We start from the raw sequence: 144,179 nt of genomic DNA on the forward strand, positions 1-144,179 counted from the left end.
TAACAAAATGTTTATATAAATTTGTTGAAATGCAGAAGTTTATTGTTCAATGTTCAAAGTAAAATTTATTATCACAGTCCATACATGTCACCACATTACAATCCTGAGATGCTTTTCCTGTGGGCATACTTAGCAAATCTACAGAACAGTAACTGTAAACAATGGAAAACAAACTGTGCAAATGCAGATATAACTAAATAAAGTAAGAGTCAAATGAGTGTAGTTATCTCATTTTGTTCAAGAGCTTGATTGTTAAGGGGTAGTAACCATTCTTGAACTTGGTGGTGTGAGTCCTGAGGCTCCTGTACCTTCTACCTGATGACAGCAGCAAGAGAAGAGCATGGTCTGGGTGGTGAGGATCTTGGATGATGGATGCTGCTTTTCTATGGCAATGTTACATGTAGATGTGCTCAATGTGATGTACTGGGCTGAATCTACTACCTTTTGTCAGATCTTCCACTCAAAGGCATCGGTGTTCCCATACCAGGCCGTAATGCAGCCAGTCAGCACACTCTCCACCACACATCAATAGAAGCTTGCTAAGGTTATTGATAACATGCTGAATCTCCACAGGCTCCCAAGGAAGTAGAGGCACTGTCGTTGAACTATATACATGTACTGTATATCGTCAAATGAGACATTTTCCTGGACCAGGGTGTAAAGCACAGTAATACACCCAACACACATACTATATAACACACAATAACTTAGGAAAGTAAGAATGAAATCAACAAGTAAATTACACATAGATAAGCAAAGAGCATAAATTAAATAATGTAAGGTATACTATGAATTATCTAGTGACATTTTTAATGTGAAGTGGCAGTGAGTTCAGAAGCCTGATGGCCTGAGGAGAGAAGCTGTTTCCTATCCTGACCGTTCTTGTCTTTATGCATCAGAGTCTCCTGCCTGAGGGTAGAAAGTCAAAGAGGATGCTGGATGGTTGGTTGGGATCCTTAATAATGCTAAGGTTTCTGTACATAGTTCTCCTGATAAATGTCCCGATGGATGGTAGGGAGACCCCTATGATCCTCTTAGCCATGCTTACAGTCCTTTGTTGGGACATCTGGTCTGATGCCCTGCCGTTCCCATACCAGATGGAGATGTAGCTTGTCAGGATGCTCTTGACGGTGTGCCTGTAAAACTCAGTTAAGATGGCAGGGGGAGCAATTCACTTGCATCAACCTCCTTGGAAAGTGGAAGCGCTGTTGTGCCATCGTATTCAGGGAGGTGATACTGAGGGAACAGGTGAGGTCATCTGTGATGCGAACTCCCAGGAACTTGGTGCCCAACACTTTCTATGGAGGAGCCATGTATGCGTGGAGTGGGATAGTTCATCTGTACCCTCCTAAAGTCTGCAATCATTTCCTTGGTCTTCTCCGCAGAAGCTGTGAACTTTGAAGCGATCGGCCATTTTGACCTTTGAGACTTTTCTGCCATTGAAAATTGCTATTACTGTAAAGTAACTGAGATTTTCTTAGTTATCTGATTTAAAGTTGCATCTACCTCTTAAGTTTTGCTTTGATGTTAATGTATTTTATGTGCAACTAGGTGTGCCTTCTACAAAGTCTGGCCAGATGTACCCTCAGTGGCCACTTTATTAGATACCTCCTCTACCTAACGAAGTGGTCACTGAGTGTATCTTGTGGTCTTTTGCTGTAGCCCATCCACTTCAAGGTTCAACATGTTATGTGTTCAAAGATGCGCTTCTGCACACCACTGTTGTAATGCGTGGTTGTTTGAGTTACTGTCACCTTCCTGTCAGCTTGAACCAGTCTGGCCATTCTCCTCATGAGCTAGGCATTTTCCCTCACAGAACTGCTGCTCACTGGATGTTTTTTTTTGTTTTTCACACTGTTCTTTGCAAATTCTAGACCGTTGTGTGTGAAAATCCCAGGAGATCAGCAGTTTTTGAGATACTCAAACCACCCATCTGGCACCAACAATCATTCCATGGTCAAAGTCACTTCAGTCGTATTTCTTCCCAATTCTTGTGTTTGGTCTGAACAACAACTGAACCTCTTAACCATATTTTGCATTTTGTATTGCATTGAGTAGCTGCCATATGACTGGCTGATTAGTTATTTGCAGTAATGAGCAGGTATGCCTAATAAAGTGGCATCTGTGTGTAGATTGCTTCAAGACTTGAGATTAGGCTCCTGGTGACTCTTCGCAATGACTGCCAACTTTGAACCTGAGTGAGCAGTTGTCATCAGGATTCTCTCAATTTCCAGTTTGCACATTAAGTAGTCGTTTGGAACTTCCTTGATTTTTATATTTGCATTATGTGGATGAAAATTAAGCCTGAGAATTAAGGGTGAACAAAATCATGAGAATAGCAGGGTGAGAAGCAAATGGGGTTGGCCTACCTGTACTAATTAGCAATAAGTCCTGTTAGAAGTGCACAGATGTAGTATGCCCTGTTGTTAATGAAGAACTGATAACGTAGAGACTTTGTGTGCAAGGAGGAACCCCTAGCCTTCAAGTCTATGTAACTAATGGCTTGGTTTCTTCTCATTAGTGGGGAACCGATTGTGTATGTGGGACCCTATGCCTGATTTTGTGTAAGGTATGGAAGCATCCTGAACACTGTCGATAACGTCTAAGCAGGAACTCTTGACCCCTTAAAACTGGTGAACTGCATGTATTTTAAGGTATAAAAGACCATGCTTGCGCTCGCATTAGCAGAGTGTCTGAGTGGGCTCTCCGTGGTCACGTAATAAAGTAATTAAATCAGATACTGGGGTCTGTGTCTTTGTTTAAGTCTAATTGGCAATGGTAAATTTCTCTGACACATCACAACCTCTGCTTTCATCTAAGAAAGGCTCTACTAGAAGGATCCACCATCTGAGTAGATCCACAAAGGGTCAACTAAGCAAAGGATGTTATCAGATTGAAAGAAAAGGCATTCAATATTCCAAAGATTAGTGGTACATCAGAGAATAAAAGATTTTGGTTCTCCCAGTTCATATTTTTTTTTAAATATGGCAGTAAAGTAAAAACAGATAATAAACTTTATACATACCAGAAGAGACATGATTATTGTGGCTGTCTTCACGGCATAAAACATTAGAGCATAATGTTTTCTACCATGAAGACAGCCACAATAATCATGTCTCCTACAGTATGTATAAAGTTTATTATCTACTGTTACTTTACTGTCATATTTAAAAAAGAAATGGCATTCAATGTTCTAAAAGTTAGATTAATAATCAATGGGCTATAGGGAAGGAGGAACTTAAAATAACCTCAGTCACTAGAGAAAACAAAATGCTTGCCAAAGTAATGGAACCAAAGGCTAACCAGTCCTTTGGAGCTGTTGCTCTGCACCCTCTGCCCTTTAAAGGAAATAAGGAAACACCAATGCCCAAGAACAGAAAAGCCCACAAAAAATAATGGATACACTCCAGTCCATCACAGACATTATCCTGTAAATGCCTGTAAGAAAACAAATTTCAAGGTAGTATATGGTGACATATAAACTTCAAAGTAAATTTATTGTCAAAGTATGTTTATGTCACCATATATTACCCTGAGATTAATTTTCTTGCAGGCATTCACAGTAGAACAAAGAAATACAATAGAATCAACACAAATCTGCATACAAAGATGACAAACAACCAATGTACAAAAGAAAACAAACTGTGTAAATACAAAAAAAAAGACACAAATCATAGTGGTAAATACATAATACCAGAAACATAAGTTGTTGAGTCTTTGGAAGTGTATGCATAGACTGTGGAATCAGTTCTGTGTTGAAGTGAGTGAAGTTATCCACAATGGTGTGGGAGCCTCATAGTTGCAAAGTAATAATCGTTCCCAAACCTGATGCTGTGGGACCTAAGGCTCTGGTACCACCTTCCCGATGGCAGCAGCGAGAATAGAGCGTATACTGTAAGGTCTTTGATAATTAATTTAATTTGAAGTTTTTGAACTTTGAAAATTACCTGAATTATTGAAAGAAGCTAGAAGACTGGAAAACACAAATATACAGGTAATACTTTATTCTATAAAGATGGGGAGGGGGAGCGAAAGCAGGAAGCTATGATCCAGTTAGGGTAACATTTGCGATAATGGCAAAACATCTAGAGAATAATAAGGCAGTCAACATGGTTTTAAGAAAGGGAAATCACCTTTGACCATTTTGATGTAACAGAGAGGATGCAAGAGAACAAATGGATGCAATACATTCTCACCAAACCTTTGTGGAACTTTAGGAGCTGCAACACCGTGTATGTCTTCCCATCCAGAAACCAAAACGCTCTTTCCAGGTGAAGCAGTGATCCACTTGCACTTCATATTTTGCTCACTACATTCAGTGGTCACAATGCAGTCTCCCCTTCTCTGGAGAAATCAAATACAGATCAAGTAACCACCTTACAGAACACATCTATTCATGCTACAAAATCGTTCCTGAGTTTCAGTTTCCTGTCAATTTAATTCTCCAGTAACACACAAAAGCCCTTGAGGATCTATCTATGGAGGGAAGTGGACAGTCAATATTTCATCTGGACTCATTTAATTCTCTATCACACTGATTTATATCTTTGGCATCTGAGACATTTTCAAAGAAGTTTGAGGCACATCTTCCAACTAAATACGTCACAGTCCTTGGGGCTCGTGTTGAATTCAACACTTCAGATAAGGTGCGTTACTAGTTTTTGTTAGAACTGGCCACTTCTGAAGAAAGGTCATCAAAGTAAAACGTGATTAGTTTTTCCTTAAATGCCAAGTGTACTGCCGAGTACTTCCAGCATTCTCTATTACTTCAAATGTCTCATAACTGCTACGCTTTCTAACCTACAGTACAGCAATTTTGTTTGTTCTCTCCTCTTTCCTCATTATGGTAGCTAACGAGCCCTCACCACCCTCTGTCCGTCAGTACCACAAATATTTTGTGTAATTCAGGATTTTAATTTCTACCCCATTCACTTATCCCTTTCAGTAACAGTCGTGTTTGATTTTTAGCCTCTGATGAAAGACTGACCTGAAATGTTGACTCTTTCCTTGATGCTTTCTCACCTGCTGAACTCTTCTAGCATTTTTGAGGGCTTTTTTTGGTATCAATTCAATCTCAGAAAGGTAGTGTCCGTCATCAAGGATACCTACCACCCAGGATGTGCTCCCTTTTCATTACTACCATCAGGGATGAGGTACAAGAGCCTGAAGACTCACACTCAATGTTTTAGGAGCATTCCCCTCTGCCATCAGATATCTGAATGGTTAATGAACATGGCCTCTATTTTTGTTCTCTTTTTGCACTACTTATTTACACACACACACACACACACACACGTTATACAGCTCTCGTTACAAGCACATGCAGGTCAACTCTTTGAGTGAAAGTGCAGGAAGTTTGAAGTTAATAACTCATCTCCTCCTACCTTAGGATACGAACTTATCAATCACCCCTGATGAGTTATTAACTTCAAACTTTCTGCATAATCACTCAAAGAGTTGAGCTGCACGTGCATGTAACGTGAGCTGTATAACTCATCTCCTTCTACCTTAGGCCACAAACATATCGATCACCCATCTGTGGACACTTTCTGGAGGTCCAAGATCTGTGTGCTCCACAACCGCTGGACTAAGTATATAAATGTAGGAGGGGACTATGTTGAAAAATAAATGTGCTAGGTTTTCTAAAATTGACTTCTTCTACCTTAGGCCATTAACTTATCAATCACCCCTTGTATATGTATTTTTATAACAAATTTATTTTAACTTTGAACTTTGAATTACTGTCACCTTCCATCACCTTCCAGTAAGCTTGAATCAGTCTGGCCATTCTCCTCTGATCTCTCTGGGGTGTGTGTGTGTGTGATTGTAATATATAGTATATTTTATGTATTGCACTGAACTGTCATTGCAAAACAACAAATTTCACTGTATATGTCAATGATAATAAACCTGATTCTGATTCCAACTACATATGCCCAACACTTTTCTGAAATTGATCTGATCTTAAGTTACTGTGAATGGATTTGAAGTGGAAAGTAATCAGTATTTTAATTATTATTAATCTCTCAGATGTTGCAGGAGAGTTGTTAAGTTAAACTAATAAAATGCTTTATTGAACAAAAGAAGGCTGGATCAGAAATATGCCCTATTTCTTCGTTAGACTTGACTGTACACAAAGCAGCTGGCAGCTTCTCTACCGACAGACAGATATCCTGGAACCATTTCCCTAAAAATGTTACAATCTATGCACAGCAGTTGTTCACATGCTATAATCTTTAAAAAGACACATACTCATTATTGCATGTATAATTGGAATGATGATCAAATGAATTTTATAGTATTTGAATCAAGATGTTATTTCTCATTTCCTTATCTCCCAAAAAATGTGCAGGTTGGTGTGTTAATTGGCCACTGTACATTGCTCTTAGTGTGCAGGATGATGAATCGGGGGTGAGTTGGTGGAGATGTTAGGAGAATAAAATGGGTAATTGATGGTTGCCATGGATTCAGTGGGTTGAATGGCATATTTGTTGCTTGTTTGTCAGGCTTTGATATTTTTGTTTTTTCCTATAAATTCAATTGTATTTCTTTATTTTCCTGTAAGTGGCTACAAGAAAATGAACCTCAAGGTAGTATATGGTGTCATGTACGTACTTAAATAATAATTTTCTCTTTTGACTTTGACTTTTGACATAGACTATTCAGCCCATCAAGTTAATGCCATCTCTCAGAGAAATTCCGCCAATACCTTTCCCCCATTTTCCTGTAAACCATTCTCTCTCACATATCCATCAATTGTCCCCTCCCACCACCCACATATATTACAGGTAGCTTACAGTAACTTTCATCTAGCATGTTTTGGGATGTGGGTGGAAACTGGAATAGTCAGAGAGAAACGTGCAAACTGCACTCAGGAGGTCAGGATCGAACTGTATGTCAGCAGCATTACCAACTGCCTCACAGCTTCAACAAATATTTATATTGTACTTTTATCATAGCATTTTTGAAGAACCTGGGACATTTTGCCAAACTGCAGGACTTATCAGAGCAATTGATCAAAAGGTTTGTCAAAGAAGAAAGCTTTTAAGAAATGTGAGAGAGGTAGACTGACAAGTTTAACGAAGGAATGCCAGAGCTTCTGGCATGACTGCCAATGGTGGAATCATTCAAAAAGATCACTGTCTCAAATCAGAAGTTCCCAACATGATGAAACTATGATGAAACTTAAAAACAAGAATGAAGATTTCAACACTGTGTTGTTGCCTATCCTGGAGCTGGTGCAGATTGAAACACTGAGTAGACTTAAGTGCCAAAGTTTTGTAAGTTCTTAAGTTTACAGCATGCTGTACAAGTGAGGCTTACAAACCTGTATTGGAATTGTAGAATATAAAGATAACCAATGCATTCAAGAGTGCATCAGATAAGCTGAGGCAAGGTAGACTTGTGCAATTTTATAGAGATAGGAATTAGTCATCTTAATAATACAAGGATGAGGTCTAATGTTCACCTGGAGTTGAATGTGACATGAATTTTTGAGACAGCTCTCAGGGAGAACAACAGAATTGATGCAGTGTTTATTCAAGGACTTCATCATCCAACAGTTTGTGATGGGTACTGAATGTAAAAACATTGGGTATCCCCAAAGTTCAGTTAGGTGAAACTTCTGCACTTCCAGCATATGACGAGTAATCAGACCATTCAAGGATGGCAGCTTGGTCACTAGAGGTGATGGTGTGTGGGAGCTGGGTGCCATCTCCACACCAGTGGAGTGATGTCTTATTTTCAATTACATCACTAAGGGGAAACATTCAGCAGAGTAGATTTTTGGAAAGATGGTGGTAATGGTGTAAATACAGGGAACCATGATATTGCTGATATTTGTCAATGAGAAAAGACCATAAGACCATAAAACATAGGAGCAGAATTAGGCCATTCCATCGTGGCTGATCCCAGATCCCACTCAACCCCATACAGCTGCCTTCTCGCCATATCCTTTGATGCCCTGACCAATCAGGAAACAATCAACTTTTGTGTTAAATATACCCACGGAATTGACCTCCACTGCAGTCCATGGCAGAGCATTCCACAGATTCGCTACTCTCTGGCTAAAAAAATTCCTCCTGACCTCTGTTCTTAAAGCTCGCCTCTCAATTTTGAGGCTGTGCCCTCTAGATCTGGTCACCCCCATCGTATCCTTTCCGTATCCACCCTATCTAGTCCTTTCAACATTCCTTAAGTTCATGAGATTCCCCCACATTCTTCTAAATTCCAGTGAGTACAGGCCCAAAGTTGCCAAACACTCCTCATATGTCAACCCCTTCATTCCTGGAATCATCCTCGTGAACCTCCTCTGGACTCTCTCCAATGACAGCTCATCCTTTCTGAGATACGGGGCCCAAAGCTGTTGACAATACTCCAAGTGTGACCTGACTAGCGTCTTATAAAGGCTCAGCATTATCTCCTTGCTTTTATATTTTATTCCCTTTGAAATAAATGCCAACATTGCATTTGTCTTCTTTACCACAGACTCAACCTGTAAATTAACCTTCTGGGAGTCTTGCACGAGGACTACTAAGTCCCTCTGCACCTCTGATAATTGAAACTTCTCCCCATTTAGATAATAGTCTGTACAGTTGATCCTTTTACCAAAATGCATTATCATACATTTCCCAAAACTGTATTCCATCTGCCACTTTTTTGTCCATTCTTCCAAGTCCTGCAGCAATCTCATTGCTTCCTCAGCACTACCTACCCCTTCACCTATCTTCGTATCATCCACAAACTTTGCCACAAAGCCATCAATTCCATTATCTAAATCATTGACAAACAATGTGAAAAATAGTGGTCCCAATATTGACCCCTGAGGAAAACCACTCGTCACTGGCAACCAACCAGAAAAGGCCCCTTTTATTCCCACTCGCTGCATCCTGCCTAACCATGCCAGTACCTTTCTTGTACACTACAGGATTTTATCTTGTTAAGCAGCCTCATGTGTGGCACCTTATCAAATGCCTTCTGAAAATCCAAGTAAATGATATCCACTGCCTCTCCTTTGTCCACCCTGCTTGTTACTTCCTCAAAGAACTCTAACAGATTTGCCAGGTAAGATTTCCCTTTACAGAAACCATGCTGACTTTGACTTATTTTTATCATTAGTCTCTAAATACCCCAAAACCTCATCCTTAATAATAGACTTCAACACTTTCCCAACCACTGAAGTTAGGCAAACTGGTCTGTAATTTCCTTTCTTTTGCCTTCCTCCCTTCTTAATGAGTGGAGTGACATTCTTCATGATAATGAAGAAAGTAATTTCATTCAACTAGATGATAGTGGTTGTATGAGGACAGTGTGGACATGTATGACCCAGGCGTCTAGCAGTTAAGAAGAACATAGAGGGATGGATAGATTAATTCACAATTACATATGATGATTTTGGAAACCTTGATAATGGTACTATGTCAATAGTATAGATATGGCCACAGGGGATTAGTCGTGGTGTTCTAAGTATGTGCACGAACTTTGAAGGCAACATATTCGAGAACATGAGCGAAAAGAGATGGAGCAGCAGCTTGCAAGGGTTTGGAATGGGGTGTGGTGAGATGGGAATTTTACAGAAGAGAAATGGTGAGAGTGAATGTGAAAGCGAAGCAGGGGCAGTGACAAAGAAACAAGATAAACTCGAAGTAAGGCAGGAAGCAAAATTAGGTGGATAGTAGTGACAAAAGTGGAAATAAGGTGTAAGGAGTAAGAAATGGCTGTCAAATACAAGATAGTTGAAGGAGAGATATATCCGAGATACGATCAACCTCAGAAAATATTGTACTATGTGCAGGGACATCACACATCTTGAGTTCTAAAGTGACCACAGGAAGAGAGTGACTCGTGTGTAAATGCACACAGATCTTTAGTTGGACAATTTGAGAGAGTGATTATTAACATGTATTCAGGGAAAAGATTGACAGGTTATACATTCAAGACAGAAACTAATAGCTGTTTGGATATAAATGGAAATAGGGGTTAGAGCGGGAAAATAGATCAATGATGGATATGGGCAAATATAGACAAACGAGACTCACTTAGATAGGGATCTTGTTTGGCATGGATGAGTTGGGCTGAAGGATGCTTTCCATGCTGCATTGTTCTGGGACTCTTACTCATGGGCAGGCTAAATGGCCCTCCTGTGCTCTTACTTCAGATATTCATAAATTCAGTCAGGTGTTGGGAATAGTCATGGCGAAGGGTGCAGCAGACATTATATTAAACCTTCAGGTCATAATTAGTCTATTGTGTATACTTCTAGTCATTGAACATTAGAACCAGTGGAGAAAGTGCAGAAAAGATTTACTAGAATGATTCCAGGAATGAGCTGCAGGTTATAAATGCAGAAATTGGGGTTAATCTTCTTGATGGAAGGAAAGCTGACTGAGTATTTGATGGAAGTCTATGAGATCATGATTGGCTAAGCTACACAGTGGGAGTTCACAAGAGACTACAGATGGCTGAAATCTGGAGCAAAAAACAAAATGCTGGAGGAACTCAGCAAGTCAGGCAGCATCTGGGGAGGGAAAGGAGCAGTCAATGTCTTGGGTCAAACCCTTTCATCTGCACTGTCTGAGGGATATGAGTTCTGCTTAGCAGATATTCAAGGTCCTGGGACAGAGATTGAATGTTCCGGGGGAAATACAAAAGGGAGTTAAAAATATGTGGAGAGCGGTTTCATTTATACAGGGTAATAAAAATGACAATAATAGTACAAACAGCAGGAGACCTCCCTATCTCAAACAGGAAGAGAAATGAATTGTAAAAGAGAACTGATGCAGAATAAACTATGAACATTTTGCAAATTATCTAACGGCTCCTACTATTGCACTGAAACTGAAAGTGAAAAAATGCTGAGTACAAACACAGTAGGGAGCAAGCATACGTTGATTAAAAATAAATCCCAATATGTTTGTCAGATTGATTGTATGAATAGGGTGGCCTGCTGACTTTAACTGTGTAGGAAGAAGGACTTCTTCCTCTTCCATCCCCTGGCAACCATCAGCAGACCAATTCAGTGGGTGGTAGATCTCTCTTTTGCTTCTGATCACAAATTACATGTTAATTAGTTGCTAAATTGCTGCTTGCATCACATAGCAGGAAAGGAATGATTTCTTTTCTGAAAACTTCTCTGGACTTTTCTTTGAAATTAGAAATGAGTTTGAATTCTGGGTGTTTTTCTTTCTGAATAATTACCACATTGTGTATCTTTCTATGTTATTGCAATTGATATTTATTTATCATAGTGTTTTAAAAATGCTATTCATGCTATTTTATAATGGAAATATACTTTTCCATTATTTTCTGCCAATTCAATATTCATCTTGCATCTGAACCATTCACTTGAATCCAAATAAAAACACATAAACATTTTAGGAAAGAAAGCGCCAGCTGTTTTATCAATCCTCTCCGGGTCCAACAACTTCCCCTTTGGTTTCTGATTGTCACCCTCAGGTGGATGATGGGAAATTAAAGGAAGGGAGTTTTGTAACACAAATGGCATGTAAGACAAACCATTCAAATTTACAAACTATAACTCAATCCTTTTATCACATTTGCAACACCCTAAAAGGTGTAATAATAACAGGGTTGTCATGGTGGAAGATTTTAATTTCCCAAATATCGATTGGTATCTCCCTAGAGTGAAGGGTTTAGAAAGGGTGCAGTTTCTTAGATGTGTTCAGGAAGGTTTCTTGACACAATATGTAGATAAGCCTGAAAGAGGAGAGCCTGTACTTGACCTGGTTTTGGGAAATTAACCTGGTTAGGTGTCAGATCTCTCAGTGGGAGAGCAATTTGGAGATAGTGATCACTATTTTTGGAGAGGGATAGGAACAGACAAGTTAGGAAAGTGTTTAATTGGAGTAAGGGGAAATATGAGGCTATCAAGCAGGAACTTGGAGGCATAAATTGGGAACAGATGTTCTCGGGGAAACATACGGAAGAAATGTGGCAAATGTTCAGGGGATATTTGCGTGGCGTTCTGCATAGGTACATTCCAATGAGACAGGGAAAGGATGGTAGGGTACAGGAACCGTGGTGTACAAAGGCTGTGGTAAATCTAGTCAAGAAGAAAAGAAGAGCTTATGAAAGGTTCAAAAAAACTAGGTAATGACAAAGATCTAGAAGATTACAAGGCTAGCAAGAAGGAGTTTAAGAATGAAATTAGAAGAGCCGGAAAGGGCCATGAGAAGGCCTTGGCAAGCAGGATTAAGGAAAACCCTGAGGCATTCTACAAGCATGTGAAGAACAAGAAGATAAGATGTGAGAGAATAGGACCAATTGAGTGTGACAGTGGAAAAGTGTGTATGGAAGCGGAGGAGATAGGTGAGATACTTAGTGAATACTTTGCGTCAGCATTCACTACAGAAAAGGATCTTGGCAATTGTAGGGATGACTTACAACGGATTGAAAAGTTTGAGCATATAGATGTTAACAAAGAGGATGTGCTGAAGCTTTTGGAAAACATCAAGTTGGATATGTCTCCGGGACCAGATGAGTTGTACCCCAGGCTACTGTGGGAGGCAAGGGAGGAGATTGCTGAGCCTTTGGCAATGATCTTTGCATCATCAATGTGGACAGGAGAAGTTCCGGAGGATTGGAGGGTTGCAGATGTTGTTCCCTTATTCAAGAACGGGAGTGGAAATAGCCCAGGAAATTATAAACTAATGAGTCTTACTTCAGAGGTTGGTAATTTGATGGAGAAGATCCTGAGAGGCAGGATTTATGAACATTTGGAGAGGTAGAATATGATTAAGTGTAGTCAGCATGGCTTTGTTGAGGGCAGGTCGTGCCTTATGAACCTCATTGAATTTTTTGAGGATGTGACTAAACACATTGATGAAGGTAGAGCTGTAGATGTAGTGTATGTGGATTTCAGCAAGGCATTTGATAAGGTACCCCATGCAAGGCTTATTGAGAAAGTAAGGAGGCATGGGGTCCAAGGGGACATTGCATTGTGGATCCAGAACTGGCTTGCCCACAGAAGGCAAAGAGTGGTTGTAGACGGGTCATATTCTGCATGGAGGCCGGTGACCAGTGGAGTGCCTCAGGGATCTGTTCTGGGACCCTTACTCTTCGTGATTTTTATAAATGACCTGGATGAGGAAGTGGAGGGATGGGTTAGTAAATTTGCTGATGACACAAAGGTTGGAGGTGTTGTGGATAGTGTGGAGGGCTGTCAGAGGTTACAGCAGGACATTGATAGGATGCAAAACTGGGCTGAGAAGTGGCAGATGGAGTTCAACCCAGATAAGTGTGAGGTGGTTCATTTTGGTAGGTCAAATATGATGGCAGAATATAGTATGAATGATAAGATTCTTGGCAGTGTGGAGGATCAGAGGGATCTTGAGGTCCGAGTCCATAGGATGCTCAAAGCTGCTGTGCAGGTTGACCGTGTGGTTAAGAAGCATATGGTGCATTGGCCTTCATCAATTGTGGGATTGAGTTTAAGAGCCGAGAGGTAATGTTGCAGCTATATAGGACTATATATAGCTATATATATGAGGAAAAGGAACAGCTTACGTTCTGTTGATGTCCCACATAAGGGCCTGATCCCGATTCAAAAATATTGAATCTTTCTCCTCCCCTTCCTCCCACAGATGATACTCAACCCATTGAGTTCCTCTAACAGACTGTCTATTTTTTTGCACAAGTATTAAACATTGGTTGCACTCACTTCTGCATTTCTATTGCTGACTTTTTCTTCTTAATGTTTATAAAGCCCAGTAAACTTGTACTGTTCTTGCTGATGGTATTACAACTGCAGACTGAAGTAGATTCCCAAAATGAGACAGTTTAATTATCATCCAGGCATGTAGAAAGTGGTAGAAATAATTCGACAAATAGGATAGCATCTGTGGAGAGGAACAAAGAGTTGGGAAGTTGAAGCATAACACACTGCTTTTGGGTATGATCCATTTCAATTTCGGTGAAAAACATACTAGAAATTCTTAAATTCTACAGCAGTCTGCAGTTATTCCTTTCACCCATTCAATTCATGTTATGCGCACTGAAGAGAAGGAGTCCAACAGCAACTACTCACCAATTTTGGGAAATTTGATCACACAAGAACAGGTTATGTGCACAAAAACATTCAAAATAGTGCAGCAATTAGATTCTGAAAAGCAGCCATTAAACTAAATTAAGACAAAATACTAATAATGCGGTGTAAAATTATTAAGTGCAAGCACGTCTAAGATAGCATTATCTTGTTAGTTGTACATTGACTTTTTCGTTTCGCTATCCTGAATTTACAACCTTCGTACTGTTTGGCGATAGAAATAATTTAAACCTGACACGTCCCTTTAATTTCGCGGGTGTCCTTTAAATCTAGAAGGAAGTAAACTTTGACCGTGGTACGACTGCCAATAACACACTGGAAGAGAAATGTGGCTGACGGCGTGGTTAATATTGCTGCTGGTTTTGTACCTTTTCATTAGGTCTTTTCGCCGTTCGTCCTCGAGTCCTAACCCCTTCGCTGTTGATACAAGGAGACCACCAGAGCTGCTGGTGACAGACCAAGAAGCAAGAAAGAAAGTCCTCCACAATGGTTTTATAAATTATGCTCAAACTCCATTTTATCACACAGCAGATTTTTAACAGTTCATGAGAAAGAGTTAATTTTTCACCGTACTCTGGACCTTAACGCCCCCTCCCCCAATTCTGTTATGAAAACACGTTTATTATTTATTATCGCGTTTTTTATTTATTGTATGGGTGCGAAAAATAGTCCCTTTGTGGATTTAGTGGTTATTTATATATGCCGTTGCAAAAACTCGTGAAATTTGTTTGAAGTACTTCTAACAGGCCTTTGTGACTTTGTTCAGGGTTTTCTGCAAAGAAGGTGCCAGGACAACTGGATGCCATTGTGGTTGGCAGCGGAATTGGTGGGCTTGCAGCTGCAGCAATATTGGCGAAGTCTGGCAGGCGGGTTTTGGTGCTAGAACAGCATGACCAAGCTGGGGGATGCTGTCACTCGTTTATTGAAGAAGGTTTCGAATTTGATATCGGTAAGAGCTCATGTTTGATTTTGTTTTACTTTTAAAAAGCTGGTGCTTTGTGTGACCTTTACAGCCTGGAATTCCTTCGAACGTTGTACCAATGGGCGTGTGTTCCCTCTCGACTACTGCTTTGCGAATTTCCACTTAATTTCCCTTCAAACTAGCTATTTTTTTGAATTATTTTTTATAGACGGAAATTCTGCTTTTATTGCAGACTGTTTCATAGTCTCAAAATGCTTGTCCGCCAAAGAGTGACTTTTATTGATGCAGTTGTTGCTCGGGTCTTATTCATACAGGGCAAAAATTGGCCCTTCAGCCCAGCTGATCCATGCCGACCAAGATTTCCATCTAAGCTAGTCCCATTTGCCGGAGTTTGGCCTGTATCCTTCTAAACCTTTCCTATCTATGTACCTGACCAAGTACGTTTATAAATCTTATTAATGTACCTGCCTCAACCATTTCTACTTCTCGGGCAGCTTTGAACATTTAACAAGTTGAGTTGATGAAAGGAACCTGTAAATGTGTATTTGGATTTCTGAAAGCCTTTGACAAAGGTGTCACTTAAAAGACTGGTGTACAAGATGAGAGTTCATAGGTACATAGGTAAGAAAGTATGTTGGGTTGGATTAAAGATTACTTAATGCATTGAAAACAGCTAAAAGGGTGTAACTAATGGAATTTCCCAAGGATCAGTTCATGGCCCTTAATTAATGATTTGTATTGATGATCTGGGGAGGGAGCAGATTGGAAGCTATCCAGGTTTGCTGATGACAAAAATACGTGGGAGGGCACATAGTGATAAGGGTATTTTTGCTCTGCGACAGAGCAAGGATAGGTTAAGTGAGTGGGTAAAAACATGACAAACATAGTGTAAAGGAAAGGAATTTCAATGCAGACGATCATCTAAGTAGGCTCTTGAACCAAAGTGGATAACTTCACTCATCTCAATACTGCACTGATTCCACAAGCCATGAACTTGCTTTCAAGGACTCTAAGACACATGCTTTCGGCATTATTTATTTATTTATTTATTTACTTTTTTTTGTATTTACAAAGTTTTCTTTTACATATTGGTCATTTACCAGTCTTTGTGTGTAGTTTTCATTGATTCCGTTAAATTTCTTTGTTCTACTATGACTGCCTGCAAGAAAATGAATCTCAGGGTGGTATATGTTGACTTTGATAATAAATTTGCTTTCAACTTCTTAAAGTAGAGAAAGATTGCAGATGAGCAAAATACAGCAGGGTCTCTGTTCTGTTTTTCATCTTATGAAAAGTAGATAAATGTTGATCTTAATTGCACGATAGCCATGTGTGAATATATTTCCATCTAGCTGTCTGCTCAGTTTTCAAGAGAAATGATATGGAAATGTCACACAATTAGTCTGATCTTAGAGGTGGTTTCTATGTTCAGACAGTTGGCAAGGGTGAAAGAATTAGAAATCTGCTTGTGTGTAATAACCTGACGTACCTATGGTAAATTTGAATTCAAACCAAGCAGGAATACTTATTGTTTCTCTTTTTTCCGCCAACTCAACCCTCCTGAAATCTGACAAGTAGTCTGACCCAGCAGGGTAACGACCTGGTTGTATGGATTGTGGATTGAAGTGGGTTGTGATCTCTCTGCGTAACCATAAGTATTGGGACTGCTCCCAATTTGCTTGTTTCAGGAATCCACTACATAGGAGAACTCCATAAGCATTCCTTACTGCGAACTTTAACAGACCAGATCACAGATGGGCAACTGGAATGGGCGAAGATGGATGATGTCTTTGACTATGTAATCCTGGGGGAGCATGAGAATTTACGCACATATCAATTATACAGCAGCGAGGGAAGTTATCAACATTGTTTGAATACACAGTTTCCTGAGGAAAAAGAAGCTATTGACAAATACCTAAAGCTTATAAAGGTGATGTTTTCCACTAGAAACTGGATTTATCTTAAAGTGCCTATTTAGAATATCATAACACCATAATCTGAACCATTCAGGAATGTGATAAGTTGCTGAATGAGGTACTTTAACTAAGAAATTATAATGTTAATAGTTTTTTAACGTATTAGATTTGTACTGGGGCGTAAAATCATGTAAATTTACCACAGTGGCAATAGTGGAGGGAAAAAAGACCTATCTGTGGTATGTGTTATTTCCTCTGTTTAAATTGCCAGCAGACAACAGTTACCTGAGATTACAAACAGAAAATTACCACTTACATAAGGGATTAAAATTCAAAATTACCAACAAATCTTACACAATCCTAACTTGAAATTTTGTCATTGCAATCAGTTAAGATATCTGGAGACACGAGACTGGGGATATTGGAGCAATCAGCATTTTTGGCAGGAAAGGAATCATCCTGATGCAGGGTTTTGACCAAAAATTTGACAGTTCCTTTCCTCCTATAAATGCTGCTCAATACGCTGAGTTCTTCCAGCAGATTGTTTGTTGCTCTAGTTAAAAATATTTCAAGTTTCTCAGGAACTAAGCTTATTTAATATAGGAAGGCCTGTCTGGTTTGTTCAAAACCCGTGTTAAGAATTCAGTAAGTTGGTTACGTTCTGTGAGGATTTGCAAGTGAATTTGATGGTATTTGGTAGTTCCTGTCTTGGGTAACATCCCTCTTTCCTATAACATTTTGAGGCTGGTGCGTCAACCCTCTCTCCCAAAAAAAAAAACACCATGCACAGTGGTGGGTACAATAGTACATGTAGAGCACTGGAGTCCACAAGCTTTTAGTGATGTGGAGACATGAATCTACCCTGGGCAATCATATGAAGAGACTCAGCGAAGGGGTACTGATGGAGGAGGATAGCACAGGCAATGTCAAACTGTTTCAAGGAGAGAAAACAGTCCAGTTACCAGTCATGAATGACTTTGGACTAGCCAAGAATGGAGTTTTGATAGACATGCAGGAGGCTTGTGGGTGTTAATGCAGATTGAAGATTTTAGGGAGAGGAGAATTACAATAGGATGGAGGTTATATTCAGTTTGTTGGTACATAGGATGACAATGTTGCCAGTGAACTGAACCTAGGAATCAAGGGGCAACAGTATCTGATGTCACCTAAAGGTCAGAATAGATGAGGATAGCAGATCGCTTTCCCAGCAGAATGTCATTGAGCCAGAAAGATTTAAAAACAGTGGTAATTTCACAGTGACTATAACTGATAACCAGTTTTTTAACTTTTTTAGCTTCAGATATCTAATTTGAAATTAAGTTTGCCAGATCCTCCAGTGGGGCTTGGACATGTCTCCGAATCAATGAATGTGAAACTCATTTTTAAATTTAGTTGTATTCGCTCAAGAAATATTTTGTATGTTTTTATTTGTGTCATCTTTTAGCGCTAAATTAATTCATATTAGACATGCAGCACAGACAGCTGGTGAAACCTTTATTGAAACTTTCAATTATAAATACTCACACCTTGTGCAGTTCACTACCCGTGAAGGCGTGGTGTGATTAGTTTTGCTCGGACTTGCATTTTCCTTTTGCTCAGAATCCCAGTCTCGGCATCTTACCTTCCTAATGTTGGTCCAAAGTGCTCACTCTAACCCCTTGAACTGATCCAAAGGTCAGTAAGATCTTTTACGAACCCCGTAACTGGGTGACTTACCAGCAAAGATGGAGACGTCAGTTGAAGTCTGATGATACTATTTTTAACAGTATTTATAAGTAAAAATACACAAAAATAATATCAATGCAAATATACAGATAATATATGTCGTCAATACTAAACCTAAAAGTGCGGGTATAATAATAATCAATAAGAAATAAGCTCTATCGTTGTCTAGGGGATAATGAATTGTCAGATGGAAATATAAAGTTCAGTTCAGTTCATAAAGCTGCCGTCTTTTGGTTGTCGCTGTGTTGCAATTGTTGGAGGAAGAGAGAGAGAGAGATAGGAATAGAATGGGAACAGTTACCGCTACGGGTTTTGCCAACCTTCCTTTATGATTTTGATCCGTCAGGTGTCTCATTGTCGCGACCGTTCAATTGTGACCTCTCCTTTAGCTAAACCGTTCTTCCGTGGTGAGCAAGGGAAGGGAGGACGCACATGAGCCTCCACTGGCTTTCGCTATAAAACGCTATCACGGGATTTCTAGTGTTTCTCCTGGTGCGTCTAAAGGGGTGTTCCCCAGACCCGTCTTTTATCCTCACTCACGGGGTCTCAGATGTCAGTCAGGTTGGGATGATGCAATCCCTCAACCAGACCACTCTGGTTGTCCCCTGAGGGGTTTCAATGAATAGTACAGTACTCAATACACAATTCCTTCTCCAAGAGACAATAGACAATAGTCAGTGGTTCCGTTCCACTGATGTCAGGACACATTCCACCTGGTTGTGTATTCTGGGTGTCAGTCTCTCATTTCCTGGGTCTCAGATTCGAAATAATAGCGATCTTGCGATCCTCAAAAAGGAGGGGGCGACTTTGTACCCTTCGGCCCCTCAGATTGGCTTCACATTCGCAACACCCCCTTCTAAGGATTTTTGCCACAGGTAAAAATTAATTAATACAGAGTCTTACAGGCTTTCAGAATCTAACACAATACAAAAGAGTTTTTTTTCACTACAGAGTAATACAGTTATACATTCAATTCAGCATCTAAACAGTTAGCAATTACATTGTCACTTCCTTTAATATCTTAATATCGTGTACCTTAAATTCCTGTAGCATCAGCCTCCAATTTAATAGCCACCTATTTTTATTCCTTTTCTTCAGCAAAACAAAACTAAAGAGTTGTGATCTTAGCTTTTGTGTATATTACAAAAGTTCATGCAAATACTAATCTTTATTTTACTTTCAAACTTAAGTCAATCTTCCATGGTGTTGTCTTTATTATTTACATGCTTTGTCAAAATCTCTTAAAACCGGATCCTGTTATTTAAAATGGCATCTCGTCAACCCTCGCCCCTTTTCCAGTTAACTCCCAGGTGGTTAGCTTGCTTCCCAGTGTGGAATAGGCTTTTGCATGTTCCTTTCATAGGAGTTATTTTATCAACAAGGTTTTCCAAACTTAGCCCATTTGCTGAATTTCCACACAATTATTTATTTTTAAGCAAGTCGTTAGTTTTATTTTCAGGACCCTTCATTCTATTAGTTTTCAGTTTAAAATCTGCAAGCGATCCCTCTTTGTCCAAACAACATTTCACACTCTGCCTCTTCGCAGCACACCCTTGAATATCATTAATGTGTGGGGCACCTTTACATTCCAAATCAAACTGTAATTGATTCATAGGCACTGCGTTACCAAGCCATTGTCTCTGTAGCCTGGTTGCTGCTTCTGACATCAATCCAGACTTTAAATTTTCTTCATTCAATTTAGGAACTACACTTTTCCCTTTTCCTTCAATAATAAGATTCACATCACCACCTTTCATCTCACTAACTTTTAACACACCTTCGAACATAAATAACTGGGAATTCTCACTTCCCACTAGTACCAAGGTTGACCCTTTCTTCACTGAACCAAGTCCATCTGACCCACAAGGACTGCATTCCTTTTTAACTGAATCAGATACCTCAGACTTTTCCTGAGTTTCTTTACTAGGTTCAGTACCACGTGCCTCCACATCTTGAACACACTCAAACGGGACATCTGCCTCTTCCAGGCTTTCAATACCCGTCCCCTTTTCAAATTCTAAATTCCCCTGATCCTCCCAGTTACTCTCTGGGCAACTCCCTTCCGGAGTAAACTCAACCCTGCGGGCTGAAACAACCTCATCTGCCAACCCAGCAGACTTCTTCAAGGTAATGGCATCCTTTTCATCTAGGACTGTCCTCATTTCATTATCGGGAACACCCTTGAAATTCTCAACTTCTTCAAACAGTTCTGCCAAGCCAGACAGATCATCCATGTCCAAGCCTGGACCTTCTAACAGCCTTATCTGTTTCTCATTTTTACTCCGTGCTTCTATAAATTTCCTCCTGGCTAAGGGTAGGTCTACCTCCTCTCCCTTACTCTCTTTCACCTCCCTATTCTCTGTTTTACCACCCTGTAACCCCTCTTGGTACAGGGTCGGTAAAAATGTCTTGGCCAAATCGATACTGGCCTGATTTAAACTGGTCTCGTTCTCAGCTGTCTTTCTCGACATGCTGCGAGTGATCGTGCATGCGGGATAGATCTTGGAACCTAGGGGCGGGTCCTCAACACTTACAGGCTGGCTCTCAGCTCCATGGCCGACCAAACTTCACCACCAGCTAAATTGTTACCCAGAAGGACGTCTACATCAGTTCTCGGGAATTCTGATTGCACCCCTATTTCAACTGGTCCGGATACCAGCTCACAATTTATAATGATCCTATGCAAAGGCACAGCTTCCGTCCCTTTTCCTATGCCTCTCAAAGCTACCTCTCCAGTCTCGCAACCAAAATCTAGTACCGTACTGCGAATCAATGACAGCTCAGCTCCAGTATCCCTCCAGATCCTCACTGGAACTGGTGTTTCTCCCTCTTTCACAGACACGGTTCCTTCTTAAATAAATTTCTCACGCCCCTCTTGTATTCTGTCTACCTGGGGCTTTCTCATCGATTTACTGTTCAACACAATACACCCTGTAGGGACTGCTGCTTTCCCTTTTCCTATCTCCTTCCTCGGAGCAAGGCACTTAGATGCAATATGACCCACCTTTCCACAATTAAAACAGGTCAAGCCAGGACCTCTCCTGCCGTCTTGCCTTTCCTCCTCCTTATTTTTACCACTAGCTCCCGGCTGAATCTCTGCCTCAGCCGGTGGGCTTTCTCTACCGTTCCCACGGTCTCTCTGGGAACTTTTATTCGAGGAAAACTTTGTCTTGTGGGTTAGGGCATATTCATCTGCGAACCTAGCAAATTCGGATATGGACTTATTCGGCTTCTCGTTCAAATACATCCGGATATCATACAAAACACAACCTTTAAATTCCTCAATCAGAATTAACTCCCTTAAACGCCGAAAATCCTCTTCCATCATTTCTGCTGCACACCGACGATCCAAGAGCACACCCTTCTCATAGGCAAACTCTGCATACGTCCGATTCCACCCTTTCTTTAAATTTCTGAACTTTTGTCTATAGGCTTCAGGTACAAATTCATAACTCCGGAGAATGGCCTCCTTTACTGTCTCATAATTTTCAGACTCCTCTTCCTCCATAGACAAGGCCGCATATGCCCGTTGTGCCTTCTCTTTTAACACACTTTGTAACAATGCCACCCACTGATCTCTGGGCCACTTCTGACTCACTGCCACCTTTTCAAAATGCAAGAAATAACTATCAACATCCGTCTCCTCGAACGGAGGTACTAACCTAAACTCCCGACTAACATTAAACCGCTCCTCTCGGTCTGGCCCTTGAGCTCTTCGCTCTTGCCTTAACTTCTCCATATCCATCTCATGTTGCCTCTGTTTCTCCTTCTCCTCATACTCCCTCTCCTTTTCAGCTCTTTCCTTCTCCTTTTCAGCTGCTTCCAGCTGTTTTAATTTAATTTCCTGCTCCCTCTTCACCTCTAACTCCTTTAGCTGGAGCTCATGCTCCCTCTGCTTTTCGGCTCTTTCCTTCTTTTCGGCTGCTTCCAGCTGTTTTAATTTAATTTCCTGCTCCCTCTTCACCTCTAACTCCTTTAGCTGGAGCTCATGCTCCCTCTGCTTTTCGGCTCTTTCCTTCTTTTCGGCTGCTTCCAGCTGTTTTAATTTAATTTCCTGCTCCCTCTTCACCTCTAACTCCTTTAGCTGGAGCTCATGCTCCCTCTGCTTTTCGGCTCTTTCCTTCTTTTCGGCTGCTTCCAGCTGTTTTAACTTAATTCCATGCTCCAACCTTAATTTTTCCAACTCTAACTGAGCCGTCCCACCAGCTGGTACCTTTTCAGGGATATTTTCCAATACCTCAGCCAAAAACACATTCTTCCCAATATAATACTGAGTTATGGCCCTTCGCACCTCCCGCTTTTTCATTGACAACTTCAGCTCTGCGAGATTTAGTCCTTTCGCAATATTTATCAAGTCTGACTTTGTGGCAGCCTCTAGCGCCTCCAGAGTCGGGTTTTCTATAAATTTGTTTATGTCCATCTTTGCTGGTTTCCCGTCTGGTTACCCGCGCAACTAGATCCAAGTTTGGACTTAAAAGCCCGATTTACTGGCCCTCCAATTTGGTATCAAATCTCAAGACGAGGCCCCACTTTGTTACGAACCCTGTAACTGGGTCACTTACCAGCAAAGATAGAGAGGTCCATTGAAGTCTGATAATACTATCTTTAACAGTATTTATTAGTAAAAATACACAAAAATAATATCAATGCAAACATACAGATACTACACGTCATCAATACTAAACCTAAAAGTGCGGGTATAATAATAATCAATAAGAAATAAGCTCTATTGTTGTCTAGGGGATAATGTATTGTCTGATGGAAATATAAAGTTCACTGCAGTTCCACAAGCTGCCGTCTTTTGGTTGTCGCTGTGTTGCAATTGTTGGGGGGGGGGGGGAGGGAGGGAGGGGGAGAGGGAGAGAGAAAGAACAAACGAACACAGGCAGTTACCACTATGGGTCTTGCCAACCTTCCTTAATGATTTCCATCCGTCAGGTGTCTCGTTGCTGTGGCCGTTCAAGTATGACCTCTCCTTTAGCTAAACCATTCTTCCGTGATGAGCCCGCCACCCTGGCAAGGGAGGATGCACGCGAGCCCCCACCGGCTTTCGCTATAAAACGCTGTCACGGGATTTCTAGCGTTTCTCCTGGTGCGTCTGAGGGATGTTCCCCAGACCCCTCTTTTATCCTCACTCACGGGGTCTCAGATGTCAGTCAGGTTGGGATGATGCAATCCCTCAACCAGACCACTCTGGTTGTCCCCTGAGGGGCTTCAATGAATAGTACAGTACTCAATACACAATCCCGTCTCCAAGAGACAATGGCTGTTATCAGTGGTTCCGTTCCACTGATGTCAGGACACATTCCACCTGGTTGTGTATTCTGGGTGTCTCTCTCTCATTTCCTGGGTCTCAGATTGGAAATAATAGCGATCTTGCGATCCTCAAAAAGGAGGGGGCGACTTTGTACCCTTCGGCCCCTCAGAGTTACTTCACCTTCGTAACAGATCTTAAATCTATACATTCTAATCTTTCAGTGAGGCAGCACCACATTGATGGTCCTGTCCAAGTCCAATCCATGATGCTCTCCTTTTTCTGATTGCTGGGCTGTTGCTTGCTATACAGTATCATCTCTACCTACCAGTTGATGAGCTCTGTATTGGAACTGACCCATTCAGGCAGTTGGTTGCTTCATTTCATACCAGGATCTCACTCCCCATAAGTTTTATCACTTAGTACTGTGCAAAGGTCTCAGACACGAGATATACTGTATATATCTCCTTTACACAGTACTGTAGTAATTTCATGTATTGCACTGCTGTCACAAAAATAACAACTTTCATGACATGTGAGTGATGATAAACCTGATTCCGATACGGTTCTCCATTGCAGACTGAGCATGGGAAGGGGGCAGGAAGAGGGGAATCATGGTTGGAAAAGGGGAATAGAGGGTGGAGGGAGCAGGAAGCACCAGAGGGACATTCTGTAATGATCAATATTCCAATTGTTTGGAATGAAATGGCCTTGCCTGGTGTCTCAGGGCTGGGTGTGTCTGCACACTCGCCCACCCTCCCCCTTCCCACCCCCAGCACTCCTTAATCTGCCACCTGTCCTGCACCCCACCCATGGTGCTCCACCCTCGCCATTCCCAACACCCTTTGCTCCCGACAGATTTACAAACACTCTTTCTCTCCATGTTTACAAATAGAGTACTGTGCAAAAATCTTGGGCACCCTAGCGCTCTGTGTCTCTAGATAGATATATTACAGTACTGTATTCCAGTGTTTTAATCTTGGTCTCTTGTTATCTCAGTGTCGTTTTAGTCAGCTTATAATAGTCAGCTCTTCCGCCCACTGTTAAGGACTCGAATGCCATTAAAGTTGTGTGCTATCTCACTAGAACTGGACAGCCATTCCCAACTAATCAGAATTAGACTTATTTGCCTCATGTACGTCGAAACATGCAGCAAAATGCATCACCTGCATTGACAACAAACGTATCCCAAGATGTGCTGGGGGTAGCCTGCAAGTGTCACCACACATTCCATCGCCAATATAGCATGCCCACAGAGTTCTGCTGAACAACGTAATCAACACTAACAATAGCAAAACAAGTTCTTTCGCATCCCTATGCACACCCCTCCAATCCCAGGACTGGCTACCTCAGCCTCCAGTCCTTGTCCCCAGACTTGCAGGCGTCAGGCCCCCAACTGCAGGACTCGCCAGTCAACTTGCAGGATCCTCCGATCTGGGCCCTCGTGTCCCTGCACCCTTGTGACTCGTGTCTCTGGGACCTTGAGTCTTCCTAAAGCAATGCTACTTCTCAATTACTGGATGCTGCTTAATGAAGCTGAGCATCGTTACTCGAAAAACAAACTACTGATGAACTCAGCATTTTGAGGGAAGTGGATTGTCGAAGTTTCAGGTCAAGATGCTTCACTCAGATGAAGGGCTGTGACCTGAGGCATTGACTATCCATTTCCGTCTACAAATGCTGCCTGACCTGCTGAGCTCTTTCATCACTCTGTTTAGTGTTCCATGTTCATGCAATTGCAGTCTCTTGTGTCTCCTGAGGTATTGAACCTCTTGCAGGACTAGTCCATGCCATGATCCATCAGTCTTGGAGTTTCATTCCTTCAGTTAAGTCATTATCGTTCTTTATTTTCTCAATGTTCTCAGCAAAGTTTACAGAACATTAACTATTCTTGCATGTGGCAATCTCTGAATGTTGCTGTAGGTTATATACACAGCTTTCTCTTCTATTCTGTTTGAATGTGGTCAGTACATCCCCAGATTGCTTCATGGTTAAATTGCTGTCACATCCAGAAATTCCCAAGGATCCCTCCTTAATTCCTTCCACACATTCACCTTGTCCCTTTCACATTGGTCTTTATAAAATAGAAGGTAAAGGTGAGGCTTTTACTCCATACATGTGGAGTTGAGTAGTACATTAAAGCACTAAATATCTGTAAATAGAAAATATTTTCTTACTCAGGACAGTCATTAACGTCAGCTGTATAATGGTTAAAGCTTTAAGTGATATAGTTCTAAATCATTGATCCAGAGATGCAAGCTCGAATCACACAATAACAACTGAGGAATTGAAGTTCAATTAGTTAAACAAGACTGGGATTTAAATTTTAAAAAAAAGTCTGAATTAGCATAAACCACTGAGGTGCCTTTAAAAACTCAGCTAGCTAACAACATCAGGGAAGAAATCAGCTAACCTTATTTGTTTGGGCTTGCACGCAACCCCAGAGCCACCAATGGGTGAATTCACGAGTGTCTTATCAGATTGGGGGTGCTGGCTTTTGCAGTGTAATCCACATCACATGAACAAATAAAAAATATACCAAAGAGCAGATAGAAACAATCGCAGACATCCTGTGTGTGTGGAAGAGGGATTTGATCTTTCTAACACATTTTGCTATTTTTCTTAGATGGTCAGAAGACAACTTCCACTATTTGTCATAATAAAAATGATCCCTCTTCAACTGGCCAGGTTCCTCATACGGACTGGCATCATCCACTGGTTCACATCAATTTTCAAGCTGGCTTCTACCTCACTTTTAGATGTGGTTAATGACTGGACAAAGAATAAAGACCTTCGAGCAGTCATCTGTTACTGCTGTGGTGATTATGGTAATGTGCTTTCATCATATGTGTTGCCTTTCACTGAGTAAATAATTAAAATAACTTTTTTGGTGTGTTTAATTCTGTTGGAATTTGCCAATCCTTTTGCTAACATTAAGTTGACACAGCAGTGCAGCGGTCACCCATGCTTCGAATGTGGTCAGAGAGAATGTGCGAGTTCTGCACAGATGACACCTGAGGTCAGGATTTAACAGGGATCTCTGATGCTGTGAAACAGTGGCTCTACCAGTTGGATCACTGTGCCTCTTAATGGGACGGCAGATAGAAGTGTTATCCCTACTTAATAAGTATTTTCACTCATTGTGACTGAAGAGTTAGCAAGAATAATCCCAGCTTCCAATAGGTTTTCCTTTTATCAGTTCACATTTGCTTTCTTCGCCTGTTTACCTCTGCTTTCAAGTCCTTAGAACTTGTCACACTCTTTCCCAGGTTACGAGAGGGTTCCGTTACTAAGAAATGTTCGAACCCTGCACAACTTGCAAACTGGAAATGTGGCTGCTTGACTATATGTTCAAATAAAAATGCAAACCAGCCAAGGGCAGCGGTAATTAAACCAGGGTGTTTAACTGAACCATTCAGATCTTCCTGCAAGATGCACTGATGCTGCCATGAACCAGGTGCCAAGCAGAAAATACCTGCAGCCCCACAGCAGCTGGCAAATCTATCCCACTGGTCTCCCAAACACTCATTCATCGGTATGGGCTGTCCGTAAGTCAGGTATTTGTAACCAGGGGAGGACCTGTATAACTTCTTGATATTGCCTGATAAATTATCCAAACTATTTAATGACCCACAGGCACTATTATTTGCGGCTTGGATGGAGTTCAGATAAGGAGTGGAGTTGTTCTCTTAAATTTATGCATGTTTGGCTGTCATTTGCATTTGGTTTGTGTGACGCAAACACAGTTGTTGCTCAATGGTCTAGAATAATGGTTAATTACTGACAAAAAGCTTCAGAATTTTAGTTCAGACATGTAATTTAATTTTAGGAAATGGTCTGCAGCTTGGATTCTATAGACTTTTGGTAAACCCATTGTGTATTTGCATATTCACTGCTCTTGCTGGAGATCTGTTTGCTTTCCACAGGAGTCATGCCCAGAGATGCCAGCGTTGTGATGCATGCCGTGGTTGCTCAGCATTACCAGAAAGGTGCATGGTACCCAAAAGGAGGGGCTAGCGAGATAGCCTTTCACATAATCCCAGTTATCAGGAAAAGTGGAGGAGATGTCCTTGTGAGGGCACCTGTTCGGCGTATATTAGTAAATGATGAAGGCGCAGCATATGGTAGGTGTGAATTCAATGCTTTTGTTTGTCACTGAGGAGGAAGACAAAGTACATTTGATTTATTTTTTGCTAATCAAGTTTTATCCTTCCTTGGTAGGTGTGACTGTGAAGAAGGGTGAGGATGAAATAAACCTGTTTGCTCCCATTGTGATTTCTGATGCAGGAGTATTTAATACCTATGAGGAACTATTGCCACGTGAAGTGCAGAGTAAACCAGGTGTGTGCATAAGAGAACTTCTTGATTGCAAAATATACAGAGACAAGCAAGTATACAGTTTAAAGCAAGTGATTCAGGACCAACTGGGACATAACTGATTATTTCAATTTTTCTCACTTACTGAATTGTTTGATAAGATGGAGAATTAGATCATTCAGCCCATTGAGTCTGCTCCATCAGGCTTTTTTTCTCCCCAGCCCCATTATTGTCTTCTGCATGTAACCTGTTAACTCCTTTACCAATCAAGAACCTACTAAGATACACAAAATACTGGAGGAACTCAGCAAGTCAGGCAACATCTATGGAGGGATATAGACTCTCCATAGATGCCGCCTGACTCAGAGTTCCTCCAGCATTTTGTGTGTATGAGATGCTTGAGATTTACAGCATCTGCCATATCTTTTGTGTTTTTAAAAAACCTATCAAGCTCTGCCTTGAATGCGTCCAATGACTTTGCCTCCACAGCCCTCTGTGGCAACAAGTCCTAGAGATTCACAGCCCTCTGGCTGAAGAAATTCCTTTTCATCTCAGTTTTAAAGACATGTCCCTTTATTCAAAGGCTATGCCCTCAGGTCCTAGGCTCTCCTACTAAAGGAAACATCCTCTCCACGTTCACAGTATTCATGTCTTTCAATATTTGGTAGATTTCAATGAGATCCCCCTTGTCCTTCTGAACAGCATCAGGTACAGCTGAGTGAGATCAAATGGTTCTTGTACATTGAGCCCTTTATTCCCCAAATATTTTTAATGTTTTTTTTAAAATAAAGAGAATATAGTGTAAAGGAGAATTGTGCAGTGCATAACAAATGTACAATTCACATTCATGTAAGAGATGCACCCAGTGTACAAACATTATCACCCCACCCCTCCCAGTCCCCAACTCTGAGCCATCAGTGCATTAGCAAACAGGGGTAAACAGAACCTTTGTCCCCACAGAGCTGCGTTGGTATAGAGGTGTATTTTTCTAATACATAGGCTGTTGTATGATAACTAATCTGAGTCTGAAGTGTTTTACTAGAAAATGCTGGAGGTCAGGGATTTATGTACTGAGGAAAGGGAGAAAGAATGGACCTTTAATCTGGCTGGGAATTTTGAAAATATTCGAGAAAGGGTCCCCACACCTTTTAGAACTTTATTTCTGGATTGAGTAGTGGATCTTCTCAAGCTGTAGACTGGACGTGATGTCCCTGAGCCACTGAGCGTGGGGGGGCAGGGCAGCATCCCTTCACTGGAGCAAAACTGTGTGCCTGGCCAACAGAGAAGCAAAACACAGTGTGCGATGTTTGATCAGACTTGGGTGCATGTCCCCTCTCTGGAGGTGCTGAGAAGAACAATCATAGGGTTAGGTTCCAGATTGTAATTAAGTATTTGAGATGGAGTTTGGAAGACATCTTTCCAGTATTTTTCCAAACTAGGGCATGTCCAGATCATTCTTGTGAGCCTCTTCTAGACATTCTCTAGACATTCTCCAGAGCCAGCACATCTTTCCTTAAATACAGGCCTAAAATTGCTTACATAATTCCAAATGTGGTCTAACCAACACCTTGTAGAGCCTCAGCAGTAAAATTCTTGCTTTTATATGATTAATACTAAATAATGATACTACTTCCCCTTTTTGGTGTCTGCAACCTATAACATAGTTTGCCTTCCTGTTTTTTTTTGTTTACTTGAAGGTTCCAAAGGTTTAGAAAATGGCTGTGATTGACTGTGGATCTTTGTTCTTGTGACTTATTTATTTCAAAATATGCCAGTCATATGGCCAGGTTCAAATCAACTGACTTGTTACTTTATTAAGATACAATCTGGAGTTGGCCCTTCTGACCCTTTGAGCAGTGCCCACCGATTTAACCCTGTCCTAATCATGGGACAATGTACAATGACCAATTAACCTATCAACTGGTGGGTCTCTGGACTGTGGGAGGAAACCAGAGCACCTGGAGGAAACCCGAGGTCACGGAGAATGTACATACTCCTTACAGACAGTGTCAGGAATTGAACCCTGGTACTGTAAAGCTTTGTGCTAATCTCTGTGCCATTGTGCCTCATAATAGCTCAGTGAGGGGAGTGAGCAATTTATTGTTCAGAAGGATTATTGTGCGAGGTTGAGGAGCCACCAGTTTAATTTGGCTTGTTGAATAATGGAAATGATGGCGTTGGCTGGGCTCATGTTCTAGAGGCATATGAAAAATGTTGCCTAGTCACTGAGCCTAGTATTGGAAGAAATGACCAAATCATTATAGCAAAGAGCACTGGTGGTAAGATGCATTGTTTAAAATTAAATTTCAATTCACTGTTTTGTCAAAAGGAACATGAATTACAATCTGCCTGCTTTAAAAGCAGTCCCTTTGTCTGGAATGTAAGAGTGGTGAGTGTTGAGACTGTGAACTAGAGAGATATTTGAAGCTGGTTGATATAAAAGGTTTATTCAGCTCAACAAGCAAACATTCTCCTGGATATATTCTCATTTGAGTCTCTCTAAACTCAAATCACTTCATGTTTTATAGTCTTTAGATCAAAGTTAACAGAAATCACTTCATGTTTTATAGTCTTTAGATCAAAGTTAACAGCAGATGATTCAATAAAATTTCTGTAGTTATAGTGACGTTGTCAGACTCAAAATACTGAAGAAAACTTGTCCTTCCATTCTACAATATCTATGATGGGAGATGCTCAGCATCCTTGTGAAGCAATTCACAAGGATGGTCTAAAAACTTCTAAGTACAGCGATCCCAGGCACCCAAAATCAATGTTGTGAGGGCAGACTCTTGGTACACATATAAGACATAGGAGCAGAATTAGCCCTGTCGGCCCATTGAGTCTGCTCCACCACTTCATCATAGCTGATCCAATTTTACTCTCAGTCTCAATCTCGGGCCTTCTCCCCGTATCCCTTCATGCACTGACTAATCAAGAATCAATCAGTCTCTGCCTGAAATAAACATTAAAAACTTGGCCTTCACGGTTCCCTGTGGCAATGAATTCCACAGATTCACAGATTCCATGAATTCCTCTCTGGCTAAAGAAATTGCTTCTCATCTCTGTTCTATTCTGAAGCTATGTCCTCTGGTCTTGCACTGTCCTGCTATAGGAAACATCCTCTCCACATCCACTCTATCAAGACCTTTCACCATTCAATAGGTTTCAATTAGGTCACCCCTCGTACTTCTGAATTCTGGTGAATACAGGCCCAGAGCTAACAAACGCTCTTCATATAACAAGTCATTCAATCCTGGAATCATTTTTGTGAACTTCCTTTGAATGCTCTCCAGCTCCAGCACATTTTTTCTAAGATAAGGGGCCCAAACCTGCTCACAATATGCCAAGTGAGGCCTCACCAGTGCTTTATAACGTCTCAACATTACATTCTTTTATATTCTAGTCTTCTTGAAATGAATGCTAACATTGCAATTGCCTTCCTCACCACAGACTCAACCTGCAAGTGAATCTTTAAGGAATTCTGCACAAAGACTCCCAAGTCCTTTTGCACCTCCATTTTTTGTATTTTCTCTCTAGTTGGGAAATAGTCAACCCTTTCACTTCTACCAGAGTGCATAACCATACTCTTCCCAACACTATTCCATCTGCCACATCTTTGCCTATTCTTCTACTCTTGAGTCCTTCTGTAGTCTCTTTATTTCCTCAAAAACACCTGCTGCTCCATGTATCTTTATATCATCAGCAAACTTTGCAACAAAGCCATCAATTCCATCATCCAAGTCATTGACATGTAACGTAAAAAGAATCTTTCCTGTAATACCATGGGTTCATAGCTTGTTAAGCAGCCTCATGTGTGGCACCTTGTCAAAGGCCTTCTGAAAATCCAAGTATACACATCAACTGATTCTCCTTTGTCTATCCTGCTTGTTATTTTTATCAAAGAATTCCAACAGGTTTAGGCACGATTTTCCCTTGAGGAATCTATGCTGACTATGTCCTATTTTATCATGCACCATGAGACCTCATCCTCAATAATCGACTCCCAACATCTTCCCAACCACTGATGTTAGACTAACTGGCCTATAGTTTCCTTTCTTCTGCCTCTCTCCCTTCTTGAAGAGTGGAGTGACATCAGCAATTTTCAAGCCTTCCAGATCTAGTGATTCTTGAAAGGGATTTACTAATGTCTCCGTGATCTCTTCAGCCACCTCTTTCAGAATCCTGGGGTGTAGTCCATCTGGTCCAAGTGACTTATCTACCGACAGACCTTTCAGTTTCCCAAGAACCTTCTATCTAGTTATGGTGACTTCACATACTTCATGAACCCTGACACCTGGAGCTTCTACCATACTCCTAGTGCTGTACCATACTTACTCTGTTCATCCCCTTGATCTGAGATGTCCCTGGCCCTGGAACCCAGGAGGCAACATACCATCCGTGAACCTCATTCTCACCCACAGAACTTCCTGGTCCATTCCCCTAACTAATGAATTGCCTCTCACCACAATGTGCCTCTTCTTTTTCTCCCCACTTTCCCTTTTGAGTCATGGAGCTGGACTCAATGCCAGAGACATGACCACTGTGACTTTCCTGTGTTAGGTCACCCCTTCACACCCCCACCCCCCCAAAAAAAAGTATCCAATGTGATATACCTGTTGCTGAAGGGGATGGCCATAGGGATACTCTGCACTGGCTCCTTAACCCCTTGCTCCTTCCTGCTCATCACCCAGTTTCTTGTGTCCTATACCTTGGGTGTAACTCCCTCTCTATGTCCTATTTATTACCCCTTCAGCCTCCTGAATGATCCGGAGTTCATTCAGCTCCAACTCCTCAATGCAGAGTTTTAGAAACTGCAGCTGGGTGCACATCTTGCAATTGTAGACCTCAGGGACACTGGAGGTCTCCCTGCTTCCCAAATACTACGAGAGGGAGTATTCCACTATCCCAATTATTGATCGAACAAGTATGTCTGTGACCATGTTCTTCTTCAGTTTCCAGGCCAGGCCAGAATAGCCTGGACTGGAAGCTGAAGAAGGGTCTTGGCCTGAAACGTCGGCTGTTTGTTCATTTCTGACCTGCTAAGTTCCTTCAGTATCTTGTATGTGTTGCTTTGGACTGCAAGCTTCTATGATCTCAGCAACAATGGTGCAAAATAACTTAAACAGTATTGCCTGGTTTGATGTAGGCCTATTAGCATACCACCATTGTCTTGTGTTTGGCTGATGTCCAGTGGTCTGGCTGAGCTCCATCTTGGTCATTTCTGAGGAACTCACAGTGGTTTTTTAGCCATTTATCATTGTCTTGATGGCATTTTAGATCAAGGCAACAGAAAAAACAATCCTGTTAGACTTGCCAATAATATCTGGGAGCATGAAAATAATTACTTCAGTGGTAGGCAGATCTGATGGTAATTAATCTTCTCTGTTGGCTCCACAGCAATCCAGGCACTGCTGAGCTCACTACACCATGGAGTGGGAGGATTAAGCGTATTTGTTGGCCTTAATGGTACTGCAGAAGAGTTGGGGTTGAAAGCAGCAAATTACTGGTTCTTTGAGGAGAATGATATTGATGAGCTGTAAGTCAATCTAGTGCTTTAAATGATGACAAAACTTCTAGTAGATAACTTTCCTATATTCGTTAGATTGAATTTTGTGAAATAGCATGAATGTGGTTCACAATATAAACCATAAAACTATAATACGTAGGAGCAGAACTAGCTCATTTGGCCTATCAAGACTGCACCGCTATTCCATCATGGCTGATCTGTTATCTCTCTTAACCCTATTCTCCTGCCTTCTTGTAAGCTGATCAAGAACCAGTCAATCTCTGACTCAAATATACCCAATGATTTGGCCTCCACAACCATCTGTGGCAGCGAATTCCACAGATTCACCACTGGGGACAGAAATTCTTCCTCATCTCTGTTCCAAAAGGATGTCCCTTAATTCTGAGGCAGTGCCCTGATTTTGGCTTGCTTTATTATGAGGAAGTATTACTGATATTCTTGAAATGACTTGGAATCTCAAATGGTTTATATACAGTATTTCAATCTGGTCATGCTGTGAGCAGCTGTGAGGAAAATTATTGACTCGTTACTATAACTTGTTTCCAATTTTCTTTGAACACTTTCATTTATTGGTTATAAAAATATTGAATGCAAGGAAAAGTTATGGTAGGATGGATGACCACAGGCAGAAGGTACTGCATAATAGGAACCAGAACTGTCAGGCTGGGTAACAGCTGCTTCCCCCAGAGTATTAGTCGTCTTAACACACTGCCCCTACTCCCAGCTCCTCAACTCATGGACACACTCATTCTGCACTGGTCACCTTTCATCTTCTATTGCTGCTGTTTCACGTATTTATACTGCTGCTTGTTTTATTATAATAGTGTCAGTAACATTACACTGCCTTACATAAACACATACCTCACATTTTGTCAATCTTCAGGCCATGCCTCTCAGGGACTTGATGTTATTTTGTGATGTGTGTGTGACTATATGCACTCTGTTTTGCATCTTGGCCCCATAGGAATTGTTTCATGTAGCTGTATACATGTGTATGTTGGAATGACAATAAATTTGAACTTCAATTTCAACTGTGCAATCATGATGAATCCAATCAAAGTTGCCAACCCAAGAACGGAGAGAAACTGGACAGAACCCTAACCCAAAACTTTGGTGTATTTGGGATAAACCTAATCTAACTAGGAAAGAGAGAGCAGCCCTGAAAGAGCTTAGAGCATATATGTCAAACTCAAGGCCCACGGTAGAATTATCTTTGGCCCGCGAGATAATATCTAATTACTATTAAAGCTGGCCCCAGTAATCGAAGCGCCTATGGCATATGATATGGCTAATGCTGAGTTTATTCAGGTACCAGGTTTTCAGGGTTTTTAGTGTTTATTCGGTTTCCCTGGTTTATTTCCTGAATATCATTAATGAATAAATTTTTTTTCTATTAGAGCTGGCCCACCGGTATATTGCATGCACCACTAATACTACAAATCCCACAATGCACTGCCAGTGCATTGCTCGCGCTTGCCTTACTCTCTCATCAGCATCCTTATGGCGCTAGTCACGTGTGGTCAACTTTCAGCTATCCCTCACCCCAAAAATGGCTGAACGAAAGGTGGACTTTGAAAACAGGGGTTTTCAAGGCAGGTGGGAGGCAGAGTATATGTTCGCAGATATAAAGGGCAAACCTGTTTGTCTTGTGTGTGGAGACAGTGTGGCTGTAATTAAAGAATATAACGTAAGACGACACTATGAAACGAAACACCACGACAAATACAAGCATCTGGACAAGAAACAGAAGCCCGCGATGTGCGGTCAAAAGAGTGGATTGGTGGGCAGGATCCAGGAGAAGATGCGGGAGGAAAACGGCGCAGGTGAGCTGACAGCTTATCACTGCATCATACACCAGGAATCGTTGTGTGGCAAAGCCTTGAAAATGGAACATATAATGAGCACCATAACACGAGCAGTTAACTTCATAAGAGCCAAAGGTTTAAATCACCGTGAATTCAAGTCGTTTCTGGAGGAGTTGGGTTCAGAATATAATGATTTGCCCTATCACACAGAGGTGCGATGGTTAAGCCAAGGAAAAGTGCTGAAAAGATGTCTCGAGTTGCATGAGGAGATCTGTCAGTTCGTGGAAAGCAAAGGGAAAGACACAACAGAGCTCCGGGATAAAAAGTTGCTTTGTGAAATGGCGTTTCTGTGTGACATCACGAGCCATCTCAATGCGCTCAACCTGCAGCTTCAGGGGCGGGGTCGTGTGATCACAGACATGTACACTGCAGTGAGGGCTTTTAAAACCAAGCTGCGCCTGTGGGAGACGCAGATGCAGCAAGAAAACTTGAGCCATTTTCCGTGTTGCCAAACTATGAAAGAGCAGGTTTCTACCGCAGTGTTCCCACGTGCAAAGTTTGCCGAAAAACTTAGCATACTTGGTGCCGACTTCACACGGCGATTTGCCGACTTTGAAGCCCAAAAAAGCAGGTTTGAACTGCTCAGTAATCCATTTGCAGCTGACGTGGAAAGCGCACCAACCAACATACAAATGGAGCTGTTTGAACTCCAATGTGGTGACACACTCAAGGCAAAGTATGACTCGGTGGGCGCTGCACAGTTTCTATGTTTCATTCCTGACACAATGCCCCAGCTGCGTACCCAAGCTGCCCAAATGCTCTCTATGTTTGGCAGCACATATCTGACTGAACAACTGTTCTCTTTGATGAAGATAAACAAAACATCCACACAGGAGTCGTCTTTCTGATGAACACCTTCACTCAATTCTGAGGATTTCCTCAGCTCAGAGCCTGACTCCAAACATTGATGAACTTGCATCCAAGATGAGATACCAAGTATCTGGCTTAGACTAGTGTGAATCACAGAGTGTTGGCCTGTGGAAAAATGTTTTCATTAGAAATTATTCTGGAAAAGCTGCAGATAAAGCCATAAGAAATAAATGCAACTGATTTTTTATTTATTTAATGTTCAATGTTGTTTTTGTAGGCAATAACCTAAGCTTTGTTAGTTCCAGGTTAATATGTGTAATAAATTCATGTCAATAAGTTTTGCAATAAACGCTGAACCAGTCCGGCCCTCGACTTGTACCAATTTTTAAATTTTGGCTCACTGTGTATTTGAGTTTGACACCCCTGCGTTAGGTCTACATTTGTGTTTGCTAATGCTTGATTTCAAACGGTTTATTAATGGAAAAGGTATGGCTCCCAAAACAATCTTAGCCGAAATAGCATTGTTTCTTTCTCGTTGCCTACTTTCTTGTAATCTACGTCTGTAAGTTAATACCAATCATAAAAAGAATGCTTGCTAGGCAATCTGCTTCATAAAAAATGAAATTCGTAAAGTGAAACAATTTTAGATATAGCAGAGACTGAGACACATGAGAGCAGGTTGAAAAAATGAAGGCAACAAAAGCTGTGGGAGCACGCACGTGTGCATTCGCGCGTGCACAACTGGTCCGGCCCGCATGAAGTCGCATTTTTCTCAATCCAGCCCGTGACCTAAAATGAGTTTGACACCCCTGGCTTAGTGGAAATGAGATTGTTATCAAACTAGCAGATAAAGAGAGCAGTAGAGGCAACAATACCTGTTAGAGGCACACAGACAATTAAACAACCCAGAACTCTACATTAAACTGCAGGAACCCATGCACGAGTAAACACAGGAGAAAATTAAGAACATTTTGGAAGAACTGAAGAGGGCTAACTATCTTAAAGAAAAACAAGTGGAGTATCTGACAGGGACACAGCCATGGGTATGGAAGTTGTGTACTCTCCCCAAAATATGCAAGAACACAGACTGCTGAACCGTTCCTGGAAAATACCTTCCGGCAAGCCCATCGTCTTAGACTGGCAATGAGTCACACAGGACAGCTAAGTACATGGATGCTTTCCTTAACCAGCTATGGAAAAACCACCCCAGCTACATCAAGGACACTTGCCATTTCATCCAGGTAGTCAATTCTATGTCAGTGCCCCTGGAGGCTATACTTTTTGCCATGGGCATTGTTTCTATATTGGTGTATAGACTTTCAAACGGGGGTATCCTCCGGTAAAACCCTCATCCAGAGAGACTGGACGAAGCCTTGGTAAAACTCCTTTATGTCAGCCTGGCAAAGAATGACTTTGAATTCAATGATGAATCCTACTTCCAAGTTAAGGGCATAGCAATGGGAAAGAAGTTTGCTCCAGCCTTGCCAATATATACATGGCAAAGTGGGAGAAAATATTTTATCCTAAGGGCCCGAAAAAAGCCATATGCCTGTACAGATACTTGGACAACATCTGGGGTGTGTGAACACATTGTGAGTCAGAATTGGAAGAATTCATCCAAATCCTGGACACTTATGATCCATCCATTAAAGTTAAGGCTGCAACAAGCAGGAAGAGTACTGATTTCCTGGACAGCATGGTGCTTAAACTAGCACCAGAAAATGGTAGCCAGAAACTAGCCACCAAAGTATTTTTTTTTTAAAACCACAGACACCCACACCCTCCTGCATACAAGTAGCTACCATCCCAAACACACTTTCGCAGATTTTGTCAAATGTACAAAGGTTTCACCTCATTTGTACCAGGGCTGAGGACTTTCACCAGGCCACTACTATCCTCTTCACTGCACTTAGACATGGGGCTATAGTAGATGAAAACTTCAAAAAGTCAGATTTGACATGTTTAAAAGTGCCACAAATCCCAGACCACAGAACAATATAGCAAGGAGACTACCACTCATAACAGGACACAGAGAGATGGTGGACGATATCCACGGACAGTCAAAACCCATTTTGAGGATGTCAAAGCAGAGGGGGGGGGGGGCACTGGGTCAATGGACTATAGTTTCAGCATTCAAGAGGGGTAAAAACTTAGGGACATACTAGTCAGTACCAAACTGTAGGGTCAGAAGCTGCAGGACATGCAAATATGTTGGAATCTCAAAGAGCTACTGGAAAGTGGGCCCAGATAGAGCAGAGAATAACTTGTGAACAGTAGAACCTGGTATATACGATTCAGTGTAAACAATCTCACATAATATGCATGGGGAGACAGGTAACAAAGGCTTACAGGGTACCTCAGTAATATTACTAGACAAAACCAGAACAGACTGGTTAGCAGACACTTCCTGCACTGTGGAATTCTTTCTGTGGAAATCCTGGGCCTGCAAACTAACATAAACTGGTCAAAGGTTCAAAGAAAAAAAGCAGAGAGAAGATGGACTGAAACACTACAGACACGTGTCCTAAATGAAGCCTAAAAATATAGGCTAGACAATAAAAACATACTCCCCACTATATCAACATTAGGCCCAATAATTAAGCCAAAAATAGCTTGATTAGATTGAGAAAATCAGAGCAGGTATAAGAGGATAATCTTTCATTTAATCAGGGTGGCCTGCTTTTGCATTGAACCAACCCTACCCCGAACCCTAACATCTATATCCCTCCAACCCTAAGACCTAAGCTCTCTCCCCACTGGAGGACTAAGTCCATTCTGGTAATTTTAAAACTAAAATGGAATTAACAAGGAGCAAGATGCCAATGAAGGCAAGTAGAGGACTAGGATAATGAAGATGTGGGCCAAAAAACAAAGTGGTAGGGTGAAGTGATACGGCATCTCCTGTATATGAGCTACAAACACTAGAGGGACATTTTTCCCATTGCCTGTATAATCACAACCTAACCCTTTGGTGTATTTCTCATTACACATACTGACACATCACCCATTCCCTGAACTAAAAACAAACTAGTTTCAATTCCACATCCAAATAATTTCAGCTTCTATTGATGAAAAATTAGAATTTTAAAGATGTATGAAAAAAATCACATGATGGGTGAAAGTTGTACAGGTAGACAAGAAACACAAAGATCTGATTAAAACATGTTGATTCACATTTGTCCACAGCAGCAGGTTCATAAGAATGATCCCAGGAATGAAAGGGTTAATGCGAGAGGAGCGTTTGATGGCTGTAGGTCTGTACTTGCAGGAGTTTAGAAGAATGGGGGGGGGGGAATCTCATTAAAACCTATCAAATATTGAAAGGCCTAGATAGAGTGGATATGGAGAGGATGTTGCATGTAGTGGGGGAGTCTAGGACCAGAGGGCACAGACTCAGAATAGGAATGTTCATTTAGAACAGAGATGAGTTTCTTTAGCCAGAGCATGGTGAATCTGGAATTCATTGCCACAGATGACTGCAGAGGCTAAATCATTGGGAATATTTAAAGAGAGATTGATAGATTCTTGATTAAGGGTGTCAAAGGTTACAGGGAGAAGACATGAGAGTGGAGTTGAGAGAGATAATAAATCAGCCATGATGCAATGGCAAAGTTGACTTGATGGGCAAATGGCCTCATTCTGCTCCTTTGTTTTATGGTCTTGTATTAGTTTACTTAAGTAAAGCCTCCATTCCAACATCTCCCACTCTCTTTTCTGTTATGCGCTTGTCACCATGGCATTGCAATTGGAGTCTGTCAAGACTTGGGACCAACATTTGGTCTCTCTTCCACAATTCCCCACCCAGCCACCTCCCATTGTTCTTGCACACTGTTATCAATAATGCCAGACAGGTGGCACAACTCATGGACAAAACTGCCAGTGTTTTAGCCTGTAGACTCCAGCACACTCAAGCCCCACAATTAACAGAGAACTGTTAGCAATGGGTAGAACATGGAGGTGGCTCTGAGAAATCCACAAACTTGCTGAGAACCAGAAATAAAGATTAACTTTATTTGTTATACAGGTTTCCCCCACTATTCAAAGGTAGAGCGTTCCTATGAAACAGTTCGTAAGCCAGAATGTCGTAAAGTGAAAAGAAGCAATTACCATTCATTTATATGGGAAAAATTTGTGAGCGTTCGCAGACCCAAAAAATAACCTACCAAATCATGTCAAATAACACATAAAAACCTAAAATAACAGTAACATATAGTAAAAGCAGGAATGATCTGATAAATACACAGCCTATATAATGTAGGAATACTTTTCTGCAATTATTGCAGCGCTGTCCACCACAGCAAAAATCTCACACAAGCGCTCTCAGCAGCGCTCGCGGCAAGAACACTCGGCACAAGCGCTCCCGGCCGAAGCACTCTTTCCAGTAACATTTAAGCTATGAAGCTACCAAGTAACATACAAAAATTCACATCAGTTATAAAGTAGAAATAATGTATGCCCAGTGTAGTTTCACTTACAGGAATTGGGAAGACAGTGAGCACACTGATAATGGTGTGTTTAGGCTGAGTCGTCGGAGGTTGGGGTGGTGGGAGGTAGAGGAGATTGGGGTGTCATCTCATCGTCGTCTGTTTCCATCAGGGCAGGCAGGTCACCTTCTGTGTCTGCCTGCCTCGATGTTGAAGGTCAAGTTTTGTCGTCTGCTGTGGCTGATGTGGGAGGATCGATAAACGACAGTGTGCTTGACTGCTTAGCCTCGCGCATTTTTCTATCATTCAGCTCTTTGTAAGCACTCAAACCATCCTGCAAATATGCCCTAAACCTATGTACCCTTTCAAAATTAAAGTCATACTTTTCTGCAATCATTGCAGCGTTGTCAATTGCAGCAAAAATCTCACGCAATGGCTTCACGTTCAGTTCCTGGACGACGTTACTTTCAGACCATTCGCTACTGCGTTCGGCTTCAATTATTATCTTTTCCTCTTCATCTGTCAGTTCTTGGTCATGGGATGCCAAAACCTCTTCAACATCATCTTCGTCAACTTCCACAAACGCTTTATTATGTCTAGTTTTACGCTAATTGTAACACCCTTACCCACTCTTTTAGGCTTTTCCGATACTTTAGAACTCATCTTGCTAACGGATGCACAAAATAAATCGTCATAAAGCACAGATGCTCACAGGCACGTGTTTAAGCAATGCCGGCTAGAATGCAGTTCCGGGGGAGGAGCTTGGCTGCTTGGCGCACGCGCTGCTGTTTATCACACGCTGCCTTTTTTCATAACAGTGAAAACACCTTCTGTTAGAGAAAACAGGTAACTAATGTAAGTTTTTCATAACAGTGAGGTGACGTAGAGCGAACGTTCAAAAAGCGGCAGACATCTGTATGTCAGAGCATTTAGTAAAATGCATCATTTATGACAAATCAAATGTGAGGATTGTGCTGGGCAAGTGTTGCTTTGCTTCTAGTGCCAACATCGCATGCCCACAACTTGCTAACCTTAATTGTACATCTTTGCAATGTGGGGGGATCCAGGAACACCTGGAGGAAACCCACATGGTCACGGGGAGAATATACAAACTGCTTACAGACAGCAGTGGGAATCGAACCCCTATCTTACAGCTGGTGCTGTAAAGTATTGCGCTGGCCATTACGTTACTGTGCTGTCCTTTTGCTACCATGCTATCTTTGTGCATATTGCTAAGAATTTTTCAGGACTGGCATTTCTGTTATGTAAGAAGAATGACAGAAACAGATCTGCCATGATATCAATGAACATTTGATGGTAGGGTGAAGGAACCATGGGTGACAAGTGAAGTGGAAAATCTAGTCAGGTGGAAGAAGGCAGCATACACGAGGTTTAGGAAGCAAGGAATTGAGGAATATAGGGTAGCAAGAAAGGAGCTTAAGAAGGGGCTGAGAAGAGCAAGAAGGGGGCATGAGAAGGCCTTGGCGAGTAGGGTAAAGGAAAACCCCAAGGCATTCTTCAATTATGTGAAGAACAAAAGGATAACAGGAGTGAAGGTAGAACTGATTAAAGGTGGGAAAATGTGCCTGGAGGCTATGGAAGTGAGTGAGGTCCTCAATGAATACTTCTCTTCGGTATTCACCACTGAGAGGGAACTTTATGATGGTGAGGACAATATGAGTGAGGTTGATATTCTGGAGCATGTTGATATTAAGGGAGAGGAGGTGTTGGAGTTGTTAAAATACATTAGGACGGATAAGTCCCCGGGGCCTGACGGAATATTCCCCAGGCTGCTCCACGAGGCAAGGGAAGAGATTGCTGAACCTCTGACTGGGATCTTTATGTCCCTGTTGTCCACAGGAATGGTACCGGAGGATTGGAGGGAGGCGAATGTTGTCCCCTTGTTCAAAAAAGGTAGTAGGGATAGTCCAGGTAATTATAGACCAGTGAGCCTTACGTCTGTGGTGGGAAAGCTGTTGGAAAAGATTCTTAGAGATAGGATCTGTGGGATTTAGAGAATCATGGTCTGATCAGGGACAGTCAGTATGGCTTAGTGAAGGGCAGATCGTGTCTAACAAGCCTGATAGAGTCCTTTGAGGAGGTGACCAGGCATATAGATGAGGGTAGTGCAGTGGATGTGATCTACATGGATCTTAGTAAGGCATTTGACAAGTTTCCACACGGTAGGCTTATTCAGAAAGTCAGAAGGCATAGGATCCAGGGAAGTTTGGCCAGGTGGATTCAGAATTGGCTTGCCTGCAGAAAGCAGAGGGTCGTGGTGGAGGGAGTACATTCAGATTGGAGGGTTGTGACTAGTGGTGTCCCACAAGGATCGGTTCTGGGACCTCTACTTTTAGTGATTTTTATTAACGACCTGGATGTTGGGGTAGAAGGGTGGGTTGGCAAGTTTGCAGATGACACAAATGTTGGTGGTGTTGTAGATAGTGTAGAGGATTGTCAAAGGTTGCAGAGAGACATTGATAGGATGCAGAAGTGGGCTGAGAAGTGGCAGATGGAGTTCAACCCGGAGAAGTGTGAGGTGGTGCACTTTGGAAGGACAAACTCCAAGGCAGAGTACAAAGTAAATGGCAGGATACTTGGTAGTGTGGAGGAGCAGAGGGATCTGGGGGTACATGTCCAAAGATCCCTGAAAGTTGCCTCACAGGTAGATAGGGTAGTTAAGAAAGCTTTCATAAGTCGAGGGATAGAGTTTAAGAGTCGCGATGTAATGATGCAGCTGTATAAAACTCTAGTTAGGCCACACTTGGAGTACTGTGTCCAGTTCTGGCCGCCTCAGTATAGGAAGGATGTGGAAGCATTGGAAAGGCTACAGAGGAGATTTACCAGGATGCTGCCTGGTTTAGAGAGTATGCATTATGATCAGAGATTAAGGGAGCTAGGGCTTTACTCTTTGGAGAGAAGGAGGATGAGAGGAGACATGATAGAGCTGTACAAGATATTAAGAGGAATAGACAGAGTGGACAGCCAGCACCTCTTCCCCAGGGCACCACTGCTTAGTACAAGAGGACATGGCTTTAAGGTAAGGGGGATATTAGAGGAAGGTTTTTCACTCAGAGAGTGGTTGGTGCGTGGAATGCACTGTCTGAGTCAGTGGTGGAGGTAGATACACTAGCGAAGTTTAAGAGATTACTAGACAGGTATATGGAGGAATTTAAGGTGGGGGGTTATATGGGAGGCAGGGTTTGAAGGTCCGCACAACGTTGTGGGCCAAAGGGCCTGTAATGTGCTGTACTATTCTATGTTCTATGTTGTATGGCCATTTCCTGTCCCTGTGACCCTGATTTCTGAATTATCTGCATTAAGAGCAGGCATATTGAGGGAACCCTTGGGGATGACTTACTAACTGGTTACATCTCAAAGATTATTGAATGTAATGTTTTAACTATTCTGAGAATCTGACAGATTGAGAGAAAGAATTTTCTTCTGGATTATTAAATTACAATCTGCTATGCAAATTCCAAGGTTATTAAATGAATAAAGTGCTAGTTGTACTTTTCATTGGTGTTATTTCAGATACACAAATTACTTCTCACTCAAGGATAAAGATTTCACTGAAAGATGTCCAATGACATTTGTATCCTTTCCATCAGCTAAAGATCCTACTTGGAATGACAGGTTTGAAGGTAATTGGCAGCACGCATTGATTTAAAAGCTTTACACCAATATTGCACCTTGCATTATAGTCGCTCCCTAACAGGTCTCTAAGAAAGCATAACATTGTTGAACAGGTATCTGAAGATCTTTGGTTTGATGTCTTGTTCACAAGATTAGGTGATCCCTCTTAGGCATCAGGGGCCCTACTTAAAGCTGGAAAGGGAATATGAGCCATTCTTGCCTGGGTTTCTGTTATTAGATATGGATGCCATTCATTGATTTAAGATGAAACCAAGAATCAATTCACTTGCAGTGATAATTAACAGCATAATTAACTGCTCACATCTGAAAAGTGACCAAAACACAATTGAGGAATGACCAGCAACCATCCTTTTCCAAGCTACATCAAAATACTTATCATGTTTCCCTTACCATAAGCATAACTTCAGAAGCTTGCACTGGAGTAGCTTCACCACCCTGGGGAAGGACTGAACTTGCCAGTTATGACCATGTTTTTGGGCATTCAAGTCTTCAAAAGCACAATATTATCAGCAAGGACAATTCTGCTCATCTTAAAATGAGAAAAACACAATTCAAAGAAATACTTGCTTTTTTAATAAAAAAGCTACTTCTGTATTTATAGGCAAATCCAGTATGATTATAGTGACCATAGTACGTTATGAGTGGTTTGAAAACTGGAAAGATGAACGTGTGAAGAAGCGAGGAGAAGACTATGAAAATTTAAAGGCGGATATTGCCAGAAGTTTGATTGACCAAACTACTGAGTACTTTCCACAACTCAAAGACAAGGTATGCTTACTTTGTATCATATAATAACAAACTATCTTGTATTTGCAATGATAAAGTATTAAATGGTGAAAGTTGTTTTTCATAGATATATTGCAAGGGTAAAAAAATTATTTATGCTACAGTAAGATAAATTGAAAGATTAACAGTTAAGAAACATCCTAGGATGGGAGTTTTTGGTGATATTTAATTGACAGTGAGAAATAAATGGCTTATACAAGGAAATTAATTTTTAGCAGAGAAGTTAATTATTAATACAAGAGATTCTGCAGATGTTGGAAATCCTGAGCAACACACACAAAATGCTAGAGGAATTCAGCAGGTCAGGCAGGATCTGTGGAAATGAATAAGCAGTTGACTTTTTGAGCTGAGACCCTTCATCAGGGAGTTAAGTGAATTGGTAGATAGGTTCAAGGTGATTGAGGGAAAAAAATCTTGATCCACTCATTCAGTAGCAAGCCTCTGGAATGCTGGCAGAAAAGCTGATTGAGATCAATATTGTATTTTGTACATTATGTACTAGGATGAGCTATAACATGCTAGTCTATAGACCGAGAACATGGAAATTGGGTTAACTAACTATCCTTTCATGGCAGCGTTGATGTAATGGGCCAAATAGTTGCTTCCTGTCCTGCAAATTTCTACAGCTTTTGTGTCTGTGTCATGAGTACAAATACTTGTAAACTACAGCTGTCATTTCTACTTTCCAATTGTTTTTGTCTAACTTACCTTCTTTCTGTTGGAATACTTTCTAGATTGAGTTCATCAATGTTGGTTCTCCACTCACCAATCAGTTTTACATTGCTGCTTCGCGTGGAGAGATGTACGGTGTTAACCATGATTTGTCCCGGTTCACTCCAGAGAACATTGCCTCCTGTAGAGGAAAAACTCCAGTCAGGAACCTTTACTTAACAGGTATACTACCTCACATCATACAGGAGAAAGAATTTAACATCCAGTATAGAAGCAGTAAGATTTTTTCAATTGGCTTAAAACATTGAAACTCACGCTAAGAGCCAGTGAATGGAATGTAAAGTCTGAAGTGAAAAGTGAGGGCATACATCTTGAGAAATGAGGGGGTTGGAGCTGGACAGTGATGAGCTGAATTACAACTGCAGTGATAAAGGAATAAGAGTTACATTTGTGATAACAACACACTGCACAAATTTGTCTATTATAAGGGGATTGCAGTACCAGCTGTGAAGAGTCAGGGGCAGCAGATAAGAGGGTGGAACGTAGTCAGGTTTGCAGTTTAATGAAGAAATTTTAAAAAACGTTTGAGGTGGATTCCCTGTAAGATTTCCAAGATGGGAGTAGAGAGTAGGGAGTAAGTCAAGAAAGGAAGTACAGATAGCCCAGAAAAATATAGACCAGTGAGTCTTACTTCAGTAGTTGGTAAGTTGATGGAGAAGATCCTGAGAGGCAGGATTTATGAACATTTGGAGAGGTAGAATATGATTAAGTGTAGTCAGCATGGCTTTGTCGAGGGCAGGTCGTGCATTATGAGCCTGATTGAATTTTTTGAGGATGTGACTAAACACATTGATGAAGGTAGAGCTGTAGATGTGGTGTATGTGGATTTCAGCAAGGCATTTGATAAGGTACCCCATGCAAGGCTTATTGAGAAAGTAAAGAGGCACGGGATCCAAGGGGACATTGCATTGTGGATCTAGAACTGGCTTGCCCACAGAAGGCAAAGAGTGGTTGTAGACAGGTCATATTCTGCATGGAGGTCAGTGACCAGCGGGGTGCTTCAGGGATCTGTTCTGGGACCCTTACTCTTCGTGATTTTTATAAATGACCTGGATGAGGAAGTGGAGGGATGGGTTAGTAAGTTTGCTGATGACACAAAGGTTGGGGGTGTTGTGGATAGTGTGGAGGGCTGTCAGAGGTTACAGCAGGACATTGATAGGATGCAAAACTGGGCTGAGAAGTGGCAGATGGAGTTCAACCCAGATAAGTGTGAAGTGGTTCATTTTGGTAGGTTAAATATGATGGCAGAACATAGTATTAATGGTAAGAATCTAGGAGGTGTGGAGGATCAGAGGTATCTTGGGATCTGAGTCCATAGGACAATCAAAGCAGCTGTGCAAGATGACTCTGTGGTTAAGGCATACGGTGCCTTGGCCATCATCAGTCGTGGAATTGAATTTAGGAGCTGTGAGGTAATGTTGCAGCTATATAGGACCCCGGTCAGACCCCACTTGGAGTACTGTGCTCAGTTCTGGTCACCTCACTACAGGAAGGATGTGGAAACCATCGAGGGGGTGTAGAGGAGATTTATAAGGATGTTACCTTGATTGGGGAGCATGCCTTATGAGAATAGGTTGAGTGAACTCGGCCTTTTCTCCTTGGAGCGACGGAGGATGAGAGGTGACCTGATAGAGGTGTATAAGATGATGAGAGGCATTGATTGTGTGGCTAGTCAGAGGCTTTTCCCCAGGGCTGAAATGGCTAGCATGAGAGGGCACAGTTTTAAGGTACTTGGAAGTAGGTACAGAGGAGATGTCAGCGGTAAGTTTTTTGTGCAGAGAGTGGTGAGTGCGTGGAATGGACTGCTGGCAACAGTGGTGGAGTTGGATACGATAGGGTCTTTTAAGAGACTCCTGGATGGCTACATGGAGCTTAGAAAAATAGAGGGCTATAGGTAAGCCAAGTGATTTCTAAGTTAAGGACATCTTCGAAACAACTTTGTGGGCTGAAGGGCCTGTATTGTGTGTAGGTTTTCTATGTTTCTATGGTGGCACCTTCTGACTCAGAGACCACTTTGTTTCTGAGTACTAGTTCGTCCCTGTCCTGTACGCCTTTGTTATGATTGGATAACGCTGCTGTTTATTAAATATACTGTGCACAGTAATTCCACCTCACTAGTGAACTGTTGGACTGCAGAGAGCTCTGCAGCTTGGGCTTGAATTGTGTATGCCATTGCCTACTTCAGACCTCCGTGAGTGAAGCCATAGGAAGAGCTGTGCAAGGAAACAAAAAAGGGGAAAAATGAGCTGGAATCTGGGAATGACAGGTCGAAGTCCTTCAGGCCTGCACTCCCCTCGTTCTTACTGGCAACCGTCCGCTCACTTGGAAATAAACTGGACTACCTGCGCCTGAGACTGAACCAGAGAGAACCATAGAACATTACAGCACAGAAACAGGCCTTTTGGCCCATCTTGGCTGTGCTGAACCATTTTTCTGCCTAGTCCCACTGACCTGCACCTGGACCATATCCCTCCATAGCCCTTTCATCCATGTACCTGTCCAAGTTTTTCTTAAATGTTAAAAGTGAGCCTGCATTCTCCATTTCATCTGGCAGCTGATTCCACACTCCCACCACTCTCTGTGTGAAGAAGCCCCCCCTAATGTTCCCTTTAAACTTTCCCCCTTCACCCATGTCCTCTGGTTTTTTACTCCCCTAGCCTCGGTGGAAGAAGCCTGCTTGCATTCACTCTATCTATAACCACCATAATTTTATACACCTCGATCAACTCTCCCCTCATTCTTCTACACTAGGGGGAATAAAGTCCTAACCTATTCAACCTTTCTCTGTAACTCAGTTTCTCAAGTCCCAGCAACATCCTTGTAAACCTTCTCTGCATTCTTTCAACCTTATTAGTATCCTTCCTGTAATTTGGTGACCAAAATTGCACACAATACTCCAAATTCGGCCTCACCAATGACTTATGCAACCTCACCATAACATTCCAACTCTTATACTCGATACTTTGATTTATAAAGGCCAATGTACCAAAAGCTCCCTTTACTATCCTATCTACCTGTGATGCCACTTTTGGGGAATTTTGTATCTGTATTCCTAGATCCCTCTGTTCTACTGCACTTCTCAGTGTCCTACCATTTACCTTGTATGTTCTACCTTGGTTTTTCCTTCCAAAGTGCAATACCTCACACTTGTCTGTTAAACTCCATCTGCCATTTGTCAGCCCATTTTTCCATCTAGTCCAGTTCCCTCTGCAAGCTTTGAAAACCTTCCTCACTGTCCACTACACCTCCAATCTTTGTATCATCTGCAAATTTGCTGATCCATTTTGCCACATTATCATCCAGATCATTGATATAGATGACAAATAACAATGGACCCAGCACTGATCCCTGCGGCACACCACTAGTCACAGGTCTCCACTCAGAGTAGCAATCCTCCACTACCATTCTCTGGCTTCTCCCATTGAGCCAATGTCTAATCCAATTTACTACCTCACCATGTGTACCTAGCGACTGAATCTTCCTAACTAACCTCCCATGCGGGACCTTGTCAAAGGCCTTACTGAAGTCCACGTAGACAACATCCACTGCCTTCCATTCTCCTTGTAACGTCCTCAAAAAACTCTAATAGATTTGTGAAACATGATCTACCACGCACAAAGCCGTGTTGACCTAATAAGTCCCTGTCTATCTAAATACTTGTAGATCCTATCTCTTGTACTCCTTCCAATAATTTATCTACGACTGACATCAAACTTACCGGCCTATAATTTCCCAGATTACTTTTAGAGCCTTTTTTAAACAACAGAACAACATGAGCTATCCTCTAATCCTCTGGGACCTCAACTGTAGATACTGACATTTTAAATATATCTGCCAGGGCCCCTGCAATTTCAACACTAGTCTCCTTCAAGGTCCGAGGGAATACCCTATCAGATCCTGGGGATTTATCTACTCTGATTTGCTTCAAGATAGCAAGCACCTCCTCCTCTTCAATCTGTATAGGTTCCATGACCTCACGACTTGTCTGCCTTGTTTCCATTGACTCCATTCCAGTTTCCTTAGTAAATACAGATGCAAAAAACCCATTTAAGATCTCCCCCATTTCTTTTGGTTCCATACATAGCTGACCACTCTGATCTTCAAGAGGACCAATTTTATCCCTTACTATCCTTTTGCTCTTAATATACCTGTAGAAGCTCTTAGGATTATCCTTCACTCTGACTGCTAAAGCAACCTCATGTCTTCTCTTAGCTCTCCTGATTTCTTTCTTAAGTACCTTTTTGCACTTTTTATAATCCTCAAGGACCTTATTTGCACCGTTTCCTATACACGTCATACATCTCTCTCTTCTTCTTTATCAGGGTTCCAATATTCCGATAGAACCAAGGTTCGTTATTCTTATTCATTTTGCCTTTAATCCTGACAGGAACATACAAACTCTGCACTCTCAAAATTTCCCCTTTGAAGGCCTCCCACTTACCAATCACATCCTTGCCAGAGAACAACCTGTCCCAATCCACGCTTTTTAGATCCTTTCTCATTTCTTCAAATTTGGCCTTTTTCCAGTTTAGAACCTCAACCCGAGGACCAGATCTATCTTTATCCATGATCAAGTTGAAACTAATGACGTTATGATCACTAGACCCAAAGTGTTCCCCTACACACACTTCTGTCACCTGCCCTAACTCATTTCCTAATCGGAGATCTAATATTGCATCCTCCCTAGTTGGTACCTCTATATATTGATTTAGAAAACTTTCCTGAACACATTTTACAAACTCTAACCCATCTAGACCTTTAACAGCATGGGAGTCCCAATCAATATGAGGAAAATTAAAATCCCCCTACTATCACAACTTTGTCTCTTGCAGTTGTCTGCTATCTCTCTGCAGATTTGCTCCTCCAATTCTCGCTGTTGTAACATTTTACAATGCCATCACCCCCCTCCACCCTTCATTCTTCTGCCTCTATCACGTCTGAAACATTGAGCTGCCAGTCCTGCCCCTCCTGTAGCCAAGTTTCACTAATGGCTACAATGTCATAATTCCATGTGTCAATCCAGACCCTCAGCTCATCTGCCTTTCCCACAATACTCCTCACATTGAAATAGACACACCTCAGAAGATTATTACCACCACACACAACCTTACTATTTGTGACTTTGCATGAACTACTAACATCATTTATTTTTACCCCCGTTCCACTATCTACTCTGGCACTCTGGTTCCCATCCCCCTGCAAATCTACAAACGTTGTAGTTTAAAACCCTCCCCAATAACACTAGCAAACCTCCCTGCAAGTATATTGGTCCCCTTGTAGTTCAGGTGTAACCCGTCTCTCTTGTACAGGTCCCATCTGCCCCAGAAGAGGTCCCAATGATCTAGAAATCTGAAACCCTGCCCCCCTACACCAGATTCTCAGCCATGTGTTCATCTGCCAGAGCATCCTACTCTTACCCTCACGTGGCACAGGTAGCAATCCTGAGATTACCACCCTTGTGGTCCTGCTTTTTAACTTCCTCCCAAGCTCTCTATACTCACTCCTCAGGACCTCCTCACTCTTACTTCCTACGTCATTGGTAACTATGTGTACCATGACATCTGGCTGCTCACCCTCCCATTTCAGAATGCTTTGCACGCGATCAGAGACATCCCTGACCCTGGCACCCGGGAGGCAACAAACCATCTGGGAGTCTCTGTCGCGACCACAGAAACTCCTGTCTGTACCTCTAACTATGGAGTCCCCTATCACTACCGCTCTCCTCTTCTTCCCCCCTCCCTTCTGCACTGCAGAACCAGACTCAGAGATCTGGCTTCTGCAGCTTGTCCCAGGTAAGTCATCCCCCCAACAGTATCCAAATCGGTATACTTGTTGTTGAGGGGAATGGCCTCAGGGGAGCCCTGCTCTGCATGCCCTTTCCCCTTCCCTCGCCTGATGGTAACCCAATTACCTGTGCGCTGCTCCTTTGGTGTAACTGTCTCCCTGTAGCTACTATCTATAAACTGCTCAATCTCCCAAATGATCTGGAGGTCATCCAGCTCCTGCTCCAGTTCCCTAACGTGGTTTGTTAGGATCTGCAGCTTGGTGCACTCCTTGTAGGTGTCGTTGTCTGGGACACCGGAGGTCTCCCTGAGTTCCCACATCCTGCAAGAGGAGCATTCCAACATCCTGCCTGGCATTCTCTCTACTCTAAACAAGCAAAACAAAACTTACCGGGACCTACCCTTGCCTCTGCCCGTTCACGCCGAAGCCTGTTGAGCCAAAGCCGTCCCACTCTGTCAGTCCACTCCGTCGATGGCCACTACAACAATGGCCGCTGTATATGGTGGTCTTTTTTTAAACCTTTGGCGCGCTACGTCATGCACCTACGCACTCAAGCCTCTTTTCCCCGATCAGTTAAGAAAAACGGCTTCTCTCCAAGATGCCTTTACTTCTTCACTCTCCGCCTCTTGCTTCAATTTAAAAAACTGTTGAAAAATTTCTCTCCTTTTTAAACCTTTGGCACGCCACATCACACACCTGTGCAGTCTAGCCTCTTTTCCCTGATCAGTTAAACGGCTTCTCTCCGAGGTGCCTTTACTTCTTCCCTCTCCGCCTCTTGCTTCGATTTAAAAGAGAAAACATCTGCGCCTTCATACTCCCAGAACCATGGGTTCATGAATCCATCCCAGACGCGATCATCCAGTGGAGGGTTTCAGCGAGTTTCAGGCTGACAGGAAGCTAGCAATCTTGGGCAGGGCCCGTAGTTGCGGAATCTGTAAATAAGAACTGGTGTAAGGACAATTTAGCAATGACATCCCACTGTTCACCAATGATTGAGTTCATCTTTGTGAAGTGGAGACCATTTTATATATTGAGGGAGTTCACTACAATTGTGTTGGTGGCTGTATATATTCCCCCCCCCCCACCCCGTTAATGGCGATGAGGCACTGTGTGAGCTCTACAGCACCATCAGTGACTTTCAAACCAAACACCACAATGGTATCTTCATTATTGCAGGCGATTTTAACCATGTGAACCTAAAGACAGTCCTGCCCAAATTCCACCTGCATGTTGATTGTTCTACCAGAGATGAAAATACACTAGACGTGGTTTGCACCAACATAACAGGTACCTATAGTCCTGCGACCCCACATTGGATTCTCAGGTCACTTATTTGTCACTTATTAATTCCAGCACACAAGCCGGTGATCAAGCTGGTCAAACCAGTTGTAAAGGTGGTGAAAACCTGGCCTGAGGGTGCAGTCTCTGCACTGCAGAACTGCTTTGATAATATGAACTGGAGAATGTTCAGGGAGACTGCTACCTATGGCAACCATGTTAACATTGAGGAATATGTGAATTCTGTGGCCAGCTACATAGAGAAGTGTACAGATGATGTTACCATCACGAAACACATCCGGGTCAGGGCAGATCAGAAGTCATGACTTACTGTAGAAATCCGTGCCAGGCTGAGGAAACATGACAACACACACAAAATGCTGGAGGTACTCAGCAGGCCAGGCAGCATCTGTGGAAAAGAGTACAGTCGACGTTTTGGGCCGAGACCCTTCAGCAGGACTGGAGAAAAAGGTGGGGGGAGGGGAGAGAGAAACACAAGGTGATAGGTAAAACCTGAAGGGGGAGGGATGAAGTTAAGAGCTGGGAAATTGGTGAAAGAGACAGAAGACCATGGAAGAAAGAAAAGGGGTGAGGAGCATTGGAGGGAGGCAATGGGTGGGCAAGGAGATAAGGTGAGGGAGGGAAAAAGGATGGGAAATGGTGAAGGTCGTGGGGGGGGTGTGGGGCATTACCAGAAGTTTGAGAAATCAAAGTTCATGCCATCAGGTTGGAGGCTACCCAAAAGGAATATTTGGTATTGTACCTCCAACCATGACAGTGGAGAACACCATGAATAGACATATCAGAATGGGGAGTGGAATTAAAATGGATGGCCACTGGGAGATCCCGCTTTTTCTGGCGGATGGACGGCAAGTAGGTGCTCGGTGAAGAGGTCTCCCAATCTACGTCGGGTCTCACTGATTTACAGGAGGCCACACTGGGAGCACCAGAAACACTGTATGACCCCAACAGGTGATTTAGGCCTTACCTAAAAGAACTGTTTGGGGCCCTGAATGGTAGTGAGGGACGAGGTGTAGGGGCAGGTGTAGCACTTGTTCCACTTGCAAGGATAAGTGCCAGGAGAGAGATCAGTGGAGAGGGACAAATGGGCAAAGGAGTCACGTAAGGAGCGATCCCTGTGGAAAGCAGAAAGTGGGGGGAAGGGAAAGATGTGCTTAGTGGTGGGATCCCATTGGAGATGGCAGAAGTTACATAGAATTATGCAATTAGAAATAGGTGTCAGGGAATTCAGAGGATTGCAGACTACCCTGCGTGTCAGTGACCAGAATGCTTCACTCTGAGAGGCTGAATGTCTTCTTCACCTGGTTTGATGCTCAGAACAAAGTGTTGGCGAGGAAGGGGAGCAGTCCGTGGCGGAACATTCCATAGATTCACCACTCTTCTCACTAAAAAAAATTCTTCCTTACCTCTGTTTTAAAAGGACACCCCTCAATTTTGAGGCTGAGCCCTCTAGTTCTGGATGCTTCCATCAACCTCTCCACACCCACCTTAACTAGTCCTTTCAAGATTTGGTAGGCGTCAATAAGATTCCCCCCCCACCCCCCGCATTCTTCTAAATTCCAGTGAGTACAGTCCCAAAGCTGCCAAACACTCCTCATATGTTAACCCCTTCATTCCCAGAATCATCCTCATGAACCTCCTCTGGACACACTCCAATAACAGCACATCCTTTCTGAGATAGGGGCCCAAAACTGTTGACAATACTCCAAGTGCAGCCTGACTAGTGTCTTATAAAGGCTCAGCATTATCTCCTTGCTTTTATATTCTGTATCCTTTGAAATAACTGCCAACATTGCATTTGCCTTCTTTACCACAGACTCAACCTATGAATTAACCTTCTGGGAGTCTTGCACAAGGACTTGTAAGTCCCTCTGATGTTTGAATTTTCTCCCTATTTAGATAATAGTTTTCACTATTGTTCCTTTTACCAAAAGCATAATCATACATTTCCCAACACTGTATTCCATCTGCAGCTTTTTTGCCCATTCTTCCAATTTGTCTAAGTCCTGCTGCAATCACTTTGCTTCCTCAGCACTACCTACCCCTCCACCTATTTTTGTACCATCCACGAACTTACAACTTGCTCCTCGATGAAGCCAATTATCATTAATGAATTGTGCAAAACATTCCTTTGAACATATGGCCTGTAATAAATCGGATATAAGACCCCCCCCCCCCCCCCCCCACCCGGTGGTTAAGTTACTGGAACAGTATCCATTGATCTGGAGATGAGAATTTACTGAGAAAGTAAGAATGAGCAACTAAAATAAGCATGAATGAGAAAGCTGCTATCAGGAGTGTTGATGACAAAGCTGACAGACTGACAATGAAATCTGCTATTTTTGAAATGTACTCTGAGATGTGACACTAGGTCGAGCAATATGCTTGACCACAAATTGCCCCTCAGTGGTTGATAGCTGAACAAGATACTCAGTTCAGACAATATGTGGACAGACAATAAATGCTGGCATTGTCAATGAGATCTGTGAATGAATAAATAAAATAATTTTTAGTCAGACTGTCAAACTAGTTCAGAGTGATGGAATTGTGTTGCAATGCAGTATTTTGCTGGTTTTTGTCCAACTTCTCAATTTTAAAACAACCACTTAAAAACAATGCAGTGTAGTGTAGAAATAGGAGTGAATGATCGTGCTGTGACAAATGTCCTACTACCTCTTACCTTTATCATTTCAGGTCAGGATGTATTTTCATGTGGTTTCGTTGGAGCCAGCTATGGGGCCGTTACTTGTGCATCTGAAGTTCTTCACCGTAATCTGTACTACGATATCTTGAAACTTAGGAAGAACATCAAAAAAGGCGAAGCCAAAAAGGAAGCTTAAGTGTGCAGAGAATGCTTAATAATGCAGTGTTAAGGTTTTAATTCTGCTTTAGTGATAACCAACATTGACAAGGGAGGTCAAATGCCTCAGATGGTTTTGTCTATTTAGTCTGTTATGAGCGTGTGGTCATTTACTGAGACTGTTTCTTTCAGAGCGCCTGAGTGAGGTGGGACTATGACGTGAGTCACAGGCTGACACTGCTGACTGTGGACTTCAACGGGAGGGGGGTGTGGGGAGAGGGACAGCTTGTCACAACTGAGGCGTGGAACTCTCCTATGCCCACCAGGGAGGGTTGATCATCGGCACGCAGTGCATAACTAAAAAGTGACTGTCACATTGTATAATCCATAAGAGTGGATTTTGGAATATCCTGTGGGACCATTTGTGTAACCCTTGCCTGGATATGTTGTGTGGTAACCACTCAAAGACATATTCCTGTGACAGGTCGCTTTTGGTGGTAATTGGTATGAATTTGGGACGACTTGATGGACAAGATCTTCGACGACTTATCTCGTTGGAATTTGATGTGAATTGCCCCCTCTACATCTCACTCTGAATTAAAAAATCTTTCTCCAATCATCATTTATTCTGTGGGTTACTGAACCGTACTAATTTGCCATCTTAGCACTTTAATAACTATTCCTAAACTTGATGGTTACACACATACCCATAACACTGTTAATTTTTGGTTTATCTTAAGTAGACACTAATAAAGATAGTGGTTTTAATATTAAAACCAGACTCTGTGAAATCTCTTGCTGATTTGTTTCTGAAACGTTACAGTTCATAACAAGTCACTGTGATGTGAGTCTTTGTACAGAAGATAACCTTTCACATAACAAATCTACGAATTGCATTGTACACACAACAGATGGTTCATCCAGATTATTTTGTGCAAACTGTAACTTTATTTTGCTCTCAGAATCCAGTCACACAGTTTAGATTATTAATCACGTAAAATTTAATATGCAATGATTTACCAAGAATTGTGTTGTTGGGAAACTTAAATGTGAAGAATCAACTCGTTAAATATGCTTTAATAGTTCAGACATCAAAGAAGTGGCCATAAATCTTGTGAATTAACCAGATTACTAGATACTTTGCAAAAAAAAACACACAGGCTACTTGTTTCCAAAGTGATTTCTCCCACTACATGAAGCATCCTTGAACACTTCCACCCTGTTTAAGATCCCTCAAAGTCTATGTTTCAGTCATTTCTTCTCACTCTGTAAACTCCAACTGTGCACATTTTGCCACTTCAATCATTTCTCACAAAACCACTCCTACCAATCGCAGGACCTTGTCAATCTTCTCTGAACTGCTTCCAAGTTAGTAACAATCTTCCTTAAGGAGACTAATATTGTATATGAGAATGCAGACAGGTTGCTGGAGGAATTCAGGTTAGGCAGGCTTTCTGGAGAGAAATCAAGAGCTGACATTTTGGGGTGAGACCCTTCATCAGGACTGGCTATGATACTTTCCAAGTTTGGATTCAGTACAGTGCAGCTTTGACTTTATACTGTTGGTGTCTTTGATGGTGCATGTTCTGGCAACTGGCAAAGACAGTAGAGTGGCATTTCACTTCATTCTGAAATCAGGTACGGAATTTACACAGTGGTCACATTTAAGCATCTACCAGATCTGAAACCATCAATAATAATAAATCTAACCAATAATAATAATAATAATCATAAATCAATGTAGAGCATTGTTAACTTTTATACTGGATATAAAAACTTCTGAAATACCAAGACTTGTTTAATATGGAGTTGCTGGTCACCATGAAATGGAAGTGCACTGTCTGTGGTTAAAGTTAGATGGTTGCAGTTGAAAATCAAAGGTTAAGGGTCTGACCTGATTAGAGTCAGAATTGTGTTTGTTATCATTGATGTATGCGAGAAATTTGTTTTTCAGCAGTACCATGCAATACAGAAAAATTACTGTAAATTACAATATAAAAATATAAACAGTGTAAAGAGAGAGCAAAATAGTGAGGTTGTTCTCAGAAACCTGATGGCAGAGGGAAGCTGCTGCTCTTATAGCACTGAGTGTGCTCCTGTAGCTCCTTGATGGTAGCAATGAGAAGAGGGCATGTCCTGAGTGGCAAGGATTCTTCATGATGGATGGCACTTTCTTGAGGTATTGCCTTTTAAAGATGCCCTTGATGGTAGGGAGGCTAATACGCATGATGGAGCTGGTTGAGTCTACAACCCTCTCCAGATTTTTCCGATCCTGTGCATTGGCGCTTCCATACCAGATGGTGATGCAACCAGTGAGAATGCTGTCCATTGTACATCTGTAGAAAAGGTTCCGCATGGGAAGTTGGTCACAAATGTCAGTCACTTTGCATTCGGCATTGGCTTTGTGGGAAAATGTGGAGAGTAGGTGGTTGCCTCTCTGGAGGCCTGTGACTAGTGGAGGGCCAGGTCCATTGTTGTTTGAAATATATATATCAACAATCTGGATGGTATTAGAACCATAGAACATTACAGCACAGAAACAGGCCTTTTGGCCCTTGTTGTCTGTGCCGAACCATTTTTCTGCCTAGTCCCACTGACCTGCACTTGGCCCATATCCCTCCATACCCCTCTCATCCACGTACCTGTCCAAGTTTTTCTTAAGTGTTAAAAGTGAGCCTGCACTTACCACTTCATATGGCAGCTCATTCCACACTCCCACCACTCTCTGTGTGAAGAAGCCCCCCCAATGTTCCCTTTAAATTCCCCCCCCCCCTTCACCCTTAACCCATGTCTTCCGGTTTTTTTCTCCCCTAGCCTCAGTGGAGAAAGCCTGCTTGTATTCACAGTTGTGGTAAACTGGATCAGCAGATTTCCAGGTAAAACCGAGATCTGGGGCAGAAGGCTATCAAAGCAGCCAGCGGGATCTGGACCAGGTGGAAAAGGTGAAGAGCTGTAAAAGAAGGGGTGCAGACGCTGGATGCAGAGCAACTGAGTTTTTGCAAGGCTGGATGCAAAACGTTGACAATTCCATTTCCTCCATAGACGTTGCTCGGCCGGCCAAGTTCCGTCAGTCGATTGTGTTTTGCTAAAGAGCGATGTGATAAAGTCATGCATTCAAGCAAATGCGGGGCAGGTGCAATTATACATTTTACTGTATATTAAGCAGAAATATCCAAACTCTCATTCATGTTGTCATAATACAGGACCAATTTAAAGATTTAAAAAATGCGTTTTAATTAGATAAGATTTCATGGGGGGGGGGGGGTCGAGGTTTAAGCAGGTGACCCAAGAAGGCGGAGTCAGAGAGGAACGAGAAGAAATTTTTAGTCCCTGAGGATAAATTGCCTCGTTGCTGGAGGGAAGAGACGGAGTGATTCTTTCGAAGATAGTGTCAGGGTTTGTTTAAATCAGTAATAATCAGTGGGCTCTGCAAATTAGAATTCTTCAAGTCACGTTTTTTCTTGAAATTGCATCTTGTCAAGAAGTCGAGTTAAATCTTTAAGTTGGAATCTGAGCATTTAAATCTTTTTAATTTGCAACGGCTTATTTTCAATCATTGCTGTAAGCGATTTATCTATAACTAGCGAACATGTATCAAAATAATCGCTTTAGTTGTAACCTGTGCAAAATGATAAAAATGAATAGTTTGGAGAAGAGATTGCAAATCTTAAGTATAAAGTTGAATTCCCTTGCAACGTCCTGGTGAAGTGCAGGACAGACGGCAGTATCTGATATTTCTTTTAGTGGATTGAAATAATTGCAAAATATGGGTTTGTATAACTACCGATTTGAAAAGTTTGCAGAAACGGAATAAAAGCAATTGGTTTTGAACACTTTGCGCATTTAGCAGCACTGAGATAGGATTTATTAACATATTTCTAAAAAAAACTTTCATGGTCAATGAATATTGATGGAGACAGGTCTGGTTTATTTACATTGCATTCTGTAAATTTGAGGTTCGACATCAAAATCGCTGAATAATCTGCATTTAAGTAGATGGCAAAAAATGTCCTGCGGTAGGAGTGCTTCGTTTAACAAAGGCAGTGGAAACAAAATTGTTATTTCTATGCATCATAACGTGCTTGGCATTTGCAGAGCACAGATTGTTTTTTTAAACCATGAGCATTATTACTATTTCACGTTTTTTCAAAATATAAAATGGAGATAAGGATGGTGATTTTGAATTACAACATGAATAACACTCATGGCCAGTTTTCATTGTTGGTAATGAAAGGGGTAATAGAGGCAGCTGTAGTATATGGAGAATTAATGATCAAATCCAAGCTGAGGAAGCCTTTCTAACCTATTCACCCAAACCTTTTTGGTCCTCTCCTCTCACTTCCTCTTTCATGAAACCTCAATAATGCTCATAGTCATAGAGAGCAGAAACTGGCCCTTCAGCCCAACATGCCAAGGAATTGCCCATCCAAGCTTGTCCCATTTGGCCCATATTCTTCTAAATCTTTCCAATCCATGTGTCTGTTCACTGTCTTGTAAAAGTTGTTATTGTACCTGCTTCAACCACTTCCTCTGGCAACTCATTCCGTACGCAATATAAAAAAGTTGCCCTTCAACTTCCTCTAGCTCTTGATTCCCCAGCCCTGAGAAAAAGACAATGAATTCAACCTATCTACGTCTTCCATGATTTTATACACCTCTGTAAGTTCACCCCTTGGCCTCCAATGCTGTTCAGCCTCTGGTATAACTCTTGTCTCTTGAGTCCTGTCACAATCCTTGTAAATCTTTTCTGTTTAATATAGCTCTATTGTTTGCTCTTGACTGCAGGGAGAAACAATTTTTCAATATCTGTCTTTCCAAATCTTTATTAAATTCAAGATTTCTGTCAGGTTATCCCATGATTAATCCAGAGAAAAGAAAGGAGCTATCTTTTATCTTTCACTTACGCACCTTACCTAGAATGTATGGTTGCAGGTTTTGCAAATGCAAGGCTTATATTAAAATTAAATGATGGTGTGTGTACTGCTTTTTGCCCAGAGATGTTTCAGACTTGAAACCTGGTTGGTTCCTGTTGTTTGAGATGGACCCTCCTGGAACACTGAAAGAGCCTGAGCAGACGCCAGCTCTTGTATCTTCATTAGCAGCTTGGCTTTCTCTCTCTGACTTGTAGATGTCACAATCTGCAGGAATCACTGGCGAACTCCCACATTGCAGTGCCAGGGGCTCGTTCATCCTCAAACCAAACTGAGTAGAAATATTTCAGAATCGGGTTTATTATCACTGACATGTTCTGAAATCTCTTGTTTTGTGGCAGCAACACATAAAAATTGTTATAAATTACAGTAATAAATAGTGCAGTAGTGAGGTTGTGCTGATGAACTGTTCAGAAATCTGATGGCATAAGGGAAGAAGTTGTTCCTAAAACATAGAGCGTAGATCCTCAGGCTCCTGTTCCTCCCTGATAATGAGAAGAGGGCATGTCCCAGGCGGTGAGGGTCCTTAATGCTGAATGTTGTCGTCTTGAGACACCACGTTGTCGTCTTAAGAATATTTCCTCAGTGGTGGGGGCGAGGGAGGGAAGGGTGGTTTGGAGGTTGTGCCTGTGATGGAGTAGACTGAGTCTACAACCCTCTGATCCTGTGCATTGGAGCCTCCATACCAAGTGGTAATGCACTATTCAGAATGCTCTCTGTTATACATCTGCAGAAAGATTTAATGGAACGGGTTGAGGAACAACTCCGTACTCGATCATGCTGCCTTGGTCCTGGCAGAATCTGTATACAATGCTGAGACTGAGGGGGTGGGGGGGGGGGGGTGGATGTTGCAGGAAACTTCCCAAAGTTTGACCACTCATAAATGGCAAAATATCTGAGACAGATTAACAACTCTGGACAATAAAGATTTTGCTTCCTAAATACTTTTGGGTGTATCTTAAGGCTTTGGGCTGCTGATCATGAAAATTACCATGAAATTTCCCTATCATGCATCTTTTTTTCAAATCACCTGGATTTGTTACTTCAGTTTATAATTCAAGTCAGAATAACTGATGCCAAGATTAAGGAAGGCATTTTTGTTGGTCATCAATGACAGGCAATTTGAAGAATTTCTAGTGGGACTGGAGAAAATCACATGGAAGACATTCAAGAATGTTGTTGAAAATTTTCTCAGCAACTGCAGTGCACCAAACTACGTGCAGCGGGTTGACAACACGCTTCAAAAACCATGAAGTGCAACATGTCACTAAAGATCCATTTTCTGCATTCCCATTTAGACTTCTTCCTTGCAAATCTTGGCACTGTCAGTGACGAGCACGGTGAAAGGTTTCACCAGGACGTTGCAGTCATGGAGAAATAATATAAAGGCAACTGGAATCTATCAATGCTGGGTGATTATTGTTGGACACTTAAGCAAGAAGCAAACGAAAATCATCAACGAAACATTTTAGCTTAGTTGAACTATTGCACTGTTATGCAATTAAATACATTATATTCAATAAAAGTTAATTTCTTGTTTCTCCAAATTCCTACGTGATGCAAGTAGTCTGAAATTATATTTGTGTTTGGCTGCAAGCGGTCTATCATAAACAAAAAAATTCTGAGGAAGCAACACTTCTGAAAAAATTAGTTGTGCAGTGTAATAAATCAATTTCCTAGTTTCTTGTGTCTCTTATCTTTAAAAGTTTAGTGTTAATTGATCCTATGTGCTTAGGTGTCAAATGTTTCACTCTGCATTTTACCTGTGCATGTAAAATACTTGCTTTCACTAAATATTTTGTTGTTCCAAAAGATTTTCAAAGCTCTGATTGGCATGTTTGAAGTGGCTTTGTGTTTCACTGATAATGAGCTTTGTTTCCTTCAGGTGGTGACGTACAGTCCTTCAACTGCTCACTGATTGAGGATGGAGAACAGTAAGCCTGTTCGATATGAGCTCCTGGCTGAGATTGGAGAAGGAACGTATGGAAAAGTATACAAAGCCAGAGACCTGGAAAGTAATGGGAAATGTGTGGCTCTGAAAAGAATAGCAATCCCAAGAACGCCAGAGGGCATCCCTGTAAATGTAATTCGTGAAGTGGCTTTGTTAAAACATTTAGAGCTCTTTGACCATCCAAACATCATCAGGTAAGATTGTTAACATACCAAATCTTTGCTCATTCCACCGCCCTTTCCCATTCTGACATGTTAATCCATGGCCTCTTCTACTCCCCCAATGAGGGCACTCTTGGATTGGGGGAGCAACACCTCATATTCCATCTGGGTAGCCTCCAAACTAATGGTATGAACAGCAATTTCTCTAACTTATGGTAATTTCCCCCTCCCCTCTTTTTTGCATCCACCTTTCTGGCACTGCCTCTTACCCCTTCTCCTCACCTGCCTCTGGTGCCCCTCCTCCTTTCCTTTCTTTTCCCCAATGTTCCACTGTCCTCTCTTTTCAGATTCCTCCTTCTTCCTATCACCTCCTAGCTTCTCACTTCATCCACCCTCCCCCACCGACCTACCTTTCCCCTCAGCTGGTTTTGCCTATCACCTGCCAACTTGTACTCCTTCCCTCACCCCCCCCCCCACCCAACCTTCTTATTTTGGCTTTTTCCCAGTTCCATTCCAGTCCTGATGAAGAGTCCCTGCCTGAAACGTCAGCTGTTTATTCCTTTCTGTGGACGCTGACTGACCTGCTGTGTTCTTCCAGCATTTTGCGTGTGTTACTCCGAATCCTTTCTGATTTATTTCCCTGCTGCTAATACAAATGCACTTCTTTTTGAGCAAAAAGATGGAATAATCAGACTTGCAGGCAGCAGCTAGCTTTTATCAACCAGGCAGGTGTACTTCTGCATGAGGGAGTTGGGTGGACGTGTCAGCAATGAACCAATGGGTAGAATTCTTACTTTTGTTTAATGCAATAGGTTCAAGTCCCAATGCAGAAATTGGGACTTGGTTTTGGGAACACAAAATCAAGGTGGATAATCCATTGCAGTACTGAACATGTGCCAATATTAACTTGCCAATACCACTACAGACATTTTTACTGTACAGTTTATAAGAGTTTGCTGTGTACACGTTGGATTCCTGCAGTGACTTTCCAGTTTTGGGGGGTAAACGTAAGGCTTATGAGACCAGCATTTATTGCCTATCCCTAAATGTCCCTTGAAAACTGACTGTAATCAGTAGGGATGGGCAGCAACACCTCTGCCACGATTATTCTAAACAATGATGCTCCAAAAGGCTGTGTCCTCAGCCCTCTACTTTATTTCCTGTGGTATTAACATTGAGAGAGTTGAGGGCTTCAAGTTCCTAGTTCTGAACATCACCAGTAGATTGTCCTGGTCCAACCAGATTGAGGTCACGGCCAAGAAGGATCAACTTCTGCAAGAGGCTAAAGAAATCTGGCATGGCCTCGTCAACTCTTATCGATTTTTAATCGATGCACCATAGAAAGCATTCTGTCTGGATATATAATGGCTTGGTATGGTAACTGCCCTGTATGTGACCGCAAAAAATCTGTAGAAGGTTGTTGACGCAGCTCAGCACATCATAGGAACCAGCCACTCCTCTGTGGGCTCTACCTATACTTCTTGCTGCCTCAGTGACACAGCCAGCATAATCGAAGACTTCACCCACTCTGATCGTTCACTCTTCTCACCACTGCCATTGGGCAGAAGATACAAAAGCCTGAAAGGACATACCACCAGGCTGAAGGGACATCTTTGATCCCACTGTTACCAGACTCTTCAGCGGATCCCTTGTATGATACGATGGATGCTTGGCCTCACAATCTACCTCTTTATGACGTTTCACTTTATCGTTTACCTGCACTGCACTCTTTCGGTTGCTTTTACACTTTATTCTGCATTATTATTATTTTACCTCATTCTAGCTCAACACACTGTGTCATGACTTGGTCTGTATAAACAGTATGGAAGACAAGCTGTTCATTGTATCTTGACACATGTATTAATAATTATAAACAAATACCAAGATGGAGCTGGACCATCTCTTTGAACCATTGAAGTCCTTCTGAAGATAGGCCTGCAAAGCTGATGGGGAGACAGTTTCAGAGTTCAGACCCTGCGATGAAGGAACAATATAGTCCGAATGAGCAGAGCTAGGCACTGTGAGCCTCCTGAGTTCAAAGTGAGCTCGAGAATCAGGACCCTGATGAGTTTAAAAGGAGCTTGGAAACAAGGCCCCGATGAGTGTAAAAGAGTGCAGGAAATGGGACCTTGGTATGTTCAAATTAAGGATGTTCAACTGCTGGAAATCACTGGGTTATTGTTTCTTCTATCAATTAGAACATAAGATATAGGAATAGGCATAGTTCCCTCATACCTTCACCACCACTGAGGGTGATCGAATCTTATCTGAGTTTCATTTATTTTTTGCTTGTTCCCATTCTCGTTTCCTGCAGCAGTCCAAAAAATGTACACCTCTCACTGTCAACTCTCTTAAGCCCCCCAGAATTGTGTATATTTCAATAAAGATTCCTCTGATACCAATGAGTATAGGTTTAACCTGCTCAGTTCTTTAGAGAACAATCCTTTCATCTGGTGAACCTTCTCTCATTTACCCCTGATGTTTCAGGAAAATAATGTCTATAATTCCACCATCCAAGTGCAGTAAAATTCCAATATTCTGGAAATCTCAATGGTTTGGCAAATAGCTCACTGAGGCCTCAATCCTATAGTCAATAGAAACACGCTGGGGTCCCATTCTTCTGCTCACTACACACACATCGGGGTCCCATTGCTCTGCTCGCTACACACACATCGGGGTCTCAGTCTCTGCTTACTACACACACACTGGAGTCCCATTGCTCTGCTCACTACATACACACTGGAGTCCCATTGCTCTGTTCACTATACACACACTGGAGTCCCATTCCTCTGCTCACTATACACACATCGGTGTCCCATTGCTCTGCTCACTAAACACACACCGGGGTCCAATTCCTCTGCTCACTATACACACACTGGGGTCCCATTGCTCTGCTCACTGTACACACACTGGGGTCCCATTCCTTTGCTCACTACACACACATTGGGGTATCATTCCTCTGATCACTACACACACACACCGGGGTCCCATTCCTCTGCTCACTACACACACACCAGGGTCCCATTCCTCTGCTCACTACACACACATTGGGGTATCATTCCTCTGATCACTACACACACACCGGGGTCCCATTCCTCTGCTCACTACACACACACCGGGGTCCCATTCCTCTGATCACTACACACACACCGGGGTCCCATTCCTCTGCTCACTATACACACATTGGGGTATCATTCCTCTGCTCACTACACACACCGGGGTCCCATTGCTCTGTTCACTATACATACACTGGGGTCCCATTCCTCTGCTCACTGTACACACACCGGGGTCCCATTGCTCTGCTCACTATACACACACTGTTGTCCCATTCTCTTCTCACGATGCACACACTCGAGTCCTGTCCTCTGATCACTATAAATACACTGGGGTCCTATTGCTCACTGTACACACACTGGTGTCTCGTTCCTGTGCTCATTATAAACACAATAGGGTCCCATTCCTCTGCTCTCTATAAACACACTGGGGTCCCATTACCATTCTCAATTTAAGCACATCATTGTCCCAATTCTTGCACTTTAAACTAACCCCTCTTTTCCCTTCTCCCTTTAAACCCATCAGATCTCTGGTCCTCTTACCCCCTTTGAAGACACTGGGATTCAGATTTCTGTTCTCCCTTTAAGCTCACTGGCATCCCAGTTCCTGTGCAGCTTTTAAGTTCACCAAGAGCATGGTGCCTTGTTTTCTTAGTACGCACCAGGGCCCTGTCTACTTTGTTCCCTTTGAAATGCAGTGCGTTCACTGGAAACTGTCGTACTCTTAAAAAAGATTAATTGAAGGTTTTGTTTTTTTATTAGAATCCAGTGGTCCTGAAACTCTGTTAGTCTGATTAGATTATTGCCGTCTTATTATAACAATTGCATATTTTACCAGTTAAAGGGATGGAAGTTAATTTCTTTAAAGTTTCTTGTTTTAAATTGTGGCTGCACGAAGGATAGTTGAAATCATTTTGATTTTCAACAGATTCTTCCATAATGCAAAGAAGTGTTTTTCCTCAATTTTTTTTTAATTCTAAGCTGGTCTTTGTAGTTTATGTATAAAAATCCCATTTTTGGGTTTTCATTTGCCAATTCGAAGGAAATGGAGGCACGTTCCTCAGGAGAGGATTCAGAATGAGTCACATTCAGTGCTCTGTGGTTCCACGTATCATCTTGCAATTCAGAAGAATGAGCTGTATACAATTCTGACAGGTTCTTGTGTCTCTTAGATGGAGAGCATTGAATGAGGGACATAGTCCACATGAGGGATTGGCCCTTTTAGTTTGAAGTGAAGAGAAACTTCTTTGCTCTCCAGCAGGCTGTGATCTTTAACTATATCCAAGCCTAAAATCCGTAGGTTTGTAATCACAAAGGAATTCCAAATGTGGGGATCAGGCAGGAAATTTGATAGAAGACGCAGGGAATGACATGATCTTATTGAGTGCTGAAGCAGACACAAAGCCTACTTTATTTCAGTAATTTGGAGCAGATGTCGGTTAACCTTTACCAGCACATGTTCGGTCCTCGTCTGAGGCTTACCTGATACTGCCCAATTAATCTGGCTTGCAGCAAAAGGGTCAAAATTTTGACAGTGACAGTTCAAATTCATTTTGTGGAACTTTGATCTCAGTAGCAGGTCAGGTGCTTGTTGATCAATATCTGGGTTCAAAAATAAGCTGATATTTTTTGGAGAAGGCAGTAAAGCACTTAAGGGAATGTTAGGATTTTGTAACAGGGAGAAGTGGCTGGGTGAGAGGAATTGCTTATGGAATGCTACAAATTCAGGGTAGAACATAACCCTTATTTCTTCAAGTCAACCAGACATTTTGCCCATCAAGCACCTAGTAACACTAATCCTATTCTAAATCCATTTTATTCTTTGTATATCCCCATCAACTCCCTTCAGATTTAATTTCTCACAACATGCATAGATTCCATAGAAACAGCACCGGTTTTCATTGAGGGGTCAGCAGTGGACGGGGTGAGCAGCTTCAAGTTACTGTGTATTAGCATCTCAGAGGATTTCTCCTGGGCCCAAAACATTGATGCAGTCACACCAGCAGCTTTATTTCAATAGGAGTTTAAAGGGATTTGGTATCTCAACAAAGCCTAGCAAAGTTCTACAGATGTACAGTGGCTGTGGGTGTACGTGATAGCTTCAGTGCACAGGATCGATAGAGGCAGCAAAGAGTTATAGACTCAGTAAGCTCCACCACAAACATAAACCTCCCCATGTTGAGGACATCTTCAAAAGGTGGTTCTTTAAGAGGGTGGCATCCATCGTGAAGGAGTCTCATCAAGAGGGATACACCACCTTCTCGTTACTACCATCAGGGAGGAGATACAGGAGCCTGAAGACCCACACTCAATGTTTTTGGAACAGCTTCTCCTCTGCCATCAGATTTCTGAACTATCCATGAACCCATGTACACTAACTCCTGTACCTACCAAGTGGCCACTGAGTGTATGTTCATGGTCTTCTGCTGCTGTAGCCCAAACACTTCAAGATTCGATGTGTTATGCGTTCAGAGATGCCTTTCTGCACACCAATATCGTAACATATGAGATACAGGAGGTATGATCTCCAAAAAGCTATCTCACGGGCAAAGTGGCAATTCCAGACTAAACTTGAATTACTGAAGGATGCTCGACAGTTGTGGCAGGGCTTGAATGCTGTTACATCTTACAAAGTGAAACCAAGCAACACAGGTGACAACGGGGTTTCACTCCCAGGTGAGCTCATGCCTTCTATGCTCACTTTGATCGTCAAAATATAGAAAAAGATTTTCAAAATCCCGCAGCCCCCGATGACCGTGTGATTCCAGTCTCTGAGGTTGACGTGAGAGCATCCTTCAGGATTGTGAACCGACAGACAGCATCCAGCCCAGATGGGGTACATGTCCAGCTACTAAAGACCTGTGCTGATCAACTGGCTGGAGTGTTCACTGATATCTTGTCTGCTCGCTTCAGCAATCTGAGGTACCCACCTGCTTCAAGCAGGCCTCAGTTATACCGGTGCCTAAGAACGTGGTAACCCGCCTCTGTGACTATTGTCCAGTGGCACTCACGTCCACTGTGATGAAGTGTTTTGAGAGGTTGGTGACGAAACATGTCAATCCCTGCCTGAGAAGCAACTCGGATCCACTCCAGTTTACCTACCGGCACAACAGTTCAATGGCAGATGCCATCTCATTGGCTCCTCACTCAACCCTGGAGCATCTGAACAATGAAGATACATGCATCAGGATGCTCTTTATCCACCACAGCTCAGCATTCAATACCATCATCCCCTCAAAGCTAATCAAATAGCTCCAAGACCTTGGCTTCAATACTTCCTTAAACAACTGGATCCTCAATTTCCTCACTTGCAGACCCCAGTCAGTTTGGATTGGCAACAACATCTCCTCCACAATCTCCATCAGCACTGGGGCACCACAAGGCTGTGTGCTTAGACCCCTGCTCTACTTATGACTGTGTGGCTAAGCACAGCTCCATTACCATATTTAAGTTTTCTAATGACACCATGGTTGTTGGCCAAATCAAAGGTGGCAACTAATCAGCATATAGGAGGGAGACTGAACACCTGGCTGAGTGGTACCACAACAACAACCTCTCGCTCAATGTCAGTAGACCGAGGAGCTGGTTATTGACTTCAGGAGAAGGAAACCAGAGGTCCATGAGCCAGTCTTCATCGGGGGATCAGAGGTGGAGAGGGTCGGCAACTTTAAATTTCTCAGTGTTATTTCAGTGGATCTGTTCTGGGATCCAGAATGCAAGTGCAATTACAAAGAAAGCACAATAGCAAGATTCACAATGACATCTAATACTTTGACAAACTCCTATAGATGAAGAGTATATTGGCTGGTTGCATCACAGCTTGGTATCGAAACACCAATGCCCTGAAACAGAAAAGCCTACAAAAAGTAGCAGAAATAGCCCAGTCCATCACAGGTAAAGCCCTTCCCTCCACTGAGTGTATCTACAAGGAGCACTGTCGCAGGAAAGTAGCATCCATCATCAGGGACTCCCACCACCTAGGTCATGCCCTCTTCTTGCTGCTGCCTTAGGAAAGAAGGTACAGGAGCCTCTGGACTCACACCACCAGGTTCAGGAACAGTTATTGCCCCTCAGCGGTCAGGCTCTTGAACCAGATGAGATAACTTCATTCAACTTCACTTGCCCCATCACTGAACTCCTCCCACAACATTTAGACTCATTCCTAAGGACTCTTCCTCTCATGTTCTTTATAGTTACTATTTATTTATTATTATTATTATTATCTTCTATCTTTAGATTTGCACAGTTTGTTGCTGTTTGCACGTCAGTTGTTTGTCTGTCCTGTTGGGGCAGTCTTTCATTGATTCTATTGTGGTTCTTGGATTTACTGAGTATGCCTGCAAGAAAATGAATCTCAAAGATTTAAAGTGCACTTATTATCAAAGAATGTATAAATTATACAAACTTGAGATTTGTTTGCTAACAGGTAGTTGCAATGCAAGGAACCCGAAAGAACCTAATTAAAAAAAATAAGACCAACTCCCAATGAGCATAGAGAAAGAAGAAAAAATACAAAACAAATCATGTAAAGAACAGAAGTGAACAACAACTGCATTCCAATCCAAATGGAGTTCTTAGGGTTGTATATGGTGACATATACAGTATGTACTTGGATAATAAATTTATTTTGAATTTTAAGTTCCTGTTGCCTTCCAGTCAGCTTGAACCAGTCTGGCCATTCTCCTCTGATCTCTCTCATTAACAAGTCATTTTTACTCACAGAACTGCTGCTCAACAGATGCTTTTTTTTTTTTTTGCACCATTCTCTGTAAACTCTAAAGACTGCTGTGTGTGAAAATCCCAGGAGATCAGCAGTTTCTGAGATACTCAAACCACCCCGTCTGACACCAAACATCTTTCCACAGTCAAGGTCACTTGGATCACATTTCTTCCCCATTCTGATGCTTGTTCTGAATGACAACTGGACTGCTTGACCATGTCTGCATGTTTTTATGCGTTGAGTTACTGATTGACACACGATTGGCCGATTAGATATTTGCATTAACGAGCAGGCAGATGTACCTAATAAAGTGGCCACTGAGTGTATATTTCCAATTTAACTTACAGTAATTTTTTTACGTATTGCACTTTACTGCTGTTGCAAAACAACAAATTTCACAACATACTTTGGTGACATTAAACTTGGTTCTGATTCTGTTTCTGACACAGCTCACTGCAGATTAATTTAAATAGGTTTCATGGTCAATATGGACACGATAGTCTGAAGAATCTGTTGCTGTAAAACAGTGTTTCTTTTCCTATACTCATACAAAGATGGACTTTGACCTTCGGTGGCTCGCTCTTTCCTTTCAGAATGTTCTGTACCCACTCCGAGACATCATTCACCTGGCACCAGGAAGGTATCATGGAGTCTCACAGAAAGATCTGCCTGTCCCCCTGATAATGGAGTCCACAATTTGAACTATTTTCTTTTTGCCCAATGTATTGATTGACTGTAACTTGCAGTGACTTTTTTGTATTATAATGTATTGCTGTCACAAAAAAATTCATGACATACTGTGCTGTGCAGAAGTCTCAGGGTGCCTAAGACTTTTGCACAGTATTGTATTTGTCAATGTGGAGCAAAGGGCATTGTGAATGACGAGGATGGAGCTCCATGGGAGGGGTGTGGGACAGGTGGTAGAGAAGGAGTGACAGGTGTGGGGGTGTGGTGCCGGTGCAGACACACCCAGCCCTGAGATACCTGGCAAGGTGATTCCAAACAATTGGGTTGTTGATCATTGTGGAATGTCTCTCTGGTGCTTCCTGCGTCCTCCCTTCTTCCTTCCTCTTTTCCAACTATGATTCCCCTCTCTCTGCCCTCTTCCTACTCTTAGTCCACAATAGAGACCCATATCAGAATCAGGATTATCATCACTGACATATGTCATGAAATTTGTTTATCTTTGGGCACCAATACATTAGATTACTACAGTATTGTGCATGAGCCTTAGGCACCCTCGCTATACTGTGTATGTGGGCCTAAGACTTTTGCACAGTGATAATAATTCTGATTCTGAGGTCAGAATCAAACCTGGATCACTGCAGCTGTTGGGCAACAAGCTTACTACCTGTGACACTGTGCCATTTCCTTACAACACAGCCAAATAAGTGAAAGTGCTCCGTAAAACGTGTCCAAAATAACCATTAGCTTTACACACAAGATGCTGGAGGAACTCAGCAGGCCAGGCAGCATCTATGGAAAGGAGTACAGTCAACATCTCGGGCCAAGATGTCGACTGCACTCCTTTCCATAGATGCTGCCTGGCCTGCTGAGTTCCTCCAGCATTTTGAGTGCTGTGCATGGATTTCCAGCAGCTGCAGACTTTCTCTGTGATATTTCTAGCTGTAATGGTTCATTTCTAGACAATGCCTGCATTCTATCAGCATATTTAAACATGGGTTACCTAAAACTTACAGTGTGACATTATTGCAAGGATCAGCTTGTAAGTACATGATGCCTCTTCGTGTTTCAGCAGATTGTATTCAAACAATATGAGCCACACCTTGTATTCCATCTGGGTAGACTCCAACCTTACAACATGAATATCAGTTTCTCTTTCCGGTAAACAAAAATTCCTACACCTCTGCTCTTGTTCTGTTCCCCATTCTGATCTCTTCTCACCTGCTTATCAGCTGCCTCTGGGTCCCCTCCTCCTTCCCTTTCTCCATTGGTCGACTCTCCTCTCCGAACAGATTCCTTCCTCTCCACCCCTTTACCGCCTGCCTTCACCAATTGCCTTCTAACCGTCCTCCTCCTCCTTCCCTACCTTGTTATTCTCGCATCTTCCTCCTTCCTTTCCAGTCCGGAAGAAGCGTCTCAGCCCGAAACAACAATTGTTTATTCATGTCCATAGATGCTGCCCGACCTGCTGAGTTCCTCCAGCATTTTGTGTGTGTTGCTGTGGATTTCCAGCATCTGCAGGCTTTCTGGACAAAATTGAGTTTTGCTGCTGTGAAGACTCTCTCCCTTATTATTCAGATTGTTCGATGTTGAGCTTGTTCACCAGACGGATCGGACAATGAAAATGACGCTAGTGTTTGAACTCATTGAGCAGGATTTAGCAGTGTTCCTTTCAAAAGTTCGGGAGCCAGGGCTGCTTCAGAACAAAGTAAAGGTAGGTGGGTCATCATTGGAATTTGAAACAATTTTCTCATCCCAGAGTCCTTGTGTATTGAAAAACTGTGGAAAAATAGTCAAACTTAGTGAGAATCGTTCAGGGCAAGGAAATCTTGAAATCACGCCTGATTTCTGTGGTGTTTGGGAGATTTTGACATGTAGATACATGTGGTCAGTGGTTGCTGGCATTAAATGTGTCCCATACTATTGGATGTGCTCCCCTCCCCTACTTCTGACCCCTTCAAATTGCAGTCCTTTTAACTTAAGTAATGACCAGCTGATGATGCTTTCAACATCCTTAACCAGCCAGATCCATCCATCTGGAGATCCCTTGGGGCACTGGAGTGCCATTTTAGGTACTTGGAAATCTCTAGAGTTGTAGTTTGGGGGAATAGTGAGATTTGTCCTGATTTCCTGAGTCATGAATCACAGTGATTGAGAAATGGGCACTCAACACAAGTAGATCTCCTTTACTCATTAGACAAAAGCATGACCAGCTACCACAATACCGCTCCCCCATTTCTTCAGGTGTTCCATGATCTTGGTTGGAAATGATGATCACCACTGTGGCTCATGCACATAGTAAGGGACCGTCTGTAAAATGTTGGAGATTGATCCAGTAGCCAGTATCTTTTTTTGCCACAGTCAAGATGTCTTATACCAGAGGGCAGGCATATAAGGTGAGCAGAGATAAGTTCAAAAGGCATGCACAGGGAAAGTTTTTTTTTAGTGTAAAGAGTGGTTAGGTGCCTGAAATGCACTGCCAGGGATATCAAATACATGAACTGTCAGAAATATCCCATTGTATAAATTCTACCAGAATTGGGGAAATGCAGTGCAATTTTTTTTCCTAAATCTGATTTTAATATTGTCCCATTTTGCATTCAGGGCCTGGTACACCAGCTCTTCAGAGGCTTAGATTTTCTCCATTCAAACAGTGTGGTACACCGAGATTTGAAACCAGAGAACATTCTGGTTTCAAACAGCGGCCAGGTGAAGTTGGCAGACTTTGGCCTGGCACGAATGTACACCGTCAATATGGCACTGACACCTGTGGTAAGCCTGTTGTCTACTCCCGAGTTTTGTGATGTGGTCTTGCTGGTGCCTCTCACAATGGGAAGATAGTTTGGATTCCACTCCAGAAAGGCGGAACATAAGAAACTGCCGAGAGTGGTGGATTCTGCTCAATACATCATGGGTACATTCCTCCCCATCATCATCCCTGCCTCAGGAAGGCAACATCCCATCATCAAAGATCCCAGTCTCCTCACCGCTCCCATCAGGCAGGAGGTACAGAAGCCTGAAATCCCCTATCGCCAGGTTCACTACCATTCAGTTCTTGAACCAACTTGCACAACCCTAACCACTACCTCAGTGTGGCAGCACCATGACCACTTTGCACCACAGCAGACTTACTTTTCTTTGGTTACAAGAGAGGATTGTGTTCTTTCTTGTAAAAAGATTGTGTAATTTGTGGTTAATATTTTTCTTGTGAGTGTTGTCTATCCTATGTCAATGATGCTGTTGCAAGCAAACATTTCATTGCACTTGTGCTTATGAAAATAAACTTGACTTTTACTCCCACTCACCCCTCCAATATTCCTCACCATAACTTAGGCCTTTCACGAATAATTGATATTTCACGACCATCTATCCCAGTAATATACAGTCACCTCAGATCTACAGAAAGTAAGTCAGTGGATGATGAGGATGTACCCCTCACGAGCCCGAAAGGAAGCAGATGTGTTTAGAAATCCAGTCAGGTGGAGTTGTCCTTCCCCAGTGGACATTTCCCACGATTTCACTGCTGCCCTTCGAGCTGCCACCACCTGGGAAAATGGACCATTTTCTGTGCCAGAGACACACGGTGAAATTAGATTGTATTGACTCATGTGAGTCGTTGATCCCTTAACCGATTGAAAGAGACACATGGATGATAGGAAAAATGGAGGTCTATGTGGGAGGGAAAGGTTAGATTGATCTCAGAGTAGGTTAAAAGATCAGCACAGCGTGAGCTGAGGAGCCTGTAATGTTCTGTGTTCTACGTACCCTGAGTAGGTCCCAGATCAACGCCAGGAACCCAACACATGTATGTCCCCCTTTGTATCTGAATCAACCATTCCCAAGCTCTAGTCCTCTTCACCATCCCAAATAAAGCAAGCACTTATCATTTGACCTCCACCTCCCAGTCCATAAGTCAGTGGATGTGAGCCACAAACACCAACCCATCACCAAGGGGCACCAATCCCCTGCTGATGACCCTTGCCTTGACCTGGTTTGGACCTACAGAACTTGGACCTGCCCAATATCCTCTGTGACACTCTGCAATGGCACAGCATATGAAGGAAAGACACCTTGGGCCTCTGACACTACTGAAGTTAATAACTGTAGGTACGTGACCACAATGGCCATTTAGTGCCCCAGCTGTAGGTGCTGAGAAGCTTCGAACCCAAAAAGTGCCAGTGACCCTGGGTTCAACCCCGACCTCCAGTGCTGTCTGCGTGGAGTTTGCACGTTCTCCCTAGGATCACGTTGGTTTCTGTGAGTGCTCAGCTTTCCTTCCACATCCCAAAGACTTCAGAAGAGCATGGCGCCAGCAAACAAAGCAACGTCCTTCAGACAGTTCACGAAGCTGCTTCTTTTACTTCTTCCTCTTTCAAATCTAATGCTGCTACTACTGGAACCTGTGATTTACATTTTGACAGTGTGCTTTCGGGCCGATCGAGCAATCTGGCTTTTTGCTGTCTCCAAGGGAGTTCGGTGAGAGTTCAAGTGGAGCGTGCAGCCTGGAGGCCAAGAAGCCTGGAGATGGGACGCGGGCCCATGATCGACTCCATTTCTTGACAATTAAAGATGGAAATCAACAAGCAGGTGTTCAGCGCAATCTGCCTGCGTCTGACCGGTCTCTCTCTCTACCTCTCGCTCGATGCTGATGGAGGATGGTGCCGAGTCTCCAATCTTGGGCAAGGTTTAATCTACAATTCACGTTATATCTTTTTCTGTTTCTGGTTACTCCTTTTTTATTGTTATTTTGTGCAATTTTGATTGGGGCAGACTGGCTGTGCGGCCTGCACCAGGGAACAACACAGCACTAAACTGAACTGAACTAACCTGAACATTCCTAGACTGATCCAAAGACTCTGTGGTTTGATGTTTTATATTGTGTTTTTTGCTTGTTTTTTTGTCGTTTACATGATTTGTTCTTTTTTTTTGCACGTTAGGTTTTCTTTGAACAAGTTCTATGGTTTGCTTTGTTTTGTGGTTGACTGTGGGGAGATGAATCTCAGGCTTGTGTGCTGCATAAATACTTTGATAATAAAAATGCTTTGAATACTCTTCTCCCAGAGAGTTGTGGGGGTCTGGAATGCACTGCCTCGGAAGGTAGTGGAGGCCAATTCTCTGGATGCTTTCAAGAAGGAGCTAGATAGGTATCTTATGGATAGGGGAATCAAGGGATATGGGGACAAGGCAGGAACCGGGTATTGATAGTAGATGATCAGCCATGATCTCAAAATGGCGGTGCAGGCTCGAAGGACCGAATGGTCTACTTCTACACCTATTGTCTATTGTCTAGAATTTCAAAGTTTTATGGGTTGGTAGGTTGCATTGCAAAAGATTGCGGACACTGGAATCTGGTGCAAGAAGTTGTCTGTTGGAGGAGCTCATCAGGTCAGACAGCATCAGTGGAGGGAAATGGAGAATATTTCAGATTAAGACATTTCATCTGGATTGAAAGCTAGAAGGGAGATAGCCGGTAAGTGGTGAGAGGAAGGAGTGGAGCATGAGCAGGTAAGTGATGATGAGTTAATTGGATACGCTAAACTACTCCCGGGGGAGAAACAAAGGGAGTTGATAGGTGAGATAGACTAGGGTATAAAGCAATAAATGGAGAATGCGACTGGTGGGATTGCTCTGAGAATGAGCATAGATTCAATGGACTGAATGGTCATTTTCCCTCTCATGGGAGAATATGATATATGTGTACTGTCTTAGATATGGAGGCAGGCACTTGGTAACACCACCATCTTCCCCTTTAACTCACACACTGTCCCAGATGGAGCGCAGGGGATTTTCTTCCCCCCTCATCATTGGCCGAAAATGCTGTGCTGCTGTTAGAGGGGATGTACATTTGTCACTCAGACTGCAGCAGAGTTCACCATCACTGGATTGACATCCATATCCCGTGAACTGATAATGCAATTACTTGTCTTGCAGGCGAGTATTTCTGACTACCAGTTTCTTGTTTAGGTTGTTACTCTGTGGTACCGGGCACCGGAAGTCCTTCTGTATTCAGGGTACACAACCGCTGTTGACATCTGGAGTGTAGGCTGCATTTTTGCTGAAATCCTCCAACTGAGGTAAGGGCAAACAGCTGACTAACAGATGTGGGAAATTAAACCAGAATCAGAGTTGTTTCTTTGAGAATTTAATGCTGTATAATTACACCAATGCTTTAAAGACTTTTAGTGTGTTGTGTAACAGACCCACTCTAGGTTGGTGGCGTTTGCAAAGGCCCATTCACACAGTCACTTTCTCATATCTCTCCATATGTCATTTCATTTGCTGTTGTATCACAACCTCAACCTTAGTCATTTTTGGAAACTTGGACAGCCCCATTTTCGGCCATAATATTATAGATATAGAACCATTCTTCTCCCCCCCCCCTTATTTTTATTCCGGCATCTTCCCCCTACTTTTCCAGTCCTGGAGAAGGGTTTTGGTCTGAAACATCAACTGCTTGATCATTCCCATGGAAGCTATAAATTACTATAAGTTGTAATAACTAACTAATGCTGAGGAGAATAGTTTTCATGGTTCATGGACTGCTCAGAGGTGAAGAAGCTGTTCCTGAAGTATTTGGTCTTCAGGCTCCTGTATTTCCTCCCTGATGGTGAGGGTCCTTCTTGAGGCACTGCCTTTTGATGGTGGGGATGTTTAAGCTCCTGATGAAGTTGGTTGAGTCTGAAGTCTCTTATGACCCTATGCTTTGGAGCCTCCATACCAGACGGCAATGCAGCCAGTGAGAGTGCTCTCCACAGTACATCAGTAGAAATTTGCTGGGGTCTTTGGTGACATACCAAATCTCCTCAAACTCCTATAGCTGTGTGCGTTCCTTCATTGTGATTACATCAATATGTTGAGCCCATAATAGATCTTCTGAGATGTTGATTCCCTTTCCACCACTGACCCTCAATGCGGACTGGTGCTTGTTCTCCTGACTTGCCCTTCCTGAAGTCTAAAATTGCTGACATTGAGTGCAGGGTTGCTAATGTGGTACCACTCGACCAGCCGAACTGTTTCACTCCTGTGCACCTCCTCATTGCTATCTGAGATTCTGCCAAAAACACTTGTGTCATCAGCAAATTTATAGATGCCTAGCCACACAGTGTAGAGCATAATTTTGTTAAGCCCAGTATACAATGAAAAAAAATCACATCTTTTACAGCAAAACAAATTTTTAAGCATTTTACAATGAGATTTTTTTTATAAGGAGATGTAATTTTCATTAAATGCTGAATTTAACACAAGGAACGTTGAGCTCTGTGGGGACAGGTTGTGGGGGGGGGGGGGGGGGGACCACGCACAACAATTTTGGGATTTTCTTGTCTAATCTCACGCATGTAGAGTGCAGAATTTGCTGTCAGTTTTTCAGTACATTGGTGGTGGACACTGACAGTTGGCCATCGTTACAGCCGCAGAATCTAGACCATGGCAGTGCCCTTGCCAACAGCTGTTAAGCAGAGTGTCAAATTCTTAAAAACAGATTAACTGCTGAGTGGATAACAGGGTGAAAGATAAAGCATATTTTGAAGGAATAAATTATATGGTGTGCTCTAACTGAGATGACAGCGCAGAGAGCAGTGAATGCTCTATTATTATTCGGGGGAATTGGTGGCATGGAAAGGTGTGTTCTGATGTTGCTGGAGCTGAAAGTATAACAGTGAGAGGATCGTTTGACTTCTTTTTCTATTTTTTTAGACCTTTTTTCTGTGGAATTTCAGAAATTAATCAGCTACAAAAAATATTTGAGTAAGTATCGAGGCTGCCAACAAATTTTTGGTGGGGTTTTCTTATTTTCCTTTTGATTATATGTTGACTTGTAGTAGCCTTCAACTACCGTAAATTCCAGACTATAAGCCGCTACTTTTTTCCCACGCTTTGAACACTGCGGCCTATACTACGGTGTGGCTAATGCATGTTTTTTTTTCATGCCGCCAAAAACATTTTGCCTCGTAACAGTAGACCAATAAAATTGATGAGTAGTTCACAGAGGTCCAATGAAATTGTACGATAAATCAAGCGCACTTTCACAATTAAATTATTGTAAATCAGTCATTTGTACTCACCCTCATCAACATGGAAAACACTCGAAGAAAAGCAGATGATGCAGCTTTTAAGTTAAAGGCGATCAATCTGGCGGTTGAAGAAGGAAATCGAGCTGCTGCTCATAATCTTGGCATAAATGAATCGATGTTGAGACGGTGGAGACGCCAGCGTGAAGAACTGAGTCAATGCAAAAAGACGACAAAAGCTTTCAGAGGTAATCATAGCAGATGGCCCGAACTTGAAAACTTTCTTGAAGACTGGGTTAACACACAGAGAGCAGGCGGCCGCGGTGTTTCCACCGTGCAGATCAGACTGAAGGCTAAAGCAATCGCCACCAAAATGAAAATCGAAGATTTTAGAGGTGGGCCATCGTGGTGTTTTAGATTTATGAGACGAAAAGGCCTGTCCGTCAGCGTACGCACGACTCTGTGTCAGCAGCTCCCTCCCGACCACGAGGAAAAGCTCGCTAACTTCCGCACATTCACTCAAACAAAGATAGCGGAGAATTCCATCGGGCCAGATGATATCATAAATATGGATGAAGTACCTTTGACGTTTGACCTGCCTCTCACTCAGACTGTTAATAAAAAAGGTGACTCGTCCATCACACTGAAAACAAGTGGCCATGAGAGAACGCACTTTACTTGTGTTCTGAGCTGCACAGCATCCGGACTAAAGCTTCCACCGATGGTGATTTTTAAGCAGCTGACAATGAAAGTTCAGTGAAAGTTGCCATCAAGAGTACAAACTCAATTCCAGCTGTGATTCCTGGGGGCACCACGAAGTATTTGCAGCCACTGGACATCAGCGTGAACCGGGCATTTAAAGTGGCGCTGCGCGTTGAGTGGGAGGCTTGGATGACGAGCGGCGAGAAATCCTTTACCAAAACAGGACGCATGCGAAGAGCATCTTTAACTGAAGTCTGCCAGTGGATCCTAAATGCGTGGAGCCGTGTCACAACATCCACCATCACCAACGGGTTTCGAAAGGCTGGACTGCTGCGTGATGAAGAGGACCGCGTGCGCTCAAGTGAGAGCGACAACGAAGAGACTGAAGTGAGTGACGAGATCCTGAGGTTATTCAATTCGGACACTGAAGAAGAGGACTTTGATGGTTTTAGTGCGCAGGAGGAAGATGAAGAAGGCGATCAATAACTCTTCCTGGTAGGCTGCAGTATATATATTTTTTTACCAGTCATTAGGAGATATTGGAATGTTGTTCATGCACTGTTCAGTAAAAAAGTATACGCAACGTAATTTGTGTGTTACCGATACGTATGTATATTTAAAAGTATCTGTGTTACAGGCACTGTTCGAAAAAAAGCATTTGCAATATATATTTGTTTATGTTACCATACGGATTTAATTAAAAGTTAAAAAATCCTCACGTGTAATATCTTTCTGTGTAAATATCTCATATTACAACGTGGGACACCTGCGGCTTAAAATCCGGTGCGGCCTGTACAAGTACAAAATTGATTTTCTTTCTAAAATTAGAGCGTGCGGCTTTTAATCAGGTGCGCTCTGTAGTCCGGAATCTACGGTAAGTATTAGGAAAAATTTGGGGTGCGGAAATTAATTGGTCTTCACATCCTTAGAGCTGGCACAGGACGTGTAGTCATGAAGTACCAGCTTGAAGGACGTGAAGCCCAATTAATTCTAACAGAGTTTCTTTTATTGCATTTGAACGTAGGCTCCCAATCTAAAAGATGAACCTGTTTACCCTTCAGATAGATGCTGACAAACTGTCTTTATTCAAGGGCTTAGTCGCACTTCAACAACTTGACCGCAAGAAGTATGACCCTTCAGGTGGTACTGTCCCACCCTTGCTGAGGTGTTGTAACATCATCTAGACTAGTGGTCGCCAACCCGTCGATTGCGATCGACTGGTCGATCTTTGAGACTTCCCCAGTAGATCCGGAACAAAAATGAAAAATAAATACACAAATACTGTTGAGAGATTGTTTCCAGGTTGCGGGGTTTTAGTTCCGTTCTTTCTGCCCAATGCGCATGCGTGTAGCTCCCCCGCAATGCACAGTGTAACTCAGTGGTCCCCATTCCCAAACGATATGAGTCAGCTGCACCTTTCCTCATTCCCTGTCACGCCGACTGTTGAACTTGAATACACGCGAGGTCATCAGTCGCCTAAATGCCGTGATACCCTCACACCAGGGATCACTGGTTCGCCTCGTGTGGCCGGTGGGAAGTGCCCGTTGCTACTGGCCTGGAGCGCGGACAGATGGGCGCCGCCTCTAAACCTGTTTTGCACACTGAATGTTCATGGAGAACCCGGTGTTAAAATATTCACAGAGGACCTAATTTGGGCTCAGGGTTTCGTAAGTATCAGAGCAGTGAGAGTGTGGAAAGAGCTGCTTGTGGAAGTGGTGGATGAGCTTTGATTTCAACATTTATGAGAAGTTTGTATAGGTACATGGATGGGAGGGGTATGGAGGGCTCTGGTCCAGGTGCAGATCAATGGGACTAGGCAGAATTATACTTGTAGTTTGGCACCAACTGGATGGGCTGTGGTGAACTATGTGCCTGTCTGGACACGCCCCCTGCTGACTGCTCCTGTGGCTCCTCCCACAGGCCCCTGCATAAAGGCGATCTGAGGCCTGACGCTCGGCCTCAGTCTCCAGGACATGGTATGATGGACACTCACTCCTGGTTCCTTCTTCCAGTCAATAAAAGCCGATATCTCGCCTTACGTCTCAGTGTGAGTTATTGATGGTGCATCATGGGCCAAAAGGCCTGCTTCTGTGCTGTAATCTTCATGACTCAATGACTCTTATCAAATGACCTGGAAAGTGTGGTGTGGGAGCAAACACTGCATGAGTACCTCACAGTTGCAAAGGTGCAGGATGGTTTATGGGTAGTGTCGGTCAAATTTCCTCATTCATTCCTGTGCTCACTATTAAATCACCAGAATTACTGACCAAGACAAAACTACAGGGTCCCCTTGTGTTCTGCAGCTTCTCATGTCAACTGGTGGCAGAGCTACTATTGTGAGTCACGTCATTTGCAGAGAGTTTAAAAGAGGTGGTCAGATCTGCATTGGCTGAGGCAAGTACCAGAGTGCATTGAGGTGGCAGGCAAGCAGTAGGGGTGAGGGTTTGTGCATTTGTAGTGTGTGAATTCAGCACAAAAACGATTCAGGGAACATGTCTTTGGATTTAATGAGCTACTATTTCTTGGAATAACTTTGAACTTGTCATTTCAGCATTCTTGGTCTTCCAGATGAAGGGGAATGGCCTCCAGAGGCCCCATTGTGCTACAGCTCTTTTGCTCCCCGGAAGGTGAAGCCTGTTGAAGATCTACTACCTCAGATTGATTTACTGGGCAAAGACCTCCTGCTAGTGAGTTGAAATGTTTAAACCTGACGCAGAGTTTTTTTAGAGATACAACACCGTAACAGACCCTTCCAGCCCAATAATCCCATGCTGTCCAATTAACCCACGAACCTGTATGACTTTGGAACGAGGGGGAAAGCTGGAGTACACAGAGGAATCCCATGCAGCCCAGGGAGAAGGTGCAAACTCCTTATAGATAGTGGATAAAATTGAACCCGGGTTTTGGTGCTGTACTAGCGTCACACAAATCACTACACTGCCATGCTGCCCCAAAATATAGACCCGCACCTTTGCATTCACGCATGCTGCTTGACCTATTGAGTTCTTCCAGGATTCTCTTTTTTGTTCCAGATTCCGGCATCTGCAGAATCTTTTGTCTTCACCCTTCTGGTATGCTTTATTGAGTAGTCTGTTGCTTTTGACTGGATTAGAAGGAATCTTCGGGCTCCTTGCGGTTATTTCAGTGCCATTTACTGGACTTGGTGCAGCTGCCCCAATTGTCATTTTCCCTCTCTATCATTTCAACTCCAGGTTCCTGCTAAAGCTAAGAGGTACCTTAGGCATCTTGTAGGCAGCTGTCGATCCCAGGGGTTCGTGGGTTGGGCGGGAAAAGTTGAAGAACCAGCTGTTGCTCATGCAGTGGATTTGCTCTCTCCGCGTCACCGATGTAGTCCAAGGGAGGGCAAGTGCCGATACAGCTTGGCACCAGTGTTGTCACAGAGGTTGCCAGAGTGAAATTGTAAGCAACATCAAACTTCCATAGGGACCCTGGGTCTGGATTTGTCCTCAGGGTTTACTCCCGAAGCCTTTCCCATGAGTGGGTATGGCCGCAAGGCAATGGAGGTTTGAAATCAGAGTTTTCCTTCTCCTCGGCGGGCTGCCGTCCAAGGCTGACGAGACTCACCTGCCGGAAGCAGCTGGTTTTGAGGCACCAGTGGTCTGCCTTTGCCCCTTCTCTTGTCAGTAGAAACAGTTGTGCTGGGCTAGTAGCTAAGCCACGCGTGAAGGCCGAGAGTTGGACTTGGTTGTCAGAGGCTGTTAGAGATGCACGCCACTTGGAGCACTTTATAGTTAGTGAGAGCTTATCCCCATTACCACCCCCAGCTATGACAGCCTAAGGAATGACCTTAGGCATATAACCTGAAGTTCAGTTTTCCACCAGTTGTTTGATCACATTCTCTAAATCACACACAATAAGGTTCTTTTCCACCATGAAGTGCTTTGAAATGCTCCCCATGCTGTACATGTACTTGGATGCTTTGCAAACCACTCACATTCCACTAAGTTCCCCATCTCCAGCTGATTAAGTCACCCATATTAAAATTAATTCCATTAAGTTTGAGTTCTTGTTCTTTGAACATGTGCAGCTTCCCCACTTGAAAGAGATTGAATGTGCCTACCCGAAGATTTTTTAACCCGATTCCACTCGATGACCAAACAACTTTTCCTTTTTCCTCCTTTTTATTTTTCACAGGTGTGGCAGTTTGATAGTTCTGTTAGTTCCATCGGTCATTAGTCATAAGATGAAAAAACTGGCTGCCTCTCAGACTTTGTAAACAAATTCCAACCTGCACAGTCCCCGTTTCTCTGATGGACCGTTATGGTCTCCGACCGTTATGCTTTCAAACCGGGCGAACTCTCCCGAAGGTTCGCGAGCTCTTCTTGTACCTCACGCTGTTTCCGAGAAGTGCCTGCGCATGATGATCCCGTGACAAAGCTAGTGCTAACCCAAACGCAGTGACAGCAGTGCTCTTTTCCATTAAACAGTCTCTTATTTAAAGTTCAGCATCTTACCGCAGATTCCAATGCTGCTCCCAGACTGCACCCAGTGTTCCGGCCAGAAGCAGCACTCAGGCAGTCGGTTCCATCCGGTCTATCAGTGGATTCTTGCTATTACTTTTAAATTTTATTTTCTTTTGCCACTAGGTCCCAATACTTCCTAGAAACTCAAGTTTGACTTGACAAATACCATATTTTTTATATTTTGGTGGGTGAACAGACTTACTCCAGTGTACTAGCGGTTGTCAGAATCAATCAGCATTATTTAATAAATTGATTGTGTTGAGAGTCAATCTGTGTGGGAGAGGAAGAGACATCTTTTAGAGCAATATTGGCAAGAAATCAAGCATCTTTCAAATGAAAGCCTCAGGCTTTTTACAATGCTGCAGTATCTTGTGTAGGCACCAGAGGGCATCAGTGAGCCACATTATCCTGTTACTTCGGGGGAATTACACTGCAGACATTTTGTCCTTGTCATTGTAGTTTAGAACATTGTTGACCATAAAAGAAATAGTTGTAAAATGGATTACATCACTGAAATATGCAGGAGGACCAAATTTTTCTGTGCAAAATCCCTGGCTGCCTTAGATATGACACATTGGATTAAGGTGCAACAGATCACGAGGGAGCTTCATCATGATCTCCCTGCCACTGAAACAGGCCATTTGGCCCACCATGTCTATGCCAACCATCAATAACCCATCTATATTTATCCCATTATCAGCATTCGCTATGTAGTCTTCTACATCTTGGTGAACCAGGTGCTCGTCCAGTTACCTCATAAACGTTGTGGGAGTTTGTCTCCATCAGATTCCAACAATCTTCTGGGTGAAAAAAAATATACAGACTTTTTTTTACCTTTTGCCCCGTATCCAAAAACCTGTAGTTTTAGATACCTCAGCTTTGGGGAAAAGTTTCCTCACACCTATTCTGTCTATACCTCTCATTAGATTTCCTCCCTCAGCCTCCTCTGTCCAGAGGAAAACAAACCCACCCTTACCCGTTTCTCCTCATAATTGAAATGTTCCAACTGATTTCTAGCATTTTCACCAGGACTATTGAGAAACTGAAAACAGGATTGGGGGCTAGAGGCTCTCAAAATTAGGTTTGATATTGTCATTTAAAGTACAATTGGATAGGTATATGGACAGGAAAGGAATGGAGGGTTATGGGCTGAGTGCAGGTCAGTGGGACTAGGTGAGAGTAAGCGTTCAACACGGACTAGAGGGGCCAAGATGGCCCGTTTCCATGCTGTAATTGTTATATGGTTATAAATGTAAAATGGTAAATTGGTTTGTAATTGCCATATGTACTGAGGTACAGCAAAAAGCTTTATTCTACATGCCAACTGTACAGATTATTTAATCACATCAGTGCATTGAGGTAGTACAAAGGAAATGCAATAACAGAATACAGAATAAAATGTTACTGTAACAAAGTGCAATGCAGGTAGGTAGTCAATAAGGTGCAAGGCCACGATGAGGTAGGTTGTGAGGTCAAGAGTCAAACTTATTGTACTAGAGGATTGTTCAAAAATCTTCAAAAAACAGTGGGATAGAAGTGGTACATAGTTTCAGGGTTTCTTATCTTCTGTCTGATGGGAGAGGGGAGAAGAGAGAATGTCTGGGGTGGGTGAGGTCTTTGATTATGTGTTCTCAACTCTGCAGTCTCTTGCCGTCTCGGCTAGAGCAGTTGCCATACCAAGCTGTGAAATATATGGATAGGACGCCTCCTATAAAAATTGGTGAGGGACGACTGGAATGTGCTGAGTTTCTTTAGCCTTCTGAGAAAGTAGAAGCGTTGATGTCCTTTCTTGCCCATGGCTTACATGTGGTTGGACCAGGATAGGCTAGTGAGTAGTGTGTCACTGTAGACAGATCCTGATGGTCAACACACTGCACACAGGATTGGGAAATTTCAGTCTCTGTGATAAATTAGCAAGTTGTGGGGAAGGACTGTCCCCAGAATCCAGGACTGCATCCTGCATTGTATGACCCTTCAGGGTCAGGAGACAGATCTGTGACCAAGGGCCACCAGGAACACAGTGAGAGCAATCATCACAAACGATTGTGGAGAATTGCAGAGTGGTTGCATTAGAAAGGAAAGGAAGCCAGTTACCTGCATACCAGCTCTCTGCAAGATCAATCCAGGTAGTGCCATAATCTGTACCTCAAGCAAATTCTTTTCATTTCGATGGATTGTTTGCAGCTGATCACTAAATATTTCTAAACTTTGTTCCAATAGCTGTGTTTTCAGCAAATAAAGAATTCCATTTGCTGCTCTTACTCTACTGGGGGTATTCTATAGGCCCCCTGGTAGCAGCAGAGATACCGAGGACCAGATTGGGAGGGAGATTTTGGAAAGGTGCAAAAAATAACAGGGATATTATCATGGGTGACTTTAACTTCCCTAATATTCATTGGCACCTGATTAGTTCCAATGGCTTAGACAGGGGCAGAGTTTGTTAAGTGTGTCCAAGACGGATTCCTGTCACAGTATGTTGACAGGCCGACTAGGGGGAATGCCATACTAGATCAAGTATTAGGTAACGAACCGGGTCAGGTCACAGATCTCTCAGTGGGTGAGCATCTGGGGGACAGTGATCACAGCACCCTGGCCTTTAGCATTATCATGAAAAGAATAGAATCAGAGAGAACAGGAAAATTTTTAATTGGGGAAGGGCAAATTATGAGGTTATAAGACTAGAACTTGTGGGTGTGAATTGGGATGATGTTTTTGCGGGGAAATGTTAGGGATAAATTTGTCCTGGCGAGGAAGATAAAGAATGGTAGGGTGAAGAAACCATGGGTGACAAGTGAGGTGGAAAATCTAGTCAGGTGGAAGAAGGCAGCATACGTGAGGTTTAGGAAGCAAGAATCAGATGAGTCTATTGAGGAATATAGGGTAACAAGAAAGGAGCTTAAGAAGGGGCTGAGGAGAACAAGAAGGGGGCATGAGAAGGCCTTGGCGAGTAGGGTAAAGGAAAGCCCTAAGGCATTCTTCAATTATGTGAAGAACAAAAGGATGACAGGAGTGAAGGTAGGACTGATTAGAGATAAAGGTGGGAAGATGTGCCTGGAGGCTGTGGAAGTGAGAGAGGTTCTCAGTGAATACTTCTCTTCGGTATTCACCAATGAGATGGAACTTGATGACGGTGAGGACAATATGAGTGAGGTTGATGTTCTGGAGCATGTTGATATTAAGGGAGAGGAGGTGTTGGAGTTGCTAAAATACATTAGGACGGATAAGTCCCCGGGACCTGACGGAATATTCCCCAGGCTGCTCCACGAGGCAAGGGAAGAGATTGCTGCACCTCTGGCTAGGATCTTTATGTCTTCATTGTCCATAGGAATGGTACTGGAGGATTGGAGAGAGGCGAATGTTGTCCTCTTGTTCAAAAAAAGGTGGTAGGGATAGTCCGGGTAATTATAGACCAGTGAGCCTTGGGTCTGTGGTGGGAAAGCTGTTGGAAAAGATTCTTAGAGATAGAATCTATGGGCATTTAGAGAATCATGGTCTGATCAGGGACAGTCCACATGGCTTTGTGAAGGGCAGATCATGCCTAACAAGCCTGATAGAGGTCTTTGAGGAGGTGACCAGGCATATAGATGAGAGTAGTGCAGTGGATGTGATCTACATGGATTTTAGTAAGGCATTTCCAAAAGTTTCCAAAGTTCCAAAAGTCAGAAAGTTGGAAGGCATGGGATCCAGCAAAGTTTGGCCAGGTAGATTCAGAATTGGCTTGCCTGCAGAAAGCAGAGGGAGTACATTCAGATTGGAGGGTTGTGACTAGTGGTGTCTCACAAAGATCTTTTCTGGGACCTCTACTTTTAGTGATTTTTATTAACGACCTGGATGTGGGGGTAGAAGGGTGGGTTGGCAAGTTTGCAGACGACACAAAGGTTGGTGGTGTTGTAGATAGCGTAGAGGATCGTCAAATATTGCAGAGAGATATTGATAGGATGCAGAAGTGGGCTGAGAAGTGGCAAATGGAGTTCAACCTGGAGAAGTGTGAGGTGGTACACTTTGGAAGGACAAACTCCAAGGCAGAGTACAAAGTAAATGGCAGAATACTTGGTAGTGTGGAGGAGCAGAGGGATCTGGGGGTACATGTCCACAGATCCCTGAAAGTTGCCTCACAGGAAGATAGGGTAGTTAAGAAAGCTTCTGGTGTGTTAGCTTTCATAAGTCAAGGGATAGAGTTTAAGAGTCATGATGTAATGGTGCAGCTCTATAAAACTCTGGTTAGGCCACACTTGGAGTACTATGTCCAGTTCTGGTCGCCTCACTATAGGAAGGATGTGGAAGCATTGGAAAGGGTACAGAGGAGATTTACCAGGATGCTGCCTGGTTTAGAGAGTGTGCATTATGATCAGGGATTAAGAGGGCTAGGACTTTACTCTCTGGAGAGAAGGAGGATGAGAGGAGACATGATAGAGGTGTACAAGATATTAAGAGGAATAGATAGAGTGGACAGCCAGCACCTCTTCCCCAGGGCACTACTGCTCAATACAAGAGGACATGGCTTTAAGGTAAGGGATGGGAAGTTCAAGGGGGATAATAGAGGAAGTAATAGTATAATATTGTTTATTCAGACAGTGAATGGGGCAATACGGACCATGTACAAGCAGGTGGAATTAGTTAGATTGGCATCATAGTTAGGGCATATTGTGGCCCCGAAGACCAGACCCTATGATGTTCCATGTCATGTGAGGAATAAACATTAATAGAAGGAATTTACAATTTCCAATGAGAAACAGATCAGACTGGATTGATCCCCGAGATGAATGGATTGTTTTATTGGGAAGGATTGAGCAGAAAGGCTCCATCCTTTTCGATCTAGAAGATGGAGAGGGGTTGATAATGAAATATGCTAAATCTTGAGCCATTGTACAGAATACCTAGCAAACGTAGTCTTCAGATAACATAAAGATGGAAATATTACAATTGCAGTGTTTATCCACGACGGTCACTATGTTTAAGAACCACTTAGACCAGGGGCTCCCAACCTCTTTTATGCCATGGATCAATACCATGAAGCGAGGGGTCTATGGTCTCCAGGTTCGGAAACCCTGATTAGACACTTCAATAGACTAGGCGTAGGGGATCAGTGTAGATGGGCAGAAAGATCAACATTGACATGGAAGGGCCCATTTATAACTCCATGAAATAGACACTAAAATGAAACCTAGCCCTTGCATTTTGTTTTTAATGCAGAGGAAGCTTTAGAGAGGGTTCAGATGAAATTTACCAGGATGCTGCCTGGACTAGAGGGCATGTCTTACAAAGATATGGAGTGAGGGAGGACGAGAGGTGCCCTGAGGTGTACAAGATGATAAGAGGCATAGATCGAGTGGATAGTGAGAGACTTTTTCCTAAGTCAGAAATGACTAATACAAGGGGGCATTGATTGGAGGGGATGTCAGAGGTAAGTTTTTTAGACAGAGTGGTGGTAGAGGCATTTCAGAAACTCTTGGATAAATACATAGAAGATAGAAAAATGGAGGGTTATGTAGGAGGGAAGGGGTTGATTGATCTTAGTATAGGTTAAAAGGTTGGCACAATATTGTGAAAGCCCTGTACTGTTCTGTGTTCCTGGAGTGTGTTAGCTTCAGGCCTTTTGGCACTGAATCATATGCGAGAGGCATATCAGTCTCTGTCCAGTCCTAGGATAAGAGGTCAGCCCTGTTAGCAAAACTTCCCTTAAGAGCTGTAAATCTAGAATTCTTTGAGGGCACCCAGTGCTAAGATCGATTTTGAACAAATGAGAGATCAATGGATTCAGGAATAGAGCTGAAAATGGACGAGGCAGAAGCAGCCAAGGTGGAGAAAACTTCCAGAGCTTTTCGGTACAAGCCTGCTTCTTCTTCCCGTTGATGTTGGAGTTGAACAGAAGTGGGACAGGTTTCAAAGTATAACCCAAGAGGCAGAGAGTTCTGGATTTCTCTTCAGTAAGTTAACATCTGTTTCCTGTTGATCACTAAACTTGGCTCCTTTTACGCTCCAAATTCCAAATGACTATCAGGATTTAACACTTTTACCACTCGCAGGGGCCTCTTTTTGTGAGATTGGCCTGGGGTCAACTGCCAATTAAAACCTTATTATAGCGACTTCCTGCAGTCCCAGGATTAGGGTTTTCCAAAGATTTAAGATTTTCAAGAGGAAAAGCTAATCAGGTCACCATTAACCCCATCTCTTCCACTAGATGTTAAGCAATTTGCACCTTCATAATCGGTATTAAATTCCCAGCTCTCAAAGATTGTCCAACAGCTCCAGTGGTCCAGTGCATAGTACTGCTGGCTCACAGCCCAAAGGACCCAAGTTCAATTCATACCTTGGCTACTGTCTGTGTGGAGTTTCAGCAGCTCTAGTTTACTTTTGCATCACAAAGATATGCTGACAGGTTGAGTGGCTGCCGAAAGTTTTGCTGGTGTAGCTAAGTGGTAGAAGAATCAAAGGGGAGTTGATTGGCATTGTGAGAGAGAATAAGTAAGAGGCCTAGATGGGAAATAGACCTGATGGGATTGCTGTGCAAGGAGCTTGCATAGACCTAATGGGTTGAATGGCCTTTGCGAGCTTGTTCCAATCATGAATGGCCCTACAGTCAGACAGGCTTCTATCATCCATTTGTGGCCCAATGTCAATTCCCATTGAAACAAAATGTACATTCTAAGGCCTCAATACATAATCTAAACCAAAGGAAATGTCTTTGAGATGCCCTTCTTAAGGAGAGACTTTTAGATGTGAAACCATTGTAAACTGCCCTAATATATCCCTTGGTACCCTGGTAACAACTTTTATGCCTTGGCCATACAAATGGCCTGTCTGGCTGCTATGGAATCTTGCTGTACTACAAATTGGCAACCACACTTACAACGATTGAACTCAGTGATTGGTACTTGCTTTGTTGACACAACGGCACCAAACCTTTCTCTCCATTCATCTGCAAAACATATCACATGCAAATTTTTATTTTGCTATCATCAATCACAAATTGTGTACTATATCGACTTTGAGGAAAATGATTATTGGTTTTGTCCATGCTTCAGAGTTGCCAGTTTTATCCTCTTGATTTTTTCAAGAAGCTTGAATTAATTGTGCTTTTCTTTCTTTCAGAAGTGTCTGTGCTTCAGTCCAGGACAAAGGACTTCCACCCACGAGGCCCTCGCCCATCCCTATTTCATGGAGACACTAGAACATCTTTAGGACACGTCAGAAAATCAAGTGTTGCGTTTCTTTTTCTTCTGATGAGGAAGAAGGAATTAATCTGAAGAAAGCCCAGATGTTTTGAGTTTCATCTTCTACTTTTAATTGTAATTCAGTTAGAACACCAAACATAAAGGTAGAAATTCATTTTTGGTCGTGTGCATTTAAATAATTTGGAAATGGAATTCAAGATTGTCATACGTTACTGAATATGAATTGCTAGCCCAGAATGTTTTGTCATTATTAAACCACTATGTTTGTTCATATTTGAGTGTTGCATGATCATCTGAAGAGACACAGCTTATTTTGTTACAAGTGAGTCACAACAGCAACTGACACGACTGAGACAAGAGCAGGTTTTTACTCTGACTATGTGCCTTCAGTTGTTTGCCAGTAAAAGATGAAGGGACTTGAGGCCTAGTGTTATAGAGACTTAAAGAACATGCACCAGTAAGATCAACTGTTCAACTGTAAATATTGAGACACTAGATTTAAGCACACTTAAAGTTAGGGAAAGCGAACAATTTGAGTCCATCTTGGTAAACAAATGAAATAATTACGATCAATTTTCTTCACATTCATTCATGCAAGTGGCCAGCATTTCTGTTTTTTCTTCATTAACTCTCCATTCAGTTGGAACCATTTAAACAGGGTCTACAAGTAAGCCATTGGTGAACAGTTTGTGAGTATCACATACTACAGGCAAAGCCATGTTTAGATGACAGCGATTCTGTGTGGTATTTTTAAACTGTGTACACGTAAAATACTTCATCAGACAGCTTTGTGTGAGACTGAGTCCTTGAGGGTCAGAATATTACACATCCAGTACACTACTTCGACCCACATTAAGCAGTCTCTTCACAGTCAATAATAGATCATCGACAGCCTGCTCTCACGAAAGAGAGAAGAAAATTGAAAACATTCCCTCTTAGAGGCAGATTGTTGATCAAATGACACACACAAAATGCTGGTGGAACACAGCAGGCCAGGCAGCATCTATAGGGAGAAGCACTGTCGATGTTTCGGGCTGAGACCCTTCGTCAGGATAAGTGCATAAGTGAAAACTTACTGACGTACTGCAATGTTTACTTGGACTATACAGCTTTTTATCCTTGGATGTTGTCAAAACAATTGTATGCAAATAAGCTTGTAAGAGACCCATGAAAGACTGTAAGACGATAAGACATTGAAGCAGAATTAGGCCATTTGGCCCATCAAGTCTGCAATGGTATTTGATCATGGCTGATCCATTTCCCTCTCAACCCCATTCTCGTCCCTGTAACCCTTCGCACCCTGATTTATCAAGGATCTATGAACATGCGCCTTAAATAAACTCAATGACTTGGCCTCCACAGCCACCTGAGGCAATGAATTCCATAGATTCACTACCCTTTGGCTAAAGAAATTCCTCTTCATCTCTGTTCTAAATGGATGTCCCTCTATTCTGTGGTTGTGCCTTTTGGTCCTAGACTCCCCCAATATAGGAAACATCTCCACATCTACTCTATCTAGGCCTTTCAACACTCGATAGGTTTCAATGATATCCCTACTTCATTTTTTTCCTAAATTTCAGCGAGTACAGGCCCAGAGCCATCAAACACTCCTCGTATGACGAGCCTTTTAATACCAGAATCATTTTCATGAACCTCCTTTGAACCCTCTCCAATGCCAGCACATCATTTCTTAGATAAGGAGCCTAAAACTGCTCACAATACACTGAGTGAAGCCTCATCAGTGCCTTATAAAGCCTCAGCATTACATACTTGCCCTTGTATTCTAGCCTTCTTTGAAATGAAAGCTAACATTGCAATTGCCTTCCTCACCACCGACTCAATCTGAAAGTTAACCTTTAGGGAGTCTTGCACAAGGACTCCCAAGTCCCTTTGCATATCAGATTTTTGGATTTTCTCCCTGTTTAGAAAATAGCCTACACTTGTATTCCTTCTACCAAAAGCATATGACCAGACACTTCACAACACTGTATTTCATCTGCCATTTTTTTTAACCATTTTCCTAATCTGTGTAAGTCCTTTTACAGCCTCCCTGCTTCCTCTACACTACCTGTTTCTCCACCTATTTTTGTATCGTCTGCAAACTTAGCCACAAAGCCACCAATTCCATCATCCAAATCATCGACATACTGGTACAACATAAAAAGATGCAGTCCCAACACCAACCCCTGCAGAGCACCGCTGGTCTGTGGCAGCCAATCAGAAGAGGGGCCCTTTATTCCCCCTCTTTGCTGTAATACCATAGACTCTTCTCTTGCTAAGCAGCCTCATGTTTGGCAGCCTGTCAAAGGTCTTTTGAAAATCCAAGTAAACTGATTCTCCTTTGTCTATCTTGCTTGTTCTTACCTCAGAGAATTCCAACAGATTTGTCAGGCAAGATCTTCCCCTCAAGGAAACCATGCTGACTTTGGCCCATTTTATCATGTATCTCTGAGTACCCCCAAAACCTCACCATTTATAATCTAATCCAACATCTTCCCAATCACTGAACCCAGGCTAACTGGCCTATAATTTCCTTTCTTCTCCCTCCCTTCCTAAAGAGCAGAGTGACATTTGCAATTTTCCAGTCCTTTGGAATCATTCCAGAATCTTGTGATTCTTGAAAGATCATTTCTAATGCCTTCACAATCTCTTCAGCTACCTCTTTCTGATCTCTGGGGCATAGTAAATTTGGTCCAGGTGATTTATTTACCTTCAGACCTTTCAGCTTCCCAAGCACCTTCACCCTAGAAATAACAACTACACTCACTTCTGCCCCCTGACACTCTCGAACTTCTGGCACACTGCGAAGGGAAGACTGATGCAAAATACTTACTCAGTTTGTCCACCATTTTCTTGTCCCCATTACTACCTCTCCAGCGTTATTTTCCAGCAGTCCGATATCCACTCTGGCCTGTATTTTACTCCTTATATCTCTGAAAAAATGTTTGGTATCCTTTCTGATATTATTGGCTAGCTTACCTTCATATTTCATCTTTTTGCTCCTTATGGCTTTTTGGTTGCTTTCTGTTGGTTTTTAAAAGCTTCCAAATCCTCTAACTTCCCACTACTTTTTGTTGTATTCTATGCCCTCTCCTTGGCTTTTATTTTGTTTTTGACTTCCCTTGTCAGCATTTGATCTGCATGTATTTTCTTGGCAGCTAAACTCTGTGACTACATTTGAAAGTTATGTGTTATGACAGTGAATGATTGCATTGGAAGAGTGATTGTTTAAAGACAGGCAACACACAAAAGGTGCTGGAGGAACTCAGCAGGTCAGACAGCATCTGTGGAAAAGAGTAAACAGTTGATGTTTCGGGCCGAGACCCTTCAGCAGGAGAAAAAAAGATGAGAAGGCTGAATTAAAAGGTGGGGGGAGGGGAGGGAGAAACACAGGGTGATGGGTGAAACCAGGAGGGGGAGGGATGAAGTAAAGAGCTGGGAAGTTGATTTGTGAAAGAGATACAGGGCTGGAGAAGAAGGTATCTAAAAGGAGAGGACAGAAGGCCATGGAAGAAAGAAGAGGGGGGAGGAGCACTAGAGGGAGGCAATGGGTAGGCAAGGAGATAAGGTGAGAGAGGGAAAGGGGATGGGGAATGGTGAAGGGAGGGCATTACCAGAAGTTCGAGAAATCAATGTTCATGTCATCAGGTTGGAGGCTACCCAGGTGGAAGATGAGGTGTTCCTTCTCCAACCTGAGTGTGGCCTCATCATGACAGTGGAGGAGGCCATGGATAGACAGATCGGAATGGAAATGGGAAGTTGAATTAGAATGGGTGGCCACTGGGAGATCCCGCTCCTGGTGGATGGAGCATAGATGCTCGGTGAAGCGGTCTCCCGATCTATGTCGGATCTCACCGATATACAGGAGGACACACCGGGAGCTCTGGACACAGTATATGACCCCAACAGACTCACAAGTGAAGTGTCACCTCACCTGGAAGGACTGTTTGGGGCCCTGAATGGTAGTGAGGGAGGAGGTGTAGGGGCAGGTGTAGCACTCGTTCTGCTTGCAAGGATAAGTGCCAGGAGGGAGATCAGAGGGGAGGCATAAATGGACAAGGGAGTTGTATAGGGAAACAGAAAGTGCAGGGAGAGGGAAAGATGTGCTTGATGGTGGGATCCCTTGTACTGTACCATGCCTCCCTCCTTCACCATTGCCCATCCTCTTTTCCCTCTCTCACCTTACTTATCTCCTTGCCTGCCCATCATCTCCCTCTGGTGCTCCTTCACCCTTTCCTTTCTTCCATGGCCTTCTGTTCTCTCCTATCAGACTCCCCTTTCTCCAGCCCTGTATTTTTTTGACCAATCAACTTCCCAGCTCTTTACTTCACACCCCCGCATTCCCAGTTTCACCTTTCACCTTGTGTTTCTCCCTTACCTCCCCCCAACCTTCTAACACTGACTCCTCATCTTTTTTTACTCCAGTTCTGCTGAAGGGTCTTGGCCTGAAACGTTGACTGTTATTTCTTTTCCATAGAAGCTACCTGCCCTGCTGAGTTCCTCCAGCATTTTGTGTGCGTTGCTTGGATTTCCAGCGCCTGCAGATTTTCTCTTGTTTGTGTTTAAAGACAGGCAATCAGTTTGCACTGAAAATTTTATAAAGCCACGCTCAAGCAAAGTATGTAAAAAGGAACAAGAATACCTCTGGGACTGTTGATCAGGGAGAGGGGTGTATTTATATCTGAAGGTACCACAAGAAGAAGTTGATGGTTGAAGTGTTGAATGGCTTAAGGGCTGTTTGTCATCCTCCCACCGATAGCAGGGGCAATTAAATAAAATGTATTGTTTTATTATCAGGAATGTCAAATCCCTCAAGGTCGATACAACAGACAGCAGCATCTTAAGACAGTGTAGTTGACCTACTAAGTTAGACTAGTGTTACCATTCCTGTCTGTTGGACTTAGTGTGCAAGGTGAAATGTTATTATCAAAACAAACCTGGTGAGAAATAGTTACGCTCTTATCATTGAACCATACCAAAATGTAACATGTCCCTGTGCGTTTCAGCTGAGAAACTGCTGGGTTTGGTAGAAGATTGTTCAGACTTATCTGAATCCAGTAAGAATCAACTCTGAAATATTAGTCAGATATTGCAATTCACTTTGCTTTTTATGGATACCTTATTTTCAAAATAAGCTTCCAGGTCTTCAATTCATATTCAAACCTTATGTTTTCAGAAAATCCAGAGAAATAGCTGGTTCCTGGGTCCATGTAGTTGGATGATGATGAAATAAATACTTCAGTCATTTTAATAAAGAAACAGCTTTTTTTTAAACAAAATCTCTGAACTATAGGAATGTTCAAACAATTTTCATCAAAGCTGACAATAGCTAACCTGCCCCTTCCCTCTAATCTCATTCTCTAATTTTCTGTTTTGAATTTACATTCTATTTACTGTAACTCTTGTGCTAAGCTATGAGGCAAATTTTGGATTATAATTACCACAAAACCATCAGAATTTGCCATTATCAAATGGCAGCTTCTGAATAATGAGGATGTCCATTCAAATTCAGTCATTACCTGCCTCTCCAAAGGGTGGACTGTTTTGAGAACTTGGCCAATGTAATCTAGAAAACCTAACCATAATTTGCAAACTTCCTATTGTGAAATGCCCTGAAAATGTTGCCCCTTCCCACTAGCACACAGAAAAAGCTGGAGGAACTCAGCAGGTCAGGCAGCATCTATGGGGGAAATGAAAAGTTGAGGTTTTGGGCCGAGACCTCTCGTCAGACCTGGAAAGCTTTATCTCTCTTTTCATAAAGACTTTCAACCTGAAACTTGAATTGTTCATTTCCCTCCATAGATACTGCTTGACCTGCTGAGCTTCTCCAGCATTTTGAATGTGATGATGTGGATTTCCAGCACCTACTCTTGTGCCCCTTCTCATTAAATGGTCTATAGACCAAGTTGTGGTTTGAGTCATGGGCCTATCAACAGGAAAGTTAATCTCCCCCAAAGCCCAGGTGTTAGGCTGAATCAGCATCATATGAAGTGAGGCCTTTGAATGCTGCCTCAAGGCAGAATTTCCAAAGGAAATCTATTAAATCCAGAGCCCAGCCTGGAGAGTGGTAAGAAAGTCATAGATCAGGAGATGGAAGGAGCTCAAGGGGAAGATTGGTGTGGAAATTGTGCAGTTAGCAGCACAGGGAACAAGGTAAGCATGTGGTTGAGTGAGGGTCATGAGCGTGTGAAAGGCTGGGAGCTGGATTGGTGTCATGGGGCCAAAGGAGAGCCAGGAGGTAAATAACCTGAAAGGGTGTACTGTACTGAGCACAGTGCTGAAGGGGTTCTTCTTCAGGTTGCACAGAAGCAAGTTCCCAGGTGTCTCTGGAGTCAGACCTGGAAAGCTTTATCTCTCTTTTCATAAAGACTTTCAACCTGAAACTCGAATTGTTCATTTCCCTCCATAGAAACTGCTTGACCTGCTGAGTTCCTCCAGCATTTTGAATGCTGGGGGGGTGGGCATTCCAACACAATGGAAAATTCCACAAGTGGCATCCAGATGTGCATGGCATGTGGTGGCATAAGTTTTCCATTCAGCCGATGCACTGAGAACCCAGACTGGCTATTGTGATCTCACATTCTATATGGAAAGTTCTGATTTCATTCACATTTTGTTTAGTAAAAAACACAACTGAACATAACACATTGTGTTTACAATCTAATTTCTAGGTAGTTGTACTTTGCTCCGAGAGATGGAAGCATGTTTTTAATATCTTGTAACTTCACTAAGCAAAAATGCTAACTGCACTTTTCCACATTATAATTTTCTCTGAAATAACTTTAAATATTAAAAACAAATGCAAATGGATTATAAATGCATTATATTTTGCCTGCTATTTTTTCTTGCATAAATTCTAAACTTTAGTTTTGCTATCAATAATATGCTTGAAAAATAATTAAAACCCATTCTCCTTCGCTTTCTTGTTTGCTGTTTGTCAGAATTCTTCATTGTGGTTGGCTGTTTAGCCAGCTTGATGACATCACTGTTACAGGGTGCCATTGATAGTCCAGAGCTGATGCCCAATTGCAACTAAAGCTTGCCATAACAGAAGGCCACATCTCATAAAAAGCTACAATTTGCTATACAGCTTTACTTCAGAGGCACAGAGTTACACATAATGGAAACAGACCCATTGGTATCTTCCTGAGCTGGTCCAATTTGCCTTCATTTAGTCCCTACTACTAAACTTTTCCTATCTATGAACCTGTCTAAATGTCTTTTAAATGTTATAATTTTACCCTGCCCACTACTTCCTCTGCCAACTCATTTCTATATCCACCCTCTGAATGAAAATCTTGCCTCTCAGATCCCTTTCATTCTCCATCCCACCTTAAACATATGTCATCTAGTTTAGATTCCCCTTCTCTGGGAAGAAGACTGACTATCTACGTTAGTTGGAGGTGTTGTGGATAGTGTGGAGGGCTGTCAGAGGTTACAGTGGGACATTGATAGGATGCAAAACTGGGCTGAGAAGTGGCAGATGGAGTTCAACCCAGATAAGTGTGAAGTGGTTAATTTTGGTAGGTCAAATATGATGGTCGAATATAGTATTAATGGTAAGACTCTTGGCAGTGTGGAGGATCAGAGGGATCTTGGGGTATCAGTCCATAAGATGCTCAAAGCAGCTGCGCAGGTTTACTCTGTGGTTAAGAAGGCATACGATGTATTGTCCTTCATCAATCATGAAATTGAATTTAGGAGCCGAGAGGTATTGTTGCAGCTATACAGGACCCTGGTCAGACTCCACTTGGAGTACTGTGCTCAGTTCTGGTCACCTCACTACAGGAAGGATGTGGAAGCCATTGAAAGGGTGTAGAAGAGATTTACAAGGATGTTGCCTGGATTTGGGAGCACGCCTTAGGAGAATAGGTTGAGTGAACTCGGCCTTTTCTCCTTGGAGTGACGGAGGATGAGAGGTGACCTGATGGAGGTGTATAAGATGATGAGAGGCATTGATCGTGTGGATAGTCAGAGGCTGTTTCCCAGGGCTGAAATGGTTGCCACAAGAGGACACAGGTTTAAGGTTCTGGGGAGTAGGTACAGAGGAGATGTCAGGGGTAAGTTTTTTACTTGGAGAGTAGTGAGTGTGTGGAATGGGCTGCTGGCAACGGTGGTGGAGGTGGATACAATAGGATCTTTTAAGAGACTTTTAGATAGGTACATGGAGCTTAGAAAAATAGAGGGCTATGGGTAAGCCTAGTGATTTCTAGGGTAAGGACGTATTTGGCACAACTTTGTGGGCTGAAGGGCCTGTATTGTGCTGTAGGTTTTCAATGTTTCTGTAATTCTATAGGGCGGGCTGGTTTGGTCCAGGTGATACAGTCCCAGCCTATCCAGTCTCTTATAACTGAGCTGTCCAGTCCTTGCCAACATTTTCTGCACACTCTCAAGCTTAATCACATCCTTCCTTTTAGGAAGTTCTTCTCTCCTGCTGAATGCAAGTTTTTCTTCTCTTGGATTCTATAGAAAATCCAAAAATATTTTGGAGTATTTTGCTTCTGAAGGCTTGAGTGGTGTTAATGTACTTATTCATTATCCACAGAGGGCTCGTAAGGTTGTCTTTAGTGAGCAAAGGATTAACACGAATTTCACAAAGCCGGCCAAAAATCAAATACAGCCCTTTGTTCCAATCTGTAAATCAGCTAATCTTTTACTGACTGTAACCAACAGTCTGCAATAAAAGTACAGAGTGACAGAAATCACAGCTCCTACCATTGGTACAGGTTCATTCTGGTGTTCAGTGGGTAATACAGATTCCATTTACAATTGCTACTTGATAATACATCCCCCGCTAAAGGAACAGTAGCAGGTATGGCTACTGATTAATTGCGCAGTCAGGCCCTGTTTGCAATGCTAAATTGAGATGCCTTCTGGAGTGATTGGGAAACTAGCAGCTTCACATCTGGCATACGGCATTTATTTCCATGGCAACATCAGGCATGTAGATTTAGTTGTTATAATTCAGGTCTGTCTATTTGTGCTCAGTACATGTTGTGAGCTTAAACACAAAGATTTGTTCTGAAGTTATGGAAAGTGAGAAGCATCTCTGTCCACATACACCTCGAGACTGCAGGAAACACGGATACGATGTAAGCACGAGTGCAATACTATGCTAATTTGTGGGGACAGATATGAGAAGGTCTTTTAAGGGACTCCTGGATAGGTACATGGAGCTTAGAATAACAGAGAGCTATGGGTAGCCAATTTCCAAAGTATGTACATGTTTGGCACAGCATCGTGGACCAAAGGGCCCGTATTGTGCTGTCGGTTTTCTATATTTCTATGTTCTATGACTTAAAGCAGCCTTTTCCAAAAGAGATTGGTTAAAGATTAACTTCACTTGTCACATGTACATCGAAACATACAGTGAAATGCATCGTTTTGCATCAATGGCCAACACAATCCAAGGATTGTGCTTGTGGTAGCCCGCAAGTGTTGCCATGCCCACAACTCAGACGATAAATCAGGAACCCTCCGTGTCTCAATTCATGACCCCTTCTCAAATTCCAGAGTCCCAATCAATGATTGGACCCCAAACATCAACCTCCCTCCTGCAGTGAACCCCTAGACTTGGCCTCATTCCTGGACGAGCTGCTATTTTCCTCCAACGTTTTAGGTCTCCCAAGTGCTATTGAACTTTTCGGCAGCAGGTCCACGACCAAAACCCTAACCTGAACCGTAGGTCTTTGGAATGTGGAAGGAAACTGGAGCACCTGGAGGAAACCCACACAGTCACGGGGAGAAAGTACAAACTCCTTACAGACAGCGGCAAGAATTAAACCCCAGTGGGTGATTGTTGGTGCTGTAAAGCGATGTGTGCTGCTGAGGTCAAGCTTTCTTGTTCCAATTTTGTTGGAAAGCACAGCTTGAACAGTTGGGTCCAACCTCAAGATTCCTGTAAACATGATGCACTTAATATTGTATGAAATTAGTTTCATGTATGGTGCTGCTTTAGCACACACAGTTTAAAGTATGGTAGAATTTATGGACAGAATATTTGAGATATTCCACCAGTCAGCAATTTTTACTGTTAAGGCGCATACAGGAAATAATGTCATGTCTAGCAGAGACTCCAGATTTCTGCAGTTAATGATACACACATGGCTTAGACTGAACACCTCAAATCAATTATGGAGTTATTTTAAACAGCAGCCCATACTAAAACTCAGATTTGATTACAGTACAAAACCAAACTTAATATATACATTTTAAAATGTTATATTAATGTGGGAAATAATGATAACAATGCCTTCCTGTTTAAAGCTATTTACAAAAAATGGATCCAGAAATCCCATTATAAACCGCAAGGATAGGCAGTAGCGTAATTGAAGACAGTGTTCAAGGCCTACCGCTTTAAGAGGTTAATAACTCAAACAACTAAATGACTGCACTTAGTTCAACCTGAATTCGCTGATCTGCACAAAATGAGTAACCAATTAGCTCATTAAGCAACTGAGCTGATTTGTGCTGGTGGTTCTGACAAGTGGCTACTGTTGCAGGGACACGCATCACAAACAGTATTTCACAGACCTACTCAATTGTTAGGGCCATACAGGAGAGAATGTGTGGAAATTTACTGGCATCTAGTTGTTGCTATTCTGCATAGCAGTGAACGTTTTAGTCGTGGACCTGCTGCTTAAATGTTCAGTGGCACGTGGAGACCTAAAACATTGATTAGTTTAATCAAAGATTAGTTCCAATGGTTTAGACAGGGCAGTTTGTTAAGTGTGTCCAGGATGGATTCCTGTCACAGTATGTTGACAGGCTGACTAGGGGGAATGCCATACTAGATCTAGTATTAGGTAACGAACCGAGTCAGGTCACAGATCTCTCAGTGGGTGCGCATTTGGGGGACAGTGACCACAGCTCCCTCGCCTTTAACATTATCATGGAAAAGGATAGAATCAGAGAGGACAGGAAAATTTTTAATTGGGGAAGGGCAAATTATGAGGTTATAAGACTAGAACTTGTGGGTGTGAATTGGGATGATGTTTTTGCAGGGAAATGTACTATGGACATGTGGTCGATGTTTAGGGATCTTTTGTAAGATGTTAGGGATAAATTTGTCCTGGTGAGGAAGATAAAGAATGGTAGGGTGAAGGAACCATGGGTGACAAGTGAGGTGGAAAATCTAGTCAGGTGGAAAAAGGCAGCATACATGAGGTTTAGGAAGTAAGGATCAGATGGGGCTATTGAGGAATATAGGGTAGCAAGAAAGAAGCTTAAGGGGCTGAGGAGAGTAAGAAGGGGGCATGAGAAAAGGTTCCACACAGTAGGCTTATTCAGAAAGTCAGAAGGCATGGGATCCAGGAAAGTTTGGCCAGGTGGATTCAGAATTGGCTTGCCTGCAGAAAGCAGAGGGTCGTGGTGGAGGGAGTACTTTCAGATTGGAGGGTTGTGACTAGTGGTGTTCCACAAGGATCAGTTCTGGGACCTCTACTTTTCGTGATTTTTATTAACGACCTGGATGTGGGGGTGGAAGGGTGGGTTGGAAAGTTTGCAGATGACACAAAGGTTGGTGGTGTTGTGGATAGTGTGGAGGATTGTCAAAGATTGCAGAGAGGCATTGATGGGATGCAGAAGTGGGCTGAGAAGTGGCAGATGGAGTTCAACCCAGAGAAGTGTGAAGTGGTGCACTTTGGAAGGACAAACTCCAAAGCAGAGTACGAAGTAAATGGCAGGATACTTGGCAGTGTGGAGGAGCAGAGAGATCTGGGGGTACATGTCCACAGTTCCCTGAAAGATGCCTCACAGGTAGATAGGGTAGTTAAGAAAGCTTATGGAATGTTAGCTTTCATAAGTCGAGGGATAGAGTTTAAGAGTCGCGGGGTAATGATGCAGCTCTATAAAACTGGTTAGGCCACACTTGGAGTACTGTGTCCAGTTCTGGTCGTCTCAGTATAAGAAGGATGTGGAAGCATTGGAAAGGCTACAGAGGAGATTTACCAGGATGCTGCCTGGTTTAGAGAGTATGGATTATGATCAGAGATTAAGGGAGCTAGGGCTTTACTCTTTGGAGAGAAGGAGGATGAGAGGAGACATGATAGAGCTGTACAAGATATTAAGAGGAATAGGTAGAGTGGACAGCCAGCGCCTCTTCCCCAGGGCACCACTGCTCAATACAAGAGGACATGGCTTTAAGGTAAGGGATGGGAAGTTCAAGGGGGATATTAAAGGAAGGTTTTTTACTCAAAGAGTGGTTGGTGCATGGAATGCACTGCCTGAGTTAGTGGTGGAGGCAGATACACTAGTGAAATTTACAAGACTACTAGACAGGTATATGGAGGAATTTAAGGTCGAGGGTTATATGGGAGGCAGGGTTTAAGGGTCGGCACAACATTATGGGCCGAAGGGCCTGTACTGTGCTGCATTGTTCTATTGTTCTATTGAAGAAAAATAGCAGGTCAGTCCACAAATGAGGCCATGTCTAGGGGTTCACAGCAGGAGGGATGTTGATGGTTGGGGTCCAATCATTGATTGGGACTCTGGAATTTGAGAGGAGATCATGAATTGAGACACAGAGGGTTCCTGTTTTGAATTTTGGTAGGTCAGAAAGTGGCAGGATTTTAGCTGAGGAATTTGAGGTTCACAAAGAAAGGAGGGATTGTCTAGTGAGTCTCTGTGGGTGGACATTAGAAACAGGAAGAGGTCAATAACTCTACTGGGTGTTTTTTATAGACTACCCAATTGTAACAGGGACATTGAGGAGCAGATAGGGAGACGGATTCTGGAATGGTGCAATAATGACAGGGTTGCTGTGATGGGATATTTTAATTTCCCAATATCGATTGGTATCTCCCACAAGCAAAGGGTTTCGATGGGCTGGAGTTTGTTAAGTGTATTCAGGAAGGCTGTCTGACACAATAAGCCTATAAGAGGAGAGGCTGTACTTGATCTGGTATTGGGAAATGAACTTGATTAGATGTCAGGTCTCTCAATGGGAGAGCATTTTGGAGATAATGATCATAATTCTATCACCCTTACCATAGCATTGGAGAAGGATAGGAACAGACAAGTCAAGAAAATGTTTAATTGGAGTAAGGGGAAATATGAAGCTATCAGGCAGGAACTTGGAAGCATAAATTGGGAGCAAATGTTCTCAGGGAACTGGACAGCAGAAATGTGGCAAATGTTCAGGGGATATTTACGTGGAGTTATGCATAGGTACATTCCAATAATACAGGGAAAGAATAGTAGGGTACAGGAACTATGGTGTACAAAGGCTGTAGAACTTCTAGTCAAGAAGAAAGGAAGAGCTTATGAAAGGTTCAAAAAATTAGGTAATGATAGAGATCTAGAAAATTATAAGACTAATAGGAAGGAGCTTAAGAATGAAATTAGGAGAGCCAGAAGGGGCCATGAGAAGGCCTTGGCAGACAGGATTAAGGAAAATCCCAAGGCATTCTACAAGTATGTGAAGAGCAAGAGGGTAAGACATGAGAGAATAGGACCAATCAAGTGTGACAGTGGAAAAGTGTGTATGGAATGGGAGGAGGTAGTGGGGGTACTTAATGAGTACTTTGTGTCAGGATTCATTATTGTGTCAGTAAAGGATCTTGGCGATTGTAGGGATGACTTACAGCAGACTGAAAAGCTTGAGCATGAGGATTTAAGAAAGAAGGTGTGCTGGAGCTTTTGGAAAGCATCAAGATGGATAAGTCACTGGGACCAGATGAGATATACCCCAGGTTACTATGGGAGGTGAGGGAGGAGATTACTGAGCCTCTGGCAATGACCTTTGCATCATTAATGGGGACGGGAGAGGTTCTGGAGGATTGGAGGGTTGCAGATGTTGTTCCCTTATTCAAGAAAGGGAGTAGAGATAGCCCAGGAAGTTACAGACCAGTGAGTCTTACTTCAGTTGGTAAGTTGATGGAGAAGATCCTGAGAGGCAGGATTTATGAACATTTGGAGAGGCATAATATGATTAGGAATAGTCAGCATGGCTTTGTCAAAGGCAGATTGTGCTTTATGAGCCTGATTGAATTGTTTGAGGATGTGATTAAACACATTGATGAAGGTAGAGCAATAGATGTAGTGTATATGGATTTCAGCAAGGCATTTGATAAGGTACCCCATGCAAGGCTTATTGAGAAAGTAAGGAGGCATTGAATCCATGGGGACATTGCTTTGTAGATCCAGAACTGGTTTGCCCACAGAAGGCAAAGAGTGGATGTAGACGGGTTATATTCTGCATGGAGGCCAGTAATCAGTGGTGTGCCTCAGGGATCTATTCTGGGGCCCCTTCTCTTCGTGATGTTTATAAATGACCTGGATGAGGAAGTGGAGGGATGGGTTAGTAAATTTGCTGATGGCACAGATGTTGGGGGTGTTGTGGATAGTGTGGAGGGCTGTCAGAGGTTACAGCGGGACATTGATAGGATGCAAAACCGGGCTGAAAAATGGCAGACGGAATTCAACCTAGATAAGTGTGAGGTGGTTCATTTTGGTAGGTCAAATATGATGGCAGAATATAGTATTAATGGTAAGAGTCTTGGCAGTGTGGAGGATCAAAGGGATCTTGGGGTCCGAGTCCATAGGACATTCAAAGCTGCTCCTCAGGTTGACTCTGTGGTTAAGAAGCATATGGTGCATTGGCCTTCATCAACCGTGGGATTGAGTTTAAGAGCTGAGAGGTAATGTTCCATCTATATAGGACCATGGTCAGGCCCCACTTGGAGTACTGTGCTCAGTTCTGGTCACCTCAGTACAAGAAGGATGTGGAAGCCATAGAAAGGGTGCAGAGGAGATTTACAAGGATGTTGCCTGGATTGGGGTGCATGCCTTATGAGAATAGGCTAAGTGAACTCAGCCTTTTCTCCTTGGAGCGACGGAGGATGAGAGGTGACCTGATGGAGGTATTGATGAGAGGTATTGATCATGTGGATGATAAGATGATGAGAGGTATTGATCATGTGGATCGTCATAGGCTTTTTCCCAGGGCTGAAATGGCTAACATGAGAGGGCACATTTTTAAGGTGCTTGGAAGTAGGTACATGGGGGGTGTCAGGGGTAAATCTTTTACGCAGAGAGTGGTGAGTGCATGGAATGGGCTGCGACTGTGTTGGAGGCGGATACGATAGGGTCTTTTAAGAGGTTCCTGGATAGGTGCATGGAGCTTAGAAATATAGAGGACTATGGGTAACCCTAGGTAATTTCTAAAGTAAGGATATGTTCGGCACAGCACTGTGGGAGGAAGGGCCTGTATTGTGCTGTAGGTTTTCTATAAAATTAAATTCACAGCTTCCTGTTGCTGGTGGGCAGAAATTCAAAACAGATTAATTTTGAAAAGACCTTTTAGAAATGGATGCCATATGAGCAAACTGTGGTGAACTACATATACCTGTCTGGACACGCCCCCTGCTGACTGCTCCTGTGGCTCCTCCCACAGACCCCTGTATAAAGGCGATCGAGGCCTGAGCCCGGCCTCTCAGTCTCCAGGATGTAGTATGGTGGTCAACCACTGCTTGTTCCTTCTTTCAGTCAATAAAAGCCGAGATCCCGCCTTTACGTCTCAGAGTGAGTTATTGATGGTGCATCACAAACTATAATTTCTTGTTGTAGATGTCTACAGCATTTAATTTATAAATTTAAGAACAGATTTTCAATCTATCACACTGACTCCCTAATCCAAGATGTAAGAGGAAGAAAACCTGACCTGACAATTCTCCAAGAACTGTTTCCAGTGAAGACTGTATGTACAACAGTCAGAGACAGCAGAAGGATTGTAAGCACAAAATAAAAAGACGCCAGTTGATTTTTTGAAGTAATGAATTAGTGTTCATGGGATAAGTGCATTTAAGTTCAATCAAAGATGACATGCGGTGTTCGACCTGATGGCACTAATTGTCCTCGCTTTATGAGATGGCAGGGCACAGGAGCCATTCGGCACATCGAGTCTGCTCTGCCATTGCATCATGGCTGATTTATTAGCCTTCTCAATCCCATCCTTCTGCTTTCTCCTCTGTAACCTTTGACACCCTGACTGATCAAGAATCTATCAATCTCCACTTTAAATCTACTCAATGACTCAGCCATCCACAACAATGAATTCCACAGATTTACTACCATCTGTCTAAAGAAATGCTTTCTCATCCCTGTTCTAAATGGATGTCCCTCTATGTTGAGTCTGTGCACTCTGGTTCTAGACTCACCTGCTATAGGAGAGTTCCTCTCCACATCCATTCTGTCTAGGCCTTTCAATATTCGATAGGTTTCAGCTGCATGTTTGCACCTTACCAAAGGCCTTCTGAAACATCCAAGTACACAACATCCATTGACTTACCTTTGTCTATCCTGCTTGTTATTCCCTGGCAATTAGGAATACACAGTACGTATTGGCATTGCCAGTAGCATCATCTCCTACAAATGAATGAAGAAGGGAACTATCTGGACAGCACGGCTAATGCTTCGCAGAAGAGTCCAGGTGTTAATTGGCAGTCAACATCAGTGTCACAGTTGCCAGCTTTCAAATAACTGAAATGGAACAATCAGCTTCCCTTTGTAGAGTGTCGAAGAGCCCTTGTACTGTTCACCCGCTGTATTAGTCCTTTTGTAATTACATTTAACATGTCAGTGACCTAAGTTGGGACCTGGTCCTTGTAAGAAATTCTACCACCAGGAAGAGAAATCAACGCACCTCAGGTTCATAATAATAAAAAGGAGGTGTGAAGTTCTTTGCACTGAGCAGTGACATCTTTTAAATGTCTGGGAAGGTCACTGCAGCATTTCTGTTCCAGTGTATTGAAGTATCAGGTTTGGGTGGGTCCGAGGAGAAACAGCTCTCTGCTTTCCTGTGACCAGCTTACAAGGTGCAAATGGTATAAGAGCAAAGATCCTGTATTTCATATGTGCTTCTGAAAGGTCCTGCTGCCCGAGTTAATTTAATGGAGGTCATTCCATTTTAAACTAGTATAGTACTGCCATCAAGTGTTCTACAGAAAGTACCAGAGGCATAAAGTTATCATATTTTATCTGAAAAACCATGAAATTTGAAATCTGATGCTATTAGACATTTTATTTCACTGGATATACAGTATTATGGAAAAGTCTTAGGTACATATATAGCTAGGGTGCCTAAGACTTTTACACAGTACTGTAATAATTTTATGTATTGCACTGTACTGCTGCCACAAAAATAACAACTTTCATGGGATATGTGGGTGATAAAAAACCTGATTCTGATATGGGTCTCTATTGTGGACTGAGAATGGGAAGGGAACAGGGAAAGCAGAATTCAGGATGGGAGAAGGGGAAGGGAGCAGGAAGCACCAGAGAGACCTTCTGTAATGATCAATAAGCCATAAGACAAAGGAGCAGAAGTCGGCCATCCGGCCCATCGAACCAGTTGTTTAGAATCAAATGACCTTGACTGGTGTTTCAGGACTGGGTGTGTCTGCATTCACGCCCCCCCCCCCCCACACACACACCCCTGGCGTTCCTTCTCTGCCACCCGTCCCACACCCTCGTCATTCCCAACATCCTTTGCTCTCACCAAATTTATAAACTTGCTCTCCTCTTCACGTTGACAAATACAGTACTGTTTAAAAGTCTTGGGTACCCTAGCTAATAGGCATATATATGAGGCTAAGACTTTTGCACAGTACTATAGTTGGTGGATAACTTGCACTTTATAAGAACTATTTCTGAATGCATGCATTACAAATCCTGTCAGGTGCAATTAGTTGTCATTTTTGGCCTAGATTTTACACATACACAATATGTATATCACACAAAATTGTAGGTATATTGGTCATTTTGGATATATGTTACACAGGGATGCCTGGCTACTGACGAGCACAGATCAGTAAATACCTTGTTAGTACTCAGGCCATGGAGATTACACTTCCCTCTCCTTGAAATATTTTACATATTATGCCTTTGTGCATAAAATGTTAATATATATAAATAATAAAAAGCTGGAGGAACTCAGTCGGTCAGGCAGAGACCCTCAGTCCAGATGAAAGGTCCTCACTGCAATGTCAAATATCTATTTCTCTCCATAGATGCTGCCTGACCTACTGAGGTCCTTCAAATTTCTTTGTGTCTTGGTCCATATTCCTGCATTTGCAGTCCTTGGGTAGCTATATGTATTGCCATTATAGAGAGTATTTCCTCAAAATAGTAAAACCACAAAAATACTAAAAAAATTTAATATTTCAAAGAGAGGCCTTCAAAAGTGAAAATTTGAGAGTACAAATCTTGTATGTCAGATTAAACTTGCCTGTCAGATTAAAAGGCAAGGATAACAGGTTTAGGGAACCTTGATTTTCAAGAGATATTGAGGCCCTGGTTAAGAAAAAAAGGAAGGTGCATAGCAGGTATAGGCAAGTTGGAACAAATGAGGTACTTGAGGATGTAGTGAACTACGTATACCTGTCTGGACACTCCCCTCTGCTGACTGCTCCTGTGGCTCCTCCCACAGACCTTGTATAAAGGCGGTTGGAGGCACTGTACCTCCCTCAGTCTCCAGGATGTTGTGTGGTGGTCTCTTGCTACTAATCGTAGTTTCTTGCAGCTAATAAAAGCCTATCGTTCGCCATCCGTCTCCGAGAGTTATTGATGGTGCATCAGAGGAGCATAAGAAATGCTAGTGAACACTTAAGAAGGCATGAGGTTAGTCAAGCAGATAAGGTGAAGGACAATCGTAAGGGCTTCACAGACATATTAAGAGCAAAAGGATTGCAAGTGGCAAAATTGGTCCTCTGGAAGATCAGAATGGTAATCTACACGTGGAGCCAAAAGAGATGGGGGAATTGGACTGTTTATTCGATCCATGCCTCCTGCCCTGTGCACCAGTGTTTATAAATGTCTGCTGAGTGAAGACGGGAAAATGGGAAAACGACTCCTCAGTCTCAGCTGATGTCCTCCTCGGTGTCCTTGAAGAGCATGAGATCAAGAAAATGCAGGAATTTGTCCACCAGTGAGAATCGGAATCCTACAGCATGCTTTTCAATATTAATATTCTACTCTATTGCATTGAGATCCCAAAGTGACTTCTCCACTGAGCTGACAGAGATTTTTTTTAGTGTTAATATCTTCATAGCTGCCAGATCTGAGATAGCAGATCCGAGTTAATTATACTTCAGGATTTATTATATCAGCATGGACCAAAATTTTGGATAACTGATTTTTTCTTAAGGCTGACCTGATGAGACATGTTATTGAAGGCGGTAGAAAATCTACACAAGCAATCTACTGATAGATATATTAGGAAATTAAGTCCAGCCTTGCTCATTCTACACAGTAGTATATTCCCTAGAATGTAATAAGATCTTGAACCTTGCACTTAATAATGAAGAACCTGTGAGAAAACGTGCATTACCTCAGGTATTTATATCCCATTCAGTCGAGGAATATAATGGATCTCTGCTGTGCCTTGATAGAAAGTGGATTGAAATATAATTGTGAAGGCCATTGAAGAGCAGCCAAATTTATTGTAAAACAACAATTTGCAATTCACCTTTGTTTCTTATCTCCTGGAATCTGTATAATGCCACTTTGATGCCAACATGGAGCGATGGTAAAATGAAGTCACTGCAGGAGGTGCTCATGATAATGGGATAGTGAGATAGCACAGTGACACTGTTAGCAGAGCTGCTGCCTCACACCTCCAGCAAGTCAGTTCAACTGTCACCTCAGGTACTGCCTGGGTAGAGTTTGCACGCTCCAATTGTGAATGCATGGGATCCCCCTGCGTAGTTGAGTTTCTTCCCACATTCCAGAGACGCTCCGATAATCGGAGACAAGAGGCCGCAGAAGCTATAACTTGGAAAACCTGGAAGAATTCAGCAGGTCAGGCAGCATCTATGAAGAGTCAATATTTCTGACTGAGTCCCTTCATCAGCAAACTATGATTTATAAAGTCCTGATGGAGGGTCTCAGCCCAAAACGTCAACTGTTTATTCCTCTTTATTGATGCTGCCTGATTTACTGAGTTCCTGCTCTGGATTTCCAGCATCCATAGAATCTCTTGTGTTAATAATTGACATTTCAGATCAAAACCCTACATCAGGACTGAGAGTGTGATGAAAGCATAGCAAAGAGGTGAGCGGAAAGGATGGGGTAGGAGCTGGCAAGTGATAGATGGATCCAGGTCAGAAGGGGTAGATGAGTAGATGGAGTCAGGTGGGGGAGGGAGAGGTGGAAATAGTGACAGAGGCTGGGGGGGGGGGGAGGAATAATTGGAGACAACAAAGGGTTACAAATTATGGAATTTGATAAGAAAGGATGAGTGAAACCAAATAAGGGAGGGATGGCTGGCAAATAAAAATAGTGGGGTGTGGAGGGGAGGGGATCCTTTGGACTGAGTGTAAGAGTGATAGGCAGGTGGAACCAGGTGGGAAATGTGCACATGCCACTACATCATGTATTTTGGTACTTTAAACAATGAAATACTTTCCACCCCATAACTTATAAGCAAGTGACCAAGGGGAAAAAATGAACGGTTGGCACCCTGACTAAGGAGGCAAGGTTAGATCTGTAATAATGCAGAGGTCAACAGAGACTGTGGCATGAAATAAACATGTTAAGAATTGTTTCTGGATCTATTTGCATTACTCAAGAAAACTGACAGAGCATTTCCTGAACTGAATCAGCCTTGACAGCATTTCTATGCCAGTCCAACATATTCCCCATGCAATGTGCCTTTTGGAGTGTTGTGGGAGAAACCTAGACTAGGTTGCCCAAGGACTGACCATCGTTTTTGTCTGCGATTAGGTTAGGGGTAATTGGGTTTGTCAGGGGTTGCTGGGGCAGTGTGGCTTGAAACAAACAAACAAACAAACAAATAAATAAATAAATGCATCAACCTCCTCCTCACTGACCCATCAATATTCACATCCTGCTCCTCAACCTTCCATCCTCTTAGTCCTTACAATTTCTCCAACCATCCTTCTCATCCCCACTAGACTATCACCCCATCACCTAGGCCACAGCCATTTTCCTCCATATATCCCACTGGATCTAGCAATCCATTAATCCTCACCTCCAACCATTTACTTGACCACACTCTTTCCCTGAGACCATAATGCTCCCCAAAGATTAAGCTCTCCAAAGCACAGGCCCTTATCCTTCCACAGTTCTGTTCCCACTGCTGCCTGCCTCCTCTGCAAACCAGTTGAAGGCCCCAGACATTGCTCTCCAGCTGCTGAAACCTCTTAACATTCCTGCTGCCATTTCACCACCCCAACTTCAGCCATGTCCTAATAAAATGGTGATACTATTGAGTTGCATCCAAAGTCTTGGGCTTGGCCACAAAGCAAATTTGAAGTAACTGCTGCCACACCAACCTAGGGCATAGATAAGGGAACAGAAGTATTTCAAGGCCATAAGGCTTTGTGGAAGGTACTGCCAATTGCAATACTTACCACCAGAGGGCGAATGACACCTAACTTCCAGTCCCTAATGATCACGTGATTGCTCCTTCAAACAACTGAATTGGTTTAATGTTGGCCAACGGAAAGCTGTCATATCCGAACAACTGAAGCAAGGCCAGGATAATGGGGCAATTCAACAGCACTGTCTTGTACAAGATCATCCACCTACCTTCACACAGATAATAAAATAATCAATTTTATTTCCTATGTTTTAATAATGCAAATGCTTCATTTTTTTCCCCACTGGATGCCTTTAAATGCGTTCACTTCTGCTGAAAGTAAATGGTGTACTTTCAGAGTGTGAGCCATGGGCAATTTTTGCATTTCCTATCCTTCTGTCATTCTCATTAATTACAGACAAAGAAAGAATAGATGTCCTTTAATACAATTTCATTTTACAGGTATAGGTAGGTTACATTCAAAAAAAGGGGTGGCATGGTTGCATAGCAGTTAGCACAACACGTTACAGCACCAGTAATCACAGACGAAGGTTCAATTCCTGCTATTGTCTGTAAGGAGTTGGTCCATTCTCCCAATGACTGGGTGGGTGTCCTCCCATATTTCAAAGTTATACTGGTTAGGGTTAGGCTTAGTAAGCTGTGGGCATGCTTTGTTGGTGCTGGGAGCTTGGAGACATTTGCAGACTGGCCCCAGCTCATCCTCGGACTGTGTTGGTCATTGATGCAAACAACTCATTTTACTGTATGCTTTGATGTTTCAATGTATATATGACAAATAAAGCTAGCCTTTAATATCCTTATATTCCAGAGAAATTCATCTCACTTTGTGGTAGTGTTTGAGTCCAGTAATTTTTTCCCCCAAACTGTCGTACAACCAACTGGTACGTTGCCTTGTTTTGGAGATGATCTGGCTGCTCTGTGATTAAAAAAACACAAGAACAGAAGGAAGTCGGAGCTGGAATATGTCATCAGGCTCTTCAAGTGTGCCCCTTCATTTAATGTGGCTGATACATAAGAATGTAGGACACAGAACGCTACAGCACAGCACAGGCCCTTCAACCCTCCACCCGCTCTACAATCAACCTAACTTTTCCTTCTTACACAGCCCATAACTCTCCATTTTTCTTACATCTATGTGCTTATCTGGGAGTCTCCAATATATCCACCTCTACCAACAGCCCTGTAGTGTGTTCCAGGCATTTGTCACTTTCTATGTAACAAAAAAATCCTACCTCTGATATTTCCCCTAAACTTCCCTCCACTCACCTTAAAAGGATGCCCTTTGGTATTAGTCATTGCTGCCCTTGGAAAAAGGAACTGGCTGTCCATGCTATCAATGCCTCTTACCATCTTAGATACCTCTATCAAGTTGCCTCACCTCCTCCTTCACTCCAAAGAGAAAAACGTTGGAGCACAAGAGACCACCGATGCTAAAAAAAAAATGACTACTGAAGGAACTCAGCAGGTCAAGCAGCATCTGTGAAGGCAAAGGGATGGTCAATGTTTTGGGCCAGGACTCTGCATCAGGACTGAGACTGTAGAGCATTATGGCAAAGAAACAGATCGTTCAACCCACCTAGACTGTGTCAATCTGTTATTCTGCTTAGTAGAGGGAAGATAAAGAGCCAGTATATAAACGTGAGAGGGAGGGGTGACACTAATGAACAGAGGTAATAAATAGAACCAGTGGGGAAGTGGAGGGCAGAAAATAATTAGGCAGGTGGAACCAGATGGGAGAGGGGAGGGGTTAAGACAGAAGCAGAGGCTGGTAAGTGATAGGTGGAAGCAGATGAGGGAGGGCTGATGGGCAGGTGGGCAAGAGGATATGGAAGTTGAAGCAAGGGAGCAGAATCCCAGTTCACTAAAGTATGTCGGTGTGGGGTAGATGGAACCCATGATAGTGGGTTATCTAAAACTGGAAAATACAGTGTTCAAAAATTGGTCTGTAGGCTACCCAAGAGGTGTTGTTCTTCTGTTTTGTGTTTGGCCTCACGGTGATGGTGGAGAAGGCCAAGGACCAGAAGGTCAGTGTGAGAATGAGGAGGAGAGCTGAAATTTTGGGCAAATGGAAGCTCAAGTTGGCCATTCTGTACAGAGAGCAAAATGATTGCTTGCTCTATCCTTGGTCTCACTGATGCACCATCAATAACTCTCGGAGACATGAGGCAAGAGATAGGCTTTTATTAGCTGGAAGAGGGCACCATCAGCAGCAAGAGACCACCACACAACATCCTGGAGACTGAGGGAGGAGCAGTGTCTCCAACCGTCTTTATACCGGGGTCTGTGGGAGGAGCCACAGGAGCAGTCAGCGGGGTGGGGGGGGGCGTGTCCAGACAGGTATCTGTAGTTCACCAATGTAGAGAAGACCACATCACGAGCAGTTGGAGCTCTTGTTAGGTCACTGGCTGGTGGTGAGGGAAGAGGTGTAGGGGCCAATGTTGCACCTCTTAAGGTGGCAGGCGAAATTACCAGGCACTGATGAGGGGTGTGTGGTGAGGAATGAGGGGACTTGGTAGTTGTCGTGGAGGGGTAGTGGAGGGGGAAGCGGTGGCTGGTGGTGGGGTCTCACTGGAGCTGGCAGAATTTGATGTGTTGAATGCAGTGGCTGGTGGGGAAGAGGCTGAAGACCAGGGGAACTGTAATCACTGTTCCGTCTGGGGGGAGGGGAGGATGAGAGCAGATGTGTGGGAACTGAAGGAGCCGTGTGTGAGTGCAGCTGATCTGTTCTGGCCTCAGCTCCAGTCTTGTGCGATTTTAACAATTCCCTCTCTTCCTTGAGCTATCCACCAGATACATCTAATGATCGAGCTTCCACCACCCACCGGGGCAGAGATCTCCAGAGATTCACAAGCCTCTGTGAAAAGAATTTCTACCTACTTCAGTTTTAAACGTAGTTGCTTCCCCTTGTTTGTGCCTGTTTGAGTGAAAACGTCTGCTAAGGCGCTTAGGATCACATACAGTATGTCTGAATCACCACTCATTTTCCTAAACTCCGAGGAATACAGACCCGAAATGTTTGGCAGGACAACACTCTCATCCAGGATTATTATGAAGCCTGATAAACATTGCTTGTGTTTATTCTGCAGTAGAGTTGAATGGAACAGGGAGGATTGAATCTTAATCTGTGTTGAACTACTGGAAATGTTCCAAGTGCCAGCAGAGGGATTAAATCTATCTTGAGGGCAATGGAGGGGAAAACAGAGTCAGCCAAAGATTCTGTGCACATCTGCTGTTTAATACCTCGGGGGAGGGTTTGGGCACTGAGCGAGGATGCAGCTTTGTTAGGCTGTGTTGCCCCTATATTTGAATAGCAGTGAACCAGTTCCTGTTTCAAAGTTGATCAGAACCGTGATACTCTGAATGGCGGCTAGCAATTGCAAAACTTGTTCTACAGCGTGTGCTTTCAGGTAAATGGAGAAAGGGAGCAGAGAAGGAATTAGCATTGTATGGTATGCCCACTGAAGGGCTGCATACATTCATATCAGATGTCAGCAGTTCAGTGCAAAAGCATAAAATTACCGTAAATTACAAGATAAATAAAGAATGAAAAAATAATGAGCTAGTGTATACAGTTCATGGAACATTCAGAAATTAGAGAAGAAGCTATTCATGAATTGTTAAGTATGGTCTGTAGGTTCCTGTAACTCCTCGCTGATGGTAGTAATGAGCAGAAGCCATGTCCTGGATGGCAAGGGCCCTAAAAAAATGGATGTTTCCTTCATGAAGCACTGCCTCTTGAAGATGTCCTCAATGGTGCGGAGGGATGTGCCTGTGATGGAGATGGCTGAGTCTACTACCCTCTGCACTGGAGCCTTCATACCAGGCTGTGATGCAACCAATCAGAATGCAAGTTGTTTTGGTGACATGGTTTTGGCACGTGGCCTAGTGGATATGGCATTGGTCTAGTGATCTGAAGGTCACTAATTCGAGCATCAGCTGAGGCAGCACGTTGTGTCCTTGAGCAAGGCACTTAACAACACATTGCTCTGCGACGACACCGGTGCCAAGCTGCATGGGTCCTAGTGCCCTTCCCTTGGACAACATCGGTGGCATGGAGAGGGGAAGGCCTGCAGCTTGGGCAACTGCCGGTCTCCCATACAACCCTGCCCAGGCCTGTGCCCTGGAAACCTTCCAAGGTGCAAATCCATGGTCTCATGAGACTAACAGATGACTATAAATCTCCTCAAACTCCAAATGAAGTAGAGCCACTCTGGGGTGCCTTCTTCATGAGTACATCAGTGTTTTGGTCCCAGGACAGATCTTTAGAGATGGATCTGAGTGCTCCTGGTAAGGCAAGCCAGATGCTTGCTTAACGATGTAAAGTACTCGTTAAGGACCTCACCCACATCCTCTGCATCCAAACAAGTGTTCCCCTCTTTATCCTGGAGTGGCTGTGTAGGGGAAAGTGTGGGTAAGAGTGATTCCTTGAATCTGCTGCTTTTGCCCTTGCTGATGGTAGAGCTTGTGAGGTTAGCAGCTGCTATCAGAGTAACTGCAGTACATTTTGTAAATAGTGCACTTTACACTCAGTGTGAAGTTTGTGCCACATGATACAAATAGGATCATTTGTAGTGGGATGATGCCAGGACCTTTCCGACCTCTGACTCCAGCTAGTTACGAGCGCACTGGGCGAGGGAAGAGTTCTGGTTTTGGGTGACTGATATCCAGTTCAAGGTCCAGGCACATCTGCAAGTTACATAATTTAGCATCATATAGTCACACAGCCCAGAAACAGACCTTTTGGCCCACCTCAGTCAGGCAATATTTTACCAACTGTTTTGGAGCAATTGTACAAGGCTCAGCACTTTAACCCTTCACAAAAGTTGCTCACAAAATGCAAGACTCTTCATTATGGAGTGAAGAACCTGCTTCAGTGATGTACTGTTCCTTTGTAACTGCTGCACATGCTCTTAGTTACACACATGATCCTTAAAAGGGGAATGTGCAATGTCTTTAAATTGAATATAGTTGAATAACACTGAGCTACACAATCTGGAGAGTTCCCAGATATGTGACACCTACATGCCTGATGTTATTTCTAGGGGTTTAAGGGGAGTAACTGAAGATTGTCAGAATAGGGAATATAGCCCTTCTTCGGGGCTCCTGGCAGTGTGAGGTTTGTCCAGTTAACTAGACATCTATAACTTTGACAAACTTCTATAGATATGTGGTGGAGAGTATATTGACTGGATGTATTATAGTCTGGTATGGAAACACTAATGCTCTTGAACGGAAAATCCTACAAAATGTAGCGGATACGGCCCAGACCGTCACAGGTAAAGCATTCCCAACCATTGAGCAAATCTACATGGAGCATTGCCCCAGAATTTCAGCATCCATCATCAGGGACCTCCACCACCCAGGTCATGCTTTCTTGATGCTGCTGCCATCAGGAAGAAGGTAAAAGAGCCTCAGGTCTCATACCACCAGGTTATTACCCCTCAGCCATTAGGCTCCTGAACCAGAGGGTATAATTTCACTCAACTTCACTTGTCCCGTCACTGAACTACTCCCACAACCTATGGACACATTTTCAAGGACTCTTCATCTCATGTTATTATATCGGGTAATTATAGACCAGTGAGCCTTACGTCTGTGGTGGGAAAGCTGTTGGAAAAGATACTTAGAGATAGGATCTATGGGCATTTAGAGAATCATCATCTGATCAGGGACAGTCAGCATGGTTTTGTGAAGGGCAGATCGTGTTTAACAAGCCTAATAGAGTTCTTTGAGGAGGTGACTAGGCACATAGATGAGGGTAGTGCAATGGATGTGATCTACATGGATTTTAGCAAGGCATTTGACAAGGTTCTGCGCGATAGGCTTATTCAGAAAGTCAGAAGGCATGGGATCCAGGGAAGTTTGGCCAGGTGGATTCAGAATTGGCTTGCCTGCAGAAAGCAGAGGGTCGTGGTGGAGGGAGTACATTCAGATTGGAGGGTTGTGACTAGTGGTGTCCCACAAGGATCTGTTCTGGGACCTCTACTTTTTGTGATTTTTATTAACGACCTGGATGTGGGGGTAGAAGGGTGTGTTGGCAAGTTTGCAGATGACACAAAGGTTGGTGGTGTTGTAGATAGTGTAGAGGATCATCAAATATTGCAGAGAGATATTGATAGGATGCAGAAGTGGGCTGAGATGTGGCAGATGGAGTTCAATCCAGAGAAGTGTAAGGTGGTACACTTTGGAAGGACAAACTCCAAGGCAAAGTACAAAGTAAATGGCAGAATACTTGGTAGTGTGGAGGAGCAGAAGGATCTGGGGGTACATGTCCACAGATCCCTGAAAGTTGCCTCACAGGAAGATAGGGTAGTTAAGAAAGCTTATGGGGTGTTAGCTTTCATAAGTCGAGGGATAGAGTTTAAGAGTCATGATGTAATGGTGCAGCTCTATAAAACTCTGGTTAGGCCACACTTGGAGTACTGTGTCCAGTTCTGGTCGCCTCATTATAAGAAGGATTTGGAAGCATTGGAAAGGGTACAGAGGAGATTTGCCAGGATGCTGCCTGGTTTAGAGAGTGTGCATTATGATCAGAGATTAAGGGAGCTAGGAGGGCTTTACTCTTTGGAGAGAAGGAGGATGAGAGGAGACATGATAGAGGTGTACAAGATATTGAGAGGAATAGACAGAGTGGACAGCCAGTGCCTCTTCCCCAGGGCACCACTGCTCAATACAAGAGGGTATGGCTTTAGGGTAAGGGGTGGGAAATTCAAGGGGGATATTAGAGGAAGGTTTTTCACTCAGAGAGTGGTTGGTGCGTGGAAAGCACTGCCTGAGTCAGTGGTGGAGGCAGATACACTAGTGAAGTTTAAGAGACTACTGTACTAGACAGGTATATGGAGGAATTTAAGGTGGGGGGGGGGGGTTATATGGGTTGGCACAACATTGTGGGCCGAAGGGCCTGTAATGTGCTGTACTGTTCTATGTTCTCTATATTTATTGCTTATTTATTTATTATTACTATTATTATTATATCTTTTTTATTTCTTTTTATATTTGCACAGTTTGTTGTCTTTTGCACATTTGGTTGTCCTGTTGGTGCGGTCTTTCATTGATTCTATTTTGTATATTGGATTTATGGAGTGTCCCTGTAAGAAAATGAATCTCAGGGCTGTATATGTACTTTAATAATAAATTTACCTTGAACTTGGAATTTTTTATGTTGGAGAGTGCCATAATAATTAAGTGCAGTCAGGCTGGGACTGTGGAATGTTTGCTCAGGAACCTGCATGGTCACTTTAAAGTGAGACAGTGAAAGTCAGAGATTGCATTGCCAGTTACGAGTGCTTGAAAGAAAGATCTGATATGGTTGGAGCGGACCCCTCAAAGGCATCTTACTGCTAAAATACTTTGCTTGGAAGAGGTGAGATTTGGACTGTGGGAGAGCTCTGATGCAAATTTATATACATTTGTTAGCCTACTGCTAGAGGACTGTGTGGAGCTGTGTTCACCACAATGTAGGCAGGGTATAATAGTGTTCACTACCATCTCAGACAACACCAGGATGCTGTCTGTGATGGAGCATTTTAGATATGAGACAGAATGAATCCCTTGGAGTGGATGAGGCTGAGGAGAGACCTGATAGGGCATAGGGAAAGTAGAAGATGAAAAACGTTTCCCCAAATCAAAGGTGCTTAAAGCTGGAGGGTATAGGTTTAAGATAAGCAGCAGGAAGTTTGGAGCGAATCTGAAGAACATTTTTCCCATCCCCTGGTTGATGGGAATCTGGAACATGCTACCTGAGAGGCTGATAAAGACAGTACTCTTGCACTGATAAGTGTGATATGTATAGACAGGTGTTTGATGGTCAGTATGGGCTGGGTGGGCTGAAGGGCTTGTTTCTGTCCTGCACAACTCTAATCCTCCAATTTGTGCACACAAGCCCCCACAAACAAAAACTTCATCATTTCAATTCTGATGACGTTGGTTGATGAACATTAGCAAAGACAACTACTCTTCTTCATCTAGTTCAGTAGAGCTTGTTTCTGTATCAATTTGAGAAGACAGGCAGAGCTTGGGTTAAACTATTGTATATTTAAAGCTGAGGTTGATTGGTTCTTGGTTAGTAAGGTCATTAAAGATTTGTGGATTAATTTCCTTCCAATTCAGCAAAATAGATCTTCTAGCCATCAGAGTGAGAAATGCAATCATTCGACAGGCGGAAGAAGATAAATGAAGTAAGTCCATCATTGGTAAACCAAAAATTGCGGTAATAGGATGGGGTTGTAAATCGATGTTCAATACCGCAGAGATAATCCTCCCACTGTATTTCATTGGTTTTCTCAAACTATGTTATGTTTAAATTTAGAAAAAATTAGAAGTGGTGTATTTGATACTTCTATTAAATTTGAAAAGATATGGAGACCATTTATTCAATATTTTCATATGATGTATTATGACCCTGTTCCAGGCTTATTTGATTTTCCAGCTTTAATCTTATTTATGTTGAGAGGACCGGAGTTGATGACACTGATGATTATGTATTCTTGTGAGATATTATAAACAGCCCTTTTTTTTCTTTTTCTAGTTTTTCTTTCTTTTTTTTTCTTTTTTTGCTTTTTTTCTTCTTTATTAGCTATTAGATTAGTAGTTTAGTTATTTTTGCATAACTTTTTTTTTCTTTTTTCTGTTTTTTTATATTATATATTACGAAATACCTAGATTTACCTTGTTCATACGTATACTGTATGGTTCATGTTTTGGGAAAACTCATTCATATTGTAATCATTGCTTATGTATTCTTTCATGTGCAATGGGAATTTATTAATATATCAATTGTATTTTGTTCATATTATTAATTATAATAAAAAGGTTCAAAGAGAAAGAAAGAAAGATTTGTGGAGAAGGCAGGAGAGTGGGGTTGAGGGGGATAATAAATCTGCCATGATGGAATGGCAGAGCAGGCTCAATGGGCAAAATGTCTTAATTCTGCTCTTATGCTTTATGGTCTTATAGTCTTTAAAACCCAGCTAAAAGTCAACCCCTCTGACAGTGCAAGGCCCCCTAACACTGAGCTCACTTTTCTGCCTGGATCATGTTCAAGTCCCAAAGGTGAACTTAGATCCCTGATCTTCAAATTCAGTGCTGAAGATGCTGCTGGGTTGGTACCTGAAACGTAGCATGCTACAACAAGAATATACTTTTTCTCAATCTGCCTCTTTATTTTAAGAGCAGTGTGAAATTAAGATTTGGCTATGTTTTGTTCACTCCATCATTGAATTTCATTTCATCCTTAATTTAGATCTTTAATTAACGCATCATAAAATCTTCTAGACACTTTTGCTTTTCATAAGAATGGACTCTGTAGGAGTTGTGCAGTCAGTCATGGCCAAACTTAAATGCACTTGCAAAAACTGGAAGATAGATTTTCCATTCATTTAAAGATGGCAAGATTGGGTGTGTGCAGTACATCAAACCTAACAAGTGATTAGCTTTTAGGGATGACCTCTTCTTGTGTTTTATTAGTCATGCAGAAAGTATCACTGAACTGGAATATTCTGCACCAGCCAAATCGCTCACTTGATCTCATCAATCTGTGTAAGAAAATTTAAGAATTATGGAGGGACAGTCAATGGTTGAGTTGATGGCCGCAGTGATGTGAAACTCCCTACATTCTATAGGTTTCATGGTCATAATGCAAACATGGAAGGAGCATTGTCAAGCTGCTAACAACATGTAAATAGCAGAATTTGTTAACAAAGGTTTGCCTCAGAATTCGTAGTAAAAGATAGTAATTACTTCAATTTCACTGGACAATTTTTTTTTAAATGTTGCTTCCTCAGAATTTTTTTGTTTATGATAGACCACTTGAAGCTGAATACAAATGTAATTTCAGACTACTTGTATCACGTAGGAATTTGGAGAAACAAGAAACTTTTATTGAATATAATGTGTTAATTGCATAATGATGCTGATGCTTTGCAATTAAGCAAAAAATGTTTTGTTGATGATTTTTATTTGTACTCAGTGTCTGAGGCTTCTCGCTTAAGTGTCCAACAATAATCAGCCGGCACTGATGGATTCCAGTTACCCTGATACCGTTTCTCTATGACCACAATGTCCTGGTGAAACCTTCCACCATGCTCGTCATTGACAGCACCAGGATTTGCAGGGAAGATGTCTAAATGGGAATGCTGAAAATTAATGTTTAGTGCCATATTGCACTTCATGGTTTTGTATGCTTGAAGCATGTTGTCAACTAATGGCATATAGTTAGATGCTCTGTAGTTGCCAAGAAAATTTTCAACAGCATCTTTGAATGCCTTCCATGTGATTTTCTCCGGTCCCACTAGAAATTCTTCAAATTGCCTGTCATTGATGACCTGTTTGATTTGTGGACCAACAAAAATACCTTCCTTAATCTTGGCATCAGTTATTCTGGCTTGACTTATGAATTGAAATAACCATATAGGTGATTTTAAAAAAGTAGTGTGTGATCAGGAAATTTCATAGTGATTTTCATAATCAGTGGCCCAATATCCATAAGATACACCCAAAAGGAATGAGGTAGCAAAATCTTTGTTGTCCAGTGTTATGTAAAGTAATAAAATATAATATACAGCATTATTTTTGGGTTGGCAATTTAGAAATAATTTGATGGGTTGAAGACTGCAATTTCTGCATCTTTGTAACCCTGAATTGCATACTAAACTTGATACACTGAAAGTGGTTCTCTGCAGACTGTAAACACCCGAAGTGAAGTATGTTTAATGAGTTTCAATCATGTTTCTGCTGGTTGCATGTCCAATGCACAATGCTGACAACAGCAATGTCACTAAATAACTGATAATCACAGTATATAGGAGAACAAGATAATTACACATAATCAGTGGAAATCTGCATCAGTACTGATAGAGTTGGACCCTTGCTGAAAAATAATGGCTTGCTAACAACAGCAGCCAATATCAGGCATGTCATTCAGCGAGTTCCGGGGTGGAAGGGAAGTGCTACAAAGCTTCAAATCTCCAGAACCTACTTCGTGATTTATGTCGCTCATCTTTCATGTTTCTTTTAATCGATGTTTCTGCCTTAGCTTCATTTTAAAGAACTGGCTTGGATTGGCACATTTAACACATGACAGAAAATGATGGATAATTGAAACCTTTCAAATATTGAAAAGCCTGGATAGAATAAATGCGAAGAGGATGTTTCCTATAATGGGGGAGTCTAGGACCGGAGGGTACAGCCTCACAATAGAAGGACAACCCTTTAGAACAGAAATGAGGAGGAATTTCTTTATCCAGAATCTGTGGAATTCATTGCCACATGGCTATGGAGGCCAAGTCATTGGGTATATTTAAAGAGGAGGTTGATAGTTTCTTGATTAGTAAGAGTGTCGAAGGTTACAGTGAAAAGGCAGGAGAATGGGGTTGAGAGGGAAAATAAATCAGCCATGATGGAATGTCGGAGCGGGCTTGACGGACTGAATGGCCTAATTCTGCTCCTTTGTCTTACGGTCTTATGATGGAAATTTATAGATGATTCTCTTCTCATGTACCAATGCTTTCTCCCTTCCATCTGACAAAGATTATAAATTGGAAAGTGTTGCTAAAGAAATGATGAGTGGCTTAAGTAATCCTGGAGACGCAACACACTGAATCCATAGTCCACTCATACCAGAAGCAAATGCTGAAGCAGGTGAATGGAGTGCTGACAGAACAGGGTGGAAGAAGGGGAGCGCAAAAGAGGTACTCTCACAATAGAAGATCTTTTCTAAACAATAAGCGATTAAGAAAGAGAGAGCTGGAGTATGGGGAATCACTGGCTAGGGCTCGCTGCGATCACCATACCGTACATCTGGCACTCAGCATACATCACACAAGTTAGAACACTTTCAATGCCACCAGGATCTGTCTCCATGCAAACACCAAAAAATATGTTCCACCAAGTGGGTTATTTCATGCCAGCAGTAATGCAAATGCTAATATTCAAATGAAAAACAACCTTAGTAATGGACAACTCACAATAAAAGCTTACTATATGTTAGAATGCTGTAAGAGAGTGTTCAGTGACATGCTCTGCTTTTGCTGAAGCTAACAATACAATGTATGCAGCAAGGTGACAGCTTTTGTATAATTAACATTGTTCTTGATCATTTGCAAATTTGAAATCTAGTTACACATCGTTGAATTGATCTGTACATTTCAGAATCAAATTATTTTTAACTTAAAGTGGGGAGTAGATTGAACTGTTGCTTAGGAATGAAGAATCTGTGAATCCCGGCTGTCCAAATGTCCATTATTTCAGTTATCCTCATGCAAGGTATTTAAGAGTGGTTGAAGGAAGCTGAAAAGTCTGAATTGAAACTTTTCCAATGAATCATACAGTTGAGAAATGTTCCCATGGGGAATATTTACAGTAAATACTAAAGGCCTCTGCTGCTGGTTCTGTCAACAGCAAGAACATGCAAATTTGTTGATGCTAGCATTTCACTGGTTGATCTAGTGCTTAATCCTTAATTCTTGATAATTCATTTAGGAAATGTACCACATGGAGTGAAACTAAGTTAACAAGGTACTGGCTAATCAGAACTGACTGAACACCAGGAGCACTGTAACCGGCTTTTGTAAAAGAATCTATCCTGCAGCCATTAAATTTAACTTTAATTCCAGAAATAGAGTGCAAAAAGTTCTGCAACTAAGCTAAACATAAAACAATGACAAACCTAAGAAGGAATTTTGAGGCCATAAATAGAGCAGGCTATTTAAAGCTTGATTGAAGGGGCCTAGAAATTAGTTTGTGTCTGAGTGAGTCCATGTTCTCCGATGCAGCAGTAATGCAACCCTCCTCGTTAGAAAAGGGCAAGCAAGCCAAAGTCCCATTGTCTGCTGAAGTGTAGTGCTTTCATCAAAGGGAGACGCTTATGTAACCAATGCTTATTGTCAGCCGAGTATCTTCATCTGAAGCCTCATGATATCACCTCTGAACCATTTAAGTTATTTAAAAGTTAACTTTTTTGTTGCTGTTTCCACTTGTGTCTGTAAGAGCAGCTGATTAAATGAAAAGCTCTTTTGTTCTATGTCTCTATCAGCACACAGAGAGTATTACTTCAAAGTATTCAATGCTTGTAAATTGCTTGAGAATCGATGTCCTGAAATTGTGTATGGTGCTATAGAAATGAAAGCTTCTGTTTCTTGATGGTGTTCTAGTATTTTTAGATGAAGTATTATGTTTCTCACAAACCTGAAATGTCCACTGCTTATTCCTCTTTATAGATGCTGTCTGACCTGCTGAGTTCCTCCAGCATTTTGTGTTTGTTGCTCTGGATTTACAGCATCTACAGAATCTCCTGAGTTTAATACTATAGGTGCTGGAAGTCTGAAATAATGATAAAAAATGCACCAAGGTTCTCTTTCTATTTTGTCTCTGTATTCTGGTGACTCAAGATCTCCCCTGGTTTATGCTCTCTACAACCTCATAATCAAGCCCTGCCACAGCAGACCTGCTGTCAGTTAGAGGCTGACGTTATACAACCTTGAAATTCATCTCCTTACAGGCAGCCACAAAACAAAGACAGCTAAAAGAATCCATAAAAAGACCGACACACACCCAATGTGCAAAGAGAAAAAAAGTCACGCCAACAATAAAAGTAAGCAAATAGTATTCAGAATAAAAGTGAGTCCATTAACACAAAGCCTGGAGCAGCTGGAGCAGGCCGCAGACTCAGCCTCAGCCTCGGTTCAGCGCAGAGCCTTCAGACACAGAGCCTGGAGCAGTCGGAACAGGCCACAGCCTCAGTCTCAGTTCAGTGAAGAGTAGAATAAATGTCATGGAGCCCTCAGACGTGGAGTCTGGACCAACTGGAGTAGGCTACGGCCACAGCCTCAGTTCAGCACAGAGCCCAATAAAGGTCACAGAGTAGTGAGCAGAACTGGCTCGACCCTCGCCTCTTGTCCTGACACCCTGCCTTTTCAATCCATCTGTCCAGGCGTTTAAATCATCCAAACATTGGGTTGTTTCTTGCACTCGGACCCGCTCGCATCAATAAGCTCTGGACCTGGACCCCACCACCATGTTTTTGGTTCATACTCGATCTTTCTAAATCAGCCTGGCGTTTAGATCAATCTAACCTCGCTTTTGGCTTAGGTGAACGGGCCTCGAATCTGCCTGATCTCTGCTCCGGCTTTGCTCCGCTCCACTCATCCCAACTTTGCCTCGAATATGCCTCAACCTCCCCCCGACTTTGCCTTAAAAGTGCCTCGCCCTTGCCCTAACTTTGCCTCAAACATGCCTCGACGTCGCCTCACACCTGCACGCTTCGACCCTTGACTCAGCCCCGCCTTCACCCACCCGTCCATTGCTTGCGGTGTTCGTTTACTGTAAATTTTACAAGAAAAGTTGTTATTAATAAAATACTCAGTCATAGTCTTTGTTTTGTTTGCCGCCAGTAAGTAGTTTCTGGGCTTCACCAGTGCCATCTTAAACCGGAAGTATTAGGGATGAGGCTACCCAGCGTCCATGCCAGGACCAACGGATTCAAAAACTGGCCAACGCATGCACCCCACTAACTCCTAGAAACCACAACATACACATGCAATTAGTCTATATATATAAAACAGTTACTTGTACATTGTGTTTTATTGAATTGCTTTTATTTTTCTATTTATTGTGTTTTTTATGTTGCATCAAATCAGAGTAACAATCATTTCAACCCGTGCACTGAAGAATGACAAAAACAATCCTGCATCGTAGACAGTGTTGACAACAGTGCTTCAATGCACTATGCATCTTGGCGCACTCTAATGACACTGCCACCAATACACCCTTAATAGCCTTTGCAAGATAGATGAGAGTCAGGACACCTTCTGAAAAATGGATCTAAAAGTAAGCTCCTGCAGGCTTGCACTTTCTGCAGCTGTTGTGAAGGTCAAATATCGACTTTAAAATGCCGGAACTGTGAGAACTATTGTGTTTAAAATTACTCTCAGAAGCTCAGTCCTTTCCTAGTCATTTTGTATAACTAGGATTGTTATGCCAAAGGCTTCTACTTTATGTTGATACTGCCCGTTCGCAGTGAAAAAGCCTGGTTGATGTAATGTACCACCCTCTTGATCAATTTTTGCAACCTATGCTAAAAATAGAAACAATTTGTAGAGAGTGAGAGAAAAAAGAAGGGGTATTTTATATTTTTCTACTCTACTGCTGCATAATTCTAACCATTGCAACAGAAAATCACTGGACACACTGGAACCTCAGTCTTCCCTTTTGTTTATGCCTTAACATTTCATTTCTGCTCTGTACAGTAAGCAAGCAGAAGAAGGGGTGGCTTGTCTGAGACAACGTCATGCTTGTCAATTGAGGCCTGTGGGCAATGATCCCAGTCCATGAGGTCATTAACCAAAAGATACTGTACATCCCTCTCCAACTTCCATCAAGCTGCTTTACGGCATGAGTACATGAGTTTGTGGAAATAACTACATAACTTTTGTATGCTGTCCAGGATTGAAAAGCAGATTAACTCCACACACATTTCTTTTTAAGCAAAGGAACAGCGGAAAGTGAGGTTCTTGGTCCAGTTATTCTTTGTGCTCAGTTTTCTGAGTGAGATGGCCAAACGGAGGGTTAATAAAATGAAAGGAGACCACCGGCACCCCCAATCCCTGCCTCCCAACCCCACCACAACTCACTGTGGGCTGTTGACTCATTTTCCTCGCAGGGGTCTGACGTGAAACTCTGACAGTTCCTTCCCCCCGATTCACCTGCGGAGATCCTTCAGTAGACTGTCAGTGGCCTAGACCTGATGTGCTTTCCCAATCCAGTAACAACCTGGAGAAAGGCCTTGAGGAGGGTGCAGAATGCAGAAGTGCAATGAAGAGGTGGTTTGGGTAAGAAGCAGCAATCATTCAATGGAATTAAGAGTTTGTGTGTTAATTGGTGTCTTCACTGGTACTGCAATCCTTATGAAAGCAAATTCCAATCCAGCACTAAGACTAATGAGAATTAATGGTCACAGTGATGGAATGAGAATTAGCTCACTACATCACTGTGCAGAAGGATATACTTAGAGCAAAAGACCTATCCATAGCATTTCACTGCCTGTTGGATTGGCCTTAAAACATTTAGACTACAATTCAATCCCCATATGACAACTTAAATACAAATAGGTGTATTAGAGGAGCAATGTAGCAGGTTGCTAACAATCTTTATGATCTTGGATACAGTCCCCCCCTACTCCCCACACCCCGCTTCAAGTTTCAACTGCATGCAAGACCGAAGGCTTCAAATGCAAATCTCTGACTCTTTGCCGATTTTTAGTTTCATGTGTGAAGGGGTGGAAAGAGGTTCAACAGGAGGTGATGGTGGCACTGAGTGGAACGTGATTGGTAGGCTGAGTTTGACAATTGAAAAGGATCCTACTCCAGTGTTGTGGATTGAAGATCAAGTTGTCCCACAAATGCCCAACAATAGTAACTGCCAAGTCAACTTATTTCCCCCAGTGTTCTGAAAGGAGGGTGCACGTGGGACTAGTGTCACTCCAGATACAGCTGACATGGGATTTGCATCAGTGATGTAAGAGTGACTCATGACCTGAAGGACTGACATAAAATAACCTTAAAATGGAAATAATATCAGCATTCTGGGATTGAATTTCTATGTTTATCTTTGTTGTACATGACATATGACATCATGCTTCATGCCAGGCAAACATCTTCCTGTCCTGAGATAGGTTATATATTGCCCCATGGAAAAAGAAGTCTTCTTTTAACAATATTCCTTCTAAATACACACAAGTTTCTTTCTGATATGTCTGTTCCCACCCCATACATTGGCAAAGGTTGTCACATCCATTCAGAGTGTTTGCAAAATGTGTTCTTGATCTGAGGCACATTATCTATGTTTGGCACTAACTACAGGATCACAACTTCAGCACATAATTGGGACCAAGAAAACTGATTACCTTAGAGAACCCTACCATTCAAATCACTTTTCATACTCCTGGGGTTGTAAGATAGAATTTGAAAGACTGTTAATATGCCAACGTATTGTTTCCTAGCCTGGTGTCATTAGGAGTAAATACAATACCCCTATGACCTTCAGCCTACTCTCTCCACATCCCTGGAGTAATGTAAATGACAGCAGCAACTCCAACATCACTCTATATATTCAGTAAATCCACAATCCAGACCATGCTCTCTTCTCACTGCTGCCATTAGGAAGAAGAAACAGGAGCCTTAGTTCCCACACCGCCAAGTTCAGAAACAGTTATTACCCTTCAACCATCAGGCTCCTAAACCAGTGCGGATAACTTCACTCACCACAATACTGAATTCATCTCTGTACATAGCGTCCAAACTCACTTTCAAGGACTCTACAACTCATGTCGTTAGTATTATTTATTCATTATTATTTGTACATGCGCAGTTTGTCTTCTTTTGCACAGTGATTGCTCACTAGTCTTTGTTTGTGTGTAGTTTTTCATCGATTCTGTCGTATTTTCCGTTCTACTGTGAATGCCTGCAAGAAAATGAATCTCAGGGTAGTATTTCATGATACGTACATACTTTGATAATAAATTTACTTAGAAATTTGAATCTTAAAACATTCTAAGACATTCCAGGGAAACATGATCAAAAACAAAACAATGCCAAACTACTTTAAGAAATGTTAGAATGAGTGATTAAAAGTTGGCCGCTTTAATGGAGCACCTTAAAGGTGGAGGAGACTGGGGAGGGAAGTTTCAGAATGCAAGGCATTTGGGATGGAAGGCACTTCAACAAAGTCAACAGACCTTTAAATAATCCATATCCTTCTACCTGATTTCCTCACCACACCCAAGCATGAAATGAAACTCACTGAAGCCAATGCACTGGCAGCGTTGGGAATGGGATTCCTGTTTTAAAGGTAATAGACATGAACAAGTAAGAGGAATGATAGGTAAATAAGACTCTTGCATTGAGACATTTGTTCAAATCTATCTTCACCCATCTCATTTGTTTGTGGTTTAAACGCTCTGCAATCTATTTATGTATTTGCACAGTTATAGGGGTGTACGTGATAAATTGCCAAGACTCCCTTGCAATAATTGTACAATAGCAGCCTTGAACTCCAGAGTAAAGTTAAGAGTTACCCCCAACCACTGCTTGGATTAAACGACAGGCCTGAGCTTGCTCGGCATGTCAGAGATCTGATTTCACGGTATCCATAGCCAATCACAGCAGCGGTCTGCTGATGTTTTTTTTAACCTTTACATAACCAGATCCCTCTATGGTGTATAGGCCTCGTCCGTAAAGAAAATGGTTTTCTAGGATTGAAAAAATGTGTGTTGCACGGGATTACATTTCAGTTTTGTCCGGTCTTCTGTTAGAAGAATGATTAAGACCTTTTCAAGAACTAATGCGGTTAAAACCTTTTCAAACATCTATTATTCAACATATTTTCTATGTGTTTACAAACTCAAAAAGCTTTATTCTCAGCACCCAGGTCTTTGAAGAAATTAGTACCCAGAAATTCAATTGTAGAGTAACACACACACACAAAATGCTGGAGGAACTCAGCATGTCAGGCAGCACTAGACTGGAGGGGCTTGGCCTGAAATGTCGAATGTATATTCCTCTCCATAGATGTTGCCTGACCTGCTGAGTTCCTCCACCATTTTGTGTGTGTTACTTCTTTCAACATTATCAAATTGAAAATTTCTTTCTTTCTCTAGAGCAGAAAACAATGATAGTTACTATAGCAATGACTATATCACTCCAGAAGTTCAGTCAACATAGGCATCATTTCAGTTCAGATATGTATTGGGCCACATGGGGTGACATCATTTTTATCTAATGTTCATCTTGGAATATGGCAGGGTAGTGTGGACCAAGAGATCTGGAAGCACCCATCACCTAGTAGTGCCAGAATAATATAATTCTTCCAGCTCAGTGCCAGCTTAGGATGCCATTCCAATATGCTAAATATTTGCCTATTCTATTCCCCAAATCCCAGGTCCCAAGCCATGACCCTTTTATTATGGTGTGTTGCAATTAAGCCTGAACATTGCCATACTTGTAGTTCACCCCCTTGCAAATACTGTCACCACCTCTGCCCCCGATCAACCCACCTGACTACATTCAATTAATCAGCATCTGAGACCACCATCCATGCTGAACGCAGCCTGAAAGAGGAGAGCTGGACAGCAGCTTGGTGATGCTGGAAGTATGACGTGCCTAGCCGGATGCATCAAGTGCAGTTGAGGTTTGTTTTAGGGTGAAGGGTCCAAAGGAACCATCAGTGTGTCACAACTACAGACGTCCACATATCCATCAACATACTCGAAAATGTCCAGCTGCACAGGCTCATTTTAGTAGATGTACAGTGAAGTGTACATTATTTAAACTTCGCTTCATCACTCCTGCATTCTGAATGTTACTCCATTGCCTCAGGAACATACCCTTGTTGATAATCTGTAATTTCCTATTGGCATTAAGTGGTTATTGGCTCCATTAGTGTGCCTAGTAATATAAGTACACAAACACAGCTGTTTGCATTAATCATGACCTGTGATCTTTTACCTGCCTCATAATGTTGCTGACATTTACTGGTTCAAGAATTGCTTGTTCTCCTGTGCCTCATCCAAGCATGAGTTTGTATCAGTAATACATTCAGGAGGATGAAAGGTGACTTGATAGATGTGTACAAGATGATAAGAGGCAATGGTAGAGTGGACAGCCAGAGAGATTTTCTCAGGGTGGCAATGGCTAATACGAGGGAGGCAAAATTGTAAGCTGATTGGGGGAAGGTATACAGGGGATGTCAGAGGAAGGTTTTGTTTCTACAAGGAGCGGTGGGTGCATGGAACATGCTGCCAGGGGTGGTGATGGAGACAAATACATTAGCGACTTTTAAGAGACTCTTAGATAGGCAGATGGATGAAAGAAAAATGAATTGCTATGGGGGAGGGAAGGGTTAGATTGATCTTGGAGAAGGCTGAAAGGCTGGCATGATATCCAGGGCCAAAGGTCCTACACTGTGCTGTAATGTTCCAAGTTCTATGTTCCACATTGGTCCTGGGCACTGTTGTGGAAGTCCCAGTGATGCCTTTACTAGACATGGCAATATAGGTAGGTATTTCATGAGGTCACTCAATGGCTCAGAAGAATGGCCAACTTCTAACTCAGGGACATTTATCGTTGATATCAATCCATATCTCTGGCTAATCTCACAGAATGAGAATCAAATTTGAGACTTGCAAACCTAGGTGATTTTGATCAGTTTGTACCTGTGGGACTCTGGGGCCTTTGACAGTGGGACTGAAAACTGAGGTTACCCTTAATGTTCCAAGAATTCAGTTTCCATCACAATATTTATGGTTAAACAGAACAGCTAGTATATCAGACTGAAAGCTTTTGTTTTGTGTGTTAATGTCAGTCATCTCCCCTGAGAAATTAACACCATGGGATGTCTTTACATTGTACTGTTACTTAGAAAATCCTTTTATTCTATTTCCAAAGTCACCCAGAATATACCCATCCTTTTAATTAACTATTTTATTCTTCAGCACAAGTTAATATTTATCTTTGAGGTTTGACCAAAAGCTCTTGGAAATCAGAATATATTTACCAGGCTGCATACTTGTCAATCAAAGTTGGGCTTACTTGATGGGCTGAATGACCTAATTTTGCTCCTGCCTTATGGTTTTTTTTAAAGTAGAAATCCTTAAAAAGCTGCCCCCTCCCCCACATTGCTCAAGGGGCTGTTAATCAGTACTCCTCAAAATGCTCTGAGATCCAGCAAGGCCATACCACGATCTTCTCAATAGCCAACTCCCCAAAGAATGCGGTCATCCTGCTCTCATTAATCTTTCTTTCAGCATTCTATTACAATGATAGTCTATAGCTGGCTGTTTTTTATGACATTGCCTATTAATTTTAGTATACACATAAGCCTAGATGGATTATCTCCTATTCTGAGACCATGATCTCATCCTTTGATGTTTTGGCCAGGGTAAACATCCTCCCTACATGCAGCCTGTTGAATCCTGTAAGAATTTTGTAAAGACAGAGGAATTTGTTTAATTGGTTGGTTAATGGGTGCAGCCATTTATTTGGGACAACTCTGATAAAAACAAAAACTAATCGAGAAAATAGCTGGGATTTCCTTTATTTATTTGGGACACTCTGCTGCTTAATTGGGACAGGAGACTGTTGCCAAGCAGTTTCTAACTAGCGTCAGTCGTACGAACTTGATTGGCCATTAGACACTGCACTGTGCTTAGAGCAAGCAAGTTTTAAATAGCGTCAGTTGCACGTGTTTGTGTTCAAGAAGCAGTAATTTTAATCACTGATACTTGCCAAGAAATAAGCAGTAAGTCAATTCAGAACTGTTTTGCTCACTGTGGTTTCAAGCATTTGGGCCCGGAGATGCCAGAAATGACTGGGAGTGAAAATGAAATGATTTCACCACTTCAACAAGTTGAAATGACAAAGAATTTAAAGGTATCGACAATCATCATGAATGAGACAATGAAGGTGAAGATTTGGAGTATGAGATCGTTGGAAACATGATATGAAGGTATTCCATTATCTGTACTAGGTATCTGTGCTGATTTTGTTCATTGCCTGCACTGGATGAACTCCTCCATCAATAAACTGCAGTACTGTTGGTAGTGTTTGAATTTGTTCTGTATTTCATTTAAATACATAATTTGTTACTCAGTTAAACAATCGGTTGCCTTTTTTATACCTTTTTAACCATTTCCATGAAACTTAGGCTAATTGGGGCAGTCTTTTAATTGGGCCAAAATGTACTGGTCCTGATGTGTCCTAATTAATCTGAGTCCACTGTATCAATGTGATATCATTCTTATAAACACAGAAACACAGTGGCCTGAATAATTCAATATATTATTATACAGCAATGCCACCCAGGAGTTGGTTTAGTCAATCTGTGCTCCAATCCCTCAGTGGCAAGTTTATCTTTTCTTAGGTAAGGAAACCAAAGCTGCACACAATTCACAACATTTCACAACATGCCCTGGTGACATGCTCTGATTTTTCAAAGGTCAAATTACCCATTAAGCAGTAACTTTACTAACTGGGCTATTGTGCTGCCTTTTTGGGAAGTGTAGACCTGTTCATGGTTCAATGTTACTAGCTTCTAAAATAAGTTTTTTTTTGTTGGAAAGCTTAAAAACTTGTTAGTTTACACAGCTTTAAGGTACTTTGATTCAGAGCCTAAACATGAAGGCAGAAAGATTGGTTCATGTTACTCTGGACACAGAATTCAAAAACACGATCGTGAGGTGAAAGTTTCCAAATCAATTTTTTTTGTTGGGTTGTGGCATGCTACCATAGTGATTGTTAAGCAGTACACTCTTGCCTGGATGTAGTAGTGTTTTGTAGATAGGAGAGGTAGTGAGGCTGTCCTTGACAGCTGCATTGAATTTGCTCCTGCACCTTTGTTTACTTAAAGCAATTTAGTCATTAAATTACAATCTCTAATCGTTAAGTTACTCTAATGGCTTAAGACAAATAACTACAACATTATGGGAGGGCCGTTGGTGAAAATGGTGAAATCAGGGGCTGAAATTAAAACTATTTACAAGATTACAAATATAATTAAATACAAATATAATTTCAGATTACTTGTATCACGTAGGAACTCATAGAAACAAGAAATTACCTTTTATTGAATATCACATATTTAATTGCATAACAGTGCTGACGCTTTGCAATTATAATTCAACTAAGCTAAAAACGTTTTGTTGATGATTTTCATTTCTACTCAGTGTCTGGGGATTGTCGCTTAAGTGTCCAACAATAATCAGCCAGCATTGATGGATTCCAGTTGCTCTGAAACTGTTTCTCCATGACCGCAATGTCCTGGTGAAACGTTTCACCATGCTTGCCGCTAATAGTGCCAAGATTTTCAGGGAAGAAGTCTAAATGTGAATGCAGAAAATTAATCTTTAGTGAGATGTTGCACATCATGGTTTTGTCTGCTTGAAGCATGTTGTCAACCACCTGCATGTAGTAGTTGCCAAGAAAATTTTCAACAACATCTTTGAATGCTTTCCATGCAATTTTCTCTGGTCCCACTAGAAGTTCTTTGAATTGCCTGTTTGATTTGTGGACCAACAAACTTACCTTCTTTAATCTTGGCATCAGTTATTCTGGCAAACATCTCAAATATCAAAATCCTTCACAGAAATTTATAGCTTTCTAAAACCTGTCCTGCCATGCAGAATCTGCCCTGCCTAAGCTTGGAGAAGATAGAAAACTTTTCAGCTTTCATTGTGGGCAACATTTTAATTGAATTGAATTATGAATTGAAATAACAAATATAGTTGATTTTAAAAACTGGTGTGAGATAGGGAAATTTCATTGTGATTTTCATGATCGGCTGCCCAAAATCCATAAGATACACCCAAATGTAATCAGGAAGCAAAATCTTTGTTATCCAATGTTATTGTCTGCAGGACAGAGTCTATTGTACAAACTCAGAACACTATTTAAGGCACTGGACAACCATCCAAGACTGTAACCATCTTCAAGTCAGAAAAGCCTTCAGCATTGACTATAATGTGTGAGGACATATTGAAGCCATGGTCTCTCCACCAGAGATGAAGTGATTAAATATTCAATGTAATTAAGTCCCGGTAACACACATAAAATGTTGGAGGAGCTCAGCAGGTCAGACAACATCTCTGGAAAGGAAAAACAGTCGATGTTTTGGGTTGAGACCCTTTATCAGAACTGGAAAGGAAGACAACAAAAACCCAAATAAGGAGGGTTTCACTCCCTCTCCTCCACACAGGGGAGGGGATAGGTGAGACCAGTTAAGGGGGAAAGTGAGTGGGTAGGGGAGGAGCTGAAGTAAGAATCTGGGAAGGATAGGTGGAAGAAGCAAAGGTCTGAGGTAGAAGGAATCTGGTAGGAGAGGATAGTGGACCATGGAAGAAAGGAAAGGAGGAGGGAACTAAAGGGAGGTGATGTGCAGGTGAAGAGAAGTGGTGAGAGGGGAACCAGAATGTGGAATGGGAAAAGAGAGAAGGAGGAGGGAGGGGGAGAACTACCACAAGTTTGAGAACTTGATATTCATGCCACCAGGTTGGAGGCTACCCAGACAGAATATGAGGTGTTTCTCCTCCAGCCTGAGTCTGGACTCATCATGGCAGTCGAGGAGGCCATGGACAGACTTACTTCCATGGCCCACTGTCCTCTCCTATTAGATTCCTTCTTCTTTGGTCCCGTAAACCTTCCAGCTTATTACTTCATCCACCCACCCACCATCCTCCCTCACCTGGTCTCACCTATCACCTGCCAGCTTGTACTCCTTCCCCTTCTTCCCCCTTCCGTTCCAGTTCTGATGACTGTTTATTCTCCTCTGTGGATGCTGCCTGACTTGCTGAGTTCCTCCAGCATTTTGTGTGTGTTGCTCAAGCTTTCCAGCATCTGCCGAATCTGTTGTCTTTATAACTTTATAATTAAGTTCTGGACTATCCAGACCAGAAATATCCCTACTTCACTGTGTAAGATGGCTTACATTGCTCAAAAGTTCCCGCTCTTTTTCACTTGTCAGTGTTAATCAAATGCCCTGGAGGAATATATTAAGAACAAAAGTTAATTTGGCTGAGTGAGAAGGAACTACATCTTTAAGAACTGAAGTGTCACAGAGGATATTTTCAGAATGGAAATTATGCTGTCGCACAAACTGTATTTTTAACCATGTTCCAGGTTCCCGGATTGGAGGCAAACTTCACTCCATTGTCAGCATAAATGGGCCACCCATCCATAGAAAAAAGGAGGAGTGTGCACCTTGGATTGAGAACGATATACCAGCAACGTTAGACGTAGTTAGAAGAATATTGGAAGGTCCAGATAGAGTGGACATGGAGAGGATGTTTCCTACAGTGGATGAGCCTAGGACCAGAGAGCACAGCTTCAGAGTAGAAGGACGTACCTTCAGAACAGAAATGAGGAGTTACTTTAGCCAGAGGGTGGTGAATATGTGGAATTCATTGCCACAGGCAGCTGTGGAAGCCAAGTCACTGGGTATATTTAAAGCAGAGGTTGATAGGTTCTTGGGAGTCAAAGGTTATGGAGAGAAGGCAGGAGAATAGGGTTGAGAAAGATAAAAAATCAGCCATGGTGGAATGGTGGAAAGGACCAAATGGCCTAATTCTGCTCCTATGTCTTATAGGCTAATGGTCTAAGAATATTTCAAACCAACCAATCATTGCTGGCTAATCTCCAAAGAGTAGTATGATCAAATAATCTCACGTGAACCATAACCAGTGAAGCATATCCCAGCCCAATGTTATAATCTCTCTACCCTCTAATTTCTCTGGGAGATTACTATTCTGTAAGAAAATGCTATTTAAATGCAAGTTGTTACTGCTCTTTCACTGAATTACAGTTTTACATCATAAATCAGTCCACCAGATGGAGCACTCTGCTAGCGACAAGCCCTTACAGCTTGGTGTCCCTGCTCCATTATGCCTTGAGAACTTGGGGCATAGTGTGGCACAGTAGGATGTTCAAATCAAATCAAATATGATCAAATCAAGTTTAATTATTATTCAAACCATACATAGCTACAACTGAAGGAGACAGCATTGCTCTGGGACCAAGGTGCAAAACATTCAAAATAGCATGCAAACGTTCAAAAATAGTGGGTAACATAATTTAAAATATTGAGCAAAGAAGCATATTCACTGAAAAAGACTATATATAGTTCCAGACCCTGAGTGACAATGTCCAGCTATTGATGGTACAGTCTCCCGGCAGAGTACAGACACAAGCAATCCAGCCTGTCATTCCATCGCATGAACATGGGAGGGAAGCACTGACGAGAGAGGCCAGGTCCCAGCCGAGCACGGACACCACACTGTAATGCTTCCCTGTCTCCTAACTTGGTCTGCAGCAGCAGGCAAGCCCAAGACCTGAGGCCTAGTCCTCGTTACAACTGAGGCTGCACAGCTCCCATATCATCTGTCCCTCCACCAGATGAGGGTAAAAGGCTGCAGCAACTTACACTATCACTATCCAACAGAGTCTTGCGATTGCAAATGAAATGTCTGACAATCTCCCATGGTTACACTGCACCAATTCTGAAGCTTCTGAATAATGGGCAGCGACATGGTCTGTGGCCAGGTCAGCCCCTCTGGACCCTTTGTTGTCCACTGGATGCGGACATTAATGGCAATATCACAGTTAATTGTCCATATTTAACCAAGGAGGCAATTAGAACTCTGAAGTCACGTGTTGGCCAGAATAAGCACATTGGTGAAACAATATGGTGTTTATTCATTCTCAATCCAATTACAACTACTACCACTGAGACTGTTTTTGATTAAAGTTCATGTTTCCTTAGTTGCTTGAATATAGAATCCACAGCTACCAGAGTGACATTTGAAATTGTCTAGACAATTGTCTAAATTGCTGCTAGACCAAGAACTTAACCATAGTACCAATGTACACACACACACACACACACACACACACACACACACACACATCAGATCTACATGTACAGTCAAATCTTCCAGGATTCACCCCCAGATACAGTGAAAAAAACCTCCCACAATTAATTACAACAGCACTTTAAAACACCCTTGTTCACAGCATGAAATAGCCCACTTGACATTGAAACCCTTATTACCTCAAGACTCTACATTTCCAATGTCTCTTCTGGCTGGCCTCTGATCCTTCTTCAGCTTTACCTCATCAATATCTCCTTTATCTCAATATAAATAAAATCTTTAAAATGTCCTAGTGCTGAACAAATAAAATCACAAGGCTTGTGCCCAATTAGATAATGTGTGGATTGATTTATTTCTAATCCAATTAATCTCCAGTGAATGAAGAGAAGGTCAACAGTTGAGCTCAAATAAATTATATTAATTCTGAGCATGCCTGGGAAATTTTAAAATTGCATATTCCTGCAGTGTCCTGACATCCTTCACACCACCCCCTCAGCCCCCAGGCAATGGTCAGTTGTTTTAAACTACCAGGGTTATAATGGTTTGCTTCGTTATAAAATAGATCACATATCTTTTCAGCAACCATTCATTTCAGTGCTGTATTAAAATGGAGGAATAATATTATGTTGATAACAATGGTAGGGCTTGTGTAGAACTAGTACAGGTTCAATGAGTAACCCCTCTATATTTTGGACATTGAACTAAATCCCACTAGTTTACTTTTGAACCAGCCTACATGTGTGATGTGGCTTAATGTGTGGGGATACGGCTGTTTATAGTAAATGACTTGGCACTGCTTTGTTTCAGAGAGTCCAAAAATTTGGAAATGCTTTTTTTCATGGAAAGTCTTCCTTTGGGGGGAAGGGAAAACAAAAATTATATTGATAAATTTAGGGCTGTATTCATTGTTGTTCTGGCAGTCAATGTAACAATTTTGCTGGTTAGAAATGAAATCACGTGCTCAGAGCAGTAAAATAAAGTTAAGTAAATTTATTATCAAAGTACATATACGTCACCTTGAAATTCATTTTCTTGTGGGCAGACACAATAAATCTACAAAATACAGCCATAAGAGAATCAGTGTAAGACCACTCAACGTGGGCATTCAACCAGAGTGTGGAAGACAACAAACTGTTCAAATACAAAAAGGAAGAAGCAATAAATATTGAAAACATGAGATGAAGAGTCCTTGAAAGTGAGTCCTTTGGTTGTGGGAACATTTTAGTGATGGGGCAAGTGAAGTTAAGTGAAGTTATCCCCTTTGATTCAAAAGCTTGATGGTTGAGGATTACCAACTGTTCCTGAACCTGGTAGTGTGAGTCCTGAAGCTCCTGTACTTCTTCTAGATGAAGAAGAAGAGCATGTCCTGGATGATGATGGATGGCACTTTCCTGCAACAGTGTTTCCTGTAGATATAGTCAATGGCGGGGAGGGCTTTACCCGTGATGGACTGAGCCGTATCCACTACTTTTTGTAGGATTTTCTGCTCAAGGGCATTCATGTTTCTATACCAGGCTGTGATGCAGCCAGTCGATGTACTTGCCACAACACATCAATAGAAGTTTGTCAAAGTTCTGAATGTCATGCTGAATATTTGCAAACTCTTAAGGAAGTAGAGGCAGTGCTGTGCTTTCTTCATAATTGCACTTACGTGCTAGACACAGGACAGGTCCTCAAAAATAATAACACCAAGGAATTTAAAGTTGCTAATCCTCTCCACCTCTGATGAGGACTGGCTCATAGAGCTCTGATTTCCTTCTCTTGAAATCAATAATCAGTTCTTTGGTTTTACCAAGTAGCCATATCTGTGGATGTTAGTGGAGAGAGGATAAATATTGACTTTTTCTTCTCTTTAGGCAGTCCTTTAGGAGTGAGGACGGCTGACTTCTATTCTGGTTGTCTGATTTCTAACTGCAGGCTCTTTCATAATGAGGTCAAAAGTGGCTGATGGGATGGGTGAGTGAATAGTTTATGAGGAAGTCCACTCCTTCTACCATGTACTCAACACCTTTGTGTACTCTCACTGCATGGCCTCATAGTTTTCAGTCCCATCATGAATGCTTATTGTCCACTTGGAACCATCATGGATCAGAAGTTCCCAGGAGTCAATGGGAATCTGCATTTCTTCAAGGAGGCTTTGGACATATCCTTGAATCTCTTCCCATGATGGAGCTGGAGCCTGAATCAGAATCAGCTTTAATATCACCACAATATGTTGTGAAATTTGCTGTTATGCAGCAGCAGTACGTTGCAACACATAATAATACATAAAGCTGTAAATTACAGTAAATAAATAAAGATAAATTAAATAAGTAGTGCAAAAAAAGCAAAAGAAATGTGGTGAAGTAGTGTTCGTGGGTTCAATGTCATTCAGAAAGAAGACCATAAGACCATAGGAAATCAGAGCAGAATTAGGCCATTTGGCCCTTCGAGTCTGCTCCGCTATTTCAACGTGACTGATCCAGTTCCCTCTCAGCCCCATTCTCGTGCCTTTCCCCAGAACCTTTCATGCCCTGTCTAATCAAGAACCTATCAGCCTTCTCCTTAAATACACCCAATAATCTGCCATCCACAGTTGCCAGAGGGAATGAATTCTATAGATTCACCATCCTCTGGCTGAAGAAATTCCTCCTCATCTCTGCTCTAAATGGATGTCCCATTATTTTTAGGCATTGCCCTCTGATCCTAGACTCCCCTACCAAAGTAAACATCCATTCTATCTAGGCTTTCCAACATTTAATAGGTTTCAGTTAGATCCCCCTCATTCTACTAAATTCCAGCATGTACAGGCCCAAGCCTTCAATCACTGCTCATATGATAGCCCTTTCATTCCCAGAATCATTCTCATGAACCTCCTCTGAACCCTCTCCAATGTCAGCAAGGATATTGGTCCCCTTTGGGTTCATCTATAACCTGTCCCTTTTGTACAGGTCCTACCTTCCCAAGAAGAGATCCCAATGATTCAGAAATCTGAAACCCTGCCCCTTGCACCATTTCCTCAGCCGCATATTCATCTGCCAAATCATTCTGTTCTTGTATTCACTGGCAGAGATTGTTCCCCTGCAGCTCCTGTTTTACAGCTTTCTCCCTAACTCTCTGAATTCTCTCTTCAGGACCTCCTTCCTTTGTCATTGATGGCAGAGGGGAAGAAGGCACTCCTGAATTATTGAGTAGACATTCAGATTCCAGTACCTCCCCTGCAATGGTAGTAATGACAAGAGGGCATGTCTTGTGTGATGGGAGTCCTTAATGATGGATGCCACCTTTTTGAGGCATCGCTGTTTGAAGAAAGATAGATAAATAGATAGATAGATAGATGGACAGATACTTTATTGATCCCAAAGGAAATTACAGTGTCACAGTAACATTACAAGTGCACAGATACACAAATATTAGAAGAGAAGTAGAAAGAACAAAATTAAGTTGCCACTAACAGTCTAACAGGAGGGGGTCATCACTTCCCCGGCTGAGGGTTGACTCATTATAGAGCCTAATGGCCAAGGGTAAGAATGACCTCATATAGCGCACTATCCTGGATGTCCTGGATGCTGGGGAGGCCAGTGCCTATGATGGAGCTGACTGCGTTCACAACTTTCTGCAGCTTTTTCCAATCCTGTACAGTGTCCCCTCATACCATGCAGTGATGCAGCCAGTTAGAGTGCTCTCCATCTGTAGAAACTTGCAAGTGTCTTCGGTGACATCCCAAATATCCTCAAAATCCTAATGAAATATAGCCACTGTTGTCCTTCTTTGTAACTGCATCAATACGTTAGGCCCAGGATAGATCCTCAGAGAACAGAGAGGAGATGTTACTGACAAAGTTGCTCTGCTCTTCTTCAGAATATTGCCAAGGAGGGGTCCCTGATTTGACATCTTACATGAAAAATGACCCTGTTTCCGAGGTACCTGACTCCTATAAGTGGCCACAACAGGTTGATCGGGTGGTAAAGAAGGCACATAGCATGCTTTTCTTTATTTGTTGAGGCAGTGAGTTATGTTTTATACGACTCTGGCAGGGCTGCATTTAGAACGTTGTGTTCAGATCTGCTCATCTCATTATAAGAAGGATGTGAAGGTTTTGGAGAGAGTGCAGAGAGGCTTACCAGGATGCTGCCTGGTTTGATGGACATGTGAAAAGAGGCCGGACAAGACGGAGCTGTTTACTCAAGGCTGCTACAGGCTGAGGGGGAATTTGATAGCGGTTTATAAAGTTACACAAGGCATAGAGAGAGCAGACAGCCAGTCTCTTTTTTCTCAAAATTGAATCATTTAAGAGACTCTTTGGTTTGCATATGAATATGAAGAGAAGGGCATGAAACAGTCAGTGTGCAGGGAAGAAGGATTTTTAGATTAATTAGGAATCATTGGTGAAATTAGATCAGTACAACATAGTGGGCTGTAGGGCCTGTCCTGTGCTGTACAGTAGAGAAATGCTAGAGAGGAAAAATTGCATGTGAATACACGTGAGTTTGCACCTCCCATTCTTCAAGAAAGGCTATAACTGGATTTGTCCACATATGTATGCGTTTTTGTTTCAGCAGGGACAATGTTGCTCTAAATGAAGTAATTTACCCAGTAACCAGACTCCAAAGAAACATAGCACAGCCAGTGGAGACATTAGCAGTGGCTTTTTGTAAAGAGACACAAGGGACTGCAGGGTGCTGGAATCCAGGTGAAAGGTC

At 42.4% G+C, this 144,179-nt stretch overlaps 2 protein-coding genes and 1 long non-coding RNA gene across 8 annotated transcripts; 2 read left to right on the forward strand and 1 right to left on the reverse strand.

The window, feature by feature from the left end:
* Nucleotides 1–14,356: 14,356 nt before the first annotated feature.
* Nucleotides 14,357–56,656, forward strand: LOC132384916 (all-trans-retinol 13,14-reductase-like). 2 transcript variants are annotated; one of them, XM_059956548.1, is made up of 11 exons: nt 14,357–14,551; nt 14,829–15,011; nt 16,673–16,914; nt 26,506–26,707; nt 27,806–28,003; nt 28,101–28,220; nt 33,594–33,732; nt 44,357–44,466; nt 45,081–45,247; nt 46,000–46,159; nt 55,775–56,656. In XM_059956548.1, exons 1-11 carry the CDS (start codon nt 14,389–14,391, stop codon nt 55,918–55,920), a joined length of 1,830 nt encoding a protein of 609 aa, XP_059812531.1. In that variant the 5' UTR covers nt 14,357–14,388; the 3' UTR covers nt 55,921–56,656. The 2 variants fall into 2 exon arrangements, with proteins under 2 accessions (XP_059812531.1, XP_059812530.1); XM_059956547.1 differs by lacking the exon at nt 55,775–56,656 and adding an exon at nt 52,958–53,430.
* A 5,039-nt stretch (nt 56,657–61,695) lies between these two features.
* Nucleotides 61,696–95,076, forward strand: LOC132384917 (cyclin-dependent kinase 6-like). Of its 5 annotated transcripts, XM_059956550.1 has the most exons (8): nt 61,699–62,223; nt 62,697–62,956; nt 72,959–73,094; nt 73,985–74,152; nt 77,345–77,454; nt 79,076–79,126; nt 82,643–82,778; nt 91,668–95,076. In XM_059956550.1, exons 2-8 carry the CDS (start codon nt 62,736–62,738, stop codon nt 91,755–91,757), a joined length of 912 nt encoding a protein of 303 aa, XP_059812533.1. In that variant the 5' UTR covers nt 61,699–62,223; nt 62,697–62,735; the 3' UTR covers nt 91,758–95,076. The 5 variants fall into 5 exon arrangements, 3 of the variants coding, with proteins under 3 accessions (XP_059812535.1, XP_059812534.1, XP_059812533.1); XR_009509036.1 differs by lacking the exons at nt 79,076–79,126; nt 91,668–95,076 and adding an exon at nt 75,802–76,064 and having other exon boundaries at nt 61,696–62,956; nt 82,643–82,666; XR_009509035.1 differs by lacking the exons at nt 82,643–82,778; nt 91,668–95,076 and adding an exon at nt 75,802–76,064 and having other exon boundaries at nt 61,696–62,956; nt 79,076–79,103.
* Nucleotides 95,077–130,446: 35,370 nt separating this feature from the next.
* Nucleotides 130,447–131,197, reverse strand: LOC132384494 (uncharacterized). The gene is made up of 3 exons (XR_009508915.1): nt 131,158–131,197; nt 130,819–130,920; nt 130,447–130,544 (listed from the first exon to the last, which is right to left on the reverse strand). It is a non-coding gene; the product is annotated as an uncharacterized LOC132384494 (long non-coding RNA).
* Between the last annotated feature and the right edge of the window lie 12,982 nt (nt 131,198–144,179).

This window comes from Hypanus sabinus, chromosome X1 (assembly GCF_030144855.1).
Source record: "Hypanus sabinus isolate sHypSab1 chromosome X1, sHypSab1.hap1, whole genome shotgun sequence".
Taxonomy (NCBI): Eukaryota; Metazoa; Chordata; class Chondrichthyes; order Myliobatiformes; family Dasyatidae; genus Hypanus; species Hypanus sabinus.

What these genes read in the sequence shown, in the direction of transcription:
- LOC132384916 (XM_059956547.1), top strand. Translation starts at nt 14,389, where the DNA reads ATGTGGCTGACGGCGTGGTTAATATTGCTGCTGGTTTTGTACCTTTTC. An exon ending in TTACTGCTGTGGTGATTATG is followed by an intron (nt 26,708 to 27,805) that starts GTAATGTGCTTT and finishes TGCTTTCCACAG; the next exon opens with GAGTCATGCCCAGAGATGCC. An exon ending in TTGGAATGACAGGTTTGAAG is followed by an intron (nt 44,467 to 45,080) that starts GTAATTGGCAGC and finishes CTGTATTTATAG; the next exon opens with GCAAATCCAGTATGATTATA.
- LOC132384917 (XM_059956550.1), top strand. Translation starts at nt 62,736, where the DNA reads ATGGAGAACAGTAAGCCTGTTCGATATGAGCTCCTGGCTGAGATTGGA. An exon ending in GACCATCCAAACATCATCAG is followed by an intron (nt 62,957 to 72,958) that starts GTAAGATTGTTA and finishes CTTATTATTCAG; the next exon opens with ATTGTTCGATGTTGAGCTTG. An exon ending in ATATGGCACTGACACCTGTG is followed by an intron (nt 74,153 to 77,344) that starts GTAAGCCTGTTG and finishes TTTCTTGTTTAG; the next exon opens with GTTGTTACTCTGTGGTACCG.